General features: G+C 40.5%; 1 protein-coding gene across 2 annotated transcripts; it reads right to left on the reverse strand.

Annotated features, from left to right (window-relative positions):
• Positions 1-2,621: 2,621 nt before the first annotated feature.
• On the reverse strand, positions 2,622-110,391 carry gpc5c (glypican 5c). Of its 2 annotated transcripts, XM_086172389.1 has the most exons (9): positions 109,948-110,391; positions 101,341-101,502; positions 85,742-86,445; positions 70,961-71,124; positions 69,566-69,622; positions 55,628-55,750; positions 41,364-41,484; positions 21,593-21,734; positions 2,622-4,222 (listed from the first exon to the last, which is right to left on the reverse strand). In XM_086172389.1, the coding sequence occupies exons 1-9, from the start codon at positions 110,123-110,125 to the stop codon at positions 4,035-4,037; spliced, it is 1,839 nt and encodes a 612-aa protein (XP_086028515.1). In that variant the 5' UTR covers positions 110,126-110,391; the 3' UTR covers positions 2,622-4,034. The 2 variants fall into 2 exon arrangements, with proteins under 2 accessions (XP_086028515.1, XP_086028516.1); XM_086172390.1 differs by lacking the exon at positions 69,566-69,622.
• Positions 110,392-113,739: the final 3,348 nt, after the last annotated feature.

The following is a 113,739-nucleotide window of genomic DNA, read 5'->3' on the forward strand; positions in this document are numbered from 1 at the left end:
TTCTGGAAAAAAACGTGTTCACTCTAAATGTCCTTAAATTAAGCCGTAACAAACCCGAGTTCCCCCTCATTGGTACTAAATCCACTTTATCCAAACGCAAAAGCTTTTCATTCACCATCGATAACTCCTCTGTTTCACACTCCGCTCAGGTTGAGGATGTCATCATTGACAGTATACTATCCTTACAATACCAACATATATAGCATTACTCCGCCTGATTGCTTCCACCTACGAAACATCGGTTGTCTCTGCCCTCCCTCAACCCCCACACTGTTGCCGTCCTTGTTCACAGCCTCATCATTTTCCGTCTGGACTACTGTAACACTCTCCTCTTCAGCCCTCCTAACAAATTCCTCCATAACCTTCAAGTAGTCCAGGATTCTGCAGGCATTATCATCATTCGAACCCCCCTCCCTCCATCACGTCACCTTTGTCTTCCAACAGCTCCACTGGATCCTGGTTCAGTTCCATTTTCAAGTCAAAATCATTCATTCTATTAACATTCAGGGGTCTACGCAAGTTCAGCCCCGACATATCGGTCCAAACTCCTCCAATTTACAGCTCCCTCCCTCAAATCCTCTTCCTCCATCCACCTGCCTGTGCCCTTCACCTGTCTCACAACCATAGGGAGCAAGAATTCAGCCGCTCTGCTCCCCATCTCTGGAACTGATTACCACCCCATCTCAGAAACATCAGTTCATTCCCCACTTCAAATCACAACTCAGAACCTCTGTATTTAAAGCAGGCTATTACATCTCATACCGAGTGCTCTGTTGCTTTCATTTTATTTTTTGTTTTTTTTTATTATTTGTACCACTTTGTCACTTTTACTTGTTTTATTTTTATTTATTATGCCGTCCTTGTGTGGTCGAGTACGGTGCTTTAAATAAAATGTATTATCCATCTATTGTTTGCTGCTTATCCTGCACTCGCAGGGGTCGCAGGGGATGCTGGAGCCTATTCCAGCTGTCATCGGGCGAGACGCAGGGTACACCCTGGACTGGGAGGCAGTCAATTGCAGGGCTACATATACAGACAGACAACATTCACTCACTCATTCATTCGGGACAATTTCACATTTTTTTCAGTTAACCTGTTGCTTGTTTTTGGAATGTGGGAGGAAATCGGAGAACTTAGAGGAAACCCACGAAGACACGAGGAGAACATGAAAACTCCACACACAAAGGTCCCTTTGTCGGAATCGACAAATCGACAGTCTTCTTGTACTGCAAGGCTGAAGCGCTAACTGTGCCATCGTGCCTCCCAAAATGTCTTTTTATTAATATCTTTATTATTATTATTATTAAGGGTGATTTTTGAAGGGAAAAGTTCCACTGATCTCCCTGATTTTCTTCAAAAAAATGAGTGAGAGAATGGCCCATCTTTGCGCATTGGCCTGTTTGGTTGTTACTACACCTGTTTCCTCTGCTTCTGTTGAGCTTCATTTTTGTTCTTAGCGAGTATTCAAACTTATGCCAGAAACAAGACTGGACAGATGGGCCTGTCAACATTAGCCTCCTTGTCTATAGAAAAGGACTTATTGATGGAACTAAAATGCACAGATTAACTGTATAACAGAGCCATTGAAGTCTCCTTGAGAAAAGAAAGGAGGATGGCTTATAGTTTCAAATAAGCAGGTGCTCTAGAGAGCATCCGTGTTCATGAGTGCAAGCATTTCATTTTAATTTTTAATATTTTTGTATTATTTTGTTGAGTATTTAATCAAATATCAAATATTATGGTATACAATATAATATAATTATAATATAGAGTATGATCTTAATGTTGCATATTCTCAGAAACAAATGCATTTTCAATTTATCGTTTGTTTCATCATCGACTCGTCAGTGATATATGTAACGGCGCCATTGTGCAGTTTATAGGACAAACTTGTCATATAGTTGGCATTATGAGGTGTATTTTCTTTCACCAGGACATCACTGAAGGCCTAGGTGTGAAATTCATGGCCTGCAACTGGTGTCTGTTGAATGGAAATGGAGCGAATCACAAAATGTTCCCAATTTAAGTAAGCCTTCTCTGTGTAATTCCTTCCCTTTCCCCATTTAGAAATAAATAAGTAAATAAAAAAGGGGAAATTAATAATTAAAAAAAAAAGATAATATGCTTTGAGCCATACTGAAGGGCTTATATATACATTTTCAAATGAATGATTTGAACGATTTTCTGCCTTCATTTTTGTCACATCCTATTGTACAACCAAGCAACACTGGTGAAAGGCTGGCTTGAAGGCATTTCTATATGTTTTCAAAGATATTTAATTGATTTATTTTAGATAAAACCATAAAACACAAATGAATGGTAGTATTCCACCTACATAATTAGATATTCCTATTTAGGCAATAGGTGTAAAAGAACAGAGTAGGACACATTATAACCAACCCAAAATTCTGTGACACTCTCTGCTTAAGAGTTCTCTTTGTATTGCATGTATTTGGATACTGCATACAGGTCATTGTACTTCATTGTACCGTCACCAGGATATAATGGACAACTACCTGTGAGGAAAGATATGAAAATTGTTGTTCGAAGAGGTATATCTCTGTTAATAATCTCCTGTCATACTGTGAGTGCACAGACCTGTTTTAGGTAATATATGTGTGGCTTTCGGCATCATCATTTTAATACTGTAGTTATATAGCACTGCCCATACATTCAATATCATCACACAGGTACTATCTGCCGTACCATCAATACCTACAACAACTTCAACAATACAGGAAAGCGGGTGTACAGAGTAGAAGCGATAGGATATTTTACAGCTAGTGTCACACTTCTGCATCATCCATATCAGGAAGTATTTTGAATACTTGTGTTTTTTTCTTAGATGTTTGATTTCCTATACAGGAAGAAAATTTGAAAATAAGAGGAACTTGTCCAGCAGTCACCACAGTATAGAACAAGAATTGTGTGTGTATTAAATAGCACTTAAATCATTCAATCAACATAAGCTATATATCTAATATATATAGCTGAACAGAAGGTCTGATCATATTTACATTAACATTATATGTTGTCATGGTAGCTCATACATGCATCATTTCGCAATGAGCAAAACACATACCAGGATGCGCAATAATCATTAGTAAAAGGAAGACGAATTGTTTTTGAATATTGTTTGAATCTTGTCCATTCATGACACAAGCTTGGTGCAGCAAGATTATGCACATTCCATGTTTTTGCATTGCATTTCATTGATGCATGGACTGAAAGCACAATTCATTCATAGCGATGGGTAAAGAACCCACTGAGTTCAATCTGAGACCAAGAACTTTTTTGATTACAACAGCATACACGCCATCAGATCTTTCCACCTATATACAGTTACATACTATACACATCTAATTTGTCTGCACAAAAGGTTTATCTGCGCAAGGGTACCAGTGCTTCATCTTTGAACTCATTACATTTTCATCTTTTGCTAAGATTACAGTCATTAGAGTAAAATCTGCTGTTATGGGCCAGTCAACTGGATTTATCATTTTAGAATTTCTTCTATTATCCGTAAAAAGTAAACGGGTGGTGTTTTCAAATGAGTTGGAGTCATCTGTCTGGTTGTCATACAGAACAGTGAAGGTGATAAGGATTCCATCTGAACTATGTAGAAAAAAAAAAAAACCTCTGTAAAAAATTACAGCAAGTAAATTGTTATGTATGTCAGCCTTTGTAATAAAATCACGATGATGTGCCTTGTTCTAAATCACATCAGGGACAGTTCTGTGAATAAACTTATGCATAGCCCTTTTTCATAAACAGAACAGCGTAGAGGAAGCAGCAGGGCTTTTTACATCGACTGAATCAGCATTTGCAAATGCACACATTGGTGATGCTACAGAACAAGAAGTTCCTATAAGTGAACCCGTCTTAGGTCTTCTACAATGCTGTCCTTTTTTCTTTCACACCTCATTCAATAAGAGTCGGGATAGTTTTTGTGTGATATGTTTATAATATGAGTGTCCATGGTTGTGGTTTCTAAAGGTGCCAGACTGAGAGGACTTCACACAGGGGTGCTGGCATTAGAACAGGGTCCACTGCAAACAAAGTACAGCGAGGAAAAGTGCAAGGTTGAAGGGATGCATCCGACTGGCAGATGACTGCTGACCGATCACCGAAACTGAGGGGGGCTTGACAGGATTCTCCTGTGGGGTGTCACTTCCACGTTGTCTTGTGATGGGCTTTCCTTCACTGGAGCCTTTTGTTTGTGCTGTAAAATCCATAGAAAAGAAAAGAAAAGAAAAGAAAAGAAAAGAAAAGAAAAGAAAAGAAAAGGCATTAATATTTTGGGGTAACAGGAAGGATTGGGCCATATCGAAATGCTTCATTCAGTCAACATTTTGAAACATCATTGCAACGGTTTAAAAAACAGTTTTAAACAAATGATATGATACATGGTTTGTTGTAGGTGAATTAAGACATTTATTTACATGTAAAGAAAACAAGGTTTTGATTATCAAAAGAAAATTTCACTTAAACAATTACATTTTTTTAGGACAAAGCTCAAAATTTGTCACTCAGATTTGGCTCTCTTTTGTCTCTCGACAAAAAATGAAACTGAAGTGATCATGCATCATGCATCATGCATCATGATGGAGGACTTCTGTTTAATCTCAAGTGGCTCATGATGAAGAGTTTTCAAGGTGTCATTCCAACAGATAAGAAATAAATCAACTCTATTTGGACTAGGCAGACATTATCCACCCTTTTATCAATGTCCTTGCACATATAAATTATTGAGTGTGAATACGTTCACAACGACGTTTCTGCTAAAATCAGTTCATCCTCTGCTTCATTCCTTGCGTTTTCTCAATGACCACATGACCACTTTGATTTTCACATTACCGTTCATCATTATCCTGCTCCTTAATGTTTTCATCTCGTCTTTGACCTTCCTCCTGGGATGCAGTGCATTACTTTAAAACAGATTCCTTGTGACCATTACCAATTCTTGTTTTTCCCTTCTCCATGGAGTCCAGCCCACATACATAAATCAAATCATTCAAAACACACCATTATCCCACTCCATGCAGAACATCATTGCAACACTGAACAGCTCTTTCAGCGACAGACTCCTTCAAGAGTCTGAAGAGGAGATGCTGTTTGACTGTTTAATACCCAGCTCTGTCCTCAATAGATATTCATTTATTCATTCATTCATTCATTCATTTATTCACTCACTCAATCACTCACTTACTCATTTAACCATACATCCATTAACACAGACATCCATAGGTGTTGCTACTGGAAGCATTGTTGTTAGTTGCCACTTTTGCACGATTATCCTGATTAAGTATTATATATATTCTTTATTTTTATTTCTTGTACAAGGATTCATACACGGATCGTACATTATTATCCACCTCTACTGCACTATCCACTTTCTGCTGTGAGAGAATTGAAATTTCCCCACTGTGGGATAATTAAAAGAATATTCTATTCTATTCTATTGTCCTCTGCACAGCAGGTATAGCTAACACTTCAGGTTGCCCATGTTTGGAGTCCAGGGCCTTATGAAAGGAGCGCTGAACAAAAAATAAAGAGACAACAACAAAGGGTTTAACGACTGCATGTGTTTTGTGGTTGAATGGGAGGCTAGTCTTCAGGGTACCATTCATGACAGGGACTAGTGTAAGATATATTCACGATGGTGGCTTGTGTAGATGAAGCATCCCCTCGCTCTCCCGTATGTAAGGTGATATATTGTAGTTCTTTTCACATATTTCGTGCTTTTGGCATTTTTCCCGTTTGTCTTTTGCAGCAGATGACAAGTACAGTCAACAAGATCTGCTAGACATCTACAGAAACCAGCCTCACAACAGTATGGATACCATACAAACCAAGACCGAGCTTGGACTACTCTGCCAACCCACAGCCACGTCTGACTTGATCACATCCTCTCGCCCAGAAAGGAGGCGCTGCAAGCGGTGTAAGAGGAAGCAGAAGAGGGGGAAGTGCAGAGGGGGAAGCGCAGAAGTATTTGTGCTAGGCTAATGGCTAAACCTACTCGGCCAGCCATACCATCCATCTTTCTGGCAAACGTATGTTCCCTGGACGATAAAATGGATCACATAAGGCTTCTGAGGTCAGTGAATCAAAATGTGAGTAACTGTTGTGTGCTTGTCTTCCCTGTAACATGGCTGAAATACAACATCCTCGACTCTGCTGTACAACTGGAGCACCTAACATGATATCAAGCGGACAGAGCACTCGTAAATGGAAGACTTGCGGCAGTGGTGTCTGTGTTTACATCAGTAATGCATGTTGTCAGGATGCTGTGGTGGCATGCAAACACTGCTCACCATTGGCAGAGTTTATGATCGTTAAGTGCCGTCCTTTCTACCTGCCGGGGGAACTCACAGCGATTCTGCGAGTTCCTGTTTACATCTCTCCCACCTCCAACAGCAGTACCAGGAATGTAGCACTTAGTAAACTGTACCAGGCCATCAGTGAGCAACATCCAGATGGATTCCTCATTCTTGCTGGAGAATTTAATCACGCTAACCTCAGGTGTCCTCCCAAAACTTCACAAGCATGTTGATTTCCCAACAAGAGCAGACAACACATTGGACCTCTCCGACACCATCCACAAAGGAGCATACAAGGCCTTCCCCTTACCCGCACTGGACGCTCTGACCACACCACTGTTATAGTAATGCCGGCTTACAGTCCCAGGGTGAAAGTCACGAGTCCAGTTCAGAAGCAGATACGGGTGTGGCCAGAAGGGGCCACCTCTGCTCTTCAGGACTGCTTCAACAAGATCAAGCAGATCAACCTGACCGTGGCATCAGGAAAGCCAAACGCAAAGACACCAGCAAGATAATCTGCCAATTCAAGGACAGCAGAGGGTCTGGATGCCCTGCCACATGGCCCTCCCATTATTCTTATCATATTGTTAATTTCATGATCGCAGGACTATGAGAAACATTTTCTCGATTCCTCTGTATGCCCAGTACATGCAGAGAAATTGACAAATAGCAGTCTATGGACTTTGATCTGTTGGCTGTCGCTGTGATGAAACAATCCTCTTTTTCCAATGATCTCACTCCATAAGAATTTAAATACAAGTCTGGCAAAACTCTTCTTCTTCTTCTTCTTCTTCTTCTTCTTCTTCTTCTTCCTCTTCTTCTTCTTCCTCTTCTTCTTCTTCTTCTTTTTCTTCTTCTTTTCCCTTCAGGGGTCGCCACAGCAAATAAATCTTCTCCATCTAACCATATTCTCTGTATCCTCCTCTCTCACACCAACTACCTTAATATCTTCTCTCACTATGTCCATAAATCTTCTCTTTGGTCTTCTTCTAGACCCCTTGCCTAGTAGCTCCAACCCCAGCATCCATCTACCAATATATTCACTATCCCTCCTCTGTACATGGCCAAACCATCTAGGCCTGGCTTCTCTGACCTTCTCTCCAAAACATCTAACATAGGCTGTCACTCCAATAGACTCATTCCTGATCCTATCCATTCTCGTCACATCCTTGTCTTCATGTCTGCGAACTCCAGCTCTGCCTCCTGTCTTTTTGTCATTGTCACTGTTTCTAGAACATACAGCATTGCTGGTCTCACCACTGTCTTGTACTCCTTTGCCTTTATTCTGGCTGGTGGTCTTCTATCACATAGTACCCCTGACATTTTTCTCCACCTAGTCCAACCTGCTTAAACCTGTGTCTACCTCTTTTCCACAGTCTCCATTGCTCTGGACTGTTGAAACGAGGCACCCTAAGGGTTCCTCTCATTCACACACATATACTCTGTCTTGCTGTGACAAATCTTCATTTCTCTCCTTTCCAGAGCATATCTCCACCGCTCTAGATTTTCCTCAACCTGTTCCCTGCTCTCACAACAAATCACAATGTCATCTGCAACATCATGGTCCATGGAGAGTACTGTCTAACCTCATCTGTCAGCCTGCCCATCATAGTAAAACAAGAAGGGGCTCAGAGCTGACCCCAGATGAAGATGCACCTCCACCTTGAACTTTTCTGTTACACCTACAGCACACCTCACCACTGTCTCACGGCTGGCATACATGTCCTGCACCAGTCTAATATACTTCTCTGCCACTCTAGACTTCCTCATACAATGCCAGACTTCTTCTCTTGGTACCCTGTTGTACCCTGTTCTGGGTAAAACAGGGTTCTAGCGCTTTCTACAAAAGCGCAATGCAGTTCCCTCTGACCTTCTCTGTACTTCTCTATTAGTATTCTCAAAGCAAATACTGCATCTGTAGTACTCTTTCTTGGCATGAAGCCATACTGCTGCTTACAAATGCTGACTTCTGCTCTCAGTCTAGTGTCCACTACTCTTTCCCATAACTTCATTGTATAGCTCATCAACTATATCCCTCTATAGTTACCGCAATTCTGCACATCCCCTTTATTCTTAAAAATGGCCACCATCACACTTCACACTCCATTCCTCATGGATCATCTCACTCTCTACAATCCTGTTGAATAATATAGCCAGAAACTACTGCTGCCTCCCCTTGACACTTCCATTCCTCCACAGGCATATTATCAGGACTAACTATCTTTACAATCTTCACCATCATCAATGTTTTCTCAATTCACTATTACTTATCTCTGCTACTTTGTAGTCTACAATAGTCACCTCTTCTACCCTTCCCTCTCTTTCATTTGCTTCATTCATCAGCTCTTACCATCTTCCAATCACTCTTCCAGAATCTGTAAATGCATTTCCCTCTCTATCCTTAATCACCTGGACCTGCTGTACATCCTCTCCATCTCTATCACTCTGTTTTGCCAACCTGTATAACTGTCTGTTCTCTTCATTCCCCTCAGTGTCCGGCTTCTTTTTTGCTAACCGCTTTCTCTGTATATACTCCTGCAGTTCCTTGTCCCAAGTCTCCTTTTCTACTTTCCTTCCAGACGACACACCAAGTACTCTCCTACCTGTCTCCGAGATCACATTAGCTGTAGCTTTCCAGTCATCTGGAAGCTCTCCCTGACCACCCAGAACCTTTCACAACTCCTCCATGAAAACCATACAACAACCCCTTTTCAGCTTCTACCAATTTTTCCTCTGCTCTCCCTTTGTCCTCTTGATCTTGCTTGTCACCACAGTCATCCTACAAACCACCATCCTATGCTGTCTGGCTACACTCTCATCTACCAATATTTTATAGTCACTGATCTCTTTCAGATTACCTTGTCTATTCAAGATGTATTCTACCTGCGTGCTCCTACCTCCACTCTTATAAGTTACCATATGTTTCTGTCTTTCTGGAAAAAAGTATTCACTACAGCCATTTCCATCCCTTTTGCAAAGTCTACAATCATCTGTCCCTCTGTGTTTCTATCCTGGATACCAAACCAGCCCATCACAGTTACATCACCACTATTGCCTGCACCAACATGTCCATGGAAGTCAATGACCACTCTCTCATCTCTGGGGATATTCTGCATTACTTCATCTAACTCATTACGGAACTTCTCCTTCTCCTCTAACTCACATCCCACCTGTGGTGCATAGTGACTAATAACATTGAGCATCACACCTTTAATTTCCAGTTTCAGACTCATAAGTCTACCTGACCTCCAGAACATTCCTAACAAACTCCTCAATTAAGACAACTCCTACTCAGTTTCTCTTCCTGTCATACCATGATAGTACAACTTAAAAACTGCCCCTAAGCTTCTAGCCTTACTACCCTCCACCTGGTCTCCTGGACAGACACTATATCCAGTACATTCACCTTCCTTCTCTGCATCATGTCAACCAATTCTCCACCTTTTCCTGTCATAGTCCCAATATTCAAAGTCCCTGCTTTCAGTTCCAGGCTCTTGCCTTTTTCTTCTCTCTGTTTTTGAACACGCCTACGTCCTCTCCTTCTCCAACCCAATAGTGGCCGAATTTTCAAAGGCACCCTGTACGTCATCAGGACCAATGGTGGTCATTGTTAACCCAGGCCTCGACCGATCCGTCATGTGATTCTTAGGTTTGATTTGCATATTTGGCTTTGGCACCAGTTTTACACCAGAATCCCTCCCTGACGCAACCCTCTGCATTTATCCGGGCTTGGGACTGGCTCAGGGAGACACTGGCCCGTGGCCCCCCAAGGCTGTCTTATCTATGTCTGTTTAATTACATCAGGCCAGGTTCAAAGATATGGGATGACAATAAAACAAAAAAAAAAAATCATGTTATCACACACATCAACAAATTCATTATTTTACCATAACAAAAACATAACATGTTTTAAAAGATTTTGTTGAATACAGTTTTCGATAAAGTCATTGCATATGAACTTAAGAAATAAATAAATGTTTTTGTCAAAATGATGAGGTGTTATCAATCTATTCCAAGTCTGCAGGGTTTGAGACAAAAGATGTGAGCCTAATGTGAGTATGTGTGACATTGGTAGGCAAGACTCACTGAGACCACCAACTTCTGTTATTGTTGATGTTGTTGTTACAGCTGACGATAGACAATGAAATTCCTTATCCCAAAATCAAAAACGGCATTTTAATAGGCCAACAATCTCCACTACAATCTTGTTGAATACTGACAAACCTCTCAGTTTAGAGAATCTGCTTAGACAACGAGTCAAAATGTCCGTGAAGGTTCTCAATAATACAGTACATGGTTTCTTCTCAAAATCTTCTTCTGGTAGCAACTGGGCTTCTTCCCTTGAAGCCGTTTCACCTCTCATCCAAGAGCCTTCTTCAGTTGGTTGGTGGTTCTTTGAACAGTAGAAGCCTCTTAGATGAGAGGTGAAACATCTTCAAGGGAAGGAAATCAAGTCCAGTGGCTACAAAAAGAAGAAAGAAGATTTTGACAAGAACTAGTCCAAAGTTGACATCAGGGTAGAATTAGGGAATGGATAATGCTGTGATGCTTTATAAAAGTTGATGCAAACATACAAGATGTAAAAAAGGTCAATAATTGCACAGTCTTGGAATATCACAAGTTAAAACTTTTGTGCAAGTCACACACCTGACAGGGACACATAAAAAGATGCAATACAGAAAATCCTGATTAAGAAATAAGCCAATACCGCATTCCATAACCAGTGGAGATCCGGGACTGAAACAAACTGAAACAAACGACAGGACACCAATCCATACTTTCACAAGTGCTCTGTTTCGCCTAACTGCCTGCTAAAATCATTGTTTAAACAGCGTGAATTACTTGTTGCTGAGGAGTACCTTTTTCTTTGGAAAAAAAATCCAGTAGAAGGTATGCTGTTTGAAACTTTCTGCTGCATTATTCATGCCTCTTTAAGTTTATTTCAGAGCCCTTATAACATTGAAGAGCCCAACATCCTAGAACCTAAAGCTTGTGGTAACAACTTCAATAATCAGGTGTCTTGGTGTTGGTTTTATATTGGTCTTAAATACAACCAACAAGCATATTTCTGAAATACCGAAGGACAACAATATTGTTTGCCTTAAAATGAAACACTTATTATAGATTGTTTTAAAAATAATTAAATACTTAGCCCATTCAATAATTAATGGAATTATTATAATCCATCCATCTTCTGCCACTTATCCTGCACTCAGGGTCGCGGGGGATGCTGGAGTCTATCCCAGCTGTCATCGGGCAAGAAGAGGGGTACAACCTGGACTGGTCACCAGTCAATTGTAGGGTCACATATACTGACAGACAACCATTCACTCACTAATTCAGGAGAAACCCAAACAGACACAAGGAGAACATGCAAACTCCACACAGAAAGGTTCCCTTGTATTATTATTACTATTGTTATTATAATCATCTGCATCATCATCATCATCATCACCCACATCAGGAAAACGCAGTTGGAGTGGTTATCAAAGGTTACGGCTACTATAAACTTATGTTCATCTTCTGTGATACCCCTATGATAGACCAATGCCTTGGTCAAATATCTGACACAAATATCCAGTCAGACTAAAGGATGCACATCTTAAAATGTGTCAGCCTTTGTGAAATTTGTATGGACAGACATGGATGTACACTGCAACTGGCTGGCATGAGACTTTCACGTGTATTTCATTTAAAATAATTTCCTGGGAGTTAAACACTACACCTGTATAGAAAATCAGATTCTAGAGAGCAAGGGATGTGCTGCAATTGTTCAGTCCTAAACAGAACACCCTAAACTAAAAAAAGCCAAAAGAAAGAGATCAATAGGACAAGGGGATGAGAATATGTTGTCATAATGAGACAATGTTAGTAGATAAGCCTTTCCTTATAAGCAGGCTCATGTGTAAATCCCATGAGAATGAAACAGAGGAGAGAAAAAGAAACACAGGAAAGCCAGGGTGGAAAGGAAGTTGGGTGGGGGGTGAGAGAACCCTCACTTTCTTTTTGACATGAAGATGAATATCCATTATCACTCCTCGCAAGACAAATGGAATCAATCACCTTGTCCGATTTCAAGGGTATGCAGTGACACATCAACACACTTCCTGCATTACTGACTATGATATTTTATTCATCAGTTAACAATATAGTGTTTATTGGTAAATCTTTACATTGCTTATTTCACCGTTTGTGTGCCGGTGGATTTATGTAAATGATTGTATGTCAGAGTTTTTTGAATCACTTAGACCTTCGTAGACAGGGGGGACAATGGGCAATCATATTAACTAGTCAGAAGATCATGTTCAAGGTCCATCTGTAATTAAATAGGTATCGCACAGGGTCTGACTCTTTTTAGAATTTAAAATATGTCTCGAAATATATTCATACTTTCAATAGCATTCGCTAAATACAAATAGTCAGTGAAGGTTTTCTGTCTCATATGATCTTGTCAGGCAGTTCTGAAGACAAAAAGCCTCTCGGATGCATGTGCACGTCTCTAAGAAACTTAACAAGTTGAGTTTTTACAACAACATTAAACGATATTCTCCAGGACATGTATGATCTACATATACAGTAAGTAGAAAAGTACAAGCTTCAAAACTTTTGCAAAACTCTTACTTTAAATTATAGTTTCATAAGAGTGCCCTTTTTTTCTTACATTAAATGAAAATATTCTTGATGAACATAGGGAACATGTTCTTGATTATGGTGTGTTTAACTTTATTTTTAAACACATTTTTGATATATTTTAAAATGTATACTGAAAGTATGAAAATTATACATTCTCATTTCCCAAAGGATAGAAATGCAAGTGTATTGCACATTTGTATTGTATAAGCAGTTAAACTGAACTTTTCCTCAAAATTTTACCTCTATAGACAGAACTTTCCCAGGAAAATATTGTCTGTTTTTACCCTAGATACACACTCACACACACACACACTCACACAAACACACACACACACACACACACACACACACACACACACAATTCAATTAGTCAAGTACCAATGTCATTAATGAATCAGTATTTATTTACATTTGCGAATGGGAAATGGGGAATAGTCACACAGTACAATTATTGCACATCCAGAAAACTCAAACAACACTTTAGTTTTTCCTATCCATCGAATAAATAACATAAAAGTATTAAAGTGGATGTCCACTGGAATATTGACCGATGTGTTGGCTATGTGTGTGAGAAATAGTTTTCAGTAGGCTTTGCCACTAAAGCCTCTCCAGATGGGCAGACTGTGTTTGGAGGAGCCTTGATTTCCCACTGGCCAAGAAGAAACAACAGCTGTTTCGAAGAAGCCTTAAGAAGAGGTGGACCTCAAACTCAAGCCAAGAGGAAGCATGGATGGGAGGGGATTGAGGAAGGGAAGGGAGGAAAATGCTTGGAAGGTGAGTGGGAGGAATAACAAATGCTTTGGCCATCATCTCTTTGGAAAAATTCTGAGGGACAGAAAATTGCATGATGGTTCTCTGGGCAATCATGTCATTTTGTACGGCTACACTCCTCTCTTTCTCATTTCCTCTGTCGTTTTTGCCAATAGCCACTATTGCCACAAAGATTATATTCTCCAACATATGCAAAAGAGAGAAGAGTACAATTCTTTCTCTGTCTTTTATGATAAGATTTAGCATGCCATATTTGTTTGCTTTGATAAGCAAACAAATATGAACTATAAAGATACACAATACCCACTGCCATGAAGTCGCCCATACCAATAAAATCAAACATGAATCACTACATCATAGAGAGTAATAACGAAGTGACTTAAAAAACATATTGGTCAAGAACCAGATGTGAAAAAATCTTTCAAGTATGTATTTGGGTTTGTGTAACTATGTGTTTTGCAAAAAATTGGCAAAATACTACTTACAGAGCTAGGACTTTGTAAGAAATTGATCTACTTTCAACTGGTTCTTCACAAAAAAAAGAACAAGACGGCAGAACAGCAAAGGCTCTTCCGAGCAATTTCTCAACCATTCTTTCATCCATTCCATTCATTCATTCATTCATTCATTAATCTACTGTCAATGCTGCTCATCCTGCATGACTGCATCCTGCAGTGCAATCTCACACTGGGTATGGATGCTACTCACTGGACATAGAGACATACAATACAACAATTTGATTTTTTTTTTCAAGATTTTAGGGCAAGACTTGTACATGAATGTGTATGTGTGTGTTTGTGCGTGCGTGTGGCTTTTCATTTTTATTACATTTCAACAAATTACTGTAAAAGACAATGCTGCATAGCGCCATTAACTAATCAATGCCCAAGGCATACAATGTTTTTACCCATATCTTTCTTTCTCCTCCTAGAGCACTGCCAAGAGGTTGACTTTTATCATTAGATTATCATACAAATAAAGCCATATTTTATCTAAAACAAGATCTTTAGTGAATAGATCTTTAGTCAATGTGGGCTCCAGCTTACTGTTTTAAAATACATGGAGGTCAACAGAATGATTTGAACCACAAATTTCTGTTATTAGTTTCTGTTATTAACAGAAATAAGACAGTATTCAATGAACCAACCAAAGCGGTGACCTTTCCCATAGAGAAGATAGACAGCTATTCCTCTGAGGGAAAGTGCCTTTCTGTTTCCCAAGTGAAGAAGGAGAATGTCAGGAGATATTACACCCCTCTCTTTTAGTGGAATTACTTTAAACTGTTAAAAAAACAAACAAATGCGCCAGTTACTCGACTGATCTGAAGCTCACAAGGGCTCTGAAGTTATTTTGTTATTTTTAGATTCATTCATGTATTTTTTAATAATCAGTGGCCAGAGGTTTCCACATAGACATCAAGGTTTGAGATGAACTGAGGAGTACCATGCAGATACAAGCTGTAGAGTAACTATTATATGACTAATGAGTGCAAAGTTTACATATTGACCAAAAGTAATGCTTATGTTATAACTCACACCACAATGGACATGTTTGCATTTGCAATTGCTCTAGTCAAACAGCTGTCACCAGTCTTAAATTTAGTGCCAGATATATTTGACCGTTTTTAATTTCAATTGTTTGTAATTGACCATCAACAATGCTCATGTTCTTAATGACCTGAGGACTAGATTTGTTGAAGTTAATATGTATTATCATTGCCTGGGATTTGGCCAAAGTTCTTGTGTATCTAACATGAACAAACTGTACATTTTCGGTATAAAATTCAGCAAGCAAAATATCAGCTGTGTTCTTTTCAACACTAAATCAAACTGATGTTAACATTAGATGTGGCATTTTGGTCAAGTGACATTTTAAAGTATAAACTACCGAATATTCGAAATGCATCAACAAGGCTGAGTGGAGTCAGACTGTCACCACTCTGACCCTTGGAGACAAACCAAAGACAGATGCAATCCTTGGCAGCATTGGATCACAGGTGTCCTGACACTAATTTGTGGTGGTGTTGTAAAGTGTCGAAACTTTCAGTTTGATTTTATAGCATTTCTTACCCTGTCTCTCACAGAATTCTTTACATTCCCAGGCCGGCTTATATTTCTTCAGTGCTTTTCATGTAGACTAGACAAAGAAGTGTGAGCATGGTGCAGGATAAATTCACACAGTTCATTACTGGCCATCCATCTCTGCTGTTTTTTTTTTTCCATGACCCTTTATATGGGCGGCAGGGGCTCCTTATCCCTTCAACCTAATCTTCCTATTCTGTTATTGACACACACACATGCACATATACATAAACACATACACATAAGCACACACTCACAAACACACACATACACGCACGCACACACACACACACACACACACACACACACACACACACACACACACACACACACACACACACATTTCTCTAGAAACTGTCCCATTTGTTCACAGGCAACATAAAAAGGGAATCCAAGACTGGTACAGAGGCTCTGGTGGGCCACTTAATAAAAGGGGTAGAAAAACAAGGAGCACCAATAGGCTTCAAAAGCAGACAGCAAACCTAGCAACAAGCATAGAAGCATGGCAACTCTAGAGCAAGGACCAGTGCAATGGAATGTGCTCAGTGCAATTCTTGGCTCTACTACACTATTAAACACCTTGGCAAGATTAAGATTTACTTCCTTATACACACACACATACAAACATAGAGAAAAAAATGGGCAAAAGGGGGCCCTGGAAGGATACTGTCATCGACCAGTCAATGTGACAAGTTCCCAAGATGCTGATCTTGTTTGTAATTCTGCACGAAAAATTTATTTATTTATTTTACCATAGAATATCAAGTGATCATGTACCCATCCTGTTGAAGGTATAAACAATATCTCTTTCTCCAGTAAACCATTCTGAATTATTTTACATAAACATGAGTCCCTACTTACACATCAAATATTTTGCTTTGGCATGTGCCTCCTCCTTCTAGACTGACAAGCATGAAGGGTTCAGAGATAGACTCGCTGTCACACCTTCATGTGTGTAAAATGTCACTTGGTTGCTGCCTGCTGTGACACTTAGTAGAACCAGCAGTACCAACACCAAAGTAAGATGCAGAGAAATAGATGCAGCCTTGTTTCTTCGCCAAATGACAAATCTCCCCTGAATAAAACTGATCTAAGATACTTGCCTTTTCATCTTCAAAGTGTTTTCTATAAATCATATGGGTTGGGGAAAAAAAAAGCACTGATGCTGTGATGTTATAAATGTTTAATTTTGTGCGGTCGAGTCAGATACTTTGATGTAAAATCTGCAGTTGCATAACTTACTGCAGTTTTAAACTGAAATGACTCAAAAATATGATGTTGGTGGTCCTTCCGTATAATCTGCAATCAATTTAGGCGGTAGGGGGTCAACCCACTCCGAAGCCAATGGCCTGAGATTCTACTAGTTCTAAATGCCAGATCAATTATGGATAGAGAAGAGGCTTTGTCTTTTTTTTGCCAATGTTCACTAACATGGGCATTTAATGAAGTGACTTGTTGTGCATGGTTCCATATTTAACTATTCATATAATGTTAATGCACAGCTAACAAAAGTACATGTTTGCCATTGGCCTTATATATATTTTTTTAAACATTAAATTCTGTAGATCTGTTGAGCTGAAGGCATGCCAGTATGGCAAAATTGTACTTCGAGCCATGTTCTCTTCCCTTCTGCCCCTAACTTACCCTGTATTTCCACCTGCTGAACAGAGACAAAGAGGATCAAGCTCATCCTTGATTATCCATTTACTGTATTTTTCAATATCACTGGAATGCCTGCCTTTATTTGTTCAGTGCTATGTTACAACAGGAATGCAGCTTTCTGTGTAGCTAGCGGCAGGCTCCAGCAAGACAAGCAAGTCAGGGGGGTCACTCAGGCTGCACCCCAAATCCCATTCCTCAGCAGGCAATCCCGGGTATGTACAGTAAAATAAACTTGGACCAAAGGGAAAAACATCATCATCTATCATTCACTATGTATAGTCAGTACAAGATATATGCACAAATAAATGAGGTAGTGATTAAGCATTGGCTCATCACAACTCTGAGAGTAAAGGGGGGTATATAAAAATGTATTTCACAAATATCACTGACTGCAAATTGACGTGTTTGAGCTTTCATTTCTAATTTTGAAACAGCCACATTAAGATCTTCCATGCTAATAAAAGTATACCAAGTGATTCTTAAATTGACAACAAGGGAACTAATGTCTTTAATGCATCATCCTTCCTCATGTCGCTACAAATAAAGTGCATAGCAACCATGCAAAATACTAAATCATGTGTTTTATTTTCAACAACTTTCCAAGAGGTTGCACACATGATTTCCACTGGTTTACAACCTGTTGCCACAGGAAAAATTCTTGGTGTTTCCGAACCAATGTCCCGCAGGTGTCCAGTAAAGTCTCGATCTCACAAGCTTAGTTGAAAGGAAATAATGATGTTAGCTAATAAGAACCGTCGTTCTTTGATGCCTTTGTGCCTTGGGAGCCGTTTCAGTAAAAATCTTCTGGAACCAACCATGTAACCAAAACTCGGGTTACGCCAAGCTATGACTAATACAGATATCTCTGAAAGGCGAAGAGGAAGACAGAAAGGAGCAACAGAGTTTGACAAATACTTATGAGGAAACAAACAAACAAACTTGTGCTTACAGTAACATAGAAGAGGCAAAGTGCTAAAAAGCATATCTGAGCAAATATTCGTCTAATTAATTATCTATCTGATATGCTGGTCCTGTTTGTCAGAAAAATTATGTTACATCATCTTCATAATTTAATGGGTAACAGACAATGACAGCAGTTCTCTCAAGCATTCATAAATTTTGTCACGAGTGCCGACTAAATATTGCGATCACTCTTCTCAAATCCGTTCAAACCATAACCCTTCCTGCCCAACCAAAACTATCCTCTTTCCTCATGTTCTTCATTCAATTCTACTCTGCCATGCAGAGTTCAGTCCCTTGAGCTTCAGATGAAAGACTAAGGGAAATGGCAGTCATATCCGCATCGGGACAGAGCCACTACATCTGCTGACCAGCTGGCCTCAATGCTTGCCACTCCCAAGGGGCTTGGCTCAGTCCAGGGCTTAGAATAGGAAGATTGAGGAGCAGACTGTTTCTACCCGGCCTGTCGGACCATACGTACATCAAGTATGTATGATGTGCCACCATCCCACCTCCATCGTGGTACAGTGGTCTCTGAACCTTTGTGTTTATACTCATCCAAGCAATACCTGGGACTCTTTATATCTTAACTGTATGGATATACATTTTATCTAAACTTGTACTGCTTATTTTTCTCTTCATCTCAATTTATGTCATCATTCAGACTCCATCTAGCAGGACTTCTCCCTTAATCTTTACTCTTATTTCCTCTCATATGATTTTTCAAACATGAAAGTACACGCTGGCTGCCACATAGCCGCGGCCTGCTGTGGGCGGGGATGGGACTTGTGGCTGCATGATCCTGCTAACGCGGCAAGAGATTGACCATATCCTGCCCAAGTAACCATTTGCATCAGGAATTTGCTGCCCTTGCCAGTGTAGGCAGCAAATTCCACTCGATGGCATTGAGGTTAAATAACCTCAATGGGTATTTAAACAGATCTGCGTAAAAGAGCCACACCCACTTTGCTTGTGTCTGCTGTCTTTTAATAAAAAGATGTAGGTCCAATGGCTCTGGGACTTTCATAAATTAATATGTTAATGACATAGCTACAAATGAATATTTTCATTGGGGTGAACAGCCATAAGTGTTCCCAGGCTAATACAGTTAATAAGCTATAGTCACGCCACAAATCGTACCACAGAAAAGGCCCGTCATTGCTGCAGAGGGAAGATATGGTTCATTGAAGAAGCGCTGATTTACTTTCCTCTTTATGGCTTGTAGCCATAGCAGTTCTTCCATTACCATGCCTTGGTTAGTTGGCGCACAAACTTAACAAACATGTCTTGAGGCAAGGGTGTGATTTGAATTGCGATCAAGCAAGAATGACATCATACACTCACATTATGCTCTTCTTGGAAGTAGGGATATGTAAACTATATGCATATTCTGTGCAAATTTACAGAATTATAAACATAAACATTCAAAATAATAGCATCGTGCTATGGATTTAAACCTCACATATATATGTGTGATATATGGTTCCCTTCAATCTTTCCAACTGGTTAGTTTATACATGAATTCATAAATCTTCATAAGCAAAAGGAAACCTCTGAGACTGTACCTCACATCTCATCCCTTGGCCTTCCAGCAATTCCATCACATCTGAGACATGACAGAGACAGTGTGTCTGTTCTCTGCAGATTAGCACTGTTCATTAGTTTGCTAATGAAGTCTCTCTTACCAGAACAGTGGGTGGTCATGCCCCCTTTTAACATGGACCTTGGGAGGTCTATCATAGCTCCACAGAAACAAAGAATTTCTGGTGGAAATGGGTGGAAAATAAATGCAGACAGTATTACTGACAGCCGATTGTTTGGGTCGATCATTGTTTCCCTCGCATATAACTCATCAACTTGGAGACCTCCCATAATGACCGTTATTTCAAGAGGAATTGTGTGCTTTGCATAGATGTGTTCGATCTTTTTCGTCTCGTTTTTTATGTTAGTATATACTGTGTGCTGGTCCTTGCAGTTTGAAAGTTAACAAACTTAACCTTCATACTTGGAAATAGGCACGTCTGAGATTGTTTATTCATAGCAAAGTCGAAAGTAAAATTGCTTTTACTTCATAATTGATTTGAAGGTCTAAAGAAAAAATAGCTATTTCTGCATTCTTTACAAGTCAAATTCTAAGCTTTCCAACCTTCAACTGATTTTTCTTTTTTTCTAAGCATTTTAGTACTGACTGGACATATTGATATTCAATACTTTACAGTAAATGATCCACGACATCTTCATGTATTAGACTCATGCTACTAGTTTGCAACCAACAAAGGATTTGCACCCCATTACTTAAAAACAAATGTACTTTTTGAAGGCTAATGGCAAGTTGGTGGTCAACAAATTTTAACAGGAAATTGATTGATTGAAGCACAAGACATGTACAATACATCACATATCTGTCATTAATTGTAGATACTCTGAATTTTCATGGTTATTTGAAATTGTACCATGTTTCACACAGTCCATATTGTTTGATCTCCGGTGAGCTCGCTATTGCCTTTTACTTCTGACAAGTAAGAAGAAATGTCAGCCCCTGTAGTTGATCTGAAAAAACATAACACTCTAAACTCTACAATCTAAACCTCTTAATAGTACACCTGACTGAACAATGATATATATCTTTTGTTACTCAAATCTTGGGATCTATGACACACGATCCAGTAGCCACATCACAGGAGCTATTGTTCACGCTTGTTATTAGAAATGGTTTCAAGTACTAGGTTTTAAAAAGGCATCAGTAACATTAATGTGCAATGTTCAAATCCAGAAGACAAACATTTAAACTTCTCATCGCCTTTTGCGTTTACTTGTGTTCTAATTCTCCTGGAGAACTGAAGAACTTCCTGAGCTGTACTCCATCATCATTCAAGGAACTTTCTCTGCCAGAGTAGAGATGAAAAAATGGCACCCTGTAAATAGTTAAGGCTGAAAGGCTGCAGAAAATAGGGGGCTCCTTTTTTTCCCTTAGATATAGTAGAAAATGTAAAATGTGTATCAACAGTATTTAAAGATATCCCACAGCTCAGGTATAAGCATCCAATCTAAACAGTTTACTAAGAAGGGTTGGGTAGGGGTTGGCTTATGTGGTGGGTGAAATAGAATGTAAAAATGTGTTTGTACATGATTGTATTTGGATATAGATGTAAAAATGTTACTTACAGGTCTGTTCTTGGTCGTCTCCTGAGGCTTGACATCCATCTTCATCATCACAGTCTGTGGTGCTGCCCTCCTTTGCCTCTCCGCTGCCTATCTCCTCCCAAGGTTCCACCTGGCTTAGTTTGGGAAATCTCTCCTGAGTATCCTAGAACACAAATAGAATTACAAAGGTTATTAACAACATGCCTCATAAATATCATGACTATTTTTGTACCATATGTATCTGCAATGCCTCTGATCTGAGAGACAATCATTTTTATTAAGCAGGCAAATTAATTTGTTGTAGACACGCATCTATTTGTTTCTTTTGCATAGAGATTAAATTACATTGTGTATTTTCCCTGTAAGGTTTGCCTGTTTTCATCATAAGTAAGATAATAAAACAGACATTATCAGTGTTCAAAATTAGGTATGTGATGATGATATTTGATTGAAATGTGATTTCCACTCCTTTATCATAGTCAGCCATTGGGAATTAGCACATGAACAAGGAAAACAAACATTCAACAATGTGAAATACAACAGTCTGTTTTGACTTTTCCAACAAATCTAAGCCACCTGGATACAAACCCATAAAAAATATACACAGTAGATGAATGCGACAAGCGCTAATATGTCACTGATATGTGCTACATATTAGCAAATCTCTGAAGTTATAGGTTATATCATATAAGTAAACTACTTTCTATGAAAGTCAGTAACATAGATTTAAATCCAGGCCCCTGCACCTCCAACAGATGCCCTCCGCTTCTTACAAACAACCATCACCTACCCCCCCCAAGCCCCAGGCTGTGAATTAACAGTACTCCCCCATGTCCCCATGGCTCTACACCTCCCCCTCCCCTGCTCATTACCTCCAGCCCCACCTCCTCAATGAACATCACAGCTGACGATGTTAGAAGGCAGCTGGGGAAACTCCACTCTGGCAAGGCGGTGGGCCCTGATAGGGTCAGCCCCAGGGTGCTCAAAACCTGCGCCACTCAACTCTATGAAGTTCTTCAGTACATCTTTAACATGAATCTGCCTCGTTCCTGTGCCAAAGACGCCTCGTCCTGGTGCCTCTAAGGATTACAGACCTGCGGCACTGACCTCCCACATTATGAAGACCCTGGAGAGACTCGTCTTGGAGCAGCTCTGGCTCTTGGTCGAACCCCACTTGGACCCCCTACCAGCCCTGACTTTGAGTTGCAGAAGCCATCATCTACCTGCATCTAACTGCATCTTACATCTACACCAACTTGGATAAGACAGCAAGCACTGTGAGAGTCATGTGTTTTGACTTCTCCAGTGCTTTCAACACCATCTGTCCGTCTACTGGGTGAGACGATGACGGTCGAAGAAGGTGGACTCCCCTCTCGTGTCCCAGATTACTGACTGCCTGATTGGCAGACCATGGTAGCCTGTAGCGCTGTGTGTCAGACAGAGTTGTCAGCAACACTGGGCCCCACAGGGGAGTGTTCTCTCTCCCTTCCTCTTCACCTCCTACACCACAGACTTCAGCTACTGCACAGAGTCCTGTCATCTGCAGAAGTTTTCTGATGACTCGGCAGTGGTAGGAGTGATGAGATTGAGTACAGGGCTGCTGTGGACAACATTAGCACATGATGTGAGCTGAACCATCGACAGCTCAGTGTGTCAAAGACAAAGGAACTTGCGGTGGACCTAAGAAGGACCAAAGAGCCAGTGACCAATGCTTTCATCAAGGAACATTGTAGTTGACTACAAGTATCTGGGGTAATCATAGATAACAAACTGGACTAGGAAAGAACACTGATGCCCTGTACTGTACTGACGCCTATCTGCTGAGGTGACCATGCTTAAAATGCTCTATTGGTCTGTGGTAGCCAGTACCATCTTCTATGCATTGGTGTGTTGGGATAGAAGGCTGAGGATAGCAGATGCCAATAAACCGAACAAGCTGATCCGCAAGGCCAATGACATTGTGGGAGTGAAGCTGGACCCTCTGATGTTGGTGTCAGATAGGAGGATGCTTCACAAGGTGAAGGTCATCTTGGACACTGTGACCAACCCACTCCAGGATTTGCTGGCCAGGCACAGGAGTTATTTCAGCCCCGGACTGATCCCAACATGATGCACCACCGAGCGCCATAGGAAATCATTCTTGCCGGCAGCCATCAGACTGAAAATTCCTCACTCTGAATGTCAGACACTGTGTGTCTGACACAGGCTGTCATGGGGTTGTCATGTGCAGTATAGCTCTGTATGTGTAATAGTTCCATCGTCTTCTATGCAATGACCGTTTCCTGTGCAATAACCCTGATTTATACAAATAAATACTACATGTAATCTTATACATGTACTTGTAAATACACATGTATTTACGTTACATGTATTATTTACATACCTTTACCTTTATTTCTATTTTTATTTTTTGATCTTTACCATTTTTATTTTATTTTTATTATTTGCTATCTTATTCCTTATTTTTATAAGGAATAAAGGAGTTCTATTTTGAGTGTATCCACTTTATTCTGTGATTCTCCTACTAACAATCCTTACAAGCATTCAGTAATTTGAACCTGAAAAGCCAATTTATATGTCCGCATTTTATGGAATAAATACAACAGATATAAATACAGGATGACCTATCACGAAGATGCTGTAGGAGCTAACGTTGGTAGTGGTTGCAATGTTCCCCATTGAAGTATAATAATCCCTAGTTTCTCTCAGGTTTATGCGGGTCCAACATTTTAATCCCAGAAAACATGAGCCAAAAACAGTTGATTAACATATAGCAAATTAATGGTCTGTATTTCAATTGCACAAACATATGCAACTACTGCTATCTATTTATTTTTAGTGATAATGATTTTATGCTTGCATGTTTACAAACATGAAAAAAAGAAATTAGAAAATTGAATGCATTAATTTTATATAGTATAATTTCACAGTTGTATGCATTCTTTTTTCACAACCATTAATACACAGGGAGCCAGGTAGTTTCGACAAAAATGTCCCTCCATATATGAAAAAATACATTTTGATACTTGTAATAGATTGGGAAAAAAAACAAACACAGCCAGGTTAAAATGCTTCATGATGCATGAAAGGCTTCTCAACCAAAAGCAATTTAACTTTCTCTTGATGATTTCCCCCAACTCTGCATGGCACCAACTAATTGGACCACCTGCTGGCCCATCCTTTCATCCATCATTATCAAGGAGGTCTTTGTTTCATCACACCATAACTGACAAGATAGTCTCTCGATGCAAAGCGATGAGCTTTTGAAGGAAACGGGTAGGAATATAGCACATTTTAACCATCTTTTTAGTTTTGATTTGGGGAAATTAACAAGATCAGTGGCCCTTTAAATATGACCTCTATGTGGTTGCATCCACTCCCTGTGTTGAAAGGTTGGTGAAATGAAGTCACCTGTGTTATCAAAACCTGCATCCTAAATAATGACTAGGTGGGAAAAAAAACAATTATTGGGCAAAACCCTTGAACTGGTAACAAAATGAAATAAAATAAATAAATGAAATGAACCTGAATTCAACTTGAATGGGCCTTTGAGAGGTAGAAGAAAACAAATCGGCCCATTCAACAAGAAAATCTGAAAACTGTTCTCACTTTATGCATTGTGCCTTTTGACCAGTTTACTGTGATGTGTCCTATGACCATAAAGAAAAGTAGGACTAATATGAAACAAAGCTGATACTCACATTTAATCATCAGTATTTCTGATACAACTTGTCACCTGGTGTCTAGTGTGCACTGTGTTGCTTCTGCCCGGTTAGAGTATGCAGTCTGATATGTTACATTTAAAGACTAACGCTTGTTGAGTTTCTCGATGTTTCCTTTGGGCTGTACCAAAGATAGTATTGTGTTCCTGGAAATTCCAGGACAAAAGATTCTGACATGTAAAACCCATAAGCTAGGGGTACGTTAGAAGTATCAGAATGGTGTTTACCACAAACATCCAGCGAAGTTTTAGACTCATACTGTGCTGTTCTGGCAAGTCTAACACAATGCTGCTTGGCACAGCTATGCTTAAAGCATGTTAATTAGAGAGTCAATTAATGTGCTGTCACTGTGGAAAACATAGTCTTGCAATTGTGCAATTGCTGGTTAGTTGCTGCCAGCAGTTGGTTTATTTGGCTTGAATATATGGAAATTCTTTCTTCTTTTTTGAATTGAGTTTTCAACTCCAATGTGATCATTTCATAGTTATATGCATTCAAAAGTATTGCCAAGAGGCAACTCTATTTGTTCTGGGACCTAAAACAAAGAAAAAATATTTCAATATGGACTAAATACTACATGAATTGCACATTCTTCATAGTTTCTTGTTGCTTATTTATTCTAAGACACACTGGTTGTGAAATAAAACAGTGTTTGCACGGAGTAATATATGAGCATATGTATATGGTCACCTGTTTTGTTTATAGAAAATCCATCCATCCAATATCTACTGCTTATCCTGCACTTAGAGTCATGAGGATCCTGGATTCTATCTGAATTATCATAAGTGAGAGGCGGAGTACACACTGGACTTGTTGGCATTCAATCGCAGGACCACATAGAGATAAACAACCACTGTTTATTCACTCTGTCACTCACACATCTGGACTGCGGGAGGAAACGGAGGAGCCTCAATGAAACCCATGTGGAAACAGGTAGGACATGGAAGCTCCACACAGAAAGGCCTCCTGCAGGAATTGAATCAGCGTCCTTCATGCAAAAGTGATCAATAAAATGAAAATCATTTTATTAAGGTGTGTCCTGTGTCTATGACCGCCAAGGAGGGATAAATAAAACATGTGTAATGTCATTCAGTCCTTTCATTGGGAAACAAACATAACATTATCATTGGCCAAAACTCATTACAATTATGTACGAATAAAAGGAGGTAAACACTGCAAGCCAGGGACTAACTAAACAACACGTACATATCAGTGGAGGTTCTCAGTCATCAAGTTCATGATGAATTCATGTGGAAATCTTCTTGTCGTTGCAATTGGACAGGATATCAGGGCTTTCCTAATGTGTTGTACCTGAAAGTCCTGAGATCCTGTGGTGAATTGGGCCTTTGCCAAATTAGAAACCACCAGATGCAGGCACATAGAACAGGAGGAAGACGACAACAAACGAAAGAACACCATCATACCATATGTTGCTGGTGTTTCGGAGAAACTCTGAAAGCTGGTCAACAAACAACATATAGTGGTACTTTTCAAACCCCATAACACCCTGAGACAAAAACTGGTGCACCCCAAGGACAAAACACCCAGGCATAAGGTTGAGAATGTGGTGTATATAGACGGATGGCCCAACACAGGAGAGCCACCACTTGAGGACAGTACTCTGCGGTCCACCTACACCTGAAGTACAAAGGCCATTCTTTTGAAGACGACAATATCCGAATTCTGGTTGGAAAAGACAGATGGTTTGAGAAAGGCGTCAAAAAAGCTATCTTTGTCAAACATATAACGCTGAACTGGGATCAACACCAAGATGAATTTGCATAAATTGACGAGGCCCATCTGCGACCTCCAAACAACTAGGAAAGATTCACCACTAGAACTAGCCCCCAGTAACTTCCACATGAGCTTCAGTTCATGTGATCCAAAAGGTTTCACTCCTTTGTCTGGCTTTACCTTTTCACATTCCAATCCAGGTAATCCCACAAAAGTTGCTCTTTTGTCACCAATGAACAAAACCTCCATTAGCATAAAAAAATGCTTAACCTAGTTTCAGCCGGTCAATTCATAGATTTACATAACAAGCCACCATAACCTAGACCCACCCAAACGCTGGCAGTTATAATTGGAAATTCCCCACAGGTTATTAGAACTAAAGAAGCCTCTCGGATGAGGGGTGAAACATCTTCAAGTGAAGAATTTCAAGTCCAGTGGTCAAGACGAGAGGATTTCGACAAGAACTAAAGAACAGTTGTTTAATCTGAATTTTACATTCACATACCCGATGTCTGTAAATGTGACAGGATTACAGCTGTCTTCAAGTGAAGAAATTCAAGTCCAGCTGCCATGACAAGAAGATTTCAACATGAACAACATGAACACTTAATCTGCTCAAGATGTCCAGGCACTTAGACGGCTTGCTTACAACATTATATAAGCAGGTGGGGAGGTGTTGGGGGGAAGTCAAAAAACACCAACCTTCTTGCCGAAGGCTTGTCTTGAAATTCCCTATGTCATCCAAAGACAAATCGGGTATTCCCGAAACACTTAAACTAAAATCCTGCATGATTAAATATTTTCTAGTTTAGCTTTCATCCAGCCAATTCAATCACTTCCCTCTTTTCAAAAGCATTCTTCAGTGAGAGGATGATGGACAAGTTTATGATTACAGGACCTGAATTCCTGAATGTATCTGATTGCATCCAAATCTCTCTAAAGTACATAGAGATAGAAGTAACCAATTATGGTATGAAATACTGTGAGAGAAAAATGGCTAAAAAGTACATATGTGTCTCTGAATGAGTGTGGCTCAGGAGACTCTCATGAAGACGACAAACATTGGACGTAGTCTTTCCTTGCCCTGACACGGGTCACCAGGGCATAGTCCTGGAGCCAGGCCCGGGGGCCAGGCTTGATAGCAAGTGCCTGGTGGCCGGGCCTTAACCCATGGGGCTCGGCTGGTCTGTGATCTACATGGGTCCCTTTACCCCTGGGACAAGGGGGTCGGGTGCAGTGTGAGCTGGGCGGTGGCCGGAGCAGGGACCTTGGCAGTCTGATCCTCGGCTGCAGAGGATGGCGCTTGGGAAAAGGAATGTCACCTCTCTGCCCGGGAAAGTGCCCGAGCTGGTGCACAAGGGTGAGATATTCTGACTAGATATAGTCAGACTCAACTTGAAGCAAAGCGTAGGGTATGGAACCAGTCCTCTCGAAAGGGGCTGGTATGGGCATATGGATTGCCCTCGATCCTGACACCTGCACATTGGGGTTCAACCCGGTAGATGAGTGGGTAGCCTCCTTCCACCCTCAGGTAGAAGGATGTGTTCTGACTTGTTTGTGGCTATGCACCCAACAGCAGCTCAGTTTACCCACCCTTCTTGGGGTCCCTCGAGGGGCTGCTAAAGAGCGCTCCTACCGGGGACTCCCTCGTTCTATGGGGAGACTTGTTCCATGCTTCCATTGTTGAGGTAGCAGACAGGAGCTGTGGCTGTAAGGCGGTCTGCGCTCGTCAGAGTGGCAATTCTCAAACCCGCTGTTTGACCCCAGCAGTGAGGGATGCTGTTAAACTGTAGAAGGAGTCCTATCGGGCCTATCTAGCCTGTGGGGCTCTAGAGGCAGCTGAGAGGTACCAGCAGGCCAAGCGGAATGCGGCCTCGGCGGTTGCTGAGGCAACAATTTGGGTGTGGGAGGAGTTCGGGGAGACCATGGAGACCTCCTTAACCCTCTTGAAATGCCTTCCAATGAGGAAGCAGAGCCGGGGACTCTGGACCGGACACACCAGGTCTACCCTGAATTCCTCAAGGCTCTGAATGCTGTTGTGCTGTCCTGGCTGACACGCCTCTGCAGCATTGCATGGATATCGGGGACAGTGCCGCTGGACTGGCAGACTGAGGTGGTGATCCCTGTTTTTAAAAAGTGGGATAGGAGGGTGTGCTCCAACTACAGGAGGATCACACCCCTCAGCCTCCCTGGTAAGGTCTGTTCAGTGTGGTTGGAGAAGAAGGTCCGTCTGGTCGTTGAACCTAGGATCCAAGAGGGGTGTCGTTTTTCGCCCAGGCGTTGGAACAGTGGACCAGCTCCATACCCTCGGCAGGGTTCTCAAGGGAACATGGGAATTTTCCCAACCAGTCTACATGTGTTTTGTGGATCTGAAGAAGGCATTCGACCGTGTCCAGTGAGTAATCCTGTGGGGGGGTGCTCCGGGAGTATGAGGTACCAACCCTGTCATATAGTCTGTTCGGTCACTGTATGATCGGTGTAGAAGCTTGGTCTGCATTGCCAGTTGTAAGTTGGACTTGTTTCCGATGACAGTTGGACTCTGCAGGATTGCTTTGTCACACATTCTGTTCATAACTTTTATGGACAGAATTTCTAGGCACAGCCATGGTGTAGGGGGGATTCCGTTTGGTGGCCACAGGATTGAGTCTCTGCTTTTTGCAGATGATGAGGGTCTGTTGGCTTCATCAGGCCATGATCTCCAGCTCTCACGGAGCAGTTCACAGCCGAGAGTGAAGCGAGGAGCAGCACCTCCAAATCCAAGACCATGGTGTTTAACCGGAAATGGGTGGAATGCCCACTCCAGGTCAGGGAACGGGTCCTGCCCCAGTGCAAGTATCTCGGGGTCTTGTTCACGAGTGAGGAAAGAATGGAGTGGGAGATTGACAGGCGTATCGGTGCGTCATTTGCAGCAATGTGGTCTTTGTTGTGGTGAAGAGGAAGCTGAGCCCACCCTCACCTATGGCCATGAGCTGTAGATAGTGACCGAAAGAATGAGATCGTGGACAGAAGTGGCCGAAATGAGTTTCCTCAGCAGGGTGGCCGGACTCTCCCTCAGAGATAGGATAAGTAGTTCGGTCATCCGGGAGGAGCTCGGAGTAGAGCTGCTGCTGTTCTGCATAGAGAGGAGTCAGATGAGGTGGTTCGGGCATCTGGTCAGGATGCCTCCTATACGTCTCCCGGGGCAGGTATTCCAGGTATGTCCATCTGGGTGGAGACAACGGGGAAGACCCAGGACACATTGGAGGATTATGTCTCCAGGCTTGCCTTGGGGTCCCCCCAGAGAAGCTGGACCATGTGGCGGGGGAGGGGGATGTCTGGGCCCTCACTGCTCCGGCTGCTGCCCCGATGACCCGAACTCCAGATAAGCAGGGGAAGATGGATGGATGGATGGTGTTTCAGAATGGCTCCAATTTCCCAATCACTTGATTAAGGATAAACTTTTGCTATATATGGAAACGGCAAATCTGATTAGGAAATGTTCAATGTGCTGATCAGGACCATGTGCTCGTTTTATTGCGAAAGCAAGAGACTGGGGGGCAGAATATTCTTGGAAGACTGACAGACAACACATGTACTGTGATAAAGATATCGTCTGTGCAGCCATCGATGGCAACAGATTTCAGAATGATATGATGGACTACTAATATGCATTATTCCTTCTCATTTAACCAGATCCATTTTTAATCATTAGAGAACTTCTTAGAGGCAGATTAAAGAAGAAGTCTGTAATGAGCCACGACATAAGCCCTGAGAGTGTGTACTACCAAAAATATGCACTGTGATCAGCAACATGTCATACACAGAAGAGCCAAATCTATCATTTTTTTGTACATCTCTTATTTGGATAGGGAATAGTTAAACTTGATTTATAATATATGGTCACCTCAAGAACTCTTTCCCCGTCAATGTCGCGGATATACATCCGAGAAATTTGTTGAATTCTATGTCTTGCAGAGGTCAAGCAGCTATAGAAACCCAACCACTCGCCCTTCAGCTGTGTCAAAATATTTGATTTGGCTGGGAAGCAAGGCCTGTTTTTTAGGAGCGGAAATGCATTGCAGCAAAGACACTGATCACAGTAACAAATCATGTTACTGTCGAAATTAAAGTAAAAATGTGAGGAAAATATTTTGCATGAAATTGATTTTTCCACAAACAGATTTCTGTATATGAATGCATAAATCGTAGGCACAAGAACAAAATGATGGCACCGTACAGCTTACATATGGTTTTACATTTGTAATTCATTTAAGGACCAACAGCATGTACAATATATTACATATTATTATATTGCATAGTCTTGCTTTCTACAAAGACATTGCTTGATAATTCTTTTTGAATTCAGCTGTGTGAAAAATATCCCCAATAAGGGAAATTCTCAATTTGGTCTTAAACAATGACCAATGACTGATGCTCTATCCAGGCCAGGGAGAATTTTCCAGTAAGACTGACAGGGGTGCTGCCAGTATCAATATCCATTTTTTCCTGGCCAAGTATTTCTGCAAAGGGGAATAATATGCCTTAAAAAATCTATGAATTCATCCAAACACCTAAGTAATGTCTTGACCATTTCTAAACAGCGGGACATTCACTTGCGTTGCAAGTTTTTACAGGGTATATGAATTGCTAACTGTTAACGACAGCTCATTGGCAAAGATCTGACAGATCATAAGTCAATCATTGAAATGCACTATGACATTGGACTTTCATACACAACTCCTGTCAGGTACTCACTGAGGCCAACTATGTGGAAAAAATATATGCGCATGTGAATAAACTCTGGGTTCAGTGAGCAAATAATGGATATGTTGTCAGAAATTCACAGTTTGAGGGACATCAGCAGTTTTCTGAGGGCAGGTTTCAACTGATGAAAATACTTTAGTGTGAGACATGGGGGCCAATAGACAGTGAAAGTTGCCAAGCTGGAAATTGGAAAATAGTCTCTTCAAAGTTGGTTTCAGAATCCTTCAGAGGAAAGAGGAGGCTTTGAAGTAAAACGAAACTAAGCCAGGATGAAACATTATCAAGGTTTTACAGTTATGTGAATTTATCCAGAACTAAAAAGAAGGAATAATGTCCACAATATAATCATAAATTATAAATGTTTAGTCTTTGAGTCTGCAGCGTTACTTTTTCAAACATTAGAGATAAATGATCAAGATCATACAATCAATCTTTATACATTCAATAGAGCTGAATAAATAAAGTCAAATTGAACTCATCCAGATGACCAGAGACAAATGTTAATCAAATGAATGTCAAAGCCTCTCCTTTACCAAATATTTTCTAAATGCTGTTACTTTCCATTAGATTGATGATACCATTGCCAGGGTTAGGCTCATGACAGGCGAGGCTTGCCATGCATTTGGAGCGCGCTGCTGGTCCTGGTTCCCGGCAATCAGTGAGGGCTTAAAAGCCAGAGCTTTGAGCTTTGACTGGTTGCCGAGTCATTTGCTCCCTCAAGTTCTCTCTGCCTTTCCCATTCGCTCCCTCCCCCAGTATAAACAGTGTAAACCAGAGCATCTCTCTGGGCCACCACTTCTCCCAGTGGACCACCACCTCCCCCAACAGTGTATGCTAGCGCCTTCCGCTTCCGACTGGGCTTCCTTTTCCTGCCCAGTGTTCCTCTGACTGTTACTGCCAAAGTTCTTTGCCAAGTTCTGCCCAGCTTTCCTCTGCCCACTCCTGCCCAGTGCTCCTTCCCTTGTCGTACACTAGTGCCTTCCTCCTGGCTGCCTGTCCCTGAACAGGCCTCTCTCCCGTTGATGTATGCTAGCGCCTTCCCCCTAGTTGCCTGCTCCTCCCCTCCGTCCCCCTTACCTCGTCGGCCTGCTCCTACCTACCTGGTCTGGCTATATCTGCCCTTTGTCTCCCTACCCGGTATGCTTGTTGTTTCAAACTCTGTCCGTTTTGGTGCGGTGTCCTGGACCTGCATGTGGGTCCTATCTCCTCGATCCATAACAGTCATCAGTGCAAGTGCTTATTGTTAAATCTTACAGGTTCCTTTTGGTCCTAAAGATCCTCCAAATTTTACTTTCTTGTCATGCATAATGCAGGCCTCAGGAGGGCACAAGCCAGCCAATTCTTTTGACTGCCACATGACGATCAAACATGCCTTCAAATTTGGGTCTTTAGTTGGCTAGAGAAACTTCTGAGCTGAAACGCTGCTATGTGAATCAGGCTAAATCCAACACTGATGCAATCATCGGGATCCGTTTTTTGGAATCAAATTAAAAAAGTAGCAACATGTCAAGTAGAATAGCCCAGTTCCATTATTTCCAAGATGTCTGACTATTGCAATGTTATCTTGGATCTCCACTAGTTAGGGAATATGGCATTGGCTTATTTCCTATTTCTTGTTTCTTATTTTCTGTGTTACTCTTTATATGTATCCCTGTGAGGTCTGTGACTGGCATAAAAGTGTTAACTTGTGATATTCCAAGACTGTATCAGCCAATTATTGACTCTTTTTACATCTTGTATGTTTAGATCAATTTTTATTAAGTATCACAGCACCATCCATTCCCTAATTCTAACCTGGTGTCAACTTTGGTCGAGATTTTGTCAAAATTTTCTTCTTGTGGCCACTGGACTTGATTTCCCTCTCTTGAAATGTCTCACCTCTCATCCATCTTCAGTTCAAAGAACCACCAACCAACTGAAGAAGGCTCTTAGAAAAGAGGTGAAACGTCCTCAAGAGAAAAGCCCAGTTGCCACTGGAAGAAGATTTTGAGAAGAAACCATGAACTGGATTATTAAGAACCTTCACCATCAGTTGGACTAGCTGTATGAGCAGTTTCTCTTAAATGCAGCCTCAGGGCGGCACTGGCCGGTATCTACCCGAGCTAGCCTCGGGGGGGGGGGGGCATGGAGCAGTGTCTCCCTGAGCCGGTCCCAAGCCCAGTTAGATGCAGAGGGTTGCGTCGGGAAGGGCATGCGGTGTAAAACTTTTGCCAAAACCAAACATGCGAATCAACCATAATAACCAGATCAAACCGGATCGGTTGAGGACCAGGTTAACAACGACCACCATTGGTATCGATGACCTACAGGGTACCAGTGGAAATTGGGCTACTGCAGATCAAAGAAGGAGAAGAGGAAGGTGTGTTAAGAAGCAGAGAGAGAAGAGGAAAGTCGTGGGACTGAGATTAGGGACGTGATGCAGAGTATCCCCAGATTGAGAGTGGTAATTGGAGCAGACTTCAATGGACATGTTGGTGAAGGCAATAGAGGGGATGAAGAAATAATGGGCAGATTTGGTATACAGGATAGGAATGCTGAGGGACAGATGGTGGTAGATTTTGCAAAAAGGATGGAAATGGCTGTAGTGAACTAGAGTTCATAAGAACAAGAGAGTTTAGATGGAGAAGGTTAGATGGAGAAGGTTGATTCGCTGTGGCAAACCCTGAAGGGAAAAGCCAAAAGGAAAAGATGAAGAAAAAAGTACTGGAAATACAGAGGAATTGAGAAAACATTTTCTATGATCCTCTTCTCTTTTCACCTTGCAAACTGGAAGTTGTGTGTGTCCATGTAGGAACCAAACAGATCATTGCGATTGCCAATTCTGTTAGCAAAAACTGTTACTTTTGCCATCTCACCTTTCATGTCAGGAGAACATTTCGAGTAGACTGCAGAGGGTAGGTAAAGAATCAGTCTGCTGCACTTCTGCAATAATTTTCTGATCCTCTCTGTTCCACACAGCTCTGGAACCCAACTACCCCTTGGTATGTATGGGTATAACTATATAGACCTTAACTTAATGTATTATAGAAAAGGAAATTACTCAAAAATGCAAACGTTCGGATGAAAAAGATTATAAATAACTACAAGATAGAAAAAATGTAGGTACGCAGAAAACTATACTTTTTGCTACTGATACCAAAATTCTCTGCTAACCCTATGAGACCATCATCTCTGCAAGAACTGAATACTTATATAACTGATCTTCTATAAAAAATCTTCACTTTAAACATTTGAAATGTGAAATTGGGGGAAAATTGAACATTATTCATATCTTATATGATCATGGAGGCCATTTTTTCCTGCAGTTTGAATCTGTCTTTGTCTTTTGGCATGATCAAACATAAACATCATTGAATTGATTTTGGAAATTTTAGAAGGGTTTGAGGCCAGACCGTTCGGTTTCTGTGGAGAGTCGAATCCAGGGGTGGATTGTGATAACAAGAGCATTCTTTGGCTTTTTCATGCATATTAATATTTAGGGACTCCGGTTGGAAACTAGATATTTAGAGACTAATATTTAGGGAGTTGGTCCTTTTTTTCAACTTGCTCTTTTACCAAAAAAATAATTAACATCACTGTGTTCAGTATAATTGTGTATTTTCCTATATCAGATGGAGGTGACAACAATAGTTCATAGACAGGTACAACAATGGATACAGCGGAAACATCGTCTTCTGTTTTCCATTACCAGATAGAAGACACTCTATTCATGTAAGCGCTTGCAATGTTCTGCTAGTAACACTGCTCCAGTAAAAGCAAAGCCAGCTTCTGCCGAAAAAAGAAGTAGTGATTAAAATAACAAAAGCACATTTGGAAGCAGAGCGGTAGAGCTAAAGATGAGAAGCTTAGCAGTAGAAGAACCTGTTGCAGCAGCCCTATGAGAATGACAATGGGTCAGATTGTTGGGTCAGGTTGTTCTTCAAATTCCACGGCGAACAGAGATCTTTGTCCTTTGACTTTTCAGAGTGGGTTGTAGATTATGCTTTGGAACAAGTTGAATTACAAGCTAGCCTTTTAAGTCCACAGCTATGGGAGATAGACATTGCAAATACAAAAAAAAATATGATGAATGGTCTCAACTTACATAGTGCTTTCTGGCCTTGCAGTTTCAAAGTGCTTTGAAACTAGAAGAGGGTATACGAGATTGCATTCACCCATTCACAGAGATGATCACAGAGCTGCCATGCAAGGTGCTAACCAGGACATTGTGAGCAACTTAAAGTTCAATGTTATGCTATAGGAGACTTCAGCATGCAGCATAGAGTGCCTTTGTGCCACGGTGTTGGTAGTTATTACTTACTAAAAACGAAGACGTGTATCCACATGCCTTGTATCATAATGCAACTGCACAAGTCAATAGCTGAGCATCAAAGATTGCTAATATTGACAGCTCAACACCTCATTCAATTTACACTGCCAAGAATGGGTAGCACCCCAAAGATTTCTAAAGAAACAAAAGAACCCCAGACAACAAGGCAAAGCAAATGGTACTAAAAGCGTTGTACAAAAGTGACAACAATTGTTAGACAGAGTGTGGATGAATCTGACTTCTATAAAACACTGTCAAAGGAAACAAAAAATAAGGTAGATTCCCCTTCATTTTCTGTCAATATTGACTTTTATTTGTCAGCAATAGAGATGTGAAATGGCTCCAGTGTTGAAATTCCTAGTTAAAAGAAAAACGCAATGACAGAATGACATGTTTTCAAGACTGCTAGGAATATGCCTCTGGCAAATCCCCAAGGCAAAGATTTCTCCAGATTACTCCCCAACAGATAATATGCTCAAACCATTTTGCAACGTTCTATCTCAAGTACAAGAACTTCTAGCCTCTGTACAAGTGCCACGTGTTTAGGAGAGCCTGTCCAAGACAACGAGCTTTATGCTTTAAATGTGTGCCACTGACAATACATTCCCACATGTAAAAAATTGAGAAAGAACATCCAGCATACTGATTATTTCAGGAAACAAGATCATTCAACAGTATACAACAGACATTGCTATTCCACTTTCACTCTCAAACAGGATGGAAGGGAAGCGAAAAACTTTTTTTTTTTCCACAGGCAATAACGACCAGTGTCATAAAGTTGCACTGAGATTTATGGAGAATTCTTTGGAAATACAGATTTATCACATCTAAATGAAAGAGCAATCAAAACTTACGCAATTGTTGATGATCGCCATGATATAATACTGGTGGGCTCTAAAGAAAGTTTTCCAACTTACTTATGAATTGCGCTAAATAAGAAGATTGAGAGACAGATGCTCAAGGCTTGAGGGGAGAATCCCTGAGTAGAAAGGTTGCCCCGATATTACAACCCTGATGGGGTTTGATTATATTCATAATCACTGATTAGAGATTTCCGCACTGCAAGCCAACCCTGGCCATCTGCACCTGCAGACCAGTAGCCAGTCAGCTCCCAGGGATGGATAGTGATGCTCCAGTATTCTGCAGCTTGCTGTGATATCAGAAACTACAGAAAATGTCCAGAAAGATTGTCTGGCACCAATGCACTTTGGATTTAGATTTAGTATTAGATTTAGATTAAGAGTGGGTTATATTCAGGACTATCTGCATCAGATTCCGTCACCAACCAGATAAAGGGAACTGTTTTGGAAATCACAAGTGAGAATAGATGATCGATTCTCTCCAAACCATTTCCCGATCTCTCCAACGTGAACAACACGTTCATTTCCAAAGACTGACCTTGAGTATAAAAGGCAATTACCTTTTAAGGATTATGCCAGGATCTCAGCGCCTAGGATTTTGATGCTGACGCTTTCCTTTGCCATATAGCCTTTGGATTACTTGGTATCTTGAGAGTGACAAATTCACATTCCAGTTTTCCTGTGACATGAAAGCATTAATGTTTTGTGGATTGCTGCCAACAGTGAGTTGTGTGTGTGTGTGTGTGCGTGTGTGTGCGTGCGTGTGTGTTTAGGACAAAAATAGAGCTCTCTCTCATGATATCACAGCGAAGACTTGTGCCAGAGACACACAACAGGGGGCAAAAAAGAAACATTCTACTGAATAAATCTTTAGTATCTTGAAAACTCTGTGTGCTGTAATTTGAACCTCTCCTCTGATAAGAAAATTAAATTAGCTTAATTTCCTCAATGATGTCTCCACAAAAGCCAGAGCAGTTCCATCTCAGTATCTTGTTCATAGATGGAAACAACAGTGTCTGTTGTATGTACTGTGGATGTTTTGTAACCTTTGGAAAATTATATGAAGTTGTTCTCAGAAAGCAAGGTAGTCCTTCTATAAAGGTGGATTGTAAAGTGAGTGTTCTATATCTTTATGGCGACTTGAGCAGTCTAGCTTTGTAGAAAGAACAAAGCATAGCCAGAGAAAGTCTATCAAACAGTAAGTTACGATGTTAATACTTGACGGTAGAGCAGAGGCCCCTCGCATCAGAAGGCCATCTGATTCCCGGCTCCTTCTGTCTGCATGTTGAAGCGTCCGTGGGCAAGACAATGAACCCCAAGTTGCACCCAGTAACCTGGTTAGAATGTGTGTGTGTGTGTGTGTGTGTGTGTGTGTGTGAACTGACAAATGCAATCTATTGTAGATATAGTTGAAGCCATTTATTTCTCAAGAAAAACCACATGACTAGTTTGGGATGAAGCTATGTGCTCTCTTGGAGCATTTGCATTTATTTTTTGTTGAAACTGTTGAAATTAAAGTTGTTGGCTCCACAGACATCATCTACTGTACATCCACCGGTCTACAACATAAAGAAATTATACTGGTTCATTCTCTGCTATTTTAACAATTAAGAACATTTTAAAAGAACATTAACAATGTTGGTAAGTGACCAACGAAACAGCTGATAATAATTTCAATCTAGGTAAACTTTTTGTTTATTTGCTTTCCAATTTCAACACAGATTAAATAAAATTTATTTTGTTGGGGAATGTTATCATTTTTTTCCATTTACTTATGAAAATGTAGATTTTGGGGGGAATTCCAAGCGCATATAGAATTGTAGGTCCTTTTTTGAGTGAGCGAGTTCAATTATTTTGGGGTCTGATGAAAGTATGGTGCAGCATGAAGAAGATGGGGTGTTAATAGACTGTGAAATGTTAAAAGGAGTTTCCTCACTTGGGTTCTGCGCTTACAACAAAATATAATGTAAAGGGTTCACACATCCAACACCAGGCAAAATAATTCTCAGTTATGTTATTGCCCATAGCTTCCTCTTATAGAACCAAATAGCACAATGGTTGCTTTTTGCAACTGTCTTTCAAAAGCCTTTTTCTATCACATCAGCATTTTAAAGGGGCTTTGAGAAAAGTGGCCGTGAACTATCTGCATAACCTAAAGAACTAAAGAAACTCAGATGAAATTGAAGGAATACAGGTCTTTAAAATATGCTATCATAATATGGCCTTGAACCAGCACTTTTCATGTGAACAGGGAGCAAGAAATATACTTTTATTCTGAGCATTGATTTTATGTTCTGTTTCATGGACGTTTTGTGGATAACTTCTCATGAACCAACATTGAAGTGTTGAGATCCGGGGTCATACATCTGTGTGCAGCTCCTTTCACCTCAGTCTTTCACCAGTGAGCCTGATTTCAGCTGAGGCCTCCTCAGGGAGGAGCTCAAGAGGAACTTGCTGCCAGCCCTTCGGAGGCAGATGGTTGTCTTGAGTGGGTACTGCCACACGGACCCCTCGCCCGGATTCCCGTCATCCCTTCCTGGGGGCATCCTCTCTACCATGCCATTCATCCCTTCCAGGCGGATCTTCATTCCCAAAGTAAGATCCATTTTCATTCCCGAATCCTGAATTTGCTGCCCGTCCCCGACTGGGCTCCTTCCCTTGTCGGTATATGCGAGTCACCCGTCCCCGACCGGGCTTCCTAGCTCCAGAGGGTCGATGCCCAGAAACCACCTGGACCCTTCACAGCCCTCGTTCATCCCCTTGTAAATAAAACCCCTTTTAGCACGTTAACTCCTGAGTGTCTTTGCATTTGGGTCGGGCATATCAGACAATGAAGATAAAGTACATTTAATAAGGATATTTAACATTGACCTATCACATAAAATTGAAATGATGTGGCCAATCACCGATGTAAGCCACTGATGATAGTATTTTATAAAATTCTAGGCTCAAAACTGAATAGCACGTATTCATGGCTTGGTCTTTAAAGTGCTGATAAATATTATTAACCTGATTACTGTGATAATGAATCGTATGATCAATATCACTCTCATTACAAAATAGCTATATGGATATCGTATGTTCCTAACAGTTTGAAGCCCACGTGTAGGGAACTTTGATTTTGAACAAAATCAAAAAGCTGTGAGAACATGTGACAAAACACAGGCTAATTCTATACTTGTGAATATATCTTGAGAAGCCTGCACCATTGTGCAGTTAATCTGATCTTTTACTTTTATTTGTTACAAACACAAAGGAATCTTCCTGCACATGGTCTAGATTCAAGGTAGTCTTTTGAACCATGTAAATGTCAGCAGAAAACCACACAACTCTGCCTCGTTCCTATGAGAACTAGGTATCTGCCACTCACTACACACAATGGAATGGGATCAAAGATGATCTTGAAACCTGCTGGATTGACCAAGGAACAGAAAAAAACTGTAAATAGTGTGGGTGAGATGGACATGAAGGTCAGGTGTTGTCTCATGGCAGTTTTATCCTGCACAAGGTTATAATAGATCTGTAATAAAAAGAAAATTAAATCTGAAGAAATCCGACTAAGGGTCATCCTGGGTCACCCACAAATAAAATAGTTAATGGTTAAAAACAGTGGACAGAGAGTGGCATGTCGAGAAAAACGGAAAGGGCTGGCGTATCATCTCTGGACATAATTTTTGGGGCAACAAAAGGGCAGCCAGGCAGAGTGGAACCAAATCCTGGTCCGTTTTTCTGCTCAAATGGCCTCTGGGGACTGTTTGAAACGGCCCTTTTCTTCTTGTCCCCTTTCAGCTCTAAACTCCATCTACATGACAAACAATGTCACTTTGAAGCTGCTTGTGTCATCTTTGGCTATCTGTCACTCATTCATGACCTTTTGCTCCCGCCTCTAGTCTCACTTTTTTCTTTTCACGGCAATTCACTTTTTTGTCACCCTTTCATCCACTGTCCTTTACGTTTAACTTTATCTGCCTCTGCAGAAAAAACCTGCAAGGACATTTTGTCTTCTGACTGCTTTATCCTGAGGAATATTAATCTGGCCATTATTTAAGATAAATGGTGTTTTTGAATGTATAACATTAAAAGTGAAGAAGTGAACCAAGTTTCTAGACACTGAAATGGAAAAAACACTTTCTTATATTTATATATGGAGAGAAAACTGTCACATTTTCAGTTTCCAATCATTTAAGTCACCATTACTGTTCTTGATATGAAGTAAACATTTCTAGGAAATCAGTTGCAGAATCAATGAGGCAAGAATCTGACATTGCAGGGACCCTTTGGCATCCGTGCTGATATTACATGCGATAAATTATCAAGCATATAATTACAATCCCCTTCAGGCCGACGCTTGTTTTCTTTAATTCCTGAGACATGATCATTCAAAGATAACGTCACGTTCTCACACAAGGCAATAATAATCCTACCTGGTTGAAGCTTTCCAACCTCTCCTTAACTTCAGCCAGTGTTGGGTTCGGGATGCGAACTTTGACCTCTGGATTTTGCCTCTGTGCATGCAGGCCATTACCAACCACTCTGCCTGTGTAGCTGTCAGAAAGAGAGAGAAGTCAGGAGGGATATTAGTATCAAGAAAGGGAAGATAATCACAAAACAATTTAAAATCTGACGATTTATTACTGTTTGCCATATTGAATTACAATTGAGTTAGTTTGAGATGGACTTTTTTTGTATTAACTGAGCAACTGTGTTGTATCATATTTGCTTTGTTGTTTGAAAATACATATTGCAATTAAGACTTAAATCAGTAAACAGATTATAAATTACTACATCCACTTATTTTTAAATATCTGCATGATCAGAAAAACTTAATCAAAACATGTATGAATCATAACCTTCAAAAAATATCAAATTTAAACCCCCCATATGCTGCCCAAATGAGTATTTAGTCAAAATTTACCCACTGTGCTCCAGAGGAATTTGACTATTCTTTTCATTTTCTGCTGTGAATTAAATCCATAAAGGACTTATCACTGGCTTGTAAAATGAACTTTAGAGAAATTTTTAACTGGACCCCTTAATCCCTGGCATGTGGGTTTGGAGCTCAACGGGATTATAGCTGTTGATTTTGTAAGAGCTGTTTTTAACAATGTCAGAAAGGTTGAAATTTCTAGATACACGCCTGATTTAGCAAGGACATTTTTCAATTTTGTAATAGAGAGCAGTGGTGGTTGAGCAAAAATAAATACATGTCATTACTTTGCAAACTCCAGTTGAGATGCAAGAATTGTTAGATTTAACTTTTTATTGTTTAATTATCAAAAGGTTTGAACTGTGACAATGCAATTCTTTATTTTCATTAAAAACAACTGTGCCACTCTGTTACACAAAGCAAGCACCTTAAGGTTGTATAACATTGTCTTTTTCACAAGATATTAAATGACCAAAATTGAAAAAAATATCACGACGTGTATAGTACACTAAAAATTACACCAGTAAATTATAAAATAAATACACTATTCCTTTTCTTTAAAATGTAAATGATAGGGAATGAAAGATATAACAAAACTTTTCATGTCTTTCAGAAAAACTTAAGAGGAGCAACATTTTGAGCAACACTGCATTTAAGCACTAAATGTACAATATTTCTAACATGTTTCATTGGCAGAATGTAAATTGCATCTTCATTTGACCATACCAATTTTAGCCATTGGTTATTAATTGTATCATATTTAATTGGATAGTAAAATGTGAACATTCCAGATTTTGGTACTTGCGAGATCAGATCAAAATCATCAGTATAATAAATACAGGTTCAAAATATATTTTGCGTCTTTATTTTACATTTCCCTTCTAACTGCAGCCCCATCAGTATTTGCATGTTTTCAATGCTTAGCTGTCTGTGAAGCAAAGATTGCTTGCTACTGAAACATACTGTTGCATTCATGACTGTTGAAGGTTTTTGTCATCTATGTAGAGATAGTACGAAGGTAGAGAACTTTGCCAAAGATAAAAATATTCTTTCTTTCTCCTCTTTTTTTCCTGAGCTATTTGTCTCATCCATAAAGAACTGAACAACAGGAGAATGACGCTTCATATGATCAGCTTTAATAGCCAAGTGTGTTTGCATATACAACAACATTTGGCTCCTGTTTACAGTTACACCTTGAATAGAAGTTAAGGGAAATAACTGAACAAGGAATTGTGCACAATTCAAAATACAAAGTTAAGTAAAATTCCAAGTGGCCGACGAGGTACACCCGGAGATTAATAAAATATGGATAAACATGTCTCTCTAAATATACAGTATGAATTGTATTTACAACAGCAAATACAGTGATGCCACCACAGGGATAATCATAATGTGATAATAGATAATGGTTATGTCTGAAGTTATATGGACAAATTAACGTTTCATGTGCGGAGGGCAATCATAGAATTTGCTGAAGTAGAGTCTTCGGTCTGTGATCTAAGCATCTCAAAGTTCTCGCCTGAACTTGTCTTGCTGAAACAGCACTTTAAGAGAGCCTATAAAAATGCAAAAAAAAATTTCACTTAACCTCCTGCCACATATTACTTCACACCTATTTCACGTTTATTTCTTCTTCCTCCTTCAGTCACTAGTTTTAAATTTAATCTCCCTGGCTGGTCCCTGAAAGGAGAACATCATATAGGATGTTAATGAAAGAGCAGTGTCTGGGTGACTTTGGCGGTGCACGACGCCAGTGCACATCGTTGCATGTTCAGTATTACACGTGCAGTGTGGCAAATGGCATAGAAGGAAATCCCAAAGTTTATTATGGCAGACAACTCATACTGGAGCGGACGTCAGACAATAAAAACTACTAACCTGCTGTTTCACAAGCTTTGTTTTTTTTTTCTAAAGCATTAAGTCATGAAAATGAATGTTGTTTAGATAGAATAACTCATATGGGATTAGTGTAGCCAGTTGACTCTTTTTACAATAAACATCCCTTTCTCTCTGATCATGGTCTCACCTTTAACCTTCAAAATGACAACCTTCATTTATGGCTATTTATCAAAGAAAGTGAAACACGCCACGGTGGATATAAAGTTGATGGGCCTTTCTGGAGGCAACTCAGTCTACTTTCCATTTTTCGTGTATGCAGAGCTCATGTACTGTAGCAGAGCAGTAACCTGCACCCCCTGATGGTGACCCTAAAACGATAATACTCATTTGAAAGCCTTCAGAAATGCTTACAGAGTTCTGAGGCAAAATCTATTAGAGCAGCTTTAATTTTTCGGAGTGTGAGGGGAGATTAGAGAAGAAACCGTTTGTAGTATACGCTCCAGCACTCTAACATTTATACATGTGCTGCAAGCAAAGTGGAGTTTTAAAAGATTAATTTGAAAATTTAAAGGACAAGTAAACATTTGATAAGTGATGTGCTGAAACTCAACTACTTTCATCTTTCATCTGCACAACTAGACAGTCTAGTGAATCACATTCATTTACATAGGTGCATTTGAAATGGCATTCCTCGTGTTATTAACATTGATATGAACATTTTATTATGGTTGGCAAAATTATTGTTAGGATTTTGTAATAGCCGATTGTTGGTTCATTATCGTTTTATAAAGTATCCACCAGCCAGTCTGTCGTGCGGTATCCCCAGGGTATTCAGAGGAATTAAATGCTATCACCCATAACACTTTTCCAGCTATGGCTTTTTAAGCTTTCAACCTTGAGGCTCAGTGCTTTTCATTACACCTTGGTAAAAGGGCTAAAGGTTACCGTTGTTTCTGTTGTTTTTTTTTCTGCTACTACCAGAGGTAGTTCTCCATTTGACTGCAAAATCCATCAGAAAAACACATTTTTCAAAAATGACAGGCAGCTATCAATTGACACCCACACTGTATATTATGGGTCGTAAAAAGATGATCTATTGAAAAATTGCAGCAGGAAACATATGATGTATATTTTTTTTCCTGTATAAGTGAATAGTCAAGCGTTATTTTGCTTTTTCTATCTTATGAAACAAGGACATTTAAAGTCATGTGCAAAGTTTGTAGTGACAGGAAAGGAGGGGTTGAAAAGATATGTGTAGCCAGCTAACTTTATGAGCAGGGTTGGACATGTTTAAATACTCTGAACAGGAGGTTTTGTTCTGAAAGGCCAGCCTGTTCTCACATACTGTGAGCTTAGCAGCCATTTAGTGCAGTAACACTAAGCGCATGAACAGGCAACTGGTCAAAAGCCACTTTACAAGCATTTAATCAGCACGATTTATGTGCACATACGGTCTCTTGGACAGTAAACAAGCTCATACACACACATTCAAAGTTACTCAAGCTTAAGTCCCTATGATGCAATGTCAACATCACACATATGTGTAATACTCAATCCACTTGCATTAATATCAATTCCAATCAAAGGCTTACTGTTCAGCAACTGCAATACAAGGGAGCATAAAAAATATACCTATAAACAAGTGATAAATGCAGTCACAGTAGATTACAGGATGTATTTTCTTAAAAAGAAGATGCCGGTCATGTAATTCTATCTGGTGGAATTTCAAAAGCAATTTTATCAACAAGGAAATACACAGAACATAAAATATGCAAGGAGATACAGCAGGCACATCAAGAGAGGTCATGGCCAGGGCAGGCAAGCTGAAACAGTGGTCTTTTCTTTCCTTGTATCCTCTCCCCGCAAGTACACAAACACAAATAGGGCCATTATTTTGTGTTTAACAGTATTAAAAAAGTCTCTCCTGGTGCACAGAGTCCTCAGTTATCCCTTGTGATTTGCCCATCGACACAAGCGCCATAGCTTTAAATGTAGCAATGCTCTCATTCTGTCTTTTGTTATCCAGCCGGGAAACCACATGAATGCACTACATATTATGGATAATTGCAGTCTCTTGGAAGTCAGAGCAATAGTCTACCTGGGGCCTGCAGTCTTGGCATACTTTCTCTCTATTCCCAATAACTCAGTGTATTCCCCTTCTTTATCAGTCTCCCATCTCTTGACTTCACCTCTTCCCCGCTGCAGCTGGTAGCCTGGGGACTTGGAAATAAAACAGTTCTATGTCGAGTCATGTCCCAATGAGACAGTGATGTAATGGATGCTAATAATATAATTATATGACACTGTGGATAATGAGGCTGACTTTGGGAACTTTTACCAAGTTCAACAGGCAGACAAACTCAAAACAGGTTAATTTAAAAGCAACAACTGGTCTGTTTCCATAAAAGAGCTATTCATTTCTGCTTCTAAAAGTGCAACTTTTGACAACAGTTCCAAGGAATTAAACTATAAATGACTCATCCAAATGTTGCGAGCCTCCTAGTTAATCTCTTTAAGAGCTGAGTCAAGGGTGTGGTGTTATTTTGTAGACCTGGCTATTAGCCCAGCAGGCCCTCTGTCATGGTTCTTTGCAGCCCTGGCAAGTCGCGATATTGAGTGATGAGTCAGAGATGTTGGACGAGTCAGACAGGGTCAGAAATCTTAAAAGCAGTCCCAGCTAAGCTGTTCTCTTTGCAACTTTATCAGAATCAAAAACGCAATCAGTTGTGGTGAGCAAACCGATGTCGCCTGTTTTAGAGCAAGCCATGTGTTTGTTGTTTAATTATTATGTTGATAATGATTTTGTTGTGAAGGAATGGAATTTTTCATGTGAAATATTCCTTTCCAAATGAAATATTCCAGTCAGTTCTTCTGACTTCAAATCTTTATAAACTGTAAGCCTTAGTAAAAATAAAAGTCTAGTGGTAACGCCTTGTTTTGCATCTACAATTTTGGATTGCTGCAGTCAAACTGTCATGTTTGTGGTATTTTTAAGGTGACTTGTTAATTATATATGTGTGAAAACTCTCTAAAAATAACCATTTAACATGTGTTGGAAGCGCGGTCATGTCAGCGACCACTTGATAAAGCAACAGGCTCATAAATAAAGTGACTAGTTAAATAACTGCTGTCTTTTCAGTCTAGATCGGATGTTTGCGATTCACAACTTTGCGTCAATTAATCTTTCTGCTTTCCCCTTTTTTCCTTTTTTTTGTTTTGTTTCATTTTGAACGTAACCTTGAGGCACGACACCTGTGCTAAGCTGGAGGCATTTGTCTTTGCTTCACAGTGGTCCAGTGAAATATGATCCTCTAAGGTTGTGTGGCTGGTTTGGAATTACACACCTCTTGGTTATTCTCAAATGTTTTGTCATTTCTGAAGAGTTGTCACTATGATATAAAAAAGGATCATGTACGCTTCATGTTTCTTCTGTCTGGGTTTTAATTCCTCTTTTATTTCACAGACTGTTGTTACTCACAGAAAGCCTATTCTTTTTGCATCAATAACACTTTTCACCTGTTTTTCGGTCCTTTGATACAATGTATGAAGAGAGCAAATACTATCTATATGATGCTCATATACAACTCAAGTCAATGATCCATTGCGTTAAAATGGAATCATTTCCAAGTTTGTGCAAAACCCCAGGAATATTTTCCCACACAGAATTAAAAAAAAAATCCTATTAAATGTGTCCTTCACCATTCCTTTCAGTGAAGAAAACAAGGTTGTTGTTTCAACCAATGCAAGTTATCAGATGACTCCTGTCTAGTACTGTTGACTTGATAGGTCCTACCAGACTGCTGAGAGGAAGAGGAGAATAACAGGCCGTACAGATACAGCACACTGTGATTAGTCGTAGAAAGCCTGTTTCATTGTGTTTTAAAGTTAATTGAATATTAATATTAATACAAGTGTTCTGTCTTGCTGTGGGTTTTTTTTTGCACCCACCCTGTTGATCTCCTAAAGTAAAAACCGTGTTCTTCTTGCTCCTGCATGATCTACAATAGGGTTACAATATTTAGTATAAGTAAATCATTAACAGTTTGCAGATAGGTGAATATGTTTAACAAGAATGTTACTCTAGACCAGCCAACAAGGATAATCTTTTCGGACCATCATGACAGCAAATCTAAACTTGTAATAATCTAATGCCTGCTACTTGATCTTGGCAGCATTTTGGTCATTCATTCACATACACATTCTCACATCTCTATGCATTTATAAATAATCTCAACATTAGCATTTTAAATGTTAGAGTGAATGTCTGTGGAGGTTCTCTGTCATCCAGGACACGTTGAATTATTGTCAATCTTCTTCTAGTGAAGAAATTTAAGTCAAGTTGCCACCACGAGAAGATTTTGACAAAAATGATTAAAATGGTAAAACTTGAGGCGCTTCAAGATTCAAAATTTAAAGACATATGCTTCAACACTGCCTCCATGTGGCCAAATGCATACACTGAAAGCAAGAAGTAGCTGTGAACTACACATCAAACAGTGAGGTGCAGTTGGGTAAACAGATATCGAAGCACCTTTTATTGGCTAAAATTATTAAATTGGTAATGTAAATCTGCCATAAAGATTTCAAGCAATACGAATATTCAACTGAAATGATAAACAATAAATACGTCTGTCAAATCTTAAGAAAGTGCAATTTCCATTCACTGGATGGAGAAATCAGTATTTAAATCCTTTTTTCAAAAAGATCTTGAACTCTCCAGGCATGTTTTCCTGACTTGCCAGATCTATTTTTCCCCTTTGAAGTGAATAATAAATTACAGGAATTGTATGATTGTTGCTTTTCATTTTGACAGGCATTTTACACAGTCATAGGTCTGGGGGAAAATAGCAAATAACCATTCCAAACACTAAATAAGCAAGAGCTATTGCGATTGCACTCCTTCAAATCAACCACAAATTAGAGACGACTTGGTAAAACAAGAAGGATATTAAGCATTGTGCCAGAGACAAAACAAGTAGAGAAAAGCATTGTATTTTAAAGTATAATAGCATCTGGCAACAGTTACGTAGATTGCGATGGTAATTGGTTGGTGGTTTGCACAGAGCCCATTCCCAAGCCCAACTGTCCTGACAATGTGTGTGACTGGGTGTAACTGTTCCCCACCTCTTTGAGTTGCCTGTTTTAATGTACCAGAAGACATGCAGCAGGCTGAGTGAACAGACCACACAGACATTTGGGAAAACATCGCATTGGATTTTTTCGTATTCCCACACATATGATACCCGTTCTTCATTTTGTTTTCAAACCAAAAATCGGCACAAAATCGCTACATCTGCATTGGGATTTGAATCACACATACATTTGAAGTTTAAAAATGTGACCTATTGATGTGAACGATAAATAAACTCTATTTTACAAAATACAATGTTTCCTTCCATTTACCAGACGAAACTCATTTCTCACTGCAGACCATTTGAAACTTAAAACGAAGTAACACGCCAATGCTTCAGTTACACCGAAATTCCAAAGGGGGGCAGCAACTGTCAAGATCCAGACATCTTAACATATTGTTTGCATCCATCATTTTAACTAAAATAGAAAATGATACATGCAAGTAAAAGAAAAATGTTTCACAGTTAAACAGAGCCAATTATGAACCCTCTGCTAATCACTCATCCTGTGGTTCATAACCTCTTTTCCATAAAATATAACCATAAAGCACAGTTAGTCTTCTTTGTTTTCTTTTCCTGCATGCCTACAAAATATTATACTTTATTCTTATGCTTCTTCTTCTCCTTTCAGCTTTTCCCTTCAGGGTATCCTCCTCTCTCACACCAACTACCTTCATGTCCTCTCTCACTACCTCCATAAATCTTCTAAAATACGATGCTTTTATGATAATGCGATACTTTCACCTACATACTGACATTACATATATCTAAAATATGACTTCTAAACATAAGGGATACATTGACAAAGTAAATCAACAAAATGGGAGCAAACAAAGACAGAAAGAATAGATTTAGAGTCCAACCCAGAGTGATGAATCATCCCCTCAGGCCACGTGCTGACATGCCTAGGAGGGCATTGATAGCTGAGGTTAGATGTCTGAAGGGGAGCTGAAGGGGTATTCGGTGTATGGGTGGCAGACAAGGGCAGGCAGGGGCAGAGCCAGGACAGTAAACTATTCCCCAAAGCATAGATGGGTGGAGACCATGATCCGATAGTGTGGTAAGACCACCTGTTTATATGTCTATCTCTCTGTCTGATCCAGGCAAGCATGGCATGACCTAATGCATAATGCTGACAACTCAAGTGTAAACCAAAGCCAGTCAAGAGGGTTGCCCCTCATGGTTTCCTAATTCCGTTTCAAAACTAAATGTATTTAAGTATGATGCTCTATGTACATTACATTTTCTTGAAACCAGACAATACCTCAGTGTTTATAAAGTGCATCATAAACTTTGGCTAAGAGGTTGCTAAGGTTGGCATGGTGTTGCATCAGAACTATATATATATATATATATAGATATATACATATATCTATATATATATGTGCTACCTGCGTAAGCAAAAGGGCCTTTGTGCAACCAGTCCAACTTCATCCGACACATTCAACACTGCCAGCGCAACATGTGGAAGCATCCACACTTACATGAACAATAGCGGACACTTACAGAAGTTTAGTTAAGAGGTCAGGGACATTAAATGCAGCTCTTTCTCGCAAGCCTCTACAAACATTCAGCCCATAAATGTTTCGATTTTGATTTGTAAAGTAAAAATTTTGTTTACAAACACACACAGTAAAAGTAATATTTAAGACCATACATTGAAAGACAAAATCATACATCTCCTTGCATCCACCTGACATCAGATTATACACTGTAATGATGTGCAATGATCACCATTTGACTGGAAACATGGCCTGGCTAGTAAACTTCAGCTAAAAAGTCAAGGTTTGGGTCTGTAGCGGAAGTAAAATGTGTCCTATATCACACTATTATCAACTGATATTCTTTCAAGTTCAGAACATAAACAGAACATTCCTTTTGTGCCTTCAATGCAATATAGCGGCACAAGTAACTTGAAGATTTATTTTGAATCATATTTTCACTCATTTTGATGCACATGTTGAGCACTATTCATGATTATCAAATCAGATAATGGCAATAGATTAATGTTCACATTTATATCTATCTTGTAATGCATGGCACACTTTGAACTGCTTCTCAGTTCTATAGTATAATTTAATTGTTTACAACAGCCTATTTGATTTCCTATTACAGACTAATCACGTGTTCAAAAAAGTTGTGAACTGGACAGACTAACAGTAAGTAGCAGCGACACTCAGATTTTCGACATCTTCAAGTCCGGCCAAAATTGACAGCCATATATGAGTTGCATGTATCATTATTTGGGTATAAAAACCCAAGCTTATTGGATACTTGTCATCCATTACATATGATACAAAACCCATTCATGGAGGTTTAACTATTCATTTCGCAAATCAAGATAGCCAATCTATGTTGCAAATGACACAATGTATATACTCAGAAACAAATGTTAAGAATCTAACTGGAACAGGACCTGATGCTGAGGTCAAGAAAAGGCTGTTGAAAAATTAGTCTCCATTGGCTATCAAAGAAACCACTTGTATTTGTGTATGTTAGCACTGTCTTTCACTTCAATTTCATCTATATATAAATGCATAAAGCAATTCGAAAGGAATGTGCATGCGTTTGTGTGTATATGTGTGTGTGTTTAACATGCATTTATGAAGGTGGTCGTGGTGAGGGGGACTTTCCCTTCATTCTGTAGCTCTTCCGTGCAGAGACTGCATTCCCATCACCACTCAGGGGGCTCCAATGAGCGAGCCACGACACCAAACCCAGCCGGAATTCAAGGAACGTTTTCCCTGTGGTTTCAGGTTACCACATACACACACAGAGCAAAGATCACAGGCACATACACACAAACATGTCCCACAGTACTTCACTGTACTTTTGTTGTTTGTACAGTGTTGATTTTGTTCGCTTTCCCTAAATCCTCACGTGCCTCCCATTCATTTTCATTTTAAACACGCACTAATCCAGAGGGATCAACAGCAACTTAGAGTCGCCATTGAATTGAATTTGGGACTCGATACTGTGCTCATATTCTTAATCTGATCCTAAGTACCACAGTGAAGTCTACAGGATCTATTGTACAGTCAAAATAGCGCTCTATAGGATATCTATTGGAAAGACTTGCATCAAATTTGGACTTAAAGACAATGGATAGAATTGCTTAAATTATATGTTCTGTAACCCAAGTCAAAAGGATAACAGCGTCGCCCTGGAGGTTTCAACCCTCTAAAGTCAGATCGGATCATGCTGTGTGTGTGTGTGTGTGTGCAAGTGTTGGTCAGAGCTGTGGCACACATAAATACTGTGATGCCTATAAGGCTATAAGCCCATGTTCGCACCGTTGCGAGTTGCACGTTTTGATCAAAGCAAAACTTTAAAGGTTTTTAAACAGTGTTAAAAGCACATGGAACAGACAGAGTGTAAGTCTGTGTTGAAGAAATAATAGCATATTACCTGAGAACATGTCTAGTGAGACAAATCCAACCAAAGGCAACTACACTGTGATAAGCCTCACCTGATGTAACAGGAAGCAACTTTTGCTTATTGCATAGCTGTGGTAATTTCCAAAAGTAGTTTTACAACAGAACACTGAAATGGCTCTAAATGCAGGGTTTGTTCTGGAGGAGACTTTGATGACTGTTTTGTTTGACCGCAATATTTTCGGGCAGAGCTGTGTTCAGGGCTTCCAACATCAAGGAAACCTCTTAGTGTTTCAGCTTTTGTTTGGCCTGGTTCATCAGATGCATCTCAAGCTGAGATGCAGAAATACAATACAGGCAAACATGACACAAAAAAACTATTATGTGCTGACTATAATGGATGTCAGCTAAGCATACTAACAGTGATGCCTTAAAAAATGTTCACAGAGGCAATTATTTCCCTATGAGCCTCCCAAGACCACACTTTTCTGCACCCGCAGACCTACTCTCCCCTTTTACTTTCATTCATCTAACAGTTCGTGTCTCCTTATCATCCTTCCATGTCTTCTCCTACCTTCTCGACTCGATAGTGTACAGGACATTAATTTACTTCTCATTAGTCTTGCTATGCATTTGCTGCCCTGCACAGAGATGGTTCAGAGCGTTCTATCTACCAATGCCAAGTAGGAAGCAATCAATCAATAAATAAAACATGAAGACTTTTCAAAATATTACTACTTCCTCACTTGCTAAATTTGGCCAATGGTGCCAGGATGATATTTATTTGTGTACTACCACACGGCTCAGTGCTGAATGACTTTGAACAATAATATTTTACAATTATATGGTAATAAATATATATTGATAAATTGTTTTTGACTTCTCATGTTTTCAGATCAGCACAACTCGGAATAGAGATCACTCCCTGCTTTAAATGGTCAAATCCTTGGACAAAAGGAGCTGAGCTGCACTGTAAGCATCATAACAGCTTACACTCTTGGCTGGAAGTGGATTGTTTCTTTTCCTCCCGATAGAATACAGGATTCCTGTGTACAGTCAGTAAATCATTTCAGTGAGTAGTGAATCTTTAAGCTTGTAGGTCAGAAATGACTGATCAACTGCCAGCAGACATCAAAAATAATTTCTCAAGACAAGTACAGGATTGTGGGCTTGATCTTCTGCAGTTCTGATTTGGCTCGGGAAATGCAATATAACAGGAAAATTCCAGTTGTTTTTTTTATTTTTTTAGATGATTCTACACATTTCTTCCCCAGAAAGAAATTTAAGTTTTAATTTCTTAATAACTTTAATCATTTAAAAAAATAAAGGTCGATATTACTTGGAAACATTAAAACGGAAAGTCATTGTTGTTTGAAACACTTGGTCATTAGGTTTTATGAGCACAGACTATGGCCAGCAGCAAATTCTGCAAAAGAACAACCTCAAAACATTCTCCTTAAATGTCAAGCACTTAAATTAAAATCAAAAGAATGAGGTACAAAGATTTTACATTTTTAATTTTCATTATGTGAAAATATTCCATAATAAGCAAGTAAAAACAATCTCAAAATAGAGAGGGGCTTATCTTTGTTGATCTTATGTTTCCGGAGGAGATGGTGCAAAGTATTTACACATGATATTGTATATCTTCTGAGACTTTTGAGCATACGCATGACACAATTTTAGTTCATGTACCACAACCCCCTGTCATCAAACACTGAATAATGAGATGAAGGGAATTTCAATCCTTCTGTCTATAATGTGCTATGAAATATTACAACAGATAGTTTGCTCTCACACGTCTGTGTTTCCATGCTTGAGCACTATATTAATGGCCCAGGGTGAATAACCTCTCCAGCTGTTCAGTAGCATGTGGACTGAGAGTATGTGTGTGTGCGTGTGTGTTTTTACAGTGCCATAGTCTTATAGCAATAAATTTTGATCCAATACTAACTGCTTTTTGCACTGTACATTTTAGCATCACTTTCTGATCTTTCCCTATCTAATGTCCTCTCATAGCCTTTGCTGCCTTCATACTAGTTTCCCAGGCATGGTGTGGGCAGTGGCAGTAGTAGAAGCAATGCCCAAGTCTTTCCCATGCAGCCTCATAGGAGGGTCTTTGTTCCCCCTCCAGGCTTTGGGGGTCCCCATGGCAGGGCTGTGCCCCACTCCACTGACTCTACAATGGCTCTTTATGCTGCCAAGGCCCCCTTCCCCCCATCACTGCACCATGCTCCCCTCATCAGGGGCACACGGACAAACAAGGGGGCACCACGGCACCAAAACGCCAATTTCTGTATGGCTTGTCTAGTCTTTGAGTCTCTCTCAAGCTAGGCTGCCACAATAGTTTATGAGTGACCCCAAATGTTTCAGTCACAAATAAAGACCTCGTTCGAACAAGGGAGATTGAGATTATACATCATCAGTACTGATTTTTGAATAATCAGGCCTTGATAAAACGCAACGGTGTAAAGGCCAAGCAATAAGCGCTAAATACAAATTTCAATCTCCTTTGTTGGTTATGATTACTTGGATACTGTTGTGGTCGCCACACCCTTCCTTCACAGTTTCATCTTTTTCTGATGTGAGCTTGAAGCCTTTTAAACTACTGGCATAGAGTCAGAGGCACCGCTGAATAAGTGGTATGTTTAAGGAGAAAAGAGAGCGTTACTAACAAACAACGGTTTATGACCAAGATTCTCCCCTATTTATTTTGTTATGATTAAGAGATTTTTATCCAGGAAAGAGAATAAAAGGAAAGATCTCACAAATCTTCTAGGGTGGATCATAGAAAAATGTATCCAGGAATTTGATTTTTTTCTTTTATTATGGCCAAATGGACAAGAAAAGAGTGAAGACTGCCTAGGTAATAGAGGTTTAAGGCCACCGCAGTAGAAGAGGAGCATAACTTTGTCAAGATTATGAACTGAATTTTGAAAAAGTTTCAGAATAAGATCCACCTAAAATCAGTTACAGATTATTGCATGGGTTTCCGAATGTTCTTTTCTTGTTCCACTCGTGTGCCCACACACGTGCAGGCACACACAAATAAGAATTTGAAGAAAGAAAGAAAGGCAGAAATGGAAGAAAAAAATGAAAGGAAGAAGAAACAGCTCGAATTAATTAACAAAGAAAGTCAAGGACTAGTATTCTCAACACATACAAAATAATACTAACAATAAAGTCATACAACAGAAAAGAGACACTTTCACTAAAATCCCTAACAGCTTAATGTGTGCTGTTCTTCCTGTTTAAATTCTAACAAATAGCAAAAAATATGAAATGTTAATGGCAATGCTTGCATAACATATTACAAGAATCTCTTAATAAAAGGGAGGTAAGACAGGTATATGACCAAATTCTTCACTCTTCACAATATGGATTAACCAGCTTTGGAACCCCGCCCATTCTGTTACCTTTCAACCACATCATCTCCACTCCAGCATGTGGCATCATCCACCACATTCTCCCCTTCACACAGCATCTCTGGCAGTGCGGCAAAGAAGGTCTTGTAGCGCTGCAGGTACATCAGGAAGTCCCTAAAGAGACACCGGCATAAAAGTGTTAAAAAATACAATTCTTATCCATAATCCTTCACATGCTAGAACTTAATAGAATGCGAGACATTACATTTGGATGACTTAAAAACTCACACGCATGTGTACAGTTGCAAATGATGATGGCAAAAAAAAAAAAAAATGAATTACTTAATTAAAAATGAACTAGGTTTAAAAGAGTCATCTACTTGTCTCTGTTTTTATATGGAGTAAAGTGCTTGCTTTATCCGGTCAGCAATGTTTATATATATGGGCATGGTCATTTGGGCATCATATTCAATTGGCCACATGTTGCTCTTATCTGTGGGATGCAAAAAAAAGACACTAATTTAATATAAAGGCTCATATTCATACTCTTTGCTTTGCAGACATTGCCTTCTCATGCATGATCATCCAAGACTCTACAACTTTCTCACATCCTCTGTGCTGACCATTGAGAGGGAGGCCTAGGATAACGATGAGCGAACTAACATTTCAAGGAAATGTTGCAATTATGTATGTTACTTTTCTGGGCAGCATTGTGGTTTAGTGATAAGCACTGCTGCCTCACAGAAAAAAACTCCTGGTTCAATCTGGACAGGGGGCCCTTTCTGTGTGGAGTTTGTGGAACACTTAAATGGAAAGCGCTCTTCAAACATTTCTCTCCTTCTTCTTCTTCTTCTTCTTCCTGTGCAGGTGTGTGAGAGCGAAGCACAGATTGAAAGCGACTTTGGGCCGTTTGGCCAACTTTACCACTCACCCCCCACCCCAGCTGTGCCCGCTGGGGCTGCAGGTTTGGCTGCTGCACGTGCTGATGTATTGGCGCCCAGTGTGACCAGTGCCATGAGTCTAGTGAACCCAACCCCTATGCCCACCAATAAGAACTTAGCGCTGAGAGGACACACAGTGCAAACACCCATTCTGATCGCCTCGTGGGACATAGCTGAAACTAAGACTGCTTCCTCTATGGCAAGAGCGGGGAAAGGTAACGTCCCAAGCTTTTCGGGTCACACATATGATACATGAAGAACAACATCATTGAACCCAGTTTTACCCCACCAAGACGCGGGCCTTCTCCTGGAGCCAGGGCCGGGGGCAGGGCTCGATGGCGAGTGCCTGGTGGCCAGACCTGCACCCAAGGGGCTCAGTGGCCAGAGTGGGGGACCATAGCGGTCCGACCCCCCTGTAGGAGCTGGCTCTTGGGACATCGAATGTACCCTCTCTGGCCGGGAAGGAGCCCCAGCTGGTGCGCGAGACTTAGAGATTGTGACTAGATATGATCGGACTCACACTGACACACAGCGTGGGGTCTGGAACCAGGCCTCTTGAGAAGGTCTGAACTCTTATTTTACTCTGGAGTTAGGACTCTGACTGTTGTTTGTGGCTACGCACCCAACAACTGTTCAGTTTACCCACCCTTCTTGGGGTCCCTAGAGGGGCCGCTAGAGAGCGCTCCTACTAAGGACTTCCTCGTTCTACTGGGAGACTTCAATGCTCATGTGGGCAATGACATTGCGACTTGGAAGGGCGTGATGGGAAGGGATGGCCTCCCCAATCTGAGCTCGAGCAGTGTTTTGTTGCTGGACCTCTGCGCTTGTTATGGATTGTCCATAACAAACACCATGTTCAGGCATAAAGGTGTCTATTTGTGCACTTGGCACCAACGCACCTAAGGTTCTTTGATCAACCTTGTGTTTATGTCTTTGGATTTGCGACCGCATGTCCTTGGCAATCGGGTGAAGAGAGGGGCTGTCAACCAATCACAACCTGGTGGTGAGGTGGCTCCAATGGGGGGGTAGAATATCGGTCAGAATTGGCAGACCCTGACATGACGGTCTGCTGGGAACATATGGCAGAAAGCCCTGTCAGAAGGAGTTTCAACTACCACCTCCGGCAGAACTGCAACCACATCCCAAGGGGGGGACATTGAGTCTGAATGGGCCATGTTCCATGCCATTGTCGAAGCAGCAGACCAGAGCTGTGGCCGTAAGGCGGTCGGCGCCTGTTGAGGAGACAACCCTCAAACCTGCTGGTGGACCCCAGCAGTGAGGGATGCTGTCAAACTGAAGAAGGAGTCCTATTGGGCCTTACTGGCCCATCAGGCTCCAGAGGCAGCTGGTAGGTACTGGCAGGCCAGGTGGCATGCAGCTTCAGTGTCTGCCAAGGCAAAAACTCAGTGGGAGGAGTTCAGGGAGACCATGGAGAATGACTTCTGGTGGGTGTTGAGGAGATTCTGGTCCACCATCCAGTGACTCAGGAGGGGGAAGCAGTGCTCCGTCAACACTGTGTCAGTATAAGGGGGCGCTGCTGACTTCAACTAAAGACATTGTTGATCGGTGGCAGGAATACTTATGAAACCTCCTCAACCCCGTTGAAACGCCTACCAATGAGGAAGCAGATCCGGGGGACTCTGGAGCGGACACACCTATTTCCAGGGCTGAAGTTGCTGAAGCAGTCAAAAAGCTCTTCAGTTTTCCTGTAAAAAGCTCTTTTTACAGGAAACATAAATAGTTCAGAAGGACAAGGTGGACTGGGGTTTATGATGGGATGGACCCGATTACCTTAGTCACGGAGCCACCAAGAGTGCCGGTGTAGCTATTCTCCTCGAGGCCTCCGCCAATGCAGTTTTTCTGTCTTCTGCTGAGACAGCTGTTACGTTCCCCAAGTGAATATGCTTAACTGAATGTCACGACTCCTCGAATCCCCAGACCAGCTGCACCCCAATCACTGCAATTATCCTCTGGAGGCCACGCCGTACCAGAAAGGAATTCACCTAATCAAGCCAGAGTATATAAATCGGACCCAAGGTTTCAGCCGGTGTCTGGTCTCGTTTGAGGAAGGAGTTTATGTTGTCTTTGACTCTTCTTTGTATGGAAATGTTCCAGCTTGAGAAAACATTAAACCAATCTACTAACCTGCGTCTGTGGTCCTGGGGGGAAAGCGTAACACTACATATATTGTCAGGACTTCACTTATCAAAAAATAATGGGGGCAAAGTTGTGATATCGTGTTGCCATATCAGAAGTACTTTATCATCCCGCTGGAGAGGAAGACAAACCAAACGGCCCAAACAACAGCACACGTAAACACCATCGCCCCCTGGTGGTACCCAGGGGAAATGACCCAATACAATACAATCCAATACATCACATCTCCTCATGACTTCTTTAGAATACAATCCCCAAACGTTGTTGGATCTTAACTGGGTGTTCAAACAGAAAAATACCAAATATCTTATAAAGATAATCCCACAATCAACCCCAGCCCCCCCTTTTTACAAACAATAAACTGAGAAAGCTGAGAGAATGAAATGATAATGCCACTGGCCTGAGACTGGGGGTAGACTGCTCCACACCTCGAGTTTGACTGGGGATTGTGGGGTGAGGGCCCATACCCCAAACCCCTTAAAAGGTTAGACGGTCAGGGGGTTTGGTAACCCGTGAAGGGTACCTCCTCATTGCCTCTGGAGGAGGAATGGCCTCTGACTTGTCAGCTGGTTCTGGAGAGGCTGCCTCCTTTTGACCAGATGATCTTTCAGGGGGAACACCAGTCCCCCCCAATGGGAGAGACGTCAGTGACTCTATCATGGGGACTGTAACTGGTTGACTCAGTGCTGCTGGTTGTTGTGGCTCTCGGGGTACAAGCATTCCCAGCTTACTGGCCAGCATCTGATCAGTGTGACATTTCCAGAGTACTCCTGAGCTCACGTTCACTAAGTAAGACACTGGCCCAGACTGCAACACCACCATACTTGGCATCCACTTCTCTTCTCCCCGCCTAAAATCACGTGGCAGAACAGAATCCCCCCCTGGAATTTTTTTTGTCCTTGGCAAATCAGGCCCTGCAATCCTGCTGATCTGCCTCAGCCTGATCCACCACCACTGCCACACTTGAGGAGGTTGAAGCGGGTGCACAGCCGATGGTGGAGGAAAAGCATGGCTGGGGACTCGTTATTCATGGTGAGTGGGGTATTTCAATTGCTGTGTTGCAAAGCGGTTGTGGTTGACTCTCTGGATGCTTTCAACAAGTGCTTCAGCATTTGCACAAGACGTTCCGCCTATGCCTGGGTGAAATGGTGCGGAGAGCATGTGCTTCATTCCATTTGCTTTGAGAAAAGCTGCAAAATCACTTGAAGTGAATTGTGGGCTGTTATCACTGACCAACACTTCAGGCAATCCATGACAGCTGAACAAACTCCCAAGAGCCTGAATGGTCTTACTGGTCATGGAGGAATCTATCAACTTTACCTCCAGCCTCCTCAAGCGGGCATCAACTACCACCAGAAACGTATATCCCCCAAAAGGCCCCGCAAAATCCACATATATTTGCTGCCACCGAGTCCCTGGCAATGACTAAGAGTGTAGTGGCTCACCTTCTGGTTGCAATGACATGGATCACAAACTTTAGCCTGCTGTTCCATCTGAGCATCAATCCGTGGCCACCAGAATTACTCCAAGTGAATGGCTTTCATTTCACTACCCCAGGATGCCCTGTATGCAGCTCTTTCAGCAATTGTGGCTTCAGTCTTGGGGCACAATCACCCGGTTACCCCAGAGAAGGCATCCCTGCTCCATGGTGAGCTCATCTCTCCGTGAATAAAAGGGTGTCGGGGCATTGTTGCGCCCTTGAGTCACGGGGATCTGCCCCGAGAGTACGCTGTCCATCACTTGAGCGAGTACTGAGTCATACCTTGTCTCTTTGTGAATGTCTGTGCTGCACACCAGCAGAGTGTCCAGGTTATGTATCAGCACTCTATCCACTGAAACCACTTTTTCCTTTGAACTACCTGCAGGGGCAGGCGAGAAAGGCTGTCCACATTTCGGAGTTCAGTTGCACTCCCATACTGAACTGTCTAATGGTGGCCCGTAAGTATGAGGGCCCTAAACTGAAGCCTGGCAGCTGCCATAGATGGAATAGCCTTGCTGGAGCTCACTATGGTTGGCAGTGGCCTGTGGTCCATGAGCAAGGTGAAACGGCATCCATAGAGTTTGGCATGGAACTTGTGTATGCCAAATCGGATTCCCAGAGCCTCCCGTTCAATCTGAGTGTAGTTTTGTTCAGCTTTGCTTAAGGTTCTGGATGCAAACGCCATTGGCCTCTCTAGACCACCAGGCATTACATGGGAAACCACTGCGGCTACGCCATATGGTGAGGCATCCCATGCCAACCTGAGTGTCAGTTTAGGGTCGAAATGAGGGAGCACTCTATCTTATAGGAGTTGTTCTTTGGTTGTGTGAATGCTTTTACACAATCCTGGTTCAATTTTCATTTGTATGCCATTGTGTAATAATGCATGCATGGGACTGAGTGCGGTTGCCATGTTTGGGACAAACCTACCATAATAGTTTATTAGACCCAGGAAAGAGCATAGCTGGCCCACAGTGGTTGAGGCTGGGGCCTGTGTGATAGCCCAGAGCTTTTCTGGGAATTTGTGGAGGCCTGTGGCATTGATTAAATGCCCTAGGTATTTCAGTGAATCTTTGAAAAACTTGCACTTTTCTTGCTGCACATGGACGCCAAATTTTCCCAAGCGGCTCAGTACTGTCAGGTGATCAGCATCATTATGTCCCGTTATCAGGATGTCATCCAGAAAAGTGCACATTGGGAAGCCCCTGAAGCTCCTGATTCATGACCTGCTGGAAGATGAGGGTGCTGACGTAATGTCAAAAGGCAGTCAGCTGTAACAGAACAATCCTTTGTGTGCTGTGATGGTGACGTATTTGTGTGAGCTCTTCTGACCCGACACTTGCAGGTACGCATGCAGTTTGCTGAAGCGCTGCCCTCCAACTAGCGAGGCAAACAAATCTTCTATCCTGGGGATAGGGTCACTTTGAAGTACGCATCCCCCTTTTTCTTTGTGATAGGCACAATTGGGTTGGCCCATTTGCTGAACTGCACTGGGGAAATCGCTTCTAGCTGCTGTAGGCGCTCCAGCGCCACCTTGGGCCTGAGCGCATAACTTGGGCCGATGATCTGGCATGAGTGTAGTGCTACCTCAAAGTCCTTAAAAGTTCCCAGTTCAATACCCCTGTGTGGCTGTCCAGAACTGTTACCAAGGTGTCATCTTTCCGCACGTGATGAATGGATTTGACTGATGCTACTGGTCTCCTGTTCTGTCTAACAAATAGGGGGGTGCATTACCTTTGAGCAAATACGGGGGGGTGCACTTTGTTTATTCATCTGCATCCTAACTTTCACCACCACTATTGGGGTGATGACTCGGCCAGTGTGTGGAGCAGATTAATGTGGCTGAATTATGCATTATACAGCTTCTCTTAGATAATGGACACTGGGGCACCAGTGTCTAGTTCCATCTTGGTTGTTTGTCCCTCAACTTTTGGCCTGACCCAGATTACTGCAGAGGCTGGGTTATCCTGCTGTGCAATGTTTGCTCTCTGTGTTTCCCTACTGGCTACATCTACCATGTGCAGGTCGGCATCTGTATCCGAATCAGTGGTATCTGTGTGGCTCGGCTTATCATTTGTGGCAAGCTTATTTACCTGTCTCTTTGGGTTTTCCCCTCAGTTGTTGTCTTTTCTCCCCCACATTGTGGTTCCAGCTTTTCTTGGCCCACTCTGCCTGAGATTTGGCCTTTCTTACCACAGGCAACTCTGGTCCTTGTAAAAGCAATTACTTTCAAAAGGGTTTGTCCTACCACATCTGGTGCATGGAATGGATGAGAAAGAATCTGTGCTCACCTTCAGGGAGCTGTTCAGATTCTGGGACTCCCTTGCCACTGTCTCCTTAGATATGACAATTTCCACTGCTTTCTGACAGCTGTGGTCAGCCTCTGTTAATAGCCTCTTCTGTAGGGACTTACTACTGAGGCCGAAGACCAACTTGTCCATAAGTGCATCTTGCAGGAGAGTCCCAAATTCACAATGTTCAAACAATTTCTTTAAATCCACAATGAACTGTGCAATTGACTCGCCCTCTGCTTGATGACGTTTATGGAAGCGATATCTTTCGGCAATCACAATGGGTTTTGGGAAGAAATGAGCATGTAGGACTTCCACAACTTTAATTAGTTGTCCCCCCTGGTTTCTCTGGGGCAATCAAGCTGTGCAACAATCCGTATGTTATCAACTCTATCACACTCAGAAGTGCTGGAAGCTTCCTGTCATTCTCTTCACCATTTGCCAGCACAAATTGTTCATATCTCTTATCTTCCCAGCTAACCGATTGGTCAACACAGCCACTAGTAATGCAAACTAGCGCGGATTCTTCACCACCCAAACATTCTTATGAGCCGCCAGGTGAATCATCCTCGCTGCCGATTTGCTATGTTCCCCAAGTAACTGTGCTTAAGTACATATATTGTGGGACTTAACTTATCCAAAAATAACAGAGGCAAAGTTGTGATATCGTGTTGCCATACAAGAAGGATTTCATTAACACACTGGAGAGGAAGATGGAGGAAGAATCCAATACATCAAAACAGCGAAAGGCCACTTGTTAATTGTGAGGGTAACAATAGCAGATTATGTTTTTTGCCTCGTCAATTTATATGCGCCGACCATCAGCGCAGAGAGAGTGAACATGTTTCACACTCTCAGGAATGAACTCTCCACATACTAGGAAAATATAATTGTGGGTAGAGACTTAAATTGCACTTTAGATGAGACTGTTGACCGAATTGGTTGGAAGCCCCACACAGCATCTTCTCAGACCCTCCAAACTGCCATATGCTATTGTGTTCTGATAGATACTTCTTGGATAAAAAGCCAACAAGCCAGACTTACACCTGGGTCAGGACCTGCAGCGGTCGGGTGACGGCAGTCAGACAGGCTTTTCAACATTCAAGATTCAAAGCATTTATTGTCATATGTACAGTGTGGAAATGTGTTTCCCCATACAATGAAATTCTTACATTGCTGTCCACAGTGCATTTGGCCGGCATGCAACTGCGGAGCGAGCAAACATATCTGCCACAGAGGGCGCCATGTTAAGTAAGAAAAGAGAGGAAAGAGGAAAGACAAGGGGGAGGGGGAGGGAGAGGGAGAGGGGAAAAAGCCACTCCCAAATTAGGCTCCAGTAGGGGGGCGCAGTGTGGGATTTGGAAAAAAAAAAAAATCAGAAAATAAGCAACATAAGACATACAAATAGGACTTGACAACAGTACTCAAGACTTGCACATGTGGGAGGGAGGAAGGTTTTGAGGTGGGGATGGCCAAGTGTTGCAGCACAGACAATGGAGGCCACGCATGCTGCCCAACGGAGGCGCTCGCACTGGCCTCTGTATGCTGCTCTGCAATGAGGGAAAGGAGAGGGGGTGGAAGCCAAGAAGGCGTTGAGTTGAGGGGGTGTGGGCATTATGTGTCATTATGTGAAGTCCACGAGCTCACACTTACACGCACACAATATCAATTCAGTCCTTGGGGAACATAACAAATTGGCAACGAGGACGATTCACCCGGCAGGTCATAAGAACGCTTGGGTGTCTCTGCCGCCTGATAGTGATGACGAAACACGGGCGTTGCCGTGGAGACAAACTCGGAGAGTTCTGATACAGAGACAAAGTTTGCAGGTGGAGGGGAATGGATGGGAAAGGATAGGGGGGAGCATCTAGTCTGCATAACATCCGGGAGAGTAGAGAGATACCAGCCTTCCAAGGCCAGCGTCAGGGGCCAATGAAAAAAACAATTGTTATGGGTTCAAGCCGACATTGTAATTTTACATCTCCCTTAAGACTTTCTGGTTCTCCCTGTGGTTTTGGTCCAATCGTCCAAATTAGGTGGCCAATTCCATCAAGCCGAACTGTCAACTTCTCAAAGTTGGCATCCCTCCTCAAAATGTCCATCCTGTCTATGACGGTGCTCGCCTATCATTTAAGTCTGAGTGTCGACAACCCAGCACATTTCATCAAGAATTTGCGATCAATCAGGAAACTGCTAGCTCCAAACAGCAGCATACCTGTTATCATAATTCCAATCATGTAGGACACATATGTCAAAGTCAAGGCTCGCAGCCCGGATCCAGCCTGTGAACAAATTATCTCTGGCCCCTGGGATGAAATTGATTATTATTAGAACCGGCCCGCAGGCCACAGCCGCCTGCTGGTGTTTTGAATGCACCAATACTACATTCCCCACAATGCAACGGTACCCTGCGAACTCACTGCAGCGCAGCTAGCAAGCTTTGGTTTCATTCTTCATCAGTAGTCAGAGAAGATGTCAAATTTCAGCTACCTCCTCCCAAAAAATGGCTAAAAGAAAGGTGGACGCTGAGAACAGGGGAATTCAAGGTACATGTTCACGGAGGTAGAAGGCAAACCTGTGTGCCTTTTATGTTGAGAAAGTTTGGCTGCAGATGCGGACAGAAAACTTGAGCCACTTTCCCAGCAGCCAAACCATGAAAGAGAAGCGCTCTGCCGCTGTGTTCCCGAGTGCACAGTTTGCTGATAAACTCAACATACTTGCTGCCGACTTCCGATGCCGATTTGCTGTCTTTGAAGCCCAAAAAAGCAGGTTTGCACTGCTCTGCAATCCTTTTGTAGTTGACGTGGAAAGCACACCATCAAACCTACAAATGGAGTTGATTGAGCTCCAGTGCAATGACAGGCTGAAGGAAAAATATGAGAGAGTGAGTGCTGCTGAGTTTGCACGTTTCATCCCCAACACAATGCCCAAGTTGCGCATCCAAGCTGCTAAGACACTATGTTTTGCAGCACATACCTGTGTGAACAACTGTTCTCTTTGATGAAGCTAAACAAAACATCACACAGGAGTGATAAGCACCTTCACTCAATCCTGAGGATTTTCTCATCTTAGAGTCTGACCCCGAACATTGATGAACTTGTACAAAAGTTGAGACTCGGCTCAGCCTCAGACAAGTGATCATCACAGAGCATGAATGAATTTTTAGTTTTTAATTCAGTTAGATTTTTACATTTGTTGCTACAAGACATGTGATTTTTCTTTGAAGAAAGTATTTTTTTGTCTGTGTGCCATAGATTTTTGTATTTTAATTAATTGTATTTTATTCATTTATATTTATTTTTCACCTCATGGATTTATTTTTCAGTTAATGGACTAATTGCAGATAGGAGCCATCAGACAGAATACAACTGATTTGATAAATTACTTTTTTTTCTCATTTTACTATTTGAAAGCGGTTATTGATATGATAGAAGAGCAGCACAATATTGCATTTTCAGTTTTCATGCATGCAATTTCATTTATGCATTTAAGTCTTGGTTCAATAGGCTATGATCAGTCAGTATAATATTTGTTTTTGGGCCCTCTGTGTGTTTGACTTTGACATCCCTGATGTAGGGTGTCTTCAGCATCCTCCACTGAAAGGATCGACAGGCACTTTGAGAGACCAGTTCCTCAATTCCATTGTTGAGAGAGGCTTCGATAGTTCAAATAGAGACACCGAAAAAACATTTTCAGTCTTTGAGTTTATGGTGGAATGTCGGCAAGGTCCAGATTCAGGTGTACATGTCTCACTCCTCGGCCAAAACAAAAGAGGTGATAAAAACTCTTGAATCTGAAATTTGAAATGTCGCGGAAGGCCTGGTTGGGGACAGAGGCGCTACTGCTGAGTCCTTGCTGAAGGGGAGGAGACTCAAATTCGGCACACTCCTCCAGGAAAGGCTAAAGGGAGCTGTGATCAGGTCCTGGTTCTTCCATCTTAAGGGTTTGGATGCCCTCAACCTCCTTCTTTTTTAATCTAGAAAAATCTACTGTGCAGCGAAAACTGATGTTCTGTTTCTAGCAAGGTATCAGCTTTCAGACTGCACACAGCGAGGAGGATCCTGTATGAGTGTGGACCTAGCTGGTTGGTCATAGCGAACCTACTTTTGCGATAGGTTGGGTGGTTGGTTTCGGACAGACAGTTCTTTTTGATGCAGCCAGAGGTTCTCAACATGACCGGATTCACATAGTTTTATGGTTCAGTTCTCAAAGCTTGGCAGGTTCTAGCATTTTGGCGGGTGGTTGATGAAACCCCGGGTAGGTGGCTGATGGAGGAACCTCTGCTCTTCAGCAATTTCCTGAGGTAACAGTCCTTGCATTCCACTGGCCTGGGTCTCAGCCTCAGCAGGGCGGGTGACACGAAGCTGGGTCACCACTTGCAGCTAACTCCCTCTTCCCGCATCACTCTGAGGGATTCGAGACGTGCCACCTCTGCTTGGCTGATCACCAGAGTCGCCAAGGAAATCTGTGACACTCCCTACCTATCTGAAGTGATTTGTGTTGCATCACCCCCGCTACGAGCTATGCAACGGGAACATTGACTACAGGTTCGTCTCGCTGGCCATACTGCCACAGGCTGGGAAGTGGGAGGACAAGGACGTTGTATTACTGGCATTCGGAACCCCAAGGTTGAAAACTTTTCACATTACTAAGAAAAAAGTTCTCTATGCAATTTGTGTCATGGTTACCCTTCACCCCCTATCACCAGTGACGTGCAGTCAGTACAGGCAGGGGAGGAAAGAAAAAAATGCAAAATGAAAAAAATAAATTAAATGGTTATACTCATTCAGTGATTTGTACAATAAAGTTATTTTCCACTTAGCTTCACCACTTTTTAGTTTGTTTTTTTTTTCAAAATGGCTAAAAGAGATTCACATTTACCGTTCAAATGTGAAGAAGAGACATGCGGTGATGCGGCAACCAGCTGATCCCACTATGGATTGCGCAATGATTCTGCTAACCGTGCTGTCATGCTATGCACTGAGACCACAGCGCTGTCTCTGTGGATGTGAATATTAAAAAAAACACTTTTAATATATAAACTAAATTTCCATAGTTTGGCTGATGGGTCTAATGTTTTTTGTCAACAACTGTAACTTGTTTCTCATGTTTCTCGGAACCATAAAACGACTGCGAAGAGACATTAAGTGAGGCACACAGTGACGGTGCCTCATGGTAGGGGGTACCACTGATCCCGGGGCTCCCTCTTACTACTCAGCTACAGAGTAATAGAATTAGCAATAGCAAGTGACAGTAAAGATTTAGCAAATCAAGCACAGCCATCCCAATCTCATCGGGCTCACAAACGGTAGCTCACAAATGGTGAGGGTTGAATGTAAATCTCTTGGGCAGCTTCTCAGCTTTTTGGCCCAGAAGGATCTCATTCAAACTGTTCCTGAGGCAACAAAGTTGCTCCGGCCGGTGGTCACCGTTCCGGCTACGACAGCATCGGTGGAGCGCTCATTCTCGGCACCGAAAAGACTCAAAGCATACAGTCGGAACAGGACTGATTAAGGACGACTGTCTTCACTGGCAGTGATTTCCATTGAGACAGAGAAACTTTTAAAACTTAAGAAAGAAACGAAAGACTTCCACAAGCAAGTTATCGATGGTTCAGAAGGAGCGACGCATGGACTTCATTTATAAGTAATGGTAAGAGATAATAACTTTTTTTAAAGTACTTTTTCCTATGCTACAGTTTGTATATGTAAAAAATGCAACAAAACAAAACAAACAAAACACGTCAACTGCTGCCAATAAAATGGTGAATAAGCTTCTCTGTGGGGTTCATATGTTTGTAAATCTGACTGTGATGACATCAGTGCCTCACCAGCCATGAACCTCACCACAAGTCAACCCCTATCACAGACTCAAAGTGACAAGATTTCTTTGGACCGGACACGTCTCCAGGTGCAGGGCAAGTGACCTCCAGTGGAGGGTTGTGAACAATGTTATATCTGATCAAACATTGATCAGCTATAAACATACAGGGCACATTTAGAGCCTGGGGTGACCAGAGACCCTTTGTTTTGTTCACGCCCCAAAACACTGTCTCATTTAATTATTGAATGCCCCAGGATGGTGCAACTGTTTAGTTTCTTGAAAGGTTTATTCCTTTGTTTGAGGGGTAACCTTTACCTTCCCATTATTCATTTTGGTCCAAAATATTTGAAGACCCACAAGAGAGTGTCATTTGTGCTGAGCTTTTCATCAGGCTCTGCCAAATTAGTCATTTGGCTGGCCCGGAAGAATAAGGCCTGCGATCAAGGGAACAAGAGTCCAGTGACTGCCTTCAAAGCACTGATTAAGACTCTTTAAAGTGGATATTGATTTCTTTTCTTTAACCGGCAACTTGGGGGACTTTATTTCTACTTGGGCGAAAGGAAGCGTTTTGTTTTCCATAAACAACCATGGCGAGTTGATGTTCTCATTCTGAGTTGATTCCCTGGCACTGAGCTATACTGAGTATTGTTACATGTTCTTATTTATTGTTATTATTATTTTATTTATATTATCTAATTCTTTCAAGCATGTCAGCCTATGGAAAGATTCTTATCGCCATTTTACCAGCTACTTTGCTTTGCTACTAGAAATTTTTAAGCCAAAAAAGAAGATGTGAATAGTTTGATTATACTTTAAATTTAAGTAGTGCTAGAATTGCTCCGTAGTTTCACAGATAACTTCAGCAACCTTGATGCATTGCAAGTTTGGGTGGTTCTGGGAGGGGGAATCTTAAAGTTAGTTTAGTAGAATCCATAATGTGGATGAGAGTTACTGAATCTTAATGCATTGTAACGTGCAACATGAAGATGAGATGGGATCAAGGTCAGCAGGGTCTAAATGGGTCTCTTTAATAGATATGATTTACTACTTTAATGAATGTTGGGTTTATGAAGGCAAAAGTAACTATAGCTGATCCTCTTCAAGGCTATGTGCAGTATGGACTGGGTCAAAATGTCTGTGCAGATCTGTAAAAAAATGTTTTCTAATTTATAAAATCATAGTTGTTTAACCTAAAAGCTTTTTTAAAAAAAATATGAGCCACTCAAAGCAAAACGCTAATAATTCATGTCAAGTGTGTGAGGTGTTAAGAGAATAGGTCCCCTGAGTGCATGCTTACCTAGAGAGTGACCTCAGACTAAGTATGTTTTTCTTGGATGGCTGCAGGGGGGACGAGCTGGGAATGATGGTTGTTGGAGTCCAGTGGAGATTGTTGCAAGCAAGGAGGATGCACAGAAATGAAATTGGGTGAGAGAAATGAATAGAAACAAAGAACATAATGACAGGACATGTTTTGAGGAGGAAAAAGACAGTCATCTCTTCCTGGAAGAATCTGAACAATCATGCACATGCAGAGATGTTTCCAAAACATAAAAATGAAAAAAAAATCAATTACCATTACTTGCCAGACCAGACCACAAAATTAACAGATACTGCAATGCCATGTTTTCTTCCAGATGTCAGTAGAAGAATCAGTGAACAAACATTAAGAACATGTGCAAACAGTTAAATTTTCACCATAGAGCCAAGGGGAGTTTTGCTGCATTGCTCCATATATTTTTTTTTTCCATTCAATTATAAAAACATATTGTTTTCCTCTATCATGTTTCATGTTTTTTCAGCAATGGACTCTTCTCCTTTTACAACAGTGGCTGCTGCCATGACTCTGAAGTGGTCAGGGGCTAACACTTGCTGGTTGAAGTTGGCAGCTTCCAGAGAGCTGGATTGTGTTGCCATGAATGGTGGTGGCATTGCCAGGCAAGTCCTGTCAACTAGGCTGGCATCAGTGCCGTAATTCATGGATTGGGATAACGTCAGACAGGCGGTTCTGTGTGTATGTGGATGTTTGTGTGTGTGTGTGACTGTGTGTGTTACTATTTAAGTCGAGGCTGGCTGGTAATCAGAGTTGGTGGTACAGCTGTCTGGGTAAACAGGAAATTGTCGGCCTGTCAAGATTAATCTTGCCCATACTCCCCCTCACTTGGCACATAATTGCCATCTGATGTGGGCAAGGAATGGCATCAGAGGCCAGGTGGAGGGCACTGACCATATTACTGCACTTCCACATGTCTTGAATGTGTATGAGACTGCATGTAGTTCCAAATAACCATATGAAGAAAGGGAGAAGTCATGGCATCTGAGAACAGACATCAGCCAAATTCACAGGCTATGACATTTAGATTCGCTCAGTGTTCATTTTAAGACTCTGCACAGACATGTTATTAGACACATAAGTGTGAAAATACAAATACCAGATGCAGTCAATGTCACTGAAATCTTGCATCTCAGTTCGTCAGCACTGGAGGCCAGACCAAATTTATAAAGATTAAAAAAAAATAGTTCAAGTTGTCCGTGGACAGGCCCCAGACAAGCTGTATTGTAAAAAAAAAATCCAAATGTTTTTTTTTCCTCAACTCAAACGGTGGTTACCTAATGCGGACAAACCTTCACTTCTCACATATGAATATGAAAAAAGGGTGAACTTACATCATTTTGTTCTGTGAAGTTGACTTACCTCTTCAAATGAGCAAGCTGCCCATCCCACTGTTCTGGTTGTTGATGGGAGTGGCCAGCAGATGGAAGAGGAGTAGATGAAGTCACAGTCAGCGTTGTGACCTCTGGCCTTGTAGGCTGCATGCCGGCAGGTTTCCCAGTAGACAGGCCACACACCTTGTCTACCTGTTGGGACCACAGAGAGAAAACACACACACGTTAATGATGGAAAACATATAAATCTGGGGCAAGGGAGTTTGGGAGCCCAACATCTATGAACCGTTTTACACCTGATAATGTGAAACAATGTGGAAAAAACCTACATCACTCATGGGTTAATATCTAATTAACAGTTCTTCAATCACTTTAAAAGTAATCATGCCTACCTTTCATTTGAATTCTTGCAGAGTACAAAAAAAAATACAAAATCATTGAAAATAATTTATGAAAAAAAATTCCAAGTGTGCAACATGAGAATACAATGAGGGTATAAAAAGAGGGACATGATGAAAGAAATGGTTCTGATGAGTGAATTATTGCCAGCAGGGCTGACGGTAAATGCAGAACATTCCACTACCTCACAGAGCTGAATGCGTTTGCTCACAGTTGGCAATCATGGCAAGTATCTCAAGTGGGCTATTAAAGTCAGCAGCAGAGACGAGGAGACAGAGGGGTCATAAGAGTGAGAGGTGTTCTGCATCAAATCAAGAGGAAAAATCAATGACATCTGAATGGCTTAAAAGCCACAGAGTAGCATTATTTAGCATTATTTCAATTAGCCAGAGAGACAGTGTAATGATCGGTGCATACTGGGCACAGTAACAATCACTGAATACATTGTCAAGGAGGACGCCTGAGTTGTTCATGAGAAAGCTTGCAGAGGGACTATATTATCCATATTAACTTATTTAGTAAAAAGACTTATGGCAAGAAGCAGGGGAAGTTGATCAGTTTAAAAGAATGACCGATTCACAATTGACAGCAACTTTCTACAGAGTAGAGCAAGGCATTTTCCTGAATGGATCAATGTTCTTAATGCTCTCTTGATTAAACATACACTTTTTGTGTCACTTATGTTATTGCTTTCAGCCTGGCTTATAAGATTTTGTATGAGTGCAATTTTCAATTGTAGCATGGGCTCACAAGGGGATTCTTTGGCACCATGAACAGCCAAAGCTAAATTACAAGCAATTACAAAGCATCTAAAATGGCTCAGGCTTAAAATAATCAATACCAATTTATTAACCAAATAAATACAGTGATTGGCTATATTATAGTCCCCTCTGGCTCAGCTTTAAAACATTACAATCTTTGACCTATTTTTACATAGTGCTACATTGATATGTGTGGAGCAATCTAGGAGACAATGCGAAGTACAAAAGAAAAAGATAAGATTTCTTAATTCAAAAGGTAACCCTGCACAAAATGTGTGTTTAAAGTGTTGGGGTGTGACTCCAGGTCAGCAGCTCAAAATATGATTATAATTAGAAATTATGTTTTGTCAGGCAACTTCTCCCGGCTGAGTCAGATCAGTCAGCAAATTTGATTTAACAACGTAGTTCACTTTGAGCTTTAGAGATAACAGCTGGTTATTTTTGAAAATTGCCTTCGGTGAAGTAATCTAAAGGGTTCTTCCTAACAGCATAGCTCTGTTATATTTATTGTGCTATTTGCGCACATTCCTGCCCTTTCCCCCATAAATTTTCTTTATTCCATTCTGATGTTAAATCCTCCTTCAAGCAGACAGAGGGCACGGGGAGGGTTGTTTTATTGCATTAACCTTAACCCACAGTGGACCCATCAAACATGCTCACATATGGTAGAGCGCCACACACGTGTATGTGCACATTCCAAACACACACACATTACACTGCGGCAGTGTGAAAAGATAGATCATACCAACTGTAGGCTATATAGCCGATCGGTATGTGCAGCCAAATACTATTGTAGTGTGGTATTTTACTTTATCAGTGCTTTCATTGTACTGTTACAGTATATCACATGTTAAACAAAGTATTTAAAGTTTTAATTTGTCTCGTTTTTACTTCTATGTATTTTTTTATATTTTGGTAGTTGAGCTTTCAAACTTTATGATAAAAGCAGCAAATATTTTACGTAACCAAAAGAAATCTAATTACATTTATTCATGAAGTAGTTTGGTTCTAAATGCCAATACTGATTGCCAGTGCATAATAACTGAAATGAGAGCAATAGCTATACCAATGAAAATGTATAAAGCACACAATTATTTCCACCATTTGTTTGGGAGTTTTGAAAGATTCATTGAGTTTTGTTTTTTTTTTTTTTTTTTTACCATTGATTTTAAAAATTGAAGGATAGCAAGAGCTTACCAATTTACATATCTGACTTACAGTTCACCAAAAGAATATGTACAGGAATGGATATTGATGATAATGGTAAGAATTTAAATTAGCGGGAAAAATCAGTGAAACTCCAAATAAAATGGACGATAAAGAAGAATTATACCTTCAATTGACAGAAATGTTGAGACTTGAGTTTTGAAACTTTGTTGTTCTCTATCTCTCACCTATAATAGTTTCAAAAACATGACATGGCACCAAAATAATGTGCAATCCACAGCAGTCAAGCAAGAAGAAATTATATGCATCGAGTGGACCATGCAGTGAAGACCAAATGTTTTATTTGTTTTCCATTTAATTTTTATGGTAAAATGTATTCACAGGAATGTTACTCCACACTGTTTTTAATGACACTTTAGCATTCTTAAAGAATATTTATAATGGCTTTGTATAATAAAGGGATCAAGAGGAGGCCAGAGCTCTGTTTGAACTTTCTCCCTATTTTCAATCGTGGAGGTGGTCCAGCGTGCTCTACTTCAGAAAAGGGCCAGGACAGGGCGACTAAAGACCTCATGGCAAACAACAACACTGAGAGAAATCAATTATGTGCCTAACTAAACATACAAGTATAAACAGAACACAATGTATTAGTAGGGAAAATAAACATCCTCCTTGTTTTGAATCCACTTGAGAAACACAAACATACTTATCGGTTGAATTTTAGGACCGCGAAATCATACCAGCCAATCAAATGGGAATAAATCAGAAGAGCTATCTGGCTATAAATCAATTATCTCCTGAACTGATGATGGCATGTGAATGAAAATACTGTGTGTGTGTGTGTGTGTGTGTGTGTGTGTGTGTGTGTGTGTGTGAGGATGTCCGCACTTTTCCTCATGCATGTGGGCTTGTTTAACCACCTGTTTGTCCTTATTATACCTTCACAATTTCAGCTATTTTGTGGTGCATTCCTTGTGTAATTGCCTGAAGAATTAGGAAGGCCTGTGGGATATATGTTGTCCCCATGGGAAATTTCATATGAATACGAGGCATGAAATATGAGTTTATTTAGGAGCACCTGTGAAATGTATTTATTTTTTCATTAATCAGGATAGATGTATAAGCCACTATACATTTGGTTTAGGCAAGAGGATTAACACACCCAACAACTATAGATAATACACCCCAAACTAATGTCTGTTTTACAGTGCTTTGCTGCAAACTTGTATGCCAATCTACAGTATCTATACAAGTATAACTTGAGACAAGGAGTGTGAGAAAAGCACAGAAAGAGAATCAGCTGCAGCAAGCCCAGCCCAGGGCCATCCCTCCCCCAGGGGAGTATTGGTTTACAGATAGTAGTGATGGTCTTGTCTTCCCAGTTTATTTATCAAGGGATTACCCAGTAAAGCAAAGTGAACTTTCTCAGCCCCTCCTCACCCCAAACAGTGCTGAGGTCTGAAGAGGGTTCTGACAGTAACAACTGCCCTCGTCCACTTTTCCATGAGTTTGCTTTGGTACGTTGCCCATACATGCAAAAAAACAATGTTATGGCATAAAGCTTCTGTTCGTTTATCATGTCAAATCACTCTTTAGGTCTAATGGATGAGGCATGTTTAAAAAAGAAAATAGGACCGTTAGTATTTTGTTGCAATATAAGTTCCTGACCTTGGTAGATCATATTCATTTGTCTCAGCTATATATCCTTGGGTTGAATGCCCTAAATGAGACCTTACTTTATTGAAATACAATCCACTGATCGTTGCACTTAATCATGGTATTATTCACACAAGTGTTTTTGCATCTCTGTTCTGCAGGTCTTTGTGAGAGAAAAAAAAGACCCATGTTGGTGTGAAGGAAATACAACCAATTCTGAGAACAGATTTGGAAGAGATTCAAAGTATTGCTCTTACATTTTTCACCCACAAACAAGTCGTCCAGTAAAGACTCGACTCCGTGCTCCTCCTGGACTTCCAAACGTCTCAACCTATCTCTAAGGGAGAGTCCGGCCACCCAACGGATAAAACCCATTTTGGCTGCTTCTATCTGCAATTTTGTTCTTAGGTCATGGTGGGAAAGTAGATCAACCAGTAAATTCAGGGCTTTGCCTTCTGGCCCAGCTCCCTCTTCACCACGACAAACCGGGACAGAGTCCGAATCACTGCAGACGCTGCACCGCCTGTCAATCCGCCTGTCGATCTCCCACTCCATCTTTCCCTCACTTGTGAACAAGACCGCAAGATACTTGAACTCCTCGACTTGAGGCAGGACCTCTTCCCCGACCCGAAGTAAGCACTCCACCCGTTTCTGGTTGTGCACCATGGTTTCAGATTTGGAGGTGCAGATCCTCATCCTGGCTGCTTCACACTTGCCTGCGAACCGCTCCAGTGAGAGCTGGAGATCTTGGCCTAATGAAGCTAACAGAGCCACATCATCTGCAAAAAGCAGAGACTCAATCCTACAACCAGATCCCCAACGAACAGAATCAGTGACAAAGGGCAGCCCTGGCGAAGTGCAACTCTCTCAGGACACGGGTCTGACTTACAACCGTCAATGCAGACCAAGAGCCAACAACAATTATACAGGGACCAAACAGCTTGTCCAACGAGGTTCGGTACCCTATACCCCCAGAGCACCCCCCACAGGATTGCCTCAGGACACAGCCTTCTCCAGATCCACTAAACACATGTAGACAGGTCGGGCAAACTCCCATGCCCCTTTGAGGACCCTGCCGAGGATATAGAGCTGGTCCACTGTTTCACGACCAGGACAAAAACCACACTGTTCCTCCTGATCCAAAGTTCAACGACCCAGTGGACCCTCGTTCTCCAGCACCGCTGAATAGACCTTACCATGGAGGCTGAGGAGTGTGTTCCCCCTGTTGGAGCACAGCTTCCCATCCCCTTTTTAAAAAGGGGGATCACCACCCCAACAGGAGTCACTCTCCATGGTCTCCCCGAACTCCTCCTGCGGGTATTTGCCTCGGCAACCACTGAAGCAGTATGCTGCTTGGTCTACCAGTACTTGTCAGCTACCTCCGGAGCCCAACAGGCCCGAAAGGCCTTATAGGACTCCTTCACTTGGACACTGTGGTTCACCAGCGGGTTCGAGGGTTGCTGTCCCAACAGGCGCCAACCACCTTACAGCCATAGCTCCAGCCTGCCACCTCAACAATGGAAGCACGGAACATGGCCCATTCAGACTCAATGTCCCCCACCCCCTTGAGGACGTGGTTATAGCTCTACCAGAGGTGGGAGTTGAAACTCCTACCTATAGGGGACTCTGCCAGACGTTCCCAGCATCCTATTCCACCATCAGAGCCAGCTCACCACCGGGTCGTGCTCCACACCTCTCTTCATCCAAGTGTCTAGGACATGCGGCCGCAAGTCCAATGAAACGACCACAAGGTTCATTAAGAACTGTGGCGTAAGATGTGTTGGTGCCAAGTGCACATATGGACATCTTTATCCCTGATCATGGTGTTTGTTATGGATAATCCATAACAAGAAAGAAGTCCAACAACAATACACCACTCAGGTTCAGATCGGGGGGGGGCGTTCCTTCCAATCACGCCTTTCCAAGTTGCACAATCGTTACCCACGTGAGTATTGAAGTCTCCCAGTAGAACGAGGGAGTCCCAAGAAGGGTTGGTAAACTGAACTACTGTTGGGTGCACAGCCACAAACAACAGTCAGAACCCGTCTCCCCACCTGTGGGCGGCGGGAGTCTACCCCAACGTACAGGCGCTGAATCGGGGGGCAATCAATATGCCCACACCTGCCCAGCACCTCTCATCGGGGGCAACTCCAAAGTTAAAAAGAGTCCAGCCCCTTTTGAGAGGCCTGTGTTCCAGACCCCACCCTGTACGTTGAGGTGAGTCTGACCATATCTAGTCAAAATCTCTCAGCCTGGCCCACCTGCTCATGCTCCTTCCCTGCCAGAGAGGTGACATTCCATGTCCCAAGAGCCAGGTTGTCAGCCCATCGCCCGGCTCACACTGTACCCGACCCCCTTGGCCCTTCCTGTGGGTGGTGAGCCCAGGGTAAGAGGGACCCATGTCAATCCTTCAGGCTCTGCCTGGCCGAGCTGCGTGGGTGACGACCCGCCAAGGTGCTCGCCATCAAGCCCTGGCCCTGGGCCTGGCTCCGGGGGGGCCAGGGGGCATCTTGGCAAGACCCTCATGAAGGGTCTTCTGAGCCACGCTTTGTCTGGTCCCTCACCTGGGACCTGTTGACCGTGGGTGACCCGTCCAGGGGCATGAAGCTCCTGACAACATAGCTCCCAGAATCACTGGGAAGGGCAAACCCCTCCACTATGGTAAGGTGGCAGCTCAAGGAGGGGTACTTTCAAAAAATAAGAAAAACTCTTTCTATCGCAATTGAGCAAAACCTGTTTTCGAATCTTATATAAAAGCTCAAATCAGCTTTGAGTTGAAATCTATTTCATTTTAAATCACATCCAGTGAAATGTCCTTGGGTCATTCAGTTGGATCTATTACCCAAACATCTGTAGCCCACATCTCGAGAAATCCAACACCAATAAACCGTTCTTCTCATATGCATATTTATGTACTCACTTCTTCGCAGATAATAGGCCATAAAATTATCTTACCCCCAAGTGTTAGTAACTGTTCTAAATGTCAAAAATAAAACTGAAACAAAAGTTTAGAAAATGATAAACTGATGATTACTTTAAATGGTTTCGACTCATACCTATTGAAAACTGTTTCTCCCAACTGTTTGATGGAGGTCTATCTCCTCTGATCCTTAAATCACACAGCTTTCATAATGTGCTTTTTGTGTTCAGGGTATTCCTGCTCTTATCAGAAAGGTCATTATCACAGATGTTTCAATCAGTCAGACTAAAATGAAACAGACTATAGGGTGAATAGGAGAATGAGAATTGGAAAGAAAACACAGCGAGGGTTATTTTGTAACCACTTCTTGTGGTTACTAACTACTGCAGCAAAAAGAAAATTTGCAATCAAAGCCAGCAATCAGCATGGGTGGTTGAAAACAAAGAAAACATGCCACTGGAAACTTGGGTTTCTTTGTTTCAATACATAGAAAAAATCCATTAGTTTGGCAATGTGATGAGTTTTTTTTTTCTCCATCTTTTTTTCTTTGGGGTCATTGTGTTATGTGAAAATTAAAAAAATATATAGGCATGAAAAGCAGACAAGCCAAACATTACATTAGTGGTCCTCCAAACTCCTGGTCAACAAAAAGACAGAAAGCAAGCCAGTAGAGTCGTGTTTCATAAAAACAAAATGTAGTTTCCACAATAATTATTTTAAAAAAATAGTTCTCCACATTTAAACATTTTGCTTTTGTGGCCTTGCTTGTCCTCACTTTATAAAAGGCTTCTGATTGTCAGGCGAGCAGTGTCTTGCTCAACAGCTCTTCAACACAAACAGAGAAGCCGGGAACCAGGAATTTTCGGTTCCAAGGACGATTGATCTCCCTCCTGCGTCAAACTGCCCCCCAACTGCATCTATTTCTTTTTGATATTGTGGAAAAGCAGAAGTTCTATAAATTTTTCATCAGTAATATTGATGACACTTACATGCAAGTAAATAAAGCTAATAAAATAAAACAAAGCAAAACAACATTTTAAAAAAGACAGAAAAAGAGGGATCGCTGGAGGTTTCTTTTGTGTTATACAGCAAAGCAGCACGGAAGGGGTAAGGAAACAGAGTCGGAATAAGGTGAACTAAGTTCATGGCGTCCGTGTGAGACGGTGGAACAAATGCTTGTGGACAGGAGCTTTTCCATCCATGTGTCCATTTGAAGTTGCTCAGTGAAGCGACAATTGCCATTAAAATCCTAACACAGGTGCAGCACGCATCTGTGTTAACATAGTTGCAGTTGCATGCCAGCGAGCTCAAGGATACATTTCAAGCTGTTTAAACACCGGGACAATGGGCACCCAAGCATCAGGTGTGGTTGTTGTGGGTATGAAGACACAGACGGGAATGGCTATATACAAAGACTGGGAACACGGTTGACAGAGAGGATCGAGGGTTTGAAAAAAAAAGGGAAAAAATGCTTTGTGGGTAAGGCTTGAAAACCTACAATGAGAAGAACCACAAAAAAGGCCAACGTGGCATATTTTTACTGGTAGTGATACCTAGTACTTAAAACTTAAAGCTAAAAATCTCCAGCACAAAAAAGATCTTAACAATAATCTTAAAACAATGTTCAATACTATAGATTAGTACTACTGTATTTAAATCAAAAACTATCTGACATTACACCTACTGTATATTCGATGTTTGATGCTTCTTTGCATAAGTGGCACTTCATATAGGTTTGTGCTCACTTATTCCAATCTCAGGAATATCCTATAACATAAAAACATATTATCTATCATATATAGCATATATTAAACGCTTTAATTACTGTGGAATTTGTTCTATTCCACACAAAGTAATAATAAACGATCACAATGAAACAACTGAAAAATATGACAACCCTGCAAACCACATGGAAGTCCTGTTTGCCCACATTTGGTTCTCTTGAGTATTACCAACTTTAACTCTTGCTGCCATTCAAAAGTATGAAAGTTTAAAAAGAATCATGTCATGCAATGGATTAAAATGGTATATCGCCAAGTGCTGGTTATAGGATACATTACATTTGAGTAATGTTTTGGAGAAATTAACATGATTAAATCTGTTTTACAATATGTTCAGATGTAAGTTCTCTGGCCCGCTAATCAACCACATTGTAATACTTAAGTGTTGAGACTACTGCTTCATCAACAAAGCAAGAAATGTGAGATTTGTTTTTATGGTGTTGAGAGCAGCCCCATGTTTTCAGCCTTCTAAATCAGAACGAACAGTAGAAGAGGGGGGCGGAGAGGACAGGCAAAGCTGTGTGGGACTGACTGAGAGGCAGCGCCCGCCATCATTAGCTAATGGAATGCTGAGTAAGTCAGCCAGTCAGCTTGAGGGTTGGACCCGGTGCCAAAGGCGCACACCACTTATAAAGATAGGTTGAGTGTATAGATTGGCAACGAGAACACTTTTGCAGCACCCACCATTCTGCAGTCCTAAATATAATGAACAGAAATGATTGATAAAGAATCAGTTCACTTCAGGTCCAAAATACATGTTTTTTTTCTATCCCACAAAAATACTTACATTTCAGTAACTAGATAGTTTGTGACAAGTACAGCTAAATTGTCAAATTCTACGCTGAGGAATGTTTACATGCAGGCTGCAGTAGTTGGCTAGAGATGGTACAGAAAATTTTCTATGTAGGTCTTTATACTGTATGTACAACGTATGTGTTACATGTCAGTGTTTATGTGCAGCTTTTACCAATATTGTTAATGCACTTATCAATGAGCCCCTCTCCAATCACACCTGCCTGTCAAATCTTACAGGATAAGTAACTAAGAGCTGAAAGATGAAGCCACACTGTTATCCTATTACTGTAAGTTTACAAGTAAAAAAATTAACTGCCAGCTTAGTAAAAATTACAAAGGAAAGTTTAGGAACTGTAATAACAGTACAAGAGACAAGAGACTAGGCAAGCAAGAAAAAGTATTTGACTGAATGTAATGTTTGAACACAGACTTAAAAAGCCTAAATAAGAAAAAAAAAGAAGAAAAAAAATAGAAAATCTCTGTATTTAATGGACTGGCAGACAAGAGACTGAATATGTTTAAAAAAAGGACACAACTCTCCATTTCCTGTGCCATGATGAATGGAACCATCACTTGCAGCTGCAATGTTGGTGCATTGTTGTTTCATCACTGAGATCTGTATGCTACTTCCACTTTGAGGGATAAAATGTGCTTGTCCATTATTTGCAGGATGGAGAGCACAATATCAATTAGAGAAGAATGGTTTATTGTTGTCCACAATTCAAAAGCTGACGATACATGAATGATTAAATTAGATAAATAAAATTCAGTAAAAATACATTTTAAACATCCCTATAAGCCCTGGATAATGTGGGTACGGTTATCCGATCATCACTGTTTACTCAATGTTGCTGTTTTGACATACATTTGTGTGTTGTTCTACAAACGGAAGTGAGCAAAATGTTCATTGTGAAAGTTACTTTCAAATAAAATGATTCATTCATTTATTTATTTATTCTTCAAAACTAGGTCTTCAATCATTGTAACCGGAGTCATATTATATTCAGTATTATTATTATCATACATTTGATTTAGCAGAGATTTACTGTTACTGTTACTGTTTACTGTAACAGTTTACTGCTCGGTAATAAGGAAGCCCTGTAACTGTAGAGGGGCACAATATTTGAAAGGGATCGTAAAATTATTGCAAATCAAATGTCCTTTTAAATTGAAGTAGATCTAGAGAAAACAAAAAGGAGCTTGCAATCAAAGCCACTGCAGTCTATTAAGGTGCAGCCATGGGGAATGGAAACCTCTGATCCCACTCACCCTTATTTCCATTATCTAAAGGCCCAGGCTGCTATTATCATTCCTCCATAACACTGTAATGAGAAGCTGGGGTAAAACCAACAAGTGAAAAAGGTAGGCCAGCATAAAAACTATAAACGCTCTAATCTAAACCACTGAAAATATCCTCTCATAGAGTTTAATAATTCATTGAATAGGGCCCAAAGAATTTTTCACAGTGTCTAAGCCAAGAAAACAGAAAGAAACTGCTTTGTCCTCAGCCATGTTTTGGTGTCTTTACTGCGTGTGTGTCTCACTGGTGTCAGGGCTCAGCCCAATACTTTGTTGCTCATAAGTCACTCGGCTTTGGTTCCAACCGTTTTTGTTCCGAAGTCAAATCAGCAATACAAATAAACAAAAGGGAAATGAAAATATATATACATATTTATATCTGTCAAACCAGGCAAGCAGATCCAAAGAGAGTTTTGCATGTTATTTGGTTATTATCTTTACTGAGACGATTGGGAACTTGAGAAATGTCCACCATTTGTTTAGACTATGACTTTATTTGTACTTCTGATTCCCCTTTTCAATTAAAAACAGATTTCAATTAAAACACTAAATCACACCTCAGATGATGGTAGCTAAAATGTTATTTTAGCCATAAGAACACAGAACAATCCAAAGCTTTTGAAGCACATAGTAGAAGTAGAAAATTCAAAATGTATTTAACAAAGCAGTGAGAACTAAGAGTACCAGCAAGGGTGCAATTATTACTTGAACTGGATATAGTCCAGTTTCCCTGTATATGTGTCTTCTCAGTGACCCACCCTCAGCCTCCCCGGCAAAGCATGACCATTTCCCTTCAATCCCTGTTCATGCTCTATCTCAATGCAAATAGGAATGTTCAGTAAAAATAAAATAAAATAAAATAAAATAAAATAAAATAAAATAAAATAAAATAAAATAAAATAAAAATAAGAATGAAAATAAGAATAAAAATAAATAAAATAAACCATCTATCTTGTTGCTGTCCCACTTTGCTATCAATAACTTACTATAAGTATTTAAGACTTGCCAGTATTGTCTGGGGCTTATATCCATGTTTCTGAGCAAAACCTGCATATGTTGCGCTTGCTTTTGTGTGTGCGTGTACATTTTGTGACCTTAGTTATAAATGTATATAGCGGAGACTGAGTATAGTCTGTGGCACATTCACTGAAGGACAGAGTGCAACCGCAAAGTGGTTTGGGATATTATCCCAGTCAAAAACAAAAAACATACAGTCATAATAATTCCTTTAATAACAGCTGTATGTAATATTCTGACTATGCAAAATGTAATAATTACATCTTTGTGCTTGATTTCACACTTAAACCAAGAGTAACAAAATTCAAACAGTAGGCCAGGTAACATATTTGCTCTTGCAGTATAATAATATCATATATCATAATATTAACATGGTTGTTAATAGTGTTCTTCTGGGAGAGAAGTTAGAGTAGGTGCATTGACAGAGTGGTCATTCGCTGAGATTTAACGGTGTTCCTTAAGAGGCCTACATGGATTTATAAAACACACTGATTTAGAAGACCAGGAGTACACAGTGTCGCGTGTCTATGTGTGTGTCTGTCATTTTAAAAACATATTTTAGTTTTAAATCAAAACGGTTTGGAGAATTGTCTAATCTTGGCAAGACTAGTTTAAGGAGTAGGTCTTGGCTTAAAACTCAATTTTGGAGCGAGGTGAAGGTTAGGATCAGAGCAAAGATTCAAGTCATGCATATAGATGAATAATGTACGCGCAAGGGACAGGGATCTTGTTAAATCAAAAAATTACCTCACGAAGCAGGAGGAACTACAATCTGTGAGTGAGTGTATAACAGGTGTTCATCATGTTATGTGGACATAAATTAACATATGCCATGGAACCTGTGCTAAAAGCTAAAATGAGAAAGATTGCCTGTCTCATCTAAATTCTTCTACTTCAGTCATTCATAACAATTCTGCTTTCACTCCTTCTTTCCAATCACCTTTTTTTTTTGCATGGGAGGCCATAGTTCCCAGCTGTTGCTCTTTAAATATCAAATTGTACAAGATTTTCCATTTCAGATATTCATTGCACGCGCCCCTCAACCCCACCCGCCGTCATTTGTCATCTGTGCTTTATAACAATCAGCATCAAAATCTCAAAGAACCCTTTGGTTTCAGGCAATAACCAGTTTAATCTGTTGTATTGGCTTTTCTGTTCACATCTCAATTCCTTCCATTGCCATTTACTTTGGTGAGAAATAATAACGGTACCTATCGTGGTATTAGATATCATTTACAGTTCTTATCGAAGTGGTACGAGAAAAAAGTCAAGGTATTGTAAGTCATTATCATTTGAGATGAAGGTTGTTGTATGGGGACATGTTTCTGTTACCTCTGCGGGACCGCTAACCTTGAAGGTAATTCCCATGGGGATTGTCTGGGTCAAAACACAATTTCTGAGTAACAACGGAGTAGAATGAATTTCATTTTTATACTATTGCAGCTTGAAAGCATTCCTTTTTCATCCATATAGGATTAGAATGAGGCAGGACTGGAAACACCTTTTTTCCAATACCTATTCTCCAGGCACTTGTCTCCTCCACACTCATTGCTGAAGTTTAGCAAGAACCACCTTCAATACTTCCCTGCTCCAGCCTGTCCTACTGCTCTATGAATTCCACGCTGGGAGAGACACGCAATAAAAACTTGTTCTTTTTCTACATAGTTGAATTCAAGTTTTAAAGTTAAAAAAAAAAGAAGAAGTTTATGTGCACACGAGGGTAGCAGAAGCACACCATTTTCACTGTGCAGCTAATTATATTGTGAATAACAATGTCACTCACATAACTTAATGTTATTATCAACATAATTGGTGTTTCTTTTTTTAATTTACCAATGTATATACATAAATCAAAAGAAGATGTGCACATGAGGATCAAATGATGAAAAAAAACACTGCAAGATGCAGGAAAATAAATATGGAGCTTATGATGTTCCTCCAGACCTTTAAAAGTTTATGCGGTGGCTGGAAAGTTCAACAAACCATTTTACTTCTCCTATTGTCAAGGTCATTTTAGATGGGAGAAACATTATATATCATTCTTTAATGTTCAATGTTATTCTTTTCCATCAATAACCAAGAGGCAGGCTTTCACAATAGATAAATTAATCACATCATTATTCAACTAAATGGATACAAATAAATGAGAATTTGATTTTGTTTTTAAAGATGTTTATAGATGTTAAACACATATCTCAAATAATCATTGTCTGGTCCTTTACATTTTTCCAATTTTTGGCTGGAGATGTAGATTTTTGGTGAAAATATCTTGTACTGCGTACATATGAAGGGGAATAAGTGTAGTCTTAGATTAAGCTAAGCAAAGCAATTTCTCAGCATGACTGAACAACTACTCTGTGCTTCATTGCAACTGCCAGCTGGGTAGATTTTTGTATAAACTAAACCTAATGTTTCCTATGTGAATAAACCCGAGAAAAAAGTATGACAGTAGTACAATTTTCATGTCATACTTACCATTGAAATTGGGTCTCAAGTTCTGCCAGGTAGTCTTTCTCTAAACCATCATCATGTTTGTTTTAAGTTTATAACTTACAACTACATTAAGCGCGCAGTATCATTAGTTAAGGTGTACATAATCCCCATTTTTCCCCATGAGTAATCTTCTATAATCACAGTCTAATTCAATAGAGGGATTTTAATCTGCCTTGCCAGTTTGGAAAATGACTTTCTCTAAATTCATCTCTGACTCCATTTGGCTGGAGCAGGATAACCTTCTCTTTTTTTTTTTTTCTTTTTGACTTTTTTTGGAAGTTTTCTTTACAGAATAATTTCAACACTGTGCAAACATTAATGCAGTGTGCGGAGGGACTCTTTGTCGAAACTGTGGAAAAAACTGTTCATAACCCGCAAGCAGCCTGCGATTCCTTTCCAATCAATACATGAAAGCTTGCCAAGGTATATGTTTGGAACAAAGAACTTAAACAAAACGGTTTGGAGGCTTTTTACATATACCATTAAAGTCGTTGATCTATGTTTCTCCGGTTTGTACTCACCGTGTTTGTGATGAGCGGACCATGAAGCTGTGCATAGAGCAGGGCCTCATTGACATGCCTCCGGACTCTGAGCAGCGCTAGTTCCGAACTGTGGTGGCTGGCCATGGCGCGGGTGAGCTGCTCCAACAAGCTGGTATACCTCCTCCAGGGCTGATCGAGCTCTGAGACACTGGCCAAGCAGCCTCGCATTACATTCAGGCAGTAACCCACGCAGGGTTTGATCAAAGTCAAGCCTCTACAATGGGAGCAGTACACCATCTTTACCAGACCCTTCACACACTCTCTACTCAGGCTGATATGTTCGGTGGCATTGATCACCTGCTGCCCTTCCTCCAGGGCCAGGCCCAGTTGACGTCCAATGGCTACTGCCCCAGCAAGCTCCTGGGCCATGATTGCTGGATGAACCCCGAAAGGGTTAATGTCCTGCCTGATCATACGAAGACAGTCATTCATATCGCTGCCCGCCATCATGCTCCCCTCAATCCCTGGATTGATAAGCCTTGAGTAGACAAGTGGGAAGAGGTTGTTGAAAAATTGGTTCACTGTCGACTCCACGGAGATGTTGGCCCCATGGAGGTAAAGTGAGAGAGAGGAGAAGAGTTGGTTTACATGGGGTGAGGCATGCCGGGAAAGGGATGAGTAGGTCCCTTCCAACAGAGAACTCAGGTGGTCCTGAGAGAAGTATAGCAGGGACTGGAACAAGTCTATAAAAGAGCAAAAGAGAAACACTGAGTTAAGAGAAGGAGGAAAAGGGGGATGGCAAAGGCATGTTAAACATCGCTACATAATTTAAACAACCTTTTTGTGAATCATTGTCTGGGTTCAAACCAGTGCTGGTGTCCCTATAAAATAGTAAAATATCATTTTGTAAATCCGTCTTTTAAAAGTGTACCTTCAGGAGATTCACTTCATTTAGAAAGAAGCGTATCTGGAGTGGCAACTGCAATCAGTTTGCAGTTTCTCTGGCATGTTATAAGTCACATCCAGTTTGTACAGCTGTCTTTTTTGCGGCCATTGCTCTGGCTTCCATTCATTATGTAAAGCCTATTCCAAAACTTAACCCCAACCTCAACTTAAACTAATTTCACACCTTACCCCTTTTGCGCCATCTGGACCGCATTATGTCTCGATAAAGATTACCTCTCTTGACAACCCTGATTTTTATTCATGAAACGGTTCCCAAGAAGTAAAACATACACACACACACATACAGTATACACATACACGTACATGCATGCACATACACGCATGCATGTGTGTACACAAGTCCTTTTGAGGAATTGCAAATGGAAAATAATGATGAATACTTTAAAAAGCACTTTTGGCCTTAAAGTTTAGCATTTTGAAGCTTAAATTCTAGATTAACTTGAACATTAGTATTATGAACATATTTAAACTATCATTGCCTTTTTGACCTCTGCTACCGCAAACCCAGTGTAGAGCTACCACTGCACAGTAATACAAAATAATCTTGGAAATTTAAAATTGTTCAGCGTCGCTAACCCTCAGTGGTAGGCAAACTCCATTAATGGGATTAAATATTCTTTTATACAGCTGCTTCATTTGGTAATGGACTGATTTAATGCATACGTATTACACCATTTTATATTACCATCTCCAGAATCCTTAGAAATGTTAGAAATGTTTTATATATTTGTAAAATTTTGTAAAATTACCAAAATGTTCTATTTCTAAAAAAATTGACCTCTGTGAAAAGTGTTAAGAAGTGTAAATAAATGAGATGTTCAAGGATTTTGACTTCTGAACATAAAACCCAAACTTTTTGGGGTAAGGCATTAAAATCTCCTGAATACGCAGGATTTTTTTCAATGCCTCGACAGTTGGTGGAAGTGAAATCCTGCTCTCCGTACAGAAACAGTCTATGGATATTGTATTTAGATGTCATGTGTGTTGAGTGTGTTGGTGGGTCTGCCCTGGTGCTCTCTTCTGGGGTGTGATATCAGCTTGAAAGTATGCCAGGCCATGAAGGAGCAGTGCCAAATGTACAAAAACCGAAATTGCAGGGTTCGCTCCCCAGCAGAAACAATTTTTGCAAACAACACAGTATTGTTAATAACTATAAAGCCATTAACCAACGAAGATTATAGCAATCATTTGATATTAAAACCTATCAATTCAGGGACTTATTAATAGTAAAATAATAAATGAGAATAAAAGCACTACCAAAATGTTTCAGTTGGTGTGTATGTGTGTGTGTGTGTGTGTGTGTGTGTGTGTGTGTGTGTGTGTGTGTGTGTGTGTGTGTGTGTGTGTGCCTGTGTATGTTTGTGTGTTCAGCCGCTGCAGCTCACAGACAGGAGGATAACAACGGTCATTCTCAACAGCTGCACTAATATGTCCACTGTCTGTGACATAGGGACTCCCAACTGACCAGTAGAAGGCACAACTGGTGCATTTGTAAGACAACAGAAATCACCACCATCATTATCAGCAGCTCACACATTTATATGATTTAAAAAGTTGCAAAGTATAAAATGGGATTTCAAGGCCCTAACCGTGGATGAGAGAAAACAGATGTGAGATTTAATGGTCTGTTAGGGCAAATTGAAGCGAGGGTTACCAGGTCATAAATTAAATTTCCATCCAAATACTTAAAATATTTTCATAAAATGTTCACAATTTTCTAGAAAAAATGGTAATTTCTGTATTTTTACAATCACTATTCTCTATGAAAAATGCGCAAGAGGCAGAGGATTTCATTTTTTTAATGCTTCAAAGCCTTGCACTGTATATAGGGAATGTAAATAAAGATGTCAACAGCAGAAACAGCTTGTTCTGATCAGTCTTGGGCATTAAATGTTCAAAAAAGCACAGGGCTAAAAATCCCCTAATGTGTGTGTAAAACGTTTTTCCCCTTTTTTGTAATGTGAAGGAGCGATTGTAATGGAATATATTGCAATGAAGATGGGATACGTCTCCTTGGTGCCATAAAACCAGAGCTTTGTTGAGGATGGTGGTGAGTATATTGGGATACCCTGGGAAGACCTTCAACATGAATCGCCCTGGATAAGCTGCAGGGTATTGATAATATAAACGTATTCATTAAAATATATTACAATAAAGTAGCACTGTGAGCCATGTGAGGAGAGATCCAAAGTGGTTTCAAACCTCTCACGGAAATACAGCTAGACTGTGACAAATGCAGAGACGTCTACATGAAAACCAAAAAAATTAAGAAAATGAACAATCAACTCATAAACAACAAGTAGTCTCAATTCAATCCAGAGCCTCGAAACCCCAAAGCATTGCTGAGTTGGTGCCAGTGTGAGGTCTGTCTGCTTGCTTGAGAAATAAGCCACAAGGGTTTAACGGCCAAACCAAATAATTGCACTTGTTTGAATTAGAAAACATCAAAAATAACAATGACTTCATATAAATATGGTACATGGGTTTTGAAAATATTGGCATTTGAAAGCATTTGGCCAAAGGGATAAGAGAAATGTAATGTTCCATGCCTGCGACTTGTCCTACGATACATAAAACATACACATGATCCACACGCAAATTCTAATGGCATTGACTCACATTTGGTTTTTTTTTTTTCCTGTTCTCTGCGGATCGCTCCCTCACACTCAAATTGGTTTGGTTTCTCAGCTGTGATAAATCAAGCAAATTGTGGGCTTCTCTGCATTTTCCACTACTGGGAAAAAGTGTGAGAACAAAAAAGTAAGACACCAAATGCAGCTTTTTAGGCCCTAGCTATCACTGCAGGATAGTCAAATTGGCGTGGTTGTTTTGCCCAACCAGTATGTCTGATTCTAGATTTGTCGACATGCAGTCACGGTTGGTTATCATTACTTTGTCATGCTCTTCAATTTGCGGGCTCATAGGCCGACTGAAAACAATATATTTTGCTTCAGGCAATAATCGTTAACCGCATGGAAAATTTCAAGACCGTCAAAATATAAGCAATTAACTGCCATGTTAAATATACAAGAAGAGATTAATTGTTTTGTTATTTCTCTAAGTACCGTGGGAATAATCTGACAATAAACAATTGCGAGACTTAAACGATAAAGAGGGAAAAAACAGCAGTTGTGTTTCAAAAGAGGTATTTGTCCTTCATTGGCTTGATCCAGATTGGTTTCATTTAACATATCTTTTCATCAATGAAATGCCAAGGATAAGAGCAAGGTTTCTAAAATCGTGACACCATAGTCGTACTTTGCTTTTCTGCTTGGCAACTCAGTGTTTTGTTGGCAAGGCTCAAGTTTACATTTCACAATGGTAAGGCTGACTCTGTAAGTAAATCACATTGAACACATTGGCAGCTCTGCAATTTAAGTTGAACAGAGGTTTTTCTTACATTTGACAATAAACCCTTCTTAAATCAAAACAATTTTGGAATAACCCAATATTTATGTGAATTCTACTGAGCAGTATTGTTACAGTATAAGTAGCAAATGTAGGCTGTGGTATAAAAAATGGGAAGCTAAAAAGAAGCACAGACATGTGGCACCAGGTGGCCTGATTATACTGTATAAACAGTAGCATTCCCTGAGGACTGGTATCAAAATGCTGCACTTCATAGTTTTCTGTTCTTTTTTTTTTTTGCTCCAGAGTCAAAAAAAACTATTGTGTCCAGTTTAAAATTTTGGTAACAAGAGCTTGTTCAATCTTACTTTAAGTATACAGTATTAAAACATGAGGCACCCCTTGTAAAAAAGTCAAATTAAAGTTTTGTAGAATTCACGTGTGGCTTGTTGTCTGTTCTGTACAGAAAAGGAGAAAATCAACAACCAGGCTTGAGATTAAAATCAGTTTACATACTGTAATTTATTTTGATCATGAGTCATTAGAGACTGATCAATAATGAAGAACACTATGTCCACTCACATTTAGATTTTAAAAAACGGGAATTAAAAAAAGGTGAGCAATCAATTCTAATTTTGTCTATAAATTTGTCTAAAAAAAATGTCTTCAAGTTGTATGCGGTTTTGTGTTCGGAGACGTTTTAAAATTGTGATAATGAGGTAGGAGACACTATTCTAATACCATGAAGCTATGGGGCCATTCCTGTCTTGGCAACAGTCCTGACTGGACCTTTCCTTCCATCTTCTCAGGCAAAGCATTTTAATCCTGGCAATGGCTTGTGTTTCAGGCAGGCTACCACACACATATATGACATAGTGACACATGTGTAGATTACATATCCTTGTTTTAATTAGTAGAAACGCTGTACATAGAACCCTGCACACTCATCCAGTACCGATCATCTTCGGTTACATAGAAGGGTTGCGATGTTACCCAATCCCTTAGCCAGTAACGTTTCAGCAGTTTAATGGTAATAATAATCTATAAATAAGACACAGAATCAATCTGTTGATTCATCATGCTTGTGTGGCAGAACCGCACATTTGTGGTCTAAACTGAGAGTATGACTCATCTGTCAATCAACAACCACAGACAAGCTGTTAGTGGAGACATGACCTGCAAGAGCTGGAGTGCCGTCCCTCGGCCAAAAACCCTGTGACTGCAAAGGCTCCTTATAAAAAAAAAACTGCATAAGCAATCACAAATGTGTGTGCACATATACCAGTTGACCCTTAACCCAGATTCCACTTGGCATGCCCAGTCCTGTCGAGAGAGACGGGACAATGAGCCCCGAGAGAGATGGACAAGGCAGGACGAGGATGAGACAAGGAGGATGAGGACGGGGGGAGGAAAAATAGAAGCGGCACAAACTTCCCATCTCTCCATCTGCAATACTTTAATTAAAAAGGCAGCCCAGCTTTATTAGTACATAAACATAAACAATTCCACAGATGCCCGGGGCATTCAGGGTGAAGTGGACTATAATGTAGCGGGGTGAAGAAGGTGGGTTGCGGTGGAGATGGAGATGAGATGAGATAACAGCTCTCTCTCTGGCCCAAGTATGGAAACATGATCGAAGGGGAATGAGCAGATGAGAGAGGGAAAGGACAGAGGAGACAGAACTCTGGGCAGGGGTTAGGGGTTGAGAATGAGTAAGGGAGGGACGCATATTTAAACGGTTGATACTCAAAGGGGTTGAGAGCCTGCCTGGGGGTTAGAATGCTGACAGACTGATGGACAACACCCACAGACTGAAGCATGAGAGGCACTAGAATTTTTCGCAATGCCATATTTCTCCTCTGATTATTGGCATATAAATCAAAGTATCTCAGTTTAAAAAGAAAAAGGGCAGCCTGGAGAGAGATTTTTTTATAACAGGGAAAATTATATATCCTATTTAACTGCCAGAGGTCTATCATTCTGCAGTTACTCATTGCAAAGTGAAACTAAAAGACAAGAGTAATTTTTCCTAGAATTGAGAAAACTTAGCCCCGTAATAAATATCCATTACTGATTTTTTTTTATAACTTAAATTCTGCCACTAAGTTCACAAAAAAATGTGCACATCATAAATACTTTGAATATTTACATTGACCAAGCTGATAGAGAGTTACTAATTGTATCATAAATCTGCACAAGGAATTACAGCTAATCAAGGATTTCTTTGGCAGAATGGAAGGAAGAAGAAACCAATTGTGAGAAATACCTATGAAATTTTATAATGGGGAGTGAGAATGGTGTGGAGAAGAGGATCTCCAAAGAAGGATGGTGTAAAAAATGTGTGGTGAAGAGCAGGAGTTAATAACCTCTGTCTGTCAGTCATAATCAATAACCGCAAAATAACTATATTTTAGAAGGAGCCGACAGTCTAATAAATACCCAGGCTTTAATAACAGTAATACCCTACACTCAAAACAGACACACACATCATAAGCACAAATGTGCACGCACACAAACTTACACCATGCATGCATACCATCACATACAAACTATATTGTTAAGCATTTTATTTAAGAAAATACAACAGATTTTTAAAACGTAATATCAAAAGCATACAAGATGGACTTCCAACAAAGTTGTTCACCAATGACATTACAACGTCAACAAATTCAATCAACTGAAGCCATATTTGTCGCACACTGGCAACAATTCACAAAGTGTGTAAGGTGGGTCTGTAAAATCCTCCATCACTGAAGTAAAGTCAAACTAAACAGCAAGAGCTGTAGTCAAATCTGCACTTCTTGTTAGTTGTATGGCTACCCAATGCCATGCAAAATCTTTTCTGACCTTATAATTTCCATTAAGTATAGATTGAGGTTTTCCTCTTCCAAAACGTCAATTTCAATATACTCGCACTGTTCAAGATCAGCTTTAATACTTTGAATGTTTGACTGTAGGATGCGATTGACAGTGCATTTTCCTCTGTTACAATAGCTAAGTTGGTAAAGAGGTCACCCAAAGTTTCACCTTCAAATTCAAGTTTGTTTTGATACCGCAGGCCGACAGATCTCAAGACCTTTGAGCCATCTAATATATCACAACAAGGTTTGGTCAGGTGATGATAAAGTTTATCAAAACTATCAAAACCATCTACAGCTTTACAAAAGGTCAGGAATATAACTATTACATGTCCAAAGAGGTACGATAGCTACACATGTTGCATACCTGAAAAGAAATCTCTGGTTTTAGCAGTAACAGTTTGACCAAGTTTTATATTAATGTCATGTATTACCACACGCAGGCTAGTGAATTGACTATAAAGCAGGGATATCAAACTCCTTTTGGTCCGGGGGCTACATACGGACTAGTTTGATGTCAAGGGGGCCGGACTAGTAAAATCATTACCTAGAAGTTACACTAAGTCCAAATTTTTCCTTTGTTTTAGTGTAAAGGAGGTAAACAGGTAAATACTAAAAATCTCTATATGTCATGAACTGTTCCTCGAAAAAATATATGATGAATTAATATTAAAAATGAGTATCAAAAAAGAATTGGTGAAATTACAAAATTACACCCTAAAAATATTGTTGAAAGAGAAAATCTTGTCAGTGGAAAAATTTGCCACTAGAATTTATTATAAAATTGATTGGTAGAATGTATAAGAGGAGGTATAATGTTTACAAGGCAATTCTGGTTATTAAATCATTTTCTTTAATTTTGCCGTTTTTTTCGTTCTTTTATGCTATCGTTTTGGGGTTTTCTTTTGGAAATAAGATAAGAAAAGATAATTTTAACAATGTCACTAGAAAGTTTTTTAGCAAAAAATCATTTGTTTTTTCAAATTTTGAAGCAAATATATATTGCAAAGTTACTTTTTCATTTTTCCTTGCCCGTTTTTTTTTTTTTTTTAAACCCACTGTATAAAACCCGCAGATGCATGTGAGAAAAGCGCGGGCCGCACTAAGACAAAAATTTGATTTCAGGCAGGGGGCCACAAAATATTGTTCTGAGGGCCACAATTGGCTCGCGGGCCGCGAGTCTGAAAGCCCTGCTATAGAGAATGTACGCTTAAAGTGGTTTTAACTCCCTAAAAAACAAATTTCAACTGTGACAAAATGTTAACAGCCCTGAAAGCACCATCACACATTATTAAGTTTTCTTTTTGTTTTAATGCATTTGTGCAAATGTGTGCTAAATGTTAGGTTAAACCCCAACAAGTATTTATATCATCTGGCTCTATGACAAGAAAAAAAAAAAATTGATGACAGTTAGTGGCTTTTGATAAACAAAAGACTTTTTACTGCAATAAAACATAAGTGGAAACTCATGATCACGAGAGAGAAAGGGACTGTACTTTGAGTTTTCATGAAAGGCAGAAAGGAAACATTTAGCTGACATGAGATTAATATGAAACAGACCAATGAAAGGACTTTAAGGTGTAAAATGACCAAAAGATGAAAGATTTTTTTCTCGACTATTGTTACCAGGTGTGCTTCTGTTTGAAACTTTTCATCTTTTTATGAAACTATGCATTAAAAAGGGCCACTCATAGATTCTTTGGATTATGGGCCAAAAGATTTTGGTTGTCAATAAATAAATGTCATTGGACTCAAAAATAAATCTATATTGTTTGATTTATTAACCAACAAAAGTGGAAAGGAAATGAACTGAAGCTAATGAAAAAAGGGAGAGGCTAAGGTAAGCATTAGTCTTGTTCTGTGAAAACATTTGTTCAATTTCAAATGATTGAACCTTGGATGTAGTCTATGCTAGAATAGTCAGAAACTTGTGAAATATCAAGTTGTGATGTCTAACTAGTATTGATACTGCAGCTTATGCTATGCTAACGGAGTACTAATATTAGTAATATCAATATATGTAACATTAGTGATATTTTATTTATGTCTTTTTATGTTTTTCTGTGTTTCTTTTGATTGTTTTTACATTTTTAGGATTGGTAAAGAATGAATAATGTCAACAAAGATCCTTGTTCTTGCCTGCTCACTAAGTGATAGTAACATAATACAGTTTGTATCTACTGAGTAAACAATTTATTGTTTCCTTTATGCATTGTTGTTGTCAAAGCATATAGTGTATTTTAAGAGACCCACATATGATAACTGCTTTTATAACCTGCCAAAATATTTAGAAACATAACTGTAATAGTAATTACTTTTTGAGGTTTCTTGTTTGTTTAGTTTATCTTTTTCTGGTTTTGATGGTGGACAAGTCTCACTGTCTATTGCACTTTTGAAATTTTATTTGAAAGTAAGCACTGACACCCTTTAAACATTTAAATGCAGAATTGCCGTCCACTCAGATGATGGAGATCGTCAGATATTCAATATATGTCAGATCTATATCCCATTTATTCAGGGTCAGGAAATTGACCTGAGGGTTCTCATGTCAGTTGCATTGTGTGCAATGAAACCTGACAGACATTTATGGCAAATTAGAGCCTAAAAATGTCCTGAACAGATAAAATACTAATCTACAAACAGTTTGATGAGCTAAAAGGTTAGCAAGGACTTGAGCTGAAAGATTGACTGGTAAAACTGACAGAACTGAAGTACATTAAACTGAGAAAAGGTGAAAGTGTAAAGAATTAGAGAAAGACAATGAAATAGAAGCACATGCTGATGGAATAAACAGGAATTGTCAGAGGGAATGAAATCACTGAACCCATATGTTACATGTCAAGCATCTAAAACTAAGTCAATTCAAGATTATCTAATGGTTACATTCCTGTCCATTTATTGAAAAAAAAAAAAAATAATGCACCCATCTTCATCTCGTAGTATTTAAAAGTAAATTGCAGAGGGATTGGCAAATGCTACTTGGCCACTGTTGATGGAAGTAGAAGAAGAAAGATGTACTTTATTGGGTCTAAAGAGAAGTGGCTATAAATTGGAGGCATGATGATGCAAGTAAAAGATAAGAGGGAGCTAGCCAACCTCAACCTACTTTTTGCAACACGCTCAATTTTCTAGAGCAAAGTGATGAGCAAATAATAAGAACACACCCTTTCCTCCCACCGGTGGACGATAAAAGCCAGTGTCACACACTGATACATAAAACTGAACACTATGTAATGCTCCTCTCATCCTCTCAGCAAAATACATCATCATTTCCCATAACGTCTCATTTTCAAACTGAGTAAACTGGAATGAGAAAATCATAGCTGAATGAAAATGACGGCACTGTCTGGTTAATCTATAAAGTAGATATTTGAATTGGACATGGTTTTCATATGCAGTATACATAGACATCTACTTTATATTTCATTCTCCACATACTGGGTCTCGTGGGGTCGATCTGGGAATGACTGGTGCAGTAGAAAGACAGAACACTGTATAAAAAAGCAGGCTAGACCAGCATCACTGCACAAATCCTATCAGACTAGCTAACAGATTGAATTCCAAAAAGGACAAATTCTCTTGGCGAGAGAGCAAGCTCCAGGAGACATCATTTTATCTCATTACAGGAAACATCCTGGACTTCAAGCTTATTGTGCTCTTGCCATAACAGTGGGATTGATGGAAATTGCTCCAACAGTATTTAATGCAGACTGAAAATCAGTGTCAGATATAGCATTTGTGTGTTTGTATTTTTTTTTTGTTTGTTTTTTTAGAAGATCTTTCCGTGTGAGAAGAGATGATGCTGGATAGGAATAAAGGGGTATAATTTGCTTCAGTTGGATTTCATTTTGGTAGTGTCAAATTATGGAGACTGGCAGCAGCCTATTCTACACAAACCTCATGTCAACCAAGGCACTGACTATAACACGCAAAACATGATGGTTGGGGCAGCAGAATGACAGTGATGGGAAATGCAAAGACATTTCAAGGGTGAATACGACGGTAGAAAATGTTGCATTTAAAGTTTCATTGCCTCGTGTGTGTCCACCCTTGGCACCTGGAATGGTAGCAAGTAAGTTGCTGGAACAGTGCCCACTCTTGAGAAGCAGCCAATTGTGACAGGTAATAAAGTACAGTCAGGGAGACATGGGGGGATAATGTAGGTTCTAACAATGGTCCTACAGGAAGAATGCTTATAAACGCTAACCCAATAAACACATGCACCTGATAGTGCTATGTTAAATAGTGTCTGTGCTCACCTTCAATGAAATATAGCTTTGACTGCCCCTAGCCACCAACATTCTCACTGAAAATTTTTCGAGGCACTCTCCACGTTCCAATCCCTCTTGGTTTTCATACATCCAATATAGTGCTAATAGAGAGAGATGAAAATTAGGTCAGTATTTTCCTGTTTTCTTTTGCACTTTCCATCATATTTTGCCAACCTGAGTCAAGCAAACGCTGAGAGTCCTCTTGCTTTAATGTATCATGTCTACTCAAGAGACCAAAAAAGGTGCAGTTACAACACAAACATGCTTTGGACACTCACATTCAAATTCAAATACGCAATGTGTTGGGTCTACTGTTAGGTCCATGAAAACGTTTCCTCTCCACCCTACGTGATTAAATGAGACATGTCGGGATGAATTCCGGAAATCCTCCCTAATTTGAGCATGAGCTCATGGCCCAGTGCAATGTCATCCTGTGTCCAAGCATTAGCCTCTAGAGCAATAGCACTGTCGGTCAAAACATCAGCAGAGAAAAATTTGCTGCAGTAATGGAGAGAGAAAAAAAAATCATGGTCGGAGAGCTAATATGGTAAAGGAACAACATGAACTTTCAGGTGTCTGATAAAAGGCTAAACCTGGTGTGACTTTTAGACTTTAAATGTCATGAAGAGATGAGCTTAGACAGTTTTCTCTTTGGATTTGGTATGCTGAGAATAAAAACAAGACGGTCACAAATGGCAGAGAAAGTTGAAATCTCAAACATACGAAAACAGTTTTTGGGCGGATCCTAATTTCTTCACTGTCACGGACATCAAGAAAGAAAAACTCATCATTCCCAAAATTGAAATTTAATGGTATTAAGGGACAATCAGTTTCTGTTTCATTTTAACCTGAAACATTGTGGGTCACAACACATTTTTAGGGTTAAACCTCAGGCTACCTTATTAAGTTATTCACATGCACAGTTTCACTCTATTTTTGAAACAATGCTGTTTTTTCCCCGCTACATATACCTCACAGACTGAATGACCTATACCAGAATGGCATGAGGATGAGTATTTTACCAAAATAATGAAAACTATTATTTGAATTCTTTTCCCTTCCTTACATTTGCACATTTTGTACTTCTGCCCTCGTACCTTAACACACCTTATACCCTACACCCGAAGACGTGGAAGGTTTTCCTCTAAAATGTGAAATGAAGCTCCAAGATCTATTGTGTGAAAATCCCCGAATGTAAAAAAAAAAAAAACATTGCAACATTGAGATTATTCAAAAATATTCTTGCCTCTGAGTCTTTTTGCAAAATAAACCCAAACCCTATTTTCAGGATAAATGGTTTATGGAAAAACATCTTCAGAAGCAAATGTGGTTTGCTTTAATGGGGTCATGACATGGCAACTCCTTTACATGACAGAACTCAGTAGGGGCTGTCAAAATAAAGGCAGGCCAACAAATACAGACACATGCAGACACACACCATTTATTTTCTAATGGGTGTGTCTTTTTGATGAATGTTCACCAATCAGCAGGTCATTTTGTCTTGAAACCAAGTGAGCTCCATTGTATAGCAAAAAAAACAAGTGGTGCCGTTTTCTCAATGAAGTGACTGTAATGAAGGAAAATACAAATCAACCACCCGTGATAAACATGAGGATCCAAACCAATGAAATTTACATCTTTAAACAACACCTTAACAGCTAATTATGTATTCTGCTTGTAATTTATTCATGTCGTCACCATTTTATGTGTTAATATTTTAAAAATTAAAAAAAAGAAAAACTGGTCAATTTTGAATAATCTGTTCTGTGCTGTGGAAATTCTGTCAGTCTCAAGGCTTTCACTAAATAAAATTCAATGATTGAAGTGAAGTGTGATGACTTCTTTTTTTTCCACCTTTTCTTCTTTTTTTCCAAATTTTTATCATAATAAAACTCACAATAAGTATTACTGCTGGGGTTTAACAGCCAAGTTTAAAGTAATAATATTAGAACATACTGTAACGGCACTGGATCATGGCAGTGTTCAGTCTTTTAAAAGTGACTAGCACCACCCGCCCAGCTGCACGCCATCCCAGCATCACAACTAATAAACACCACTGCGAAAAAAAGCTGGGGCTGGCCTGTGGGAAAGAATGTGATGTGCATGTATGAGGAAGGAGCTGACACTCTTTTTAGTTGCAGAAAATACGGGTTTTGCTCTTATTTAATGCTGTAAAACTAATACTAGCGTAATTTATGCATAAAATGTTCTACAGCTGCTTGACATACAGGAAGTCCCTTAAATTTGTTTTCTTAAGTTTTAGTTATAAATTCAAAAAAGTTATGCACTGACTGCTGCAAACTGTAGAAAAAGTGTCATGATCAAAAGAGGTAGTGGTTTTGTTTATCCTAAAATATTTTACCACAGAATTCAACAAATGGTTTGCTGGCATAGTTCCAAAGAAAATTACAGAACGTTAACAGCCCATACAACAGAATTTATTTGAAGACTGTCATTTTGAAGTGAAGGAAATACATATCAAATATAAAAATAAATCAATATATTCCAAGCTGTGCAATGTGCTTTAGTTTGAGGCCATATTATAATCTAGAAAAAAATATCAAATCAACACGAGAGTAACAAATGACAAGTAGTGTTTTTAGCTTGCAGACAACCGACTCTATGCTTAACCACATGGGATGCAATTTCTTGCTTCGCAGCCAGTGAATAAGAGTACTAGTGGTATCAGCCAAAATCATATTCTCATTACTTCATGCGGTATATGATATGAGCCACTTGCTACTTTGCATTCCACTTGAGGCGCTCAGACTACAGCACAGAGACTGTCCTTAGAAGGCTTGCAAATTGAGGTCTCATGACATCATTTTCTGCATCAATATACCCCAGTATCTATTGTTATTCCATTGTTATTTTCCGTCTTGACCTTTTCTGGATATCTGGGACATCCCATCTTCCATCTGCAGACAGGCATGAGGTAAGAGGAGAAAGATTTTAATGATGATGAAAAGGACGAATACTGGGAACACTATTTGAGGACTTCTAGTCTTATAACTAATTTGAAGTAAGAGCATTTGCTATGAGAGAACACCGTGTTCTACTCTATACCGATGACAAGTTCACCATAACAAGTATAATTTCCCTGATAATATCTGAAAACAGTCCATCGTTTACCAAATTTCATTCTGTGTTACAGCATTTGCTCACATATGATCTGAGTTTTTCCATACTAGAGACCAAGCCCAGTAGTTTCCTGCATCAGTCATAAAAAGTTACTTGGCCAACATCAAAATAGTCTATTGTCTTGTGAAACTAATTGCATAGTTCTGAATTCCTTAAACACCAAAAATTTGTGGCAAAGGTTTACGGGAAGGAATAACCATCTGTTCCAGAATTTTTTAACTTTAAATGACACTGCAATTTTCAAGAGAAAGAGAGAAGAACTTTGTGCAAAAAGTTCACTGCTTGAATCAGTTGGGCATAGTAGTACTGAGTCCGTGGCAGGACGCACCGAGCCGAAACAAACATTAAATCTACAACAGAACCTTAACGGTCCAGAACTCAAACTGGTGAACTGACTCTGCTGATCAAGCATCACTACTAAAAATGTATCCAGAAATAAATACAACTTAAAAATATAGATGAAGAAAAAGGAAAAAAAAAACTTGCATGGATTGTTTCACTTTCCAGAGGAACCCTCATTCTTTCAAGACTTCCAAATAATTGTTTACTATCCTGAGGTTTCGGATCATATAATGATGAAGCAGACCATACTCCAAAAAACACAAAAGGACATGAAACATGCACTTAAACACTTCTTTTCCCATCACCTGCATTTATCCATAGTTTTGTTGCCGCCAAATCCACAGTAAGAATCACCTGTTTTTTGCTCCTTTACCTATTTATTCAATTGCCTGTACACAATCGCCACGAGGGAATTTCAAGAAACTTGTATTGTATTTCTTGACTAATTTCTAAGATTAAAAAAAAGCATTTCATGCAAGCTAAATTATAAAGAAATTATAGGAGTAAATTATTTTCTAGCTTTTTCCTCATCATTTTATGCTGTTGACATTCTGGTTGTTGACAGCACTTTAACAGATGAACAAGGAGGGGGATTTGAAATTAAGAATCTCAAAGAAACTAACATTTTGGATTACCACGATTATGTCATCTTTGGATTTAATGTCCACTCCAATGAAACCCAAGTGATTGCTCCCTTGGTTTCATTTCTTACCCTGGAAGGCAGCCGAATGACCAGAGATGAGGTGCTCAAGCTCGTAGCTGTAGGAGTGGATGTTGTGGAGGGTTTCTCGTTTGACAGCAAACTGGTAGCTCTCCTCCATTTTTCGGGTGCAGCATGATGGACCTTGGTGTTTACAAACTAAGAGATCCACATCTGTGAAAGCAGAGCAAAAATAGACTTATCATGAACATGTCAATTTTCTATATCAAACAGACAGAGAGACACATGCACACATGCACACACTCACATGTGCACGCACACACACACACACACACATGGTATCCCACACGTGTTAAGTATAGTGTTGTGAATATGCACATAGATAGACACTATAACTCCAGTGGGAGACAGAAGAGGCACCATGGTAGGGTGAGAAAGTAGACTAGGAATTCAACTATGTTTCCTGCTATAAATACTTTCTCCTAAACATATAAATATCTTTTGCCCATACAACAGTGCCCATGTTGTTAAGTGTTTTGGAAACTTACATCTGTAACAGCATAGAAGTACAAGTGCCATAGAAACACAAAAATATTTTTATACTCGTTTCAAATTTAAAATATCCTTATTTACATACACACACATAGAAGACATCGCCATGCATATAGTTTGTGTTAAATCATCTCTGAAACTAGAGTCACTGGCCATGATTTAGTAATTCTAAACTACCACTTGGTGGCATTGACCTGATTATGATCCAGTGAATTGCTTAATCATACACTATTACATGACCCAAACAGGCTCCTGCCTATTCTGTGATTGTCACCTGCTTTTCACCATTGCTGTCTACTATAAACACAGTGTCTAAGTGATGACATCACTTAGATGGCTGCATTTAACTTGTTTTCATTGTTTAAACTATCTTTTCCCCTACATTCATATGCAAATGAACATTTCCATGTAGCAGTAGTCAGATATGATAACTCATTTTACAAGGGGGAAGGTCAGGAAGGCAGGTGTTGAAACCAGAGCCTAAAGCAAGGCCTTAGGACAGACCGCAAGACCAGTGCAGCAAAGTCCAAATCCCTCCATGAAACACAATAGGGTTGCATTCTCAATCCCTCTTTCCCTCTCTGCTCCCTCGCTTTCATTTGGCTGGCGTATCCTCATGAGGCCCGGGTGTCTCTTAATTACCCAGCGAGGCTCCACTTGTTCACATCCCTGAGCCAGACAAGCAAAGTCATAACTGGCTCTCCTGCCCCTTCTAGCTCATTATCTCCATCTTAGTAGCAGCAAACTCTCTGTATAGAGGCAATTTTGCTTTTTTAACACTGTTTTCTTTCTTTCATCCTTGCTTATTGTGAAATGCATGCATGTGACTGTTTTATCAAAAATCAAAGTGATCCTTTATGTATCATCTCCCTATTGTGCTCGCCAAACCTCACCTATTTCTTTTAAACATTACTGAGATTCAAAGCGAATTAGTGTCTTTTTATTAAGACACAAACCATTTGTACTCATAAAATTGGGTTAACATTAACAATCAAAACAACTACTGTTATTAGATGTGCTTATAGATAAATCCAACAATAAAACAATCAATGTCTCAAAAAAACATTCTTTTAAAACCATATTTTCAAATGTAGTTTTAATTACAAATATAGAATAGAAAAAGGGCTGTGGAACTAGCAATAATATTGAATATAATGTTCCTTCTCGTTCTGCCTGTTGTTTAAGATGTCCTCTTATCATCTGCTGACCATTGATTATAAATGTTCATAAGATTGATAACAATATCTATGTAATTAGTAACTATTGTTGATTCAATTACAGAGTTTAGCCATGATAATAAAGGCTGCATGCGAAAAGTTTTTAGGCTTTTGTTGACTAGCCGTAACCTTTTTTTAAAACCTTGTAGGTTATTTGTTGTTAACTTTACCAAATTTGATGGCTGATCCCGCTCCACGTTATCTGTCTTGGCTCTTTTGGCAAACTTGCTATTACTCTCCTTTGTGTTGCTGTGTTATCTCTGATACAAAATGAATATCCAGGGACTAATAGAGTAATCCAGGCCCCTGTAAGTGATACCCAGACAGATTATGGCAGTGAATTGACAGCAGTCGGGGAATGGTGCTTGTTTCACTGTACTGAGCCACAGGGGTCAAAAGCTATCTCATGCGAAACAGTCCAATGTAATAATCTGGAAACAACTGCACTGTTTTTAAATTGGAATTACTAGAAAAGTAAAGAATGATACAATCAGATTTTTGAATAATGTGAGCTTTTCTTTTTATAATAACATATTAAAAGATAAGTCATTTGAGTAACATTTTTCCTTACTTTGCATCTGAGCACTTAACCCCTTTTTTTGAACTGAAATGCTTATCCCAAACCATACAATTACATCACAAATAATTATTTTTAGGTATTTTCTGTGACTCCCCTGTGCACCCCCTTGCTTCTGCTACTTTCTATTTTTTATTTCCATTTAATCAAATTTATACATACATATATATATATATATATATATATATGTACACACACAGAATGGTTGGTGGTTTTTGTAAATATATATTTTCCTTCATTCTTTCAGGTAAAAAAAAAATGATTTGCTCTACCATATGCACACAGTGATCAATTAATTAGTGCCGATGAATATAGGAATTAAATTGGAGAGGAGAATTTTTCCACTCTGAAGGATTCCGCTGGGTGCAGGACACCTTGTCAGTACAAAACAATACTTTCAGCAACAGCAAAAGAGTGTAAAGGAGAGGTTCAACAGGTCCTTCCTTCATGCAGCTATCACTATATAACTAATCACTGACCTTAAATGGTCTCGGCATTTCAACCTCAGATTGGGTGAGTCCTAATTTCTTGTATTTGCCTTAAAGTGACAAACAACTCAGGACTAATTTGTCAAATGAAAGTCGTGGCTCAGGAGTCTTACCTTGTAATGATTTCAGTAACACTTTGGTGTCCTTCATTATACACGTCAAAACTCCAGAATAGCGCTAGTCTGCCATTATATAATAACCCTGCTAACACATACGCCATTCGGAAAATGTGGTTCCACGGTAGCTGAGATGAATACTCCTGAGAAGGTAGTTATGTCATTCCAACACCTTAAAACACACATACAGGAATTCCGACTGCTATAAAACATAGCACAGTATATCGAGAGCTTATATCCTCGATTAAGTACCGAAAAAGGTGTTTAGGCATATAAATCTGGGGTTAGTGGTTTGTTCAGTGAGTTATTTTAATTTGGTTCTTTTTCATGTAGAGTTTTGCGACTACCTGACAGAAGCTTGGTTCTGTTTTGTGATCCACTGAACTGAAGAATTTCATACATTTGATGTTCTTGTGATGGACCAAGCTTATGAAAAATACGCTTGAAGTGTCTTTGCTGCATGCTTGCATTTTTTTATTCATTAATGCAAAACAGTTCAGAATATATGTAGGTCATTACATGGTCTGAATGAACACCTTCATGGAAAACTACACTGTAATCCTATCAGGACCCATTGCTATCAACTTTGAGACTTGTGCTATTCAGTTATAGGCAGCTTAACCATCGCCAAGCCCTGATCATTCATTTAGCCGCTGCTCTTCCTTACCGTATCACAGAAAACAACCTGTGAATTTTTGCTTTTAATTGCTGCCTGAGTTTCACCCTGAAAGCATAATAGACTATCTAGCAATGACAGCAGCTCTTGTTAGTCACTTAGTGTCACTTAGAATCATGCCAATTCGACAGCGATGCAATGCCGAATTTTCCCAAAAAACGAAACCCTGCTTATTCAATATCAAGGCAAGGGAGTCAAAAGACGATTTAATCTTATTTATGACGGGAGCAATATCAGTGCAGAATAGCTTCTACAAAACAGAAAGAAAAAGTCAGATAAACAAAATATTTAATCAAATGGCAAGTCTCATTTTCATTATTGTAATGGCACATTGCCTCAGACATTCATTACAGGTGGTCAGACATTTCCGGATGCTACCAGCTGAGTCCTGCATATTCAGCTTGAACCAGCGTTACGTGAGTTATGTGGCTCTGTAGGAGATACACCAATTTGGTGTAACAAACTGTAAATTGTCTGAAACAAAATTCCAAAATTCCAGAATCATCAGGAGAAATTGTTGTGATTCATAAATTTTGGATACTTTAATACTTGAGCAGCCTGATACTTCCGACACATCTCTCCAACTTAAATATACTTCCAATCATACTTGCCTACCAAGTGAAGACCCTTTTTGCAACCACACTTTTGCAACCCAGCGGTTGCATAACTTCTGAAGGTCTGCGTGTGAGTGGGATAACAGTTTGAGCAATTTCTTTTAGAATTCACCAAAAACTTAAAATCCTGTGATGCAATTGTGCACATTTACACACATTGTGTCAGTGCGGAATAGGAAATCAGAATATTGAAGTTGTTGGCTGACTGTAAATTTGGGATTAAGGGTGCAAATAAATCCTTCGATCTAAGTCTATCTTTAAAGGGTTCTAAAACGGCTGCCCCCTGGGACAAGGTTGTTGTCCGAAGCTATGGTAGAATTTATCAAAAAGAACATATGACTGCCTCAGTGTATGCTCAGTTCCGTTTATGAAATCTTGCTTAAAGAATTAACTGAACAGCTAACCTGCAGTATCATATAGATCTGTGTTGAGTCTGTGTTTTTTTGAATAAACAATAAATAAGACAAACCATCCAGATGGTACAATGATCTGCTCAATTAAGCATTGTCCACTGATTGAAGAATAGTGCAACATGAGAAAATGTCATCTCAGCACATGCTGCTGTGGTTGGAGATGAAAGAATACACAAAACAACCGTTCAAAAAAGGGGCAATTGAAATCTATATCGAAAGTATCAGTCAGAGGGAGAAGATGATTGTGATTGAAGACAAAAAAAAGGACTACCGGACTTCAAAAATAAATGTGAATGCAACTGCAGAACAGTATATTTCATTCCCTTCACCAGTCTGACAAACAGAAATTAAAAGTGAGAGGTACAATCTGATATACAGTATGTCCATTTTAAAGATGCATGTTCATGCATTAACAGCATATTGGTTGTTACAGTCAGTAGTTAAACTCACATCTTTCTCCTTTTTGACTTAGCTCCCTTTTATGTTAATTTTCCTGCACTGATGAGTTATCCTGAAGCTTAAAATGTAGAAAAACAACCAAAAGTGGTAAAGGTTATCGATCCATTATCGACCGCTTATCCTGCGCTTATGCTGGGACAGGCTGTTATTGGGTGAGAGGTAAGGAATACCATGGACCGGTCGCCAGTTGATCGCAGGGCCACATCTTGAGACAAAAAAAGCAAAAAACTCTCATTCACATATCTGGGCAAATTTTTCCAATTAACCTTCTGCTTTTCATTTTTTTGGGCTTTGGGAGAGAACCAGAGCACCTGGAGGAAATTCACACAGACACGGGAAGAACATGCTTCCCTGCACCACCACAAGTACTAACCGCTGCACAACCATGCGACTCAAGTAAAAGATAGATTGATTTGCATTGATGCCCACTGTGAAACAAATTACATTAGTGAAGCGAGTAAATCTGCCTTCCCCTTTAGTTTATAAGAGGTTTGAAAGGCATCATCATCATTTTTTTTTTTCCCCCAGAAAACAGCTATTCAGGACAAGACTGACAAAATTCACTACCAATGTTATACTGAAAGTAGATTTTCAAGAATGTAGGTGCTTGAGCAGTGGCCTGGAAAAGTAAACACAGATGCTCAGCGATTTTTAGTCTGTATGGAGGAGGAGGTGTGCACCATGTGTTTGCTCTCAGAGAGTAAGGCAGAGTTAAAAAGGGAATCAAAATAGCTGCAGCCAATCAAAGATGATGTTTAGCTTTAAAGTTTGCCAAGACTTTTGATGGTGTAAGTAGTTAAGGATGTGGCGATGTGATAACACACAGTGCTCTCATTCCCTTACTCTTAAGACATGACCCTGTATGCCGCGTATACACAACGCATTACTCTCTCCCAATCAAAGCTATTCAATAGGTTCATCTTAAGAGTCACAATCTTGTAATAAAAAAACAAATGTTTGCTAGATGTGCTCAATCAGATACAGATGAGCCACGCACAAAGAAAAAGGTTTCAAATGAGTTGTAAAATAGTTGGTCTATCTGTGTGCAAACTTCAAGCATCTGACTTCCAAATGATCTATCTCGAAGCGGGATATAGTACCTTCCTAGGCTAATCTCAGCACAAAAGTGGTCTTATAACGCTATGTGAAGTATTAAAAATAAACCAAACTGATTTTTCAAAAAAGAAGTACTGCTTAAAATGTGGGTACTGTAATAGTTCAAACCTTTTTTTTTATATATAGGATCATATCCAGTTGGCTAGCACTAAAGTTTCCTGTTGCCACACTCCTGGCACATAGTGAAAAATCATTTCACCACATATAAATGAAACGCAGCACTGTATCCTAAAACAAACAACAGACTGTGAACAGAGCTGAAGCTTTGCCACTTCAAATTTCAAGAGTTGCTTTTGTTGGCTTTTGATCTGAGAACTGATGCGGAGTAGCATAATTGTGTACACACACATACATACACTAGATCTCCCACTCAAACATCCACTTCTACTGGCCACTACTTTGAAGACAAGATTGCGCCTGACCCAAAACAACCCCTCCAGAGCAAGTGCAAATAAGAAGGAAAAATAAGATTTAAGCTGAAAACGTACATAAAAAACAGCAAATGTTTGATCAGCAGTGAAGGGAGAGGAGGAAGCAAGTTCACAACACTTCTTCAACAACACTGACATAGATATCAGTTAGGAGTCCAGACAAGTGAGAAGCAATTTGTATCATCATATCATTTCTTTTTTGTTTTTTGTTTTTTTTTTATGAAAAACAGGACGTCTGTCCCAGACACAACACATCTTAAAATGTTTGTGAAAATCAAAGAACCTTGCACGCATTTTGCAATATCAAACAGCCTGATTGGGAATAATTTATCAAATGTAAATTTCATTAACCACTGCAACAATCACAACTTCTGGGAGCGTTACATAGTCGCATGAACACAATGCATACTGTTAAATCTTATTATGACAGCCTTGCTGTGGATTCATCCTTAAGAGTTTTTGAGTCATTTATTTTTATCCCTAATTATTTTTAACTAAAAGCTAGACATGACAAATAAATATTTATGAATAAATAAATAAATAAATAAATAAATAAATAAATAAATAAATAAATAAATAAATAAATAAATAAACAATGAAAAAAACTTAAATTACACCTGAAATAGTCCGATGAATTATTCTAAAATGTTTAGGCAAAACTTGGGTCAAATGTAACTAGCTGCACAAAATGGGCTTGATCATATGTATACTGCACTATCTGCGGTATGTAAACATGGATCCAAAGGGTCGAAAGGAAAGCCAACCCAAAACAACCGCCTGCAAATGAAACTCGCATCCTCAGTTATGAGTATGACAAACCAATTAGAAATAAATTAAAAAGTCATGTGTTCTGAATGCACTTTCAGCCATATTTTCCACTGCACTCAAGTGCTCTTACTCCTAATACTGCCAGCAGACTGAGAGTGATGATGAAACTGGTGCCAGCCTGCTTGATATAATGCCATCTCTGCAAGGATACTTACACAGCTTATATCTAGTTGGTGGTGTTTCAGCACTTGTACGGTAAGGGTGAATGACTCTGGCCAAAATACAGATATCCACCAAAAGTAAATAAATAGATTTGCAGTAGCGTTTGATTCAAAGCTTGTCAAATGATGAAAAATGTCTCATTTAAAATGTTGATGTATTGTGTTCAAATTAACCATTTAAGAAAAGTTCAAAAAGCATGCATTTGCAACTAGGTGAAAGCATTTGTTGAATAACTCTCAAGATAAACTAGCATATTTGAATCAGAGCCTAACCCCACTCAGAATGCATTCCCTCCAAAGTAGATTTGGAACCAATGTTTATCCTCACAAAAACTTTTCCTCAGCTTGTGCAAGAGGAAAGCTCATACCGCAAAAGCTTTAAAGACATTCTTTCAAGCATCCTTCTGTCAAAAATCTGACAAAGACTGGAGAACTATGTCAGTAGAGTTGCCAAAAGACTCTGTAGGAAGATCTTTTCCCATAAACTGTGGCGCCAGAACATAAATCTTCCACTCAGAAATAATATTTGATGAGGGATTTAAGGGCTTGCCACCCAGAGTCACACAAGACATATGGATATATCAACAGTTTAAGTGAGTGCGTTTATGTCCATTACCCCATACCAAATAACATTTACTGTACTTACTTGATTAATATATGAAGAAGACATGAAAACCATATTTTAACCAACGATGTCATTCCACGGTAAAAGTAATTTAGCAGCGTCTGTTCTGTCCCTCGACTCTGCTGAGGCGTCATGGGCAAATTCTGGCTTCTGTTATGGTTTTACGCGCAATGCCCTATATGTTTTTCTGTTTATTTTTTGGTAAGTGCGAATTCCTTTTTTTTTTTTTCTCTCTGTTCTGATTAACTGGAAACACAATGAACACGTCAGACGGTCAAAAAGACACCATGGCGCAGACAGGGAGGTGCCAGTTGACGATTATCGATCAATCGCATCAGTTGGGATTGGAGACACCTTACTCCACGCGCATGACGCACCGCCTCACCTGTGCCAGGTACCTCCGGTACGCGGTTCAGCGGGCCAACCTGCCGCAGCTGGAACGCGGTCCTCACTTCATGACAGCTGTAAGCGTGCACGTCGATCACGTTCACCGTCAGTATGACCGCCGGCAAAATCCACACGGGTCCGCAAGAGGTAACGCGTGAACATACTCCTCGGAACATTGCCGCATCTCACGCAAGGATTCCCGTTCGATACTCTACTGGAGTCTGATTGGAAACTAGGAGAGCCTGTTGCAAGTAGACGGCAGTCAATGAAGCGAAGAGGAATTTCAACATCTGATACACGTTTCCGACAGATTTTCACATTATTGGTGTTAGGATGGGTGCTAGGCGGCAGAGGTTTTGGCGTCTTCTGTGTGACAGAGGCGCTGTGGATCTGAGAAGCGCCTGTCCCGTGCTCAACACTTCGCAGCGGTCTGCTGTCTGCGCGCCGGTGAGCCGAGCCAAGCGCACACCCCCGACACCACCTCCGCCCACCCACCCTTTTTAACTCGGCCGAAAGCGACGAATAAAACTCATTACAATATCAGGACTTGCAGCGCCCACATCCTGATAACCTTGCAATATAACGGGCGAGTGACAGCTTAAGGTTTCTTTCCCCCGCAAGACAACAGAACGCACTGAAACCCGCCAAAATGCTGAGTATAATCACCAAGGAAGTTAAACCAAAACTCCCTTCGTTTGTTCCGTTGTTTCTAGTTTTTTTTTTTCAGTTCTGATAGATAATTTGACAACCATGATGATTGTTTAGCACGATGTGATCCAGAACTGTACATTATTTTGTTTATGATGCTGCCATCTCCTGGTGAAAATGTTTAATGCAGTATCTCAGCGGTATCTAAATGTTAAACACAATTAAAAAAGGGGTTCAACAGTTTTATTTTCTTTCTTTTTTTTTCCATTTTTCTTTCATGCTGATGTCTGAACTCTATTAACCCCTCAATTTTATTTACATATCATTGGCATATCACATTTGTGGCAAGAACTGTAAAGGGAAAAGATAAATAATAAATAAATCTTCTGCTCCTTCCCCTCGTTCACTCATGGCTGCTCTCTTCAGGGGTTGCAAATCTAAAAATCTATCTATCTATCTATCTATCTATCTATCTATCTATCTATCTATCTATCTATCTATCTATCTATCTATCTATCTATCTATCTATCTATCTATCTATCTATCTATCTATCTATCTATCTATCTATCTATCCATCCATCCATCCATCCATCCATCCACCCATCCATCCATCCATCCATCTATCTTGCCCGGACACCGGGGCCCTTCTTAGCAGCCAGGCCCGGGGACAGGGCTCGTTGGTGAGCTCCTGGTGGCCGGGCCTTCATCTATGGAGCTCGGACTGACATGGGTCCCTCTGTCCTCTGGCTCACCAGCCGAAAGGAAATGCCAAGGGGCTCAGGACCTTGGCGGTCTGATCCTCAGCTGCAGAAGCTGGCTCGCAGAACATGGAATATCACCTCCCTGGTGGGGAAGGAGTCCGAGCTGGTGTGCAAGGCTGAAAGATTCTGAATATATACAGTATGGTCTGTTGTCGGACTCACCTCAACACACAGCGTTGGGTGGCTGGAGCCAGGCTTCTCGAGAGGGGCTGAACTCTTTTTTACTCTGGAATTTAAATCAACTGATCACCACCTGGTGGTGAGCTGGCTCCAATGGTCGGGAGGATGGCGGTCAGACCTGGCAGACCCAAACATAACATGAGGGTCTGCTGGGAACATATGGCAGACTCCTTCTGCCTGGCAGATCCACAGTCAGAAGGAGTTTCAACTCCCACCTCTGGCAGAGCGACAACCACATCCCGAGTGAGGCGAGGGAAATTGAGTCAGAATGGGCCATGATCCGCGCTTCCATTGTCGAAGCAGCAGACTGGTGCTGCTCTTGTCCGCTGATGGACCACAACAGAGGGATGCGGTCAAACTGAAGAAGGAGTCCAATCAGGCCTTTCTGGTCTGTGGGGTTCAGGAGGCACCTGATAGGTACTGGCAGGCCGAGAGACATGCGGCTTCGGTGTTTGACAAGGCAAAAACGTGGGCAAGGGAGGAATCTGGCGGCTCAGGAGGGGGAAGCAGTGCTCCGTCAACTCTGTGTACAACTCGAGACGTCTTAGATCTGTGGCAGGAATACTTCCGAGACCTCCTCAACCCCCTTGAAATGCCTTCCAATGAGGAAGCAGAGCCGGGGGACTCTGAAGCGGACACACCTATTTCCGGTTTTTCAAAAAGCTCTTGGTGGATGAGGTCCACCCTGGGTTACTCGAGGCTCTGGATTCTGTAGGGCTGTCCTGGCTGACAGGCCTCTGCTGCATTGTGTAGATGTCGGGACTGGCAGAACACGGTGGTGATACCCCTTTTCGAAAAGGGGGATCGGAGGGTATGTTCCAACTCCTCATCATACTCCTCAGCCTCCAAGGTAAGGTCAATTCTGCGCCGCTGGAAAAGAGGGTCTGCCTGGTTGTTGAACCTAGGATCCAGGAGTAAAAGTGTGGTTCTCATCCAGGTCGTGGAACAGGGACCAGCTCGATACCCTCGGCAGGGTCCTCGAGGGGGCATTGGAGTTTGTCCAACGAGTCTACATGTGTTTTGTGGATCTGGAGAAGGCATTTGACCGTGTCCCGCAGACAATTCTGTGGGGGGTGCTCTGGGAGTATGGGGTACGGCTACTGTTCGTGGCTTTTATGGACAGAATCTCCAGGCACAGCCAGGGTGTTATGGGGTTCCGGTTTGTTGGCCACAGGATGAAGTGGAGATGATGTGGTTCTGTTGGCTTCATCAAGCCATGATCTCCAGCTCTCACTGAAGCAGTTGGCAGCTGAGTGTGAAGCGGCTGGGACGAGGATCAGCACCTCCAAATCCAAGACCATGGCGCTCAACCGGAAACAGGTGGAATGCCCACTCCGGGTCAGGGAAAAGGTCCTGCCCCAAGTGTAGGAGTTTAAGTATCTCGAGGTCTTGTTCACAAGCGAGGGGAGGATGGTGCGAGAGATCGACAGGCGGATCGGTGCACCGTCTGCAGTGATGCGGACTTTGTCGTTGTGAAGAGGGAGCTAAGCCAGAAGGCTCAGCTCTCAATTTACAGGTCGATCTACGTTCCCACTCACGAGCTGTGGTTGGTAACTCAAAGAACAAGATTGTGGATACATATGGCCGAAACTAGTTTTCTCCGCTGGGTGGCCAGACTCTTCCTTAGAGAAAGGGTGAGAAGTTCAGCCATCCGGGAGGAGCTCGGAGTAGAGCCGGCTCCTCTGCATACAGAGGAGTCAGATGAGGTGGCACAGGCATCTGGTCAAGATGCCTCCTGGACACCTCCCAGGGGAGGTATTCCGGGCAAGTCCATCTGGGAGGAGACCACGGGGAAGACCCAGGACACGCTGGAAAGATTATGTCTACAGGTTGGCCTGGGAATGCCTTGAAGTCCCCCCCCGATGAGCTGGATGGATCTACCTGGAAAAATCTATTTATCCACCATAAAAAAAAAACAGCTCTTAAAAAGCTAATTACACTCTACATATAATTATGGCAGCAATTTAGACCACATCTTTGTGTTTTAAAATGTTTATAAATGACTGAGGCAGGAACATTAGGACACTTTAAAAAAAAAAAAAATACAGAAAAATATAACTGTCTATACCTAAATTTCACCACAAGGGGGCAACAGCTCACCCATTCATTCACTCATGAAGGGCTCTACTTTGCTGTTTACCTGAAAACCCCTTCAAAAGCCCTTTCCACCCTTTTAAAGGTTTTCCCCTGGTTCTTCTTC

The sequence above is a fragment of the Fistularia commersonii genome, chromosome 25, assembly GCF_037954325.1.
Source record: "Fistularia commersonii isolate RoL2024-O1a breed Wild chromosome 25, RoL_Fcom_v1.0, whole genome shotgun sequence".
In the NCBI taxonomy this organism is placed as follows: domain Eukaryota; kingdom Metazoa; phylum Chordata; class Actinopteri; order Syngnathiformes; family Fistulariidae; genus Fistularia; species Fistularia commersonii.

What these genes read in the sequence shown, in the direction of transcription:
- gpc5c (XM_086172389.1), bottom strand. Translation starts at nt 110,125, where the DNA reads ATGTTCCGAGGAGTATGTTCACGCGTTACCTCTTGCGGACCCGTGTGG. An exon ending in GGTTGGAAAGCTTCAACCAG is followed by an intron (nt 21,735 to 41,363) that starts GTAGGATTATTA and finishes TTTGTGTTCTAG; the next exon opens with GATACTCAGGAGAGATTTCC. An exon ending in AGACGACCAAGAACAGACCT is followed by an intron (nt 4,223 to 21,592) that starts GTAAGTAACATT and finishes TGGATTTTACAG; the next exon opens with CACAAACAAAAGGCTCCAGT.